At 52.3% G+C, this 143385-nt stretch overlaps 1 protein-coding gene across 1 annotated transcript; it reads right to left on the reverse strand.

Moving 5' to 3' along the window:
- Nucleotides 1-10748: 10748 nt before the first annotated feature.
- Nucleotides 10749-109542, reverse strand: NECTIN1 (nectin cell adhesion molecule 1). The gene is made up of 6 exons (XM_039496282.1): nucleotides 108658-109542; nucleotides 45177-45527; nucleotides 44257-44559; nucleotides 43663-43780; nucleotides 34867-35018; nucleotides 10749-19495 (listed from the first exon to the last, which is right to left on the reverse strand). The coding sequence occupies exons 1-6, from the start codon at nucleotides 108737-108739 to the stop codon at nucleotides 18954-18956; spliced, it is 1548 nt and encodes a 515-aa protein (XP_039352216.1). The 5' UTR covers nucleotides 108740-109542; the 3' UTR covers nucleotides 10749-18953.
- Between the last annotated feature and the right edge of the window lie 33843 nt (nucleotides 109543-143385).

Genomic DNA, 143385 nt, shown 5'->3' on the forward strand with positions numbered 1-143385 from the left:
TTAGTGAAGACTGAAGCAAAAAAGGCATTAGATACCTCAACATTCTTCCCCACTGGGTAGAGAACCCACACTCTCTTTTGTCTTTCTGTTGCTCCTAATGCATTTAAAGAACCACTTCTTATTGCCTTTTATAGCCCTGTTGAGATGTAACTCGTTTTGGGCCTTAGTCTGTCTGATTTTGTTCCTACCTGCTTGCACTGTTCTTTTGTACTCCTCCTTAGAACAGCCTTATCACATCATCCCAGCAATCTCTGGGAGTGGGACTGGGACTGGGACCACCAGCCATCCTGGAAAGGGGTTACATTTCTCCTCTCCCCTAGGAGTGTGGGTTGGCATCAGGCGCTGAACGTTGCAGGGAATCTCTAGTCAAGTTATTTCCAGGATCCTAGCCCTCTGGATGCTTCGGAGCGCCTTGGAATAAGAACAAAGCTGTTTGATATTCACAAACCTGGATTCTGGCATCACTGCCTTTCCTATTGCTTGTCATGTGCACAGCTCCTGATCAATGGCTCTGAGGTTAAGAGCCACTTCCCTTAAACTGTGGAAGCATCCAAGCTCATGCATAGCAATGGCAGCTGTAATGTTTTCCTAGGCTGCCCCTGCTATGACCCCGTCCAAAGGGGTGCTTTGGTTGGGCTCTAGACCTCCTTGCAAGAAAAAAGAACCATACCATGCACTTCCCAACCACCTTCCGTCTGAGGATCTTTGCAACGCTCTTGGGAAACAGTCATTGCTATTGCCACCAGTGAGTCAAATGAACCATGATGTAACTTCATATGCCAGAGGTAGACTTGGCCCTCTATCACTATTTCACCAAAGGGGAAACTGAGGCACAGAGAGGCAGAATGACTTGTGGAAGGTCAATAGCAGAACCAGGAATAGAACCCAGGAGTTCTGACTCCTAGGCCTCTGGCAATTACTCCTAGACAACGATCCCCTTCCAGAATGGGGAACAGAACGCAGGCATGTGCAAGATCACACCGCACAGAGGATGCCATTTTGTAGAGCATGTATTTCTGCATGTGGCCCACGGAGGTGCTCCGTAACTAGCTCCTGGCCCTCAGCACTGGAAAGGTTGGACTGTCTCAAGTGAGAGGTGACTTGAAGGTATAAGTGCCATAATGGGAAGAAAATACAGGGTCCTACAAGGCTCTTTTATATTGCAGAGAAAGGCAGAAGAAGAACCAGTGGCCAGAAGCTAAAGCTAGATGAATTCAAGTTAGAAACCAGGCACATATTTTTAACAGTGAGGGCGATGAACCAGAGGAACAAACTACCAAGTTTCTCCCTCTCACGATGTCTCCTGATCCAGACTGGGAGATGTACTTCAGCCAGACACAAGTTCTGCTTTAGTCAAACGTGTCACTGGGCTCAGTACAGGGGTAAATGGAATGGCCTGTGCTTACAGATCAGACTAGATGATCTAATTGTCCCTTCTGGCCTTACATTTCTATCACTTGAGTCCTCTGGGGTAATTACTAGACAATGGGCTTCTCCCAGAGCAGGGAACAGAACTCAGCAGTCCTGAGTTTTAGTCCCTGTGCTCTAACCACTAATCAACATTCCCCATCCTAGAGCCAAGGCCAGAAACCAGGGGTAGTTCCCCCAAAGCCCTGCTCTACCCATTGGACGACTCTCCCCCGACAGTCAATATAATTCCCTTCCCAACTGCATTGGAGGGAGCCTTGGCATTCTCTGCCTCTGGGAAAGCTGCCAAGCATGCAGCATCCCGGAGACGGGAGAGCCCCCAGAAGACTCCATGGAGAGCCCAGAAAGCATAGCACTGCTCGGTGCACGTTCCCTGCAGCTTTGTGAGCCTGGGGAGCGCGTCCTCCCCGGGAGCTGGGCTCCACTTGCTCGCCCAGCTCCATCTATTCTGTTGCTCAGGTAACACTTTAAAGGCAGGTCCTTGGCGCAGTTTTTAGGTCAGATATAATTGGGAAGCTGTCGCGAGGAGCTATAAAACCTCAGTTAATACGCTGGAACTATCTAGTTAAATGCCAATTATAAAACCCTATAAGCTTCTCAACTCAAATATATTAATAACATAATTAAACATTTATTGCTTATGCAAATTAAAAATTAAGTTAATCGGACAGCAAGGAAACCCCAGGAAGTGACCATTTAACAAACTAATTTCTATTTAATTATCATTCCGCCCCATTACAAAAGCCCCCGTGATGTTATTTTGGCCTGGTTTGTAATGCTGATTTGAGTGATTCAGACTCCGCTCCGCTCCAGCTGTTGGGATCAATCTGACTGACCTACCTCTCTGGTGCCACTTGCACAGCTGGCAGCATCTGGATGGGACCCACCTCCTTCCCACTTCCCCCCTCCGGCTGGTGAAACCGCAGTGCCCTTTGCTGGGTGTGGCGTTGGCAGAATTTACACCTCGGATCCCACCTGTCTCAGTCTAATTATTGTGTAACTAGGCTCTGTGGGCCTTCTTCTCTGCTGAGCACCCATGACTCCAGCGGAAGCCACTGGGACCTGTGGGTTCTCAGCTCCTTTGAACATCAGCCGTGGGTTTATATGAGGAGGGGGCAAAATACACTCACACTTTCAGGAGAGGCTGATGGGAACTTTGCAGCTCAGGCCCATCAGTAGCCAGAACAAGGGCTGCATACAGAGACAGGGAGCAGGTGGGCAGTGAGCCCCCCGCCCCCTCCCATGCCTTTCAGAGGGAGGTCCCTCCTGTCTGGCTGTCACCTCCATGAGGGGTTGGGGAATCTGCCTCTGCCAGTTCTAAATGGCCAAGTCCAATCACCCCTCTGCATTTCAAGGGAAGGAAAAGTCATTTGGAAAGGGGGGCGGGGGGAGGCAGGGAGTCCCAGGAAGCACCAGTGGCCAGCTGAGAAGCAATTTGTGCTGCATTCCATCCCCTGAGCCCTAATGGGAACCAGACACTTCAGGGAAAGAGATTTGTGACTGGAACGAAAGGCTGATTTTTACCTCTGGAAGGGCAAGTAGGGAGGGGCTCTAGCTCTCAAGCCAGAGATGGAGTCTCTTCACACTGAGGCCGCAGCCTGGCACATATCCCATGCCAATCTCCTGCCCCCTGCATGGCGGCTCTGGCTGCTGGATGGCCCCTGGAGCTGGGGTGCTCGCCTTTCCCTCTGGACATCCAGGCTGAAGGCACAGGGGGCATGGGAATATTGGGCTCAGTCTAGAACTGACTGGGGATTTGTCCATAGAATGCAAACCTCTCACACAGTTCAGAAGAGGTCTGAAGAAGAAGGGGTGCTACTTGCCAGGGCACGGAGGCATTGGCCGGGGCTCAGGACTGGAACAGCAGGGGGTGCTAGTGGCAGGATTGAGGGACATCAGTAGAGTTACGTGGCAGGCCTGGCCTCCAGGTAGATTGACAAACAGAGGGGAAGAAAGAAAGATCCTTAGGCAAGGAGGCCAGAGAAAGGGATTCAGAGCTCTCCCAAGTGATACTATCAGGAAGAGAGAAAGGTGGGTGGGGTACCAAGAGCATGCCAGGGGTGGAATGTCCATGACCCTCAAAGCGATTTAGGCACCTAATTCCCATTGGTCTGGGCCAACGCGCCTCCGCATCCCAAATTTCCCCTCTGCAAAGTGAGAGGACAGGCACTCTGCAAACGGCCGGGAGCATTCCTAGGCTTAGCTGCTGAATGCTTGTGTGGCAAGTTAAGCTCCTGGGGTGAAAGGTGGCATGTCAGAGCAGCAGGCTGTGATGATCGTTATTACAGAGAGGTAGCTGAAGGTACATGGTAGAAGCCAGCAGCTGGAGAGGGGGACAAAGCCTGACAGAGGGAAGTGAAGTGTTCTCAGTCCTCGGGGATGGAGCAATGCCTCAGGAGAGCAAAGTCTGTGGGGCCGGAACTCGGTGGAGAGACACCCCTCCCTCCCCGTGACAGGCGATCAGTTAAACCTGACAGGTGTGAAGTTGGCAATTTTCTTTTCAAAACTGCCAGATAAACAGGCTGGCAGGAGTCAGAGGAGAGGAACAGAAAGATAAGGCGAAAGGGAAACATAAAAGATGGGAAAGTCAAGCACATTGCTCAGAGAGGCCAGTCATGGTTCAGAGGCGGAGAGGAAAGGAGTGGGAGTATTAACACTACTGTGTGTGCAGCCCCATGCTGCCAGCCAAATGCGCAGCAACTGAGCTAGGAAGAGGTTTGACTCCCAGGCAGCTCCCCAGAGGGGTCCTCCTGGCCCTTGTCAATTGCACAGAGGAGGCAACTTTGGATGCCACGGCTCGACATTTCCTCAGGAGGTTTAACTGCCACTGAACAGTCCCTCCTGGGCTGGTGGGCACAGTTCAGAGCCAGGTTTCCATGGGGTGTGTGGGAGATGCCTATTTTGCACCCATGACATTTTTCATCCCCAAATTCTGCACTGAGTGGATGCAATAAAAGCCTGATCCAAAGCCCACCGATTTCAATGGGGTTTGGATCAGTCCCTGCGATTGCAAACTCTCTGGGGCAGAGAACATGTCTCACTCTGCATTTGCATGGCTTGTCAGTGGAATTCAAACCTAGCACATTCTGCACAGCAGCGTCAGCTAAATGGCTTGACCTAAAGATGCAACCACATTAGTTGGTAGCAGTAGTAGGTTATTACCCTTTAGTAGACCAGTCACTAGAAAGTGATGTGACATGCTGTGCATTGGTGTATTACACTTGCAAAGCATCATGGATATTTATGGTGCTGTGTATGTGATTTTTCGTATGTAATAAGTATTGATCATCTGATTTGTGCACATGGATACTCGTACAAATGCTTGGTTTGTGAGTGCAACACGTGTGTGCAAAGTTTGCCGGAGGCCTTTGGATGCCTGGCTTGTGAACATCTGGGGCCATGTGCTGTCTGTAATTTTGGTTTGTTTTTTTTTCATATTGGGTCATTAAATGCTTCATTGCAATGAGATCCGCTGCATGCTGGGACAGTGTGACAGCTCCCCATCCCCCAGATACACACACTTTCTCCTGCCTCATTGTAATCGTCACTAACGAAGGGAATTCCAGCCTGTGCAGGACTCCTCAAAGAGCCACACTACCTCACAATCTCAGTGCAGGGGGCCCTAGGCTGGATGGCATAAAGCAAATTTCCTATAACAAATACTTTCATACAAATCAAACTCTGCTTTGCAGATAATCTGAGAACAGAAAAAAAGGGAAATTCATCAAATACATTTTTCACTACAAATAATTCACCCATTTCTGTTTAGACTGATATTGGTCTCCCTTGACTCTGGATTAGCACTACAAGACTGATTGACCTGGTCTGACTGCATTTTCCCTGTTCTGATTTGACTGTGGACTAATTCTGGATTGTCTCTTCTCCTGACACTGGCCTACCTCTAGGGTGACACTCTCCCGGATTGATTAGATTACCACTGGGTTCACTTTAGTCTGGACTGATTATGGATGAGCTCTGGATCAGCCCTGTTCTGGACTCTCTCTGGACTAGCTCTTCCTGAAAACTTTAAACCTACATCGTGGTATTTTCACTGGAAAGAATCCCAAAGACTTTCACAAATGCACATGCAGACAGGATGCCCAAAGAATCACTTTTCTCCCCTCTGACAGGGGACTGCTGGGAAGGAACACAGCAGCTATTCAACAGCGCACAACAGGATGGGAAAACAAGGAATCCTGCATTGGGTCAAAACTCCCCTGGGAATGTAGGGAGGCAAAACTCAATCACCCACACAGGAATTTGTAGCTAAACATCGGACTCTTTCCAGCTTCTCCACAGGGCCGCCCAGAGGATTCAGGGGGCCGGGGGCAAAGCAGGGGAGCTGCGGCGCTTGTACTCAGACAGCGGCGGTCTGGGTCTTTGGCGGCATTTCGGTGGCGGGGGGCCCTTCAGTCGCTCCGCGTCTTCAGCAGCACTGAAGGGCTCCCCGCCGCTGAAATGCTGGCCGAAGACCTGGACCGCCGCCGGGCCAGGGCTCGCGGGGCCCCTGTGGGGTCCGGGGCCCCTGTGGGGTCCGGGGCCTGGGGTAAATTGCCCCACTTGCCTCCCCCTCTAGGCGGCCCTGCTTCTCCATGGGATCTTTAACCATAGCAAGGGTCAAGCTGAGATGACTGTGGAGTACCCCTGCATTGATCCTGCCTAAATCTGAGCTGATTGTGGTCTTTTTGGGGCATCCCTTACCGTAGGGTCTAAGTATCAGTCTAGCTCTGGGTTTACATTAATCTAGATGGACTCTGTGCCAGTGGAATCGACCTCCAGCCTTTACTCTGCCTGAGTGCACTCTCCTATAGACATGGCTAAAGTTCCAGTAACTCCTCCAACACTGGCTTTGCTGAGCCTGCAGCACAAATGGATCCTTGGGGATCTCCTTGATACCGAGTGTTGTCCAAGAGGTGAGAGTTAGGAACATCATGGAGGAGAACTCCCTCCCCAGAGCTCTGATGCACCAAACCGCAGGGCAGGCAGGTTCTCTGCTTGCACTGAGCAGAATTCCACACTCACTCGCCAGGCAGCCCAAATTCAACCCAGGGGAAAAGGCAGGCAATGCCATCAAAGCCAACAGGGCTGGACGTGCTTACACCGGCTGTGAGTCTGGCTCATTCCCTTCAATGGGGTCGTGCGCTGAAGCTGGCCAGGCAAAGCTAAACAGAGGTGACTTTGACAGGGCCAGATTCTCCCCTCCCTAACCCCATGCTGACAGGGGTGTAACACTACTGACTTCAGTGGGGTGACGCCTGATTTACCCTGACTGGAGGCTCATATCGCAGACAGGACCCACCCATAGGGCTGCCTGGTCGTGCAGGGGATACCATCTAGACCTTCAAGCCTATTGCTCCAGGCCTAAAATTAAAGCTCCCAGCCACAGCAGCTCCTGCACTCAGGCCAACCTCCCACAGCTGCTCCAGCACTCGCTCTGCTCTGTGGAGCAGTTCCAGGCCGCCTGCCTTCGCCCTGAGACAGAGACCTCTGAAGGAAGCACTGATGAAAGGAACCAGAACTTTGCTAGTGCTGGGCTTGGCAGCGCTGGTAGGAGGACAGGCTGTGCCTGGCAGTGAATAGGGAAGCTGAGCTGGGCAGGGAGCATTCTACGGGTGCAGTGAGCTCTGCAAGGCCTTTGCATGCGGCACGGAGTGCTTTTGATGGACTGATGCCAGGGAAGCTTCTTTAATGGGCAGGGACTGTAGCCCAGGGCACACAGTACAGGAACCAGAGGCTTGCTTAGCTTCCTCCCCGGCCATCTGCTGCACTGATGGATTCGCTCCCTCGACCTGGCGGCATTGCGCTCTCCAGATGGGGGAATTCACGCTGCATGGCCATCCAGCCCTAGGCTCCCCACCCGTGGGGCCATCCGTGCCACCCTGACCTTACCCTGCAGCGATCACCCTGTCCCAGATGGCAGGGAGAACTCAGCCCGCGTGGACGTTTGGCACCCTGCAGCTTGGCCTAGAGGAACCAGCCCAGGGGAGGGAGAAGCGATCGTTCATTCCCATTCATCTCTCAGCTCCACTGACGTAAATCTGGAGTCATTCTACTGGCTCCAGATTGACACCGAGATCAGAATCTGTCCCTTGGCTTCTGCAGCCAGATCTAGCCTCCTTCACATCAGCTGGTTCGCTGGTTCCTCACCAGCACTCTTACCCACCAGCCGGGCTCTGAATGTAGCCCTTGCCGCCAGCCTATAGCTTGCAAAGATGTAGCTTTAGGAATACATCCAAGCTGCCTCGCCTGCCCGCCATCTTTCCCCAAGCTGTGCGCGCGCACACGCACACACACACACACACAGGATTCCACTCACCACCGTGTTTTTAGTTTGTTCCAGAGAAACAAAACACTTCAGGGCACAAGACAGGAGCTCCGGCTTCTATTGAGCACAGCTCCCTGCAGCCCAAGCAGAGAAGCAGCCCCATGTTCTGGGCTTTATCCATCATCGCTCAACTGGAAGCCATGGCCTGGAAATGAGGACAGTACTTCCCTGGAGTGGTCGCTACCATGCACAAGAGCAGCAGGCCCCCACCCTCCATCCCTGCCTTCTTTCCAGCTCGCAGCCCAATCTGTGCTCCCTTATCTCCCGCTGAACTTGGCTGGCTCTGCTGAACCAGCTGTTGGGAATCCTGTGATATATGCCGATGCCCCATACGTCAGCGTATTAGTCTCTGTTGGTGCTGCTGACTTGAATGATTGCAACTGAAGTGATGCTGCTTTGCAGACATCTGCTGTTCCCAGGTGAGGGAAGGTCAGAGGAGAAGAGCCGGCAAACAATGGAATAAAGATATGGGCACCCGACTTGGGGGCTGGCACTGCCCCATGGCCTCCCTGCAGCCCTCGGGCCACTTGCTAACCTTTTCCTTCCCATGCACTTTTGCAAGACCACCTCCCGCCAAATCAGTACGGACAGACAGATTTCCCTAGCTGCCCCCCAACTTGCCTGGAGGTGATCTGAACCAACAGGACCCTGGCTGACGTTCAGAAGCACACGTCGCTGCTCCTGTTGCTGGGAGGGGAACCTGTCGGTGCATCAGCAGCGAGGCGAGGGCACGCACATTTGCAGCGGGGAGATGATAGTTATTCTTGAACCCTCTCTTGAGCTGGCCTCTGGTGCTGGCGTGCCCCCTTCTCCTGTGCCAGCCCCAGTAGGGTGCCTTTGATGAACACTGGCAGCACAGTGCATGCTGGCCCCTCCCAGCCCCGATCCGGAGGGGTCGCCCTCAGCCTTACAAGCGAGCCATCGATCAGAATTTAACTGCCACTGAAGCCCTGATTAGCCTCAAGCCACTAAGATTCCCTGCTCTTAGGTCTGTGGCATTCATACCCCAGCTGAGCCAGCGGCTCACCCCACTAGGGGCTCAGGGGCTGCCTTCTGGATATTAATGTCTGGTCCCCGAGCAGCCAGGGAAGGGGAGGGTGGGGCAGGACTGAATTTGCTGCACAAATACTGCTTGGGATTCCTTTGGCTCATCCCTCCCTTAAAACCTCCCAGATTAGCATCCCTCTCCAAATTCCTGCCAGGTCCTTAGAACGCCTAAAGGAGAGCATCTTTCCAACCGCCCATCCCCGAAAGATCCCCCCTGGGCTTTACTCTGAGCCCCGTGCAGGGTGGAAGGGCTCAGTCCCTGAGCTGTGCACAGACCATAAAGCTGCAGCTACCAATCATACATGTACCTTCAGACTGAGTCCCAGCCCTTGGGTTCAGGGGGCTCCTGGGAATGTGGGATGCCCCGGGCCCAGCAAGCTACGGAGCATGCTACTGACCAGCGACAGGCCAAGGTGAGTTCCCAGTCTGGGTGAGAGACTGATCCTGCAGGACAAAGTTAATCCCTGGGTTATGTTGACCATCTAGATGAAGTCAATGGGAATGGCCCAGGCCCCACATCTATACGCAATCACCCAGGACTTCTCCACCTTTTCCAAACTGCAACCCCTCTTCCATATAATCCCTGCTCACCCCCCTTCCCATACACAATACGAGAAGGGCAGGGTGGTCATAACCCTCTGACTCGTGTCTGTGACCTCCAGGCTGAGATCCCCTGGGTCAGACTAGATCTGAGGCTAAAGAGAGGCAGCTATCTTGGGGTATGAAGGATTAAATCCAGCACTGCCCATTGCTTTAAGGGGAGCCCCAGCTCTAGGTCAAGCCATCTAGGGAAGAAACGAGACAATCCCCCAGTCAGGCCAGTGCTTTGCAAACTGCATTCCTGGTTCTGATGTAACCTCCCCATAGGCCCTGTTGCACTGAGACCAGACGGGTGCCAGCTGCCAGCGTGCTTCACTGCAGATGGGGAACGAACCGTGTGAGCTGAGCTGTGCGATGCAGACTAACTCTCCACCCCACCCACCCACCCAGCTTGTCTGTAGAACAATTCCGTACTGCAGCACGAGTCAGCTGAGTTGAGATCTGGACCCGGCTGAGTTCAGATTTGGATCAGGATCCCACTCCCAGTCTCTCTGGGGTGCTGGGACCCCGGGTTTCGGTTCAAGTTCATCTCTCATTAAACAGCGATAGGCAGTCAGAAAAGAAAGCAAGTGCTGCCTTCCACCAATGGAGGAAGCTGTGCTGAGATTTGGCTGCTGAGAACCAGTAGCCAGAACAGTGTGTTCCTTGTCCCACTGTGGTCAGGGCTTCTGAGCAAAGCCGTTCAGTGCAATCTAGGGAGATCGCTATGAGCCAGGCACTACATGCACTAGAGTCAGTTGCAAGATTCCAGTTGGTTTCCCCACATGCTTACTGAGCTCTCTAATAGGGGTCCGCTCTATGGGTATCAATGGCAAAACTCCCATTGACTTCAGTGGATGTAAGAACAAATCTGCTCTATTTGATCATCATCTATTGTATGTCACTTTATAGCTAAATCTCTCTCTCTCTCTCCAAAGACAGGAGGCTCTGCGTGAGCCAAGGAACAAGGACTCCTTGGCAAGCTGTTTGTAGGCAGACAGACAGACAATGGAGGGCAAAGATCAGGTTTTTCCCTATGGAGAGATCAATCAATAGGCCCATAGTGATGTAGCCTCCGGGGTCTTGTCTAGCAAGGCACCCTTTACTGGCTGCAGTGTATTGATCTCTCCAAGCTTGTCCTGTGACAGTCATGGGTTCTGGGTTGGCTTCTTCCCCTTTGGATTGCAAGCCATCCCCTTTCAAAGCACCGTATATCACAGAAGAGATTAAGGCAACTGGAAAGGTGCAGCTTAGCTTCTCCGGATTTTGTTGCATCCAGCCGCGCGTCGCAGTCGAAAAGGAAAAGCGCTGCTTCTTTTAAAATTCTTTATTTATAAAAAAGTACATTTCTTTCCACAGCTGAGCCACTATTTTTTTTTATACAAGTAAAAGGGAGGGTGAAGCAACACCCCCCCAATCAGAACCATGAAAACGTTCCCCCCCAACCAAAAATTATTACAAAGGATGGAAAACAAAACAAAAAATCATAAAAGCAAATTCAGTCTGTTACATTATTATTATTTTTTTTACAAAAGCACTTACAACACAGATTACAAAAAAATGCAAGGTTTTTTTTTTTTAGGGTTGTTTTTTTATTCCACAATGATAATTACAGCAAGAAAAAAAAAAGTCACTGGAGTTAAGGGACCATGTTTGGAAAGAAAAGAAAGAGCGAGTCAGATCAGCTGCAGCAGCTCTCCATGGATGCCCATTTACACCAGCTGAGGATCTGGCCCCTTATATTCATTACATTTACATTCACCCTTAAGTAGATCACATATGGAATGCCGCGCTGTGCAAATGTATGGAACAAGCCCCTTCTGTAGGGCTTCATCTTGCAACCTTTGCTCATGGATGGAATTCACCCCGTGCAGAGGACCAGCCCAAGACATTTCAGCCCAGATCCTCAGCTCAATGGCAGTTTGGTGCCTAAATACCACTGAGGATCTGGGCCGTCTCCGCTTACATCCTACTTAAACCCTGTTTTAAGGGATGACATGGCACCTGGACTGGTGCTGGCTCTTCGGCACGGTGGTGAATCTCAGACTGTGCCATCGCCTTCAACGGGGCTCGTTCCGATGAGTAACGGCTGCAAGGTTGGCCCTTTGGGGCCAGTTCTAGGAATGACGGTCGGAGGCAGGATTTGGATGGGAGCAAGTTGACCCAGCCTCATCCTCTCCTCCCCCCACCCCCCCGCATTCCCTGCCTCTCTCGGTGGAAGGGGATGGTCTGCAGGGAAGCGCATTCGTACGCAAAGCGAGTCACTCTAATTCGCTACGGATCATGTCAAAATAGAAAAAGAAAGTCACAAACCAGGGGAGGGGTAAAGTGCTATCATAAGCCACCTGGAATACGGAGAGGCTTCAGTGCACACAGTGCTGGCAGCGTTCCCCACAGCGCCTCCTGCTGGGAGAGACAGGGACTGGGGTAGCCACGAGCGCCGCACATTCAATGTTCCTAGAGCATTCCCCACTGCCCCGCTACTGTCTACTCTTCCAGCAGCTGTTGGATTGGGCTCGGACTGCAGAAACTCTCCATTTCTCTACCGGCCAGTGTTTCCACAGCATTTCCTACTGCTTGGCCTGGAGTAGCTCGAAGCATCCCTCCAGCCAGCACTTCCACACCATGCCCTGCACTGCTTCCCGTTGGGAAAAAGAAACGGACTGGAGTAGATCCCAGCCCCCACTTCTTCACAGCAAACTCCGAGCAGCGCTTTGTTTGGGAAGCCTCGCTGGCATGCTACAGACCTGCCCACCTACAAAACTCATTGGAGACCGCACCCCCTTTCTCTCAGCCCTCCTTCTCCAGCAAGCTGAGACTGGGAGACTCATTGCATGGGTGTGTGAGAACGAAGGAGCCAGTGGCCCCTTCTTCTAATCATGCTCCCGTCGGTATCTGCTATACTGTCTCTCTCCCTCTCCCGCTCAGCGAACTGTGCTGAACAGGCGTCGAGTTTCTTTCAACGATGAGCCAGGAAAGGCTCCTCTGTCCCTGCTGTCTCTGCAATCAATTCAGCTCTAACATTTGGGTTTGTGTTTGTTTGTTTGTTTGTTTTTTTCCCAAAGAAAACTTCAGATGGAGTTTTGTGTTTTGTTTTTTCTGGCTTGAATAAAAATGATTTACAAAAACACAGGAACAAACCACCAAACAATCTTGTAATTAAATCAGGGAAAATAACATCACTGGGGTGAATTGTGATGGATAATCCCAGACATAAGCCCCAGCAGGAAAACAGCTGGGGCGTTTTCATACGAATAATACAGACTCAATTTAGTTTGCAGGAGGAGACACGTCTGCCTGTGTGCAGCTCACTGTGGGAGGGAAAGGGATGCTGGCATATAGCTCAGACCAAATTCACCTTCATTTCCCCAACAGGCCATCTCCTGACCCGCGAGCCATATAATGAGGCCTTGCTTTACCTGTCTTGCTGTCCTCACCTTCTCATTGTGATACTGGGTCCCAGATGCTTTGTCTCTCCCCACTTGTCTCTTTCTCTATGGCAACTGCCTGGAGAATAATTCCTGGGCTACCATGTCAGGGCTGGGCTGCTTGTCTGTAATCTCTGTGCCCATATCCTTGCCTGGCACTAACAATCCCTTCTCCCGTTGGACTTCCCAGGGACCACTGCTTACACGGGGCTGGCTAGGGCTGCCCAGATATCTTTAGCAAGCTCTGGGATTTCCCCGTGGGCAAAGACTTGAGCAATATGATGTGCAAGGATCGGGGTTCTATGCACATACCCCAAAGGTCCCTTCCAGTGTGCCTCTCCCCCATGCTCCCTAGGCGGGCTTTCTTTTCTGTGCCCTGCTCTTAGGGGCAGGGTGGCTCTGACACATAGAGTTACCTGTGCCATCAGCCAGTGCCATGGAGAAGTGGAAACCATGCATAATCAGTGCCACAGGCAAACTCCTGAGCAAGGCCTCCTGCCCCCCTTTGGCCAATGGGCTCCCTCTGAGTAGCAGAAATGCAGTTTCTGAGTCCCTCTGCACTAGTGCACAACAGTCTGCCCTGGGGGTAAGTTAAAGGGGCTGTGGATGGAAGGGGAAGGAGGAACACACATGAAAGGAAGGGGCAGAGCGGATCTGCTTGTCTCCTGCCTCCATGGAAATCTGTGCTCTTTTGCCTGGTTAACAGAGAGGAAGGTTCGAAAGGGGACTGTATTGGAGTGTTAAACCCTGGCTCTGCAAACGGTCCCCTAGGAACTCATTCCCCATGGCCATAAGGGCAGCTAGCCCTGGATCTCCCACTGGAAATAGACCCCCTCCCTCAGTAATACTCAGCAGTGGAGGCCACCCCAGTGTATCTTCCTGGCCTTCTCCAGGGGTAAGAAGCCTGGGTTCTCATCTGGGAAAATCCCTCCTGGGGGTCTGGGAAGCAGCTCCGATAGCCCTCACTAAATAAGGGAGGAGGCGCTGCCAGAGACGGACCCATTAGCAGCATGGCCTGCTCCTGCCCCAGGAGCAGAGCCCGTGCCTGGCCACAGAGGACCAGCAGGAGAGGGCCCTTTGGCAGCCATGGGGAGATCGCTGCTCTGAAGAGTCTCCTCAGATTCACAGCATGAGGGCGCCATGTCTCAGGAAGGAGAGAGGCCTTGGCTGGGATCAGCAAAGCTGTCTAGGGGATTTGGACGCTGAGCTCCCATTAAAAGGAATGGGAGTTGGGCGACGGAATCCCACTGGCATTTTGAAAAGCTCACAGACTGATAGACTTTAAGGACCATCGTGATCACCTGGTCTGACTTCCTGCACATAGCAGGTCACAGAACCTCCCCCAGCCACTCCTGTAACAGACCCCTAAGCTCTGGTGTGTCTCGTGGGCAGGCCCACCTCGCTGGGCTGTGGGGCTCGAGTCGCTGGGGTGGGGACGGAGTACCATTAGCTCCCATGCAGCTCCGGGACGCACAACAAACAGCGTCCTCAGTTTAGTCCCCTACGCATCTCCCCTTCACAACCTTCCTGCCGCGACAGCCACCTTCGACCTAATTAGGTGGGAGAGTGCCCCCTCGCCAACACAAGCAGAAGGGCTGGAGATTAATCCCAGAGAGGGAATGGATCTCGTTATTGTATCCCAGCAGCTCTCAGACAAATTGTCAATCCATAATATTTCATGAGGCAACTTATTCCTCGCTATAGATTAACGGCGAATCGTTTAGGCTCGCTAATTAAGGTCCCATGAGGGAATCTTGTCCAATTAACTGACCCCATAAACGGTCACCCTTTCAGTAACGAGAGCCAGACGCATCCTTCTTCTGAGAAGGAGGGGGATGGAGCTAGGTGCCCTGGGTTTTTCCATGGCCGTAGAGCCCAGGCCTGCCCCCGGTGATGCGCTATGGAGACAGGTTAAGTCAGGGGGGTGCCTGGGACCACCTCACGCTGTGGAATGACCAGCTTTGAGGTGTCGCTCCCAAACCGGATGTGCTGATGGCAAGGGGAGGTGGGCCCCGCTTGGTTCAGAGGGGAGGAGTGCTGCTAGCCGAGCAGGCAGAGCCCCGGTTTGGGGTGGCAATGCATATGTTTCCCCCCCTCCTCTTTTCTACTGGCTCTGGTGTAGTCACAGAGACAACAGGTCTAACATGACCCAATGGCTGGAAGTTGAAGCTAGACAAATTCAGACTGGGCATAAGGCGTAGATATTTAATAGTCAGAGTAATTAGCCATGGGAACCATTTACCCAGGGTGACGGTGGCCATGTTTTCCTAAAAGATCTGCTCTGGAATGTCTTTAGGGACAAGTCTCTGCCCTGTGATACACCGGAGGTCAGACTAGATGATCCCAGTGGTCCCTGCTGGTCTTGGAATCTATGAATCACACCCTGCAGGGGGTGTGTGGGTGAGTGAGCCATTAACCCCGGGGAGGTGGTGTGGCACTACAGTGGTGTTACCAATGACCATGGTGTCTGCCCTGAGCCCTTGCTCCCCCATGGCCACCCGCCTGTCTACGATCTATCACATTTACTTCCCTATCCTCTCCTTGAGCCAGCCTGCTCGGTCTGCCCAAGGTTGTAAACTTGCTCCTCATTACACTGGATCGCCATGTGTCTGTCTCCCTAGCCGTAAAACGCCCTTGATTTGCCTATGGATGCAAGAGTCTTGCACAAACACACACTCTGGATCATTAACGAGAGGGCAGGATTCCCGTCTAAGTGTGCAAATGGGAGCTCCCTGCATCACACCATACCTCACCTCCTGCCTGCAAGTGTGCAAACGAGACACCCTCCTGCGTCTGGTCAGTTCACATTTACACGCAAGTCTAAAAAAGGATGCATGCACTGTTGTGGTGACTTAATTTGCTTTCACACATGAGCGTGCAAATGGAAGTTTGGGCACATCTCCTCACTTCACATTTGCACGCCACGTGCAAAGGGAACATTCCATCCCATCCCCACGTCATTGGGAAACAGGGGACGTATCACTTTCAAATACGGGCAAACAAACCATTACAAAGAGGAATCAAACCCTGCTGCCCTGGCTCTGGCTCTGTGCACCCTACTGAACCTCCTGCCTTTCAGCACTGAGAATTTGTATCCATGTTCCCTCTGGCTATAAACAGAGATCTCCTCAGCAGGACAAGGGACGAACGCCAAGAGCCGGGAAAACCGATCAGGAAGGGAACAAGGGAAGGAAACAGGATGACTGGGGATTCACTGCATCAGAGATTCTGCAAACAGGGTGTATTGCTGATAAGCAACACATGAGAATGAGCTGGGATTACCCTGAGGCAACTCTGCAGCATTCTGCAGTGAGAGAATTTGCCAGACTGTGGATTGGGGGCTCCTGCTGCTTGGGGTTGTTAATCCAGGACACAAGGGCAGCTCAACTGGGCCTGGGCGTTTTGCATGAAGCTCTGGCTCGCCCGTGTGGGCAGGTACATTCCGAGGTGGGCCAAATTCACCGAATTCACAGCTGCAGCTGGAGTTTGGATGTCCCAGAGTTTGGGGTTCGCATGGGCCTGGGATTTTGGTTTGGCCCTTTTTGGAGTCAGATTTGGCTCCAAAAGCCCATATGTTTAGGAGTGGGAACTTGGCTAGGGCCCATCTCTAATGTCTGATGCACTGCAGAGTACAGAACCACCAGACCACCCGAGGTGACAGCAAGGTTGCAGGAGGGTAAGTGACTGACTGAGATCCAGCAGGAATATAATGTTACTTCCTCTGCTCTGTCTTTATCCCAGGACCCCAGGTGTCCACCACATGCTGGGAGTCCCATATCACGGTGGTGCGCCTTCATCCGATCTGTGCTGCTATCCCTAGGCAGGACCGGCTGAGGCCTTGACTCCCTTTGGGTTTGCGGGTTTACAAAGCCCCTTTAATCGGTACCGAATCAGAGGGATGCTGGGGATTTCATCTCCTTCGATGGGGCATGTGCTCAGTAGTACAAAAAGAGAAAACCAAGATCCCCAAATCCCTATGTTGAAGTGAGAGTAGAATTCGGTCTCCCTGGTATGGATTCACCTGACAGCGATGGATGGGCCCCCTAAAGTTTACTGGCTTCTCTGAACCCCTTGAGCTGGATCTCTGGAGAGAGTCTTTCTCGAGTTCTCCAGGACATCCTGCTTTCGACAGAGACAGCAGCACCCCAAGAACAGCCACCCTTAGGGTGTTTCCACCAGGAAACACAAAAACCACCAGGAAAAGCCAGAACAATTACAACTAGGGTGACCAGACTTCCCACTAAAATCGGGACCGTCCTGATATTTAGGTGTTTGTCCTGCGTCCCCACTGATCTTTGGTCGCTCCGCCGGCAGCACTCGGCTTTTTTATTTTTTTTGCTCCACCAGCGGAACCCCCCCTCCCATGTGTCCCGATATTTTTTTCCTCTCATCTGGTCACCCTAATTACAACCGAGTTATCTGATTTCCCATCCCCACAGCAGGAACGAAATCAATCAGCCGAGGGAATGGTCTGGGTCAAGTCCGACTGTTCCTGGCTCAAGCCAGAAACCGTGGGGCGGGCTTTGGAACAGAGTCTGGCTGAAGCTGGATGTGAGATTTTGGTTTGGATTATTATAAAGGGTCTGAGCCTCCATTCTGCTGCCCAGCTGTATGGCTAGGTCTATGGTATGAAACACGTGTATGGCACCGGGGGAGAATTAAACCCATTACAATACACCTCTGAAAACGGAGATCTCTTTTTCATTCATTTAGCCATTTGGTAAAGGAACAGAAAAACCAAACACCTAGTGAATCCTGCTCAGTGGAAGGTCAGTGTCAGACCGACAGCCTTGGAGACTGAAATCTTAGTTAGCCACAGAACAGCAGGGGTAGCAGCAATCCAAGCTTCCCTCCAAGCTCCCCATCACATCTCAAGGGGGGGAGAGGAGATCAGCACATGGCTCAATCAGTCCTTGGCCTATCAGCCTCCGAAGGGGCCATTCGATGCAGGCTATCAGTGGCCATAAGGGCCAGGGTCATTGGAGACGTGGCTGGCAACACTCTCACAAAGGGGAAGGATGTAAACTGATGACTGCGAAGACCTAGCAGTTTAAATACAAAGGGCCCGACCTGATGCCCATTGAAGTCAACGCAAAGGGCGTTGGAGCTCCCCTACAGAAACCACCCACTGGGCTGGGTGGCACCATGCCAACCGGCAGCATGTTTGCAGGCAGGGCACAGGGGTGTCTCATGGAACCCTCCCCGTCACTGTGGCACGTGCAGAGGACACGGCGCGTGTCGGAAACAGGGTGAAATTAACTCCTCCTTGGCTGACACGAAAAACCCCTCACATCTTTAAACAATATGGACACCCCAGCAGTGACCAGCGGCATCACCATGGCCAGGATTTCCCGCCCCCCCTTTTCCTTTTCTTTTTGTTGGTTTGTTTTTAAATACTGTAAAAGGATAATAAATGGTAGGAGGAAAACGGCAGCTCCATTTCCGTGCCAATAACAGCCCCATGGGCCTTGGATTTTGCTTAGTTTCCTTTGATTCTTATTTGTTCCTTACACGCTTAACACTGAGACTCGCTCGTCACAGGCACATTGTGGGGAACGGAAACACCCCAAAAAACCAAACAAAAGGAAAAAAAAATGCAGCCGATATGGCATCTAGGTCTTCATTGCTTTGTGCTTTTCCCCTCCTTGGTCCTCCTTTTTTTTTGCCCTCCCATGGACTCCCCTCACCCCCAAATAAGACAACATACAAACAAATTCCAGTGTTTCGGGGGGCATGGAGTGGGAGGGATCTTTGGGGAAGGATGATTCGAGACACTAAGACACAAACGAGGCATATTATACAGGGGTGGGCAGTAGTAGTTAAAGCAAATAGTCACACCGAAGCCACTGATCAATACAAACATCACAGAAGGGGACAAAGTCGGTGGGAGAAATTAAAAAAAACAAACAAACCAACCAAAACAACCTCCCCCCCCAAAAAACGATCCATAAGCAAAGCTACCAGCCCCTCCCTCCCCGCCCCCGTCGCCTCCGAGTGAGTGGCAGGTGTCTCAAGTCTCTGTCGAGCTCCCTTGGGCCGGGCAGCAGTGGACGTGCATGGATGCGAGCGCGTGTGTGCGAACGGCCCTCGGCAGGGGTCTGGAGGGCGGGGGGGGAGCGTGAGTGGGGGTCTGGAGAGGGAGCGAGCTACACGTACCACTCTTTTTTGGAAATAAAAGATCCGTCGTTCTGGGAGACCATGTTCTCAGCCAGGTCCAGCTGCTCGGGGTCGTACTGGAAGCCGAGTGTCCTTTCGCCGTAGGGCTCCGGATGGGCCCCGACCTCGTCCACCGTGAAGTAAGGCCGCTTGGAGTCGTCCTCGTACTTGTTGGCGAGGCCCAGCTTGCGCTCGCCTCCGGCGTCCTCCTCTTCGTCCTCGTAGCTGCTGCCCCCGAGCGGGCCCGGCTTCTTCTCGTCGTCCGAGTCGTCGGGGTACTGCAGGTTCTGGGCCATGGGGGGGTGGTGCTGCGGGACGCCGGCCTTGCTGTACCCATTGCCGTACACGTGTTTCTTGGTGCTGTAGTCGCCCTTGAAGGTGTGACGCCGGCGGCGGAGCAACACAAAGAGCACCACGGCCACCACCAGGACCAGCGAGACTCCGCCCACCACGCCCCCAATCACGGCCGTGGGGATGTTCGGCTGCGCCACTGATTTGCGGTCATCGTTTGGAGGCGGGGTGGAGGGGAATTCTGGGTAGGAAAAGACAGATGGAAGGGGGAACAGTGTCAATCCATGTGCAATTGCACCCTCGCTCCGGGCTTGCATTTCAATTGGTTATTGGTTGGAAGATGAGGGTAAGGAACAAGGAAGGGAAAAATCAGGGAAGGGGAGGAGCTTACGTACGGCGGCCGCGACACAGGGTTAGCGCTCGGGGTCTAGGTGTTAGTCACAGGCGGACCGCGCACCATTGCAAGCTTTCCAGATTAAGCCACCACCAGCAGCAGCATGCAGGAGCCCAGCAGGCGACAGACCTCAGCCCCCTTCACCGGCAGCGTCTACACCCAGCTTTCCAAAAGTTGGCCCCAGATTCAGGCCACCTCTGTGCTTCGGCTGCCCACCTGGAGATGCCTCGAGCATGATTTTTGGGATGGGCTCCTGGTGACAAACTCCAGGTGCTCAGTGCTCCTCAAGAATCAGGCCTGAGGCATGTCCGGTCGGGCGACTGAAAACAGAGGCAGACAAACCGGGGAGGCTGCTTTGCAAAAGTGTGGCCACAGAAATTTGCACTGCACTGGAGCAGACCAGCGGGCCATCTACTGGTATTGGATCAGACCAATGAGCCATCTAACCTGATATCCCTCCTCCCTGCTGTATCAAATGCAGCCCATCCAGCCCTCTGTCTCAGACACTGCTCAACACTGTCTGATGCTTCAGAGGAAGATGGACAACCCTATGGTGCATCTGTGTAATTCAATGCCATCCAATGGAGCCATCTCCTGCCTGACCCCAGCTGCTGATCGGTTTACACCCTGAAGCATGAGGATAGATAACCTATTTTTTTATTCTGGCGGGTACAGTGGCACTGCAGTTGCTAATCCTGTTCACACACAGGTCCTGGCCTAGTTCAAGAAAAAGAAAATCAAAACAAAGTTATTTTCCTTGTCACCGTGTTTATTTTATATATTTTATGTTACCACAGACAGCGGTTTGGGGCCAAGAGAGAGCAGGACGAGCTGCTAGGCCCCTAGGCTCAATAAAATCCCCTAGCAAAAAGCTAGCCCTCCCCTCAATGGAATGCCAGTCCCATGGGTGCCTGCAGGGTAGTGCCATAGTAAAGCTGTCTGTATCCTTCCTTCCCCAGCCTGTCACTGGGCCAACAGCCATCTGCCTGGAACGTGCCTGTGTCCTTGGCAAAGGCTCTGGAATGCCCTTGGCGTGGGTGGTGCACTGACGGGGTTAATGCTCACCTGGAAATCCTGGGCACTTTGCCAAGGGTAGCCCCTAAGGCCCAATCCTGCAAGGGGCTGATCACGCTCCACCTCTTGTGGAGCCCATGGGAGTTGGAGGTACTTAGCACGATGCAGGATTGGGCCCTCAATGCACATGGGAAGGGGAATGCCAGGCTGGGCCAGCTTTCCCCAGCGGTCCCGGCTGCGCCTTGGCAATGACGCTGCCTCAGGGCGGCCTCGTCTCCTGTGGAGTCGGTACTGTGTGCCTACTCTTTGCTCCAGGGTTCACAAGAGCGGGACGGAGGGAGGGTCATCTGATGCCCTTCTATAGATCCTCCAATCCAAGGAACTCGTTAATCAAACGAGCTAATTACTAACAAGATTTCCAAACCTGCTGCTTCGCTGCAGGTCAGTACCATTATCCCCAGTCTCATCTGAGAGATGGGGAAACTGAGGCATGCAGCGGCGGACTGGACTTGCCCAAGGTCAAACAGCAGGGCGGTAGCAAAGCAGCGAATAGAACCCAGGTGTCCTGACTCCCAGCTCCCTGCTTTAACCATCGTCTAGTAGTGCCTTCGACAGAGGAGAGAAAGAGAGAGAGAGTGCAGGGGAGCAGCCCCTCTTCTCTCCTGGCGCTGCCAGGCTCAGAACACATCCAGCAATGTCCCATCAGGAAAGGACACGCACACACCAGCCAGCCGTCTGGAAACATGTCAAGATACATTCCTTCCACGCGAACACTCACAACACGCTCTTGGGGAGCTGGGGAAAATCCAGAGCAACTTTACGGACTACAGTGGCATTGTTCTGGATTTACACCGGCCAAGCCGAGAGCCGAATCCAGCCTTGCTGACCTTCTGAGGCAAGAAGCAAGACATTATACCACTGTTCCCGCAGCAGAGCATTGCCTGTGCATGCTCCCAAGGCTGCTGCTCCCCCCCAGCACTGCCTCGCTCCCCTCCACACTCAGCTGCATCGCCCTTGCTCTCAGGCCTGCTGGCTTCCACGCTCTCTCCTCGCCAGCCAGTCTGACCCCTCCGGTGCTAAGCATCTCCCACTGTGAGGCGACCAGGCCACACACTGGAGCAGCCCCTCTCCCCTCAGGGGGGCCTTGCCTTGCCTCCCCAGCATGGAGATTTGGGGCTGCTCCTCACTGCTGAACAGCTCTGCAGCTGCCTTCCCATCTCCTGCTGCATGAAGCTGCCAATCAAACACCAAACTTCCCTCTCAAATAGAAGCCAGGACTATGGACAGAGAACCAGCCGAATGATGGACGATTTCCATCACTGAATGGTTGCAAAGCAAAAACAGATAGAAGGCAATGCCTCCCCCCCCCCGCCCCCGCCCCGCCCCACCCCAACACCAATCATGATGAGCTTGTGGAACTCATGGCCACAAGAGGCCAAGCACTTAGCAGGCTGGCAAAAGAGGATCAGGCATTTATGAGTGATTGTAGGAAACATCAAACAAACTAGAGATTGGGAAGAGACAGGAATCCTGATGCTTCAGGGCTTAACCCAACCTCAAGCTCAGAAGGAAACTTTCCTTGGGGGCAGGTTATCCCAGAAGTAGCAATTTTCCTCGAAGCAGCTGGTGAGAGGATACTGGGCTGGATGGAGCACCAGTGCAGTTATTCCCATGTACCCAGGGGGGCCTAGTCCCACATTTTAAACCCTCCCCAGCCCGAGATAGAGGTTTTGTTTGTGCTGTTGAACGAGACATTTAAAATCTCCATCCTTTCCTCAAAAATTGCTCCTGCTTTGCACTGTCCCAGACCGACACTGCCGACTCTTTCGCATTAGGAGTGTTGTTAGCGGAGGGCAATGAAACTGATCGTAGCAGAGGGTTTTGCAGTGAGAAATGCCAGCCGGAGTGGGACAGGTGCACGCAGCTGGGGGCGATTTGCTCCTTCCAGCGCAAGGCAGAGGAAAAACGGACATGCTACATTAAAAGGCGGCCAGTTTAGAAGCCTCTGCGTGTGTGTGTCCGTCCAGAAAAGCCAGCCAGACGAAACTAAAAACCTCTCGTCTCAACTGCTAAAAATGCGACATCTATCCCTAATGGAAACTGGATAATGCTAGCTGCTGATGGCTCAGCTTCTCTCTCTCACACGCACGCACGTTCTAGTCTCTGCCACGGCCCCATTCAGCTGGTGGGGCCAGTCCCTGGGAGTAACCCCAACGCTGGTGAATCTTTAGGGGGTACGAAGCTGGTGTGATGCTCTACACCACCCTCTTCTCCCCGGCTGGATGCGGCTGGAATGCTGCTGATCTCGGACTGTTCTCAGAGGCGGGAATGGCTAATTAGGGGGCTCTGGCAGCTGAGTATAAGACAGAGCAGCCCCCCAGCAGCTCTAGCTGATGCTAGTTGACCAGACTGGTTGCCAGCCAATGCCAGAACCTGGGGGCTGGATCTTTGCCCCCCCCCCCCAAGTCCTAAACTCAGCTTGGCTGCAGTTCAGAATTGGTGCCTCTCTTTCTTGCTCAGTGATGTCATAAGGTGTTTTCAGGCCCAAGCAGCTGGTGGAACATGGGAGCTCAATTCTCCCCCTGGAGCTGCCCACTGAAGTCAGCTAGAGACTGGTACCACGTGAGGAGGTGGAACAACCTCTGGGGTTCTACAGATTCCTCCCTCTTCTTGGCTCCAGGGGGTGGAGAGACTGTGGTTCTGTGTCGAGCAGTAAAGGGGAGTTTGGCGCCTGTCTCCTCGCCAAGGGTCTTGTTAGCCCCGTGATTCAAAGGCAGGAAATGGGATATTCTCCTTCACCCTCCCACCCTGCAAGATCTCCTGATGTTCGGTTCCTCTCCTCCAGTCCCCAGATGTCACGTTTCTGAGACGTTTCATCAACCTCCTCACCCCCCCCACAACACTTTGGACACAAAAACTAACTTGTCAGAGTGTCAGATTTCGCACCTTGCACATGGAGGAAATGATTTCACTGAAACATAAGCCCTGTTCCCTCCCCAAAGCCAGTTCTGATGTAAAACCAGGCGTGACTGCGAATCAGCAGGTAAAGCACTGAAATTTCCCCTGCCACTGGTCAGCCAGGGAGAGCGAGAGAGACGGGGAGGATACGGAGAAGGGAAGAGGAGAGACAGAGAGAGAGGAGAGAAGGGGGATTGCGGAATGGCATCGGGATCAAGAGAAGGAAACCCAGTGACATAGCCAGGGCTCACTGGGAAGCCAAGAATGAGGCTGTTCCCAGCACTGCCACTGGGTGGCGGGAGAGACCACTTCTGTCCTCCAGAGGATTGGAGGGGAGCAGGGCTAGTGACCTACTGCAGCGGCTATTTGCACCCCTTCCCCCATCCCCTCCCACCACTGCTCACGGCACAAGAGAGAAGTGAATCCACACAGGAGCGACCCAGCAGCCCCTCCTCTTGCCAAGCAGGGCGACTGGGGGTTCCCAGGGACAGCTGCCCCAAACACGGCCTCTTGCACCCCTTAGTGCCTTCGCTCAGCAGAGACCTGCAAACTCACTGCCGCCCCAGCATGGTACCCCACGCTCCCCATCACTGCCACTCTCTGGCTGCCCCCCACATGCCTGGCAGGGGGAGAGTAATGCTGGCAGGGCCCTGGCCCATCCCCAGCAGATGAAGGACAGACGTAGCGGGGTGAGATGAAAGCCCTGGTCTTTATTTCCACCTCAGAGCTGTGCCTTGCGGGCGGATCTACCGCACAGAGATCCCTTGGATCACCCATTCCCTGTCAGGGGCTTGGAGCACTTTCCAAAAGGCAGGGAAAGGGGATTATCCCCACTGAGAGACAGACTGGGAAACCGAGGCACAGAGCAGAGCCAGGAACAAAACTGTGGAGTGCCGACTCCTAGGCCCTGCTGTGACCCTAGACCTTGCTTCTCACTGCCTGCTTTCCTCCTACCAGCTCCTGCCTAGCCATACGGGCTCAGGACTGAAGGGAGGGGGCTGGGCGGGGCAGCTTGGCCCCAGGGCTTCTTTGGACCTGTTCCACTTGAACTCCCAGCACCGAGCCTCTTCCAACAGCAGTGGGGATAAGGCGTCAGCCAGCCCATCTCAGCTTCCATCCCTACCCAGAGCAGGGCTCTTTCCTGGTGAGCCGGCTTCTCTCCCTCTCCTCTACAAGAGCCACCCAGCCCAGCCACGCCCTGCTTTATCGCCAAGCGCTCAGTGCAAACAATCCCCTGCCCCCTCACCCCACCGGGGCCGCTGCACCTGGCGGCTGGCGGCGTGGCTTCTAATCGCCTGGGAGCTGGGCTCACACAGTGGCTGTTACCTGGGCGTTTCTAGGGCACGCCTGGCAGCAGCTGGGAGAGCGAGGCTGAGAGTTAAGCACCAGCCTCAGCGTCTCCTCTCCCTTCACTGCCCCAACTGTTCAACTCTGAAGCGAACTAATGACTTAGGATGGGCCGGATCCTCTGCTCGCGAAACTTGGCATGGATCCATTGCCATTGATGGATGTGTTGTGGGTAATGGAGCGACGCTGATTCACACCAGCTGAAGATCTGGCTCCGAGTACTGGCCGTTGAACAATCCTGAGTTCCACAGGCAGGATGAAACGGACCAAACGACAGCCCTGGGTGCTTGTGGAATCCTGCGGCCTGTCTCTTCCCCCCCACCCCGGTGCCTGTGAGGGTCCTGGAAACCGAGAATCCCACTGCCCGGAGCGGAGCATGCTGGGCCCCATGTGTAAAATCCATTAGGAAGAGTCTGGAGAGAATTAAAGCTACCGTGGAAAGGGGAGCAGCAGAGAAATGGGAGATGGGGGGAAGGATAAGTTGAGCTTTTACTACAGTGTAAGACATTCCTCCTCCCCCTCCAGCCCCAGTAAAACAGAGAGCGCTGTATGCATAGGAATTAAAGGAGCAACACTATCTCCCCACTCTCCCCCTCCTGTTCTCTGCCAGCTGTTGCATTCAGCCACAGCTTCCTGTCCCTGTGCCAAGAGCCAGGCCTCTTGGGGCAGCAGCTGGGAGCAGAGAGAGAGATGAGGGGTCGCTCTGGGTTTCGCCCTGGAATAAAGCCAAGCCCACAGTTTCCCTTTGATCCCTCCAAAGAAAAGGACTATCCGGCCCCATCTGCAGGGAGCTCTGGCCTCTGGGGCGCTTTCTTCCCCTCTTGGAAAGGCTTGGCTGGGTAGCCAGTCTGGAACATGTTTCCCCAGATCCAGGGTGGGGGCAGCCAGACATCTCATGGCGGGTTTCACCTGTTGCTGACTCACAGCTGGAAAGTGCATGGGAATGAATGGCACTGAGGGCTGTCACTCTGGGGGAGATCAGGAATAACCCCACCGAGGCCTTAACAGTCTCAGGCTTTCCCATATCAGGAGTGAGGCGCCTGCAAATCAGGATCTTTTTCAAGCCAATCATGAGATTAAAAACAAAACACAACTTTCCAGGCTCTGTTTTTTCCTCCTTCTGGTCTTTCAGTCTTTAGGATTCACCTTTCCAAGCTTTTCTTTGCAACCACACGGACTAGAAACTTGCTCCGTTTTTAAAACAAAAGCCAAGATTCTCAAGCAATCACCTGACTCCAGGTTCTGGGGCTTTAAGGAAAAAAAACCCACCAGCTAGCATGACAAAGGAGAAGCAGACCCCAAGGGAAGTCTCTGGCCAAGCTGATCCCCGAGGAAACTGATGGAGATAAATCTAAGCACCCCTGCTTCCCAGTGCGTGGCATGTTGCATTGCCATATAGATCTGTGCAAAACAGGAGTGAAATGAGTTGGTGGAGCACTTCACACCCACTGTGCATTAGCTTTGCACAAGAGGAGTAAATAATGACACAAGATGCCAGGCAAGGGGTTGGAGCTCAGCTAATGTTTTCCTAGCAACTGGCAGGTCTTCAATATCCTGGTTATTCTGTTTGGATGAAGTTCAGCTGCTGAGCCTAACAAACCACTGGGGTCTGCAAAACCAGGCTGGGAAACTGACAGGGTCAATGAAACTCATGAGATTCCTGCTACCCCCAGCTCCTGCTGAAGGTTGGGAATACTGCAAGAGCTGGCTGCCTTCTGGGGGTTGGCAGCTTCCAGCGGGACTCCGTGAGCACAGAGACAATCATGCTTTAAAAAGAAAAAAAAAAGTTAGACCCAGTGGAAAAAACTGACCTATTTTCATGAAAAAATTTAGTCCAAATTTCCAGAAGTGTTGGTTGGCTGTATTGAAAGCGTGTGTGTGTCAGGGGCGGGATGGTTTTTTTATAACAAAAATGTTCTGCTTAGAGTTTGGGTCACATTTCCTATGGTTGAGTTTGGTTCTTCTTTGCTCCAGGCACGTCCCAAGGAGATAGCCCATTTGGCCTGGGATCTGGATTGGGTTTCAGCTGAGGTTTGGGGATTTGAGCTCAGTCGGCTTCAGGGTTGGATAGAGCCCAGATCTGGTGAGCTGTTCCCATGAGATTTCTCTCCCTGAGTGGCAAAAAACCCAAACCAAACCAAACCCCACTCAGATGATATGTCATCTTGGGCCAGAATCCCCTGAGATTTCACTGTGTGCACTGGGAAATTCTGAGCTTAGACCTCAATTTGGATACCCCCATCGGGGTCGGGTGGACCGGTGCATTCTAGTCCAGACCCTCTGTAAAGGGCTTTGATTTTAGAAACTCTTATTCTCTCCAGAACACTTGGCCTGCCCCTGCCCATTCGCAGTGAAACATCCACCCACGTACCCTGTGGCGGCTGACAATAGGATCCCAGCAGAGCAGCACAGAGCTGGGATGGGAGATGAAGCCAGTCGTGGTAGCTGTCTAGAAAATACAAGGCAGATCCTCATCCGATGTAAGTCAGTGAGGACCCAAAGCCTTCAATGCCACTTTACCCCAGCGGAGGATCTGGCCGCCCCTTTCCATCGTTCCCTGCTCTTTGTGCTGGAGGGGGGTGCAGGGGTGGGAAGGAAACCACTGGAAGCTAATCCAGGAGTTCAGCAGCTGCTGCTGGCATTTCAGAATGTGACGGCTTTTAGGACAGAAGCCAAACGTCTCTTAGGTTCTAATCTCTCTGCCAGGTCACCTACTGCTTGTCAATCAAAGACTACCCTGCAGCAGGTCTCTGGCAGAGAATCCAGCGGCCAGGTTACAGCACCAAGTCCCCCAGTTGCACCTGTTCTGAGCCCCCTTTAGCCCACTGCCCTGGGTTCAGAGCCCAAGTGGTTTGCACAGACGTGAGCGATGCACCATGCAGCCCACAAGGCTCCGGGTGCACAGCCCCCAAGCTCCTCAGCTGCAGTTAAACGCTTGCTGGAAAGGCCTCTCTCCTGCGCTCTCGCCTGCACACAAGGCCGTGCTCAGTCTGTTTACAGTGACCTTGCTGGGATGAGATCACGGCGGGTGAGTAAATAACTCTCCAGGTAGCACAGCAAACCAGGGACCCCTCTCGTCTCCGCTTGCTCCCCTCCCGCCCGTGTTGCTGAGCCACGGCCCCTCTCACCGCGGAGGAGAGGCCAGAAGCCAATGGCAGAACGGCACATTTATCAAACGCCATCGGCCACTTACAAATTGATAGGGGCTCGGGGGACGTCTCAGGGATGCACAGGAGCGCCAATGCACTGGGGGCATGAATCCGCTGGGCACGAACTGCAGGACAGGGCAGGGCAGGGCAGGGCAGGGTGAAATTCAACCAGTGACAGGAGAGACGAGGAAAAGCCCCACTGTGCTGGGGTAGCCACCGGGAGATGGACTGAGCCCCCAGTAGGCAGGGGTGTGGAGTTAACACTGGGCACCCGAGCTCCACCCTTCTGGAGCACATCCCTTCCTCTGGCACTCACAGAGCCCCTCACCGAGGTTACCAGTTCCTCCCACTCCATGGAGAAGGACGAGGTCAACGTTCTCCAGAGGGGCCGTTGGTTTTGGAGGCCTCTGATTTGAGACACCCGTGGGTTGGGTTTTCAGAGATGCTGAGCACCTCAACCTCCTTTGCGATCAGCGGGATTGGCTGGTGCTCTGCACCCAGGGAAGCCAGGCCTGAGGCATCTCAGGCAGACACCCCCCAAAACAAATAAAAACAAGAGGCCCCAGTTTAGTGGCAGTTTTGGAAGATGTTCAATTTATCGATTTACTGAGGGTCACACAGGGAGGGGGTGGTGGAGCAGGGGACAGCTTCCTTTCTCCATCCACCAGCCCATTTTATCCTGCTGCCCCTCATTGTGGTATCTGAGCGCCTTCCCCAGAAAGTCAAGAGCAACAGAGATGTCCCCATGCTCTCCTGGCTCCTTCCCGCTGGGCAGCAGGCTTTGACCTCCAGGGAGGTGCCCTCACATACAGACCCCGAGGGAGATGCGTGACAGCTCAGCAGCTGCTAGGGGAGCCTGTCCCTCCTTCCCATGCCTCTTTCTTCCTGCAGAGAGCAGGGTTGCCCTGCCAGGTCCTCCTGCGGTGGAACAGCTGGACTGACCCAGCACAGTCAGGGACTGGGGACAAATTTTAAATCTGCCCTGGCCGTGGCTGATGACCTGTCTGGAGCTTGGCTCCTTCTCTTGCCTTTCCCCCTCTTTCCCTCCGGGTCCCCATCCTCTCTCATCCCTGTCCCGTCTCAGCATTGCCACCCCACTCCCCATCCTCTTTAGCCTTCGCGGGTCATTGCATGTGCTGAGTACACGGCCTGGCCTCTGGGATGAACCATGTTTCCTTAGGGCCAGGCACTGCTTCACGAGCTCCTCCTTCCGGAGTCACAGCAGTCAGGGCTGGGGCTGGGCGAAGGAGGGATTCTCCGGGGAGAGCGGCATGGGGAACGCCCCCGTGCTGGCCCTGCCGCGCGGGAGAAAGAGACATGGGGAGAGGGCTGCCAGGCTCTCCCAGCGCTCTGCTAATCTCCACTAGCTCTGATTAAGTGTGCCTGGAGCTCACAGGCCTGTGCAGGGTTTGTTTTAATGAGGTCTCTCACCCTGTGCCTGCGCTGAGCGAAGCCAATACACACGGTCTCCGGCCTCCCTGCTTCTCCCCCACAAAGACTCACTCCTCTCCTGCAGCTGCGTTGCTCCAGCCCCGTGGGGTGCAGAGAGAACTGCTATAGATACCCACACACTGCCAGACTATGTGCAGAGCAACACATCCTGCATGCAGAGGCGGAGCCCAGCTGAGACCTTCTGGACCAAACAACAAGCCGAGCCCGAATGACGACCGCTTCTCCTTGGAGCATCTGCGAAATGCAGCTGCCATTGAGCGGGGTTCAGAGAGGATTCTAAGCCTCCTTCTCCACCACATCTCCTCAGGTCCCTCCCTGCCATTTCCAATGGGAGTGTGTACGCCCTCTGCATGCGTGTGCAGGTGGGTGGGCGCAGGGAGTTGTGAATATACACGCCTGCCCTTGCACATTATAACGTGTGCATGCACTAGGCTGGGGATCCATGTGCACAGGCTGCGTGTCTGAAGATGGGCACGCAGGGACGACTGTGTCTACATGCGCATAGGCATGTTTGTGTGCTTCTGCATGCAGGGATGTCTGTGCGCGCAGGTTGGTGCATTTGTGTACACATGCCGGTGACGGTGTATGGGCGTGTCCGAGCGTGTGTGTATGCACAGGGGGGCCAAATGGGTGGACACGTGCATGACTGTACATGGATGCTCAATTGTGCCTGGCTGTGTCTGAAGGTACAATCGTACAGAGATGTGTGTGCACAACTGCTCATGAATGTGCAATTGTGCCCGAATCGGCATGTGCCTGACTGTACACAAATGTGCCTTTGAGCCTCGGTGCACGTGAGCGTGTGCATGCATGATGGAGCGTGCTCCCCTGCAGGGAAGCCTGCCTGCCCTAGAGCCCACTTAGACACGCAGGGACACATGTGCAGACACAGTGAGTCTATAATAAGAGTCCCTTATTATTTCCCACAACCAGCTGTAATAAATAGTTACATGCCTCACTACATGGATTTGCCTCAACTGACAAACGTCCTGCAAGGCAGGAGAAGCTATTACGTGAACAGATTGCAGGGATAAAATATTAAATTTCCACTTATCAATCTTTTTAATGTGCTATAACTCTAATAGCAGCTTTCAGCCTTTCCCCAGAACAAATCCCCGGTTCGCCCAGGAGGGAGACCAAACTAGCCAGGTGATTCCCCTCCTCGTTCAGGTCTGGAGTGGGCTAACAGCAGGCTGCCGTGATGGCAGGAGAGGGGGACAGGCGCGTGTGTGAGTGAGGGGGGAGCTGGGCTGGGTTGGCTCTGCACTGGGCTCCTCTCTATTTTACCCAAGGCTAGCGGCTCACTCGACTGAGCACCATTTATTGCGCACGGCTCTTGAAAGAGGCTTCGTGGTCTGCTGACAATCCCTAAATTGCCTGCAAGCCCCAAACAAATGTACCTGTAATAGCCGAGCGAGGCCGGCTGAGCCCTCTCCAGCGCCGACCTAATCAGCCCTTGGGGAGAGCTGGATAAACATATTCAGATCCCATGAATTATTAAAAGGGTATTACTTCGTGTATCCCTGGTCTAACGAGTCAGCTGCTAATCGGCTCGAACGCGGCCCCCTTCAGTGCATGCTCTTACCCCCCCATCCCTGCTGCAGCTGGTCACCTCACCATGGATACTGTTCTACACGCTGGCACCCCAGGGTCCAGATTCTGATCTCTGCCATGTGGGTGTAAATCTGGAGTCACTCCACTGAGAACAGGGTGTGGGGTGTGACTCCAGATTTATGCATCTGGCATCCAGGGCAGTACCAGGCCTCATTCCCCAGCACTATCACTGATGCCCTATCCCAACACCCTCGAAAGCCTGATTTTAACGATGGCTTTCCCCTGCCCTCGGTGCTAATCGTCCCCTGGGCCCCAGCTGCCTGGTAAACAGCAATTCCCAAAAGCTTTTCCTGCTATGCCCATTTCTGCTTCCCCCTGCTCGACACACACCCCTTCCCTCCCCTGCTCTGTTTTCCATTCCCTCCGGATGGCTCACTCCATGGGCTAAGGGACCATCCACCTAGGCACAAAGAGCACTTAGGCACCCAGCTCCCCCTGGAAGTCAATGAGAGTGGGCACCTAACTCCCATGGGTTCGTGGTTTCTTTCCACTAGAAGAACCACACTCACAACCCTGCCACCATCTGCCCAATGAGCCCCACACCCTAGTGTGCTGGAGACACCAGGAAATCCACTAGAGACTTCACTATTGCTAGGGAAGGTACCCGGGTACGGTGATGATGGGCGGCAGCATAAGCCCCTTAGATAGGCAGATGTGCGCGTGTCATTGTACATGGTTGTGCAATTGCGCATGGCCGGCTGAGAGACATGGGAGCAGAAACAGGGCCTCACTATTACAGGCCTTGCAGCACTGGACATCTTGGGGCATATTTCGACTGCGACACAGTAACGGTTGAGAGATCTGAGATTAGAATGAAACACGCTATGAAGAAACCCTGTCTCCCCCAAACTCTTCCCTTGTGTGTGTTGTGAATCTACTCTCCTGTGCTGGGAACAGGGAGCTTTCCACCTCCTGGTCTGGTCCAGATTACTGGTCGTTACCATTTGATGGCTTTGGGCCTACATGAAATAAGCTGCAGGGGGTCTCAGCCTCGTTGCTAGAGGGCAGTTGCCCACGTTGCCAAAGGAGCACAGTGGCTGGCATTGATCAGCCCTCTTGTTGGTACTCACAAATGTGGCTGAAGGGATCTCGGAGATGCTCATCTCTCTGGCCCCTAGACACGATCCCGGGTCAACGCTGAGTCAGGGCTACTCGCCCCCCCGGCTGCCCAGGCAGAGCTCCCCAGTTGCTCAGGCTGCCACGATGCCAGCTCCTTTCACCAGTAAAATATTCCACAAAGGGAAACAGAAACCAGTCCCGGCTCAACAGATAGAGGCAAAGTAAATGGTTTGCACCACAGGTTCACCCCAACAGCAAATTAGTGAATGACACGTAGCGTCAGTGTTTCACCCACAGACCTTCACACGCTTCACAAGGGAAAGTTAACATGACTGTCCCCACGTGCTAGCCGGGGGAAACTGAGGCACGGGGGGGGGGAGGCGCCCAGAGCAACATTATCACTGATTTCAATTTGAGGTACCCTGGGTCCAGTTCTCAGAGCTGCGGAGCACCCACAAGCTGCAATGCGCATCAATGGAGGCCAGGGGTGCTCAGCACCTCTTTGAATCAGGCCTGAGATGTCTCAAGTCGGGCACCTCCCCGAAGAATGAGGCATCCGGAAAGAGTGGCCCTCTTTTGAGAATGATTTGAGCCATCTCGCTAGGGGCTGGCAGGGCGGGAACCAGAACCCTGCACCCTTGGGGCTCCCAGCCCTGCCCTCGGACAGTGGCCCCTGCTGACAATCTGCCCGTAAGTGCCCACGGTCCCACAATGAGTCTGTGGCAGCTCTGGGAATGGGACCCCGGCGTCCCGACTCCACACAACCCCTTGTCTAGCCCAGCGAGTGCAGGAGGCCCCGTCCCTGCTCTCCACTTGTGCTCCGAACATCCTGTGCCCTGGAAGCTCCCGCAGCCTGCAGGGCGTCTCATTAGCCGTGTGCCTCAGAGGGAACAATATGGCAGCGCTTGGGACTTTGGTCAGAGGAAGGAGACTGCACGATGGTTCCCCAACCTGCCTGACAGCAGCCGCCGTGGCCCCAGGAGCTTGTCTCCCCACCCATCCCCACCAGGGAGTCATGCCTGCCTCAGGGACTGGAAAACAAGTCTCCAGTGTCCCCTGTCATAGGACAGCCTGAGAAGTAGCCCTCTGCCGATCAGTCCTCTGCCTCATTCTGCAGGGCCAATTGGCAGCAGTACCTCGGATAGAGTTTTACACTGCCTGGAAATTCCCCAGTGGAGATGGAAACCAGGCAAGCAGAGAGACCAAGCAGCTGGGCAGCTATGGCATGTGGTGACAGAACCAATGTCCTGCTAAGCCCAGGGCTTAGAGCGCTGGGCATCTTGGGTCATATTTTGGTTGTGGCATGGTTTAGTATACTCTCCCAGTTCTCTCTGTCCCAGCAGCGTTGCAGCCTGGCCACTGGGTGGGGAAAACCTCAGAGTGCCCCTGCATTGTGGAAAAGATTAAACCCAGGGCAAGAGGCATCCAGCCAGCTGAGAGAGATTAGGCTGGGCTCTGCCTATCTAGATGTTCATACCATTATTCTCATCCTGGTAGCTAAGCAGGTTTGTCTCCAGGGCACCGGGTGCCACATGGTCTCCTCGCAGATGCTGGGAACAACAATGGGTCATTTGTCTTTTTATAACCACCATGGACTGAGTTGATCCGAGATGGAGATCGGCCACCAGAGGAACACACGTCACAAGCACAACCACACACCATCAGCAGCGCAACATACCCCAGGCCCTCAGGGCTGCTTGTCAGCCAGCCACTCCTTGCTATCTCCACCAAGACCCGAGAGCAATCAGATGCTCTGCCTACCGCCCGAACCCTTAGCTCAGTGCTGTACGATGACATTTCCTTTCTCTGCCATTCGCCTATCACTGCCAGAGGTTACTTCTCCCTGATGTCAGACCAACAACTTCTGATGTCATTTCTCCTCCCTCGTTAATCTACTGCCACATGATGTCATTTCCTCCCTTTGACATCATCATGACGCCTCCTGATGTCATCTCGTCTCTTGATGTTAACCCAACATCTCCAGATGCCACTTCCTCTCTCAGTGGCTAGCCTGATTTCTCATATGACACTGTATGACATCACCACCTTAACTCCTGGCCCTCTGATGTCACTCCCTCCTGGAGCCTAGAGAAAGTGGCCCCTCTCCCTACAGCTTGTCTCCTCAGCCTCGTGTGCGATGGTAGGGTTAGCGGCTGTATGGAGCAGCACAACTGGAAAAAATTGCTGAGTTGCTTCAAACTGACTAGCACGGGAAACAAACAGTCGCCTGCAGATGTCGGACCACTGCCTTGTTGGGAGGCACTCCTCTTTCCCACCCCTCAGAAAGCCTCTCCTTCAACACTTCTCACCACACATCCCAGCTTCAACTCTTGCTTTGAATCAGAAGCGGAAAGGAAAACAAAGGGAGGTGAGATCAAACAAGCCACCGTGTATAAAAGGAAGCGAGACCAAGAAAACATGAAATGAAATCCAAGCCCAAATCACTCAGAAAACAAACCCCGTGAGCGCAGGGCAAAGCGGAGATCCTGTTTGCTTTATCGGTTATACCCCGAGAGAGAGAGTTGAGCTCTAGAAAAAACAACAGAAGAGCATGTGGCTGGTTGTTCGCCACCAGGTTAGGTCTCCCCAATCTGCCCCTTTGCGGATAGGCTGAGTTTTTCCTACCTGTTACATTGACTTCCACGAGCCCTGACCGTGTGCCGATGGTGTTGGTGGCCTCACAGATGTACGTCCCCGCCAGGCTGTAGGAGACGGGCCCTTTGAAGAACAGGGTGTTGTTCTGGACTTCTACGTTCTCGGGCAGCGAGCCGTTCAGCCTACGGGGGAAGAGCATTGGGGTTGGTTCCCAGGGTCTCGCGGTGCTCGGGCAAGGCTGCTGCCCTCACGAATGCCTAGATAACTCCACTGACTTCAACAGAGCCCCTGGTGTGAGTGGGAGGGGGAGCAGCGTTCACCAACTCCCTTCCACCACCTCTGCATGTCTATCCCTCTCCATCTGCAAACACAGCAAATGGGCGTGAGTTACCCTCCTCTGTCACTACCACCTGTCCCCCGACCTGCATGGAGCACGGATTCCCATCTCACTAGGGCTCCTCAAGCCGAAGGGAGTTATCTGGAAGACTTGCTTTGGATCAGACTGGCATAAATCAGGAGTCAATGGAGCTACGTCTGGGTAAAACCATTGTGATGTCAGAATCGAGCCCTTTGCATAAACTTACCCCCCGTTTATGTTATTGCTGGATCTGACCACCTGGTTGCTGAGCTGTCATAGACACACCTCTTGGGTCTGCAAATCTTTCTAGACCATCCTTATTTGGGGCACTCCCAGTTCCAGCCAGACACCAGAAGGGGGGGCGGGTGGAGAATCAGCAAAATATTTCAGAGCCTTAAAACAGATCAGTTTCCAGTGTGGTTCTGGAAATAGGTGCAGATTTGGTGGTGGGGGGAGTGGTTAGGTTTGAGGGTGGGTGCAGTTAGATTTTCATTTTATCTCATAGACTCATCTCTAGTAGGCCTTCGACCCACTTACATCCCCCTCGCCTTCCATTCAATGCAACTAACAGACACAAGGATACTGATTCACTACTGCATGATTCCTTTTTCATACCAGTGTAACCCCACTGGGCAGATCTTCAGCTGGTGACAATCAGCACAACAATGCTGACCTCCGTGGAGCTCTGCTGATATACACCAGCAAAGGATCTCACCCACTGATGTGAAACTGGAACAACAGCACTGAGTCAGGCACCAAGTTTCGGAAAAACTGTGAAACAAACAACCCCCAAAAATCCATACGCCGAGGAAAGAAATACACATCCCAGTCACTCTTAATTACCGCTACAAAGTAAAGCAATTACTTTTATTAAGCAATTACATTTACTAAGTAATCTCCCCCCCCTACAAAAAATGCATTAACTGTAAGTAATCCTTAGTAGAAAAGAGGAATGAAGTGGTGCCTTGGTTGCATTAGTATAGGAAATGGATATAAATAACAATATCTATAAGGCAAGGGATGACCATGAATACCATTAATAAAGAGAATGCATTAGTCAGGAAGGGTGAAATTCATCCCTTTGCAGAGAGCCAGCGAATGGGCTATGTGCCACTTAAGTCTCACTTATGCCCTGGCACTTAAGTGGCGGATACACAGGCCTGCTGCTGGTCCAGTGCCACTGGGTGCATCAGGGCCCCGCCCTGCCAGGCACTGAGCAGCAGAGGCATGGGGCCCTGTGGGTGGCCTGCACTGTTAGCATTGCAGCAGGGATGCGAAGGCAGTCATGCAGCCAACTCCCAATGGGCTGGCACCTTGGGGGGGGAATCCCGGTCTGCTTCCAACAGACCCCCTGGGCCAGCCCCCGCACTGGGGTAAACCCGCCACACTCTGTTGATTTCAGTGGAGCTGCTGCACTGGTTTATGCCTGCTGAGGACCCTCCATCTCCTCAACTTGCCATTTCCTGGCTCATCCTATGTAATCATGAGTCAGTCCCCGCAGGAAACCCACTTCCTCAAGCCTGGCAGCCATTCGGCCTCTCAGCCTTTATGTGGGCCCAGAAGAACCCAGCAACGACCTCCAAATGGGACCCTGGCCCTGGGAGCTGGAAATCTGCACCCCAAAGGTGGCATTTCCCCAAGCGCTCAGCACTGGCCTAATCCTGCGCCCACCGAAGCCAGCCTCCATATGGCACTTACGTGGCCCCTGTTACAGGAAGATCCAAATGCCTCCAACTTGAATACATTTATCCTCAGGGGTGACCAGCCCCGTTCAGAGGGCACCAGGTCCAGTGCACCTGTGACTGATTTCCTGCTGCCCAGCTGGGCCGCAGGGAGACGGGCGTAGATGCCAGGCTGGTAACAAGACTCTGGTGCACTGGATCCCCCTCCCTCTTAAAGGGGCCAGTCACCCTGGCACCCCTCAGAAGCCCAGGAGGCAGCAGGGAAGTGCTATTATCCCCATGGAACAGATAGAGAACTACTCCAGGGTGTCAGCTGATTCCTGCAGAGCTTGGCAGGACAGTCCTGTCCATCTCCTCCAGCCCCACAATGGGGAGCGCTGCACAACCGACCAGACCCATAATGCAGGGTTCCCACCTTCTACTTCAGCATCCCCCTGGGTCATTGCTGGAGGAAGGCTGCTGATTGGTGCAATGGTCAGCTCTGGTGTAACACAGAATCCCTCATGAATATGGGCAAAGAGATGGATGGGGCATTAGGAAGAATCTGTATAAAGGGCTGGGTATTGGTGTCAGGGGGCCACTCTCACTCATCCCCTCATGGCCTCAGGCCAGCCCTGAACCCCCTGCCTCAGTGAGCTCCTGTAAGGGGCTTCTTCAATCACTCACACCCTCATTAGCCCATTCACAGACCTTCTCAAATTCTGGTTTATTCAGTTAGCAGCATCCAAAATAAAGTTCTCAAATCTATTTAGCCTCTTATCAGCTCACTCCCAGGCCTTGCCTGCCTGTACCTTGCTCCCAAGTCCCAGCTTTCACTGCTGGGGCTTGTCACTCCCAGCAGACTCCGTACTCCTGCTAGGGCTCTCTGAGAATCCCCTTTCTGCAGCGTCCTGCTGCTCTTTATAGGGGAATCAGCTGATCCCTGCTCAGGTGTGCCTGCTTAGTCGCTTCCCCGCCCCCCATTCCCAGTCTTTCGAGCCTAGCATCCTGAAGTACTATCCGGGGGTTCTGCTATAGCAGCTCAAGGAGAGGCTTGTGCCCTGGCTCCCAAAGTCTCAGCCCTCATGCAGACTCTCTGGCAGGATGTTACTATTTCTATGCCTCAGTTTCCCACATCTGTTAAAACCAGGGCTGGGCTAATTCAATGTGGCCTAATTCCAAACCTAGCTGTGGGGCTGAGACCCAGTGAGACTGGGTTTGCAATGCAGGAGCAAAGATCCCAATGAAAAAATAAACCCTCCTGCCAGCAGAGCTGGTGGGTGTGAGGCTGGCAAACGAGGGGCCAGCGCATGCCAAGGTCCCCGTGTCTCAATGGAACACTGACAAACACATGACTGGGATTGGTCTGGCCCCTTTGTGTGTTAGTCTTGTTAACACGGGTATTAGAGTTATAAGAATATGTTTAGAGTTTAGACTGTATTGAATGCTTGTGAGCTGCTGCATGCATTAGTCTCCAACTTTCACCTTCTGTATCCCATACTGTAAGGTAATATTTGAGTGCTTGTATGGTGAGCCTCTGTGACTGTGTAACTCGCCAGAGGGGAGAGAGACATTAACTAGTGTGAAGTGCTGATCTCCAACAGAAAGCATGACATCCTGCCCGACAGGGAAAGTCCATCGACACCAGATGGACTAGTGGGCAACGTTAAAGAGGACACAAGGCATTGGTTGTTCTACCCTCCCCTCCCCATGAAGAGGAGCCATGCAAGTGGATTCTCCCATCAGCTGAGTTTGCAGCTCAGAGCATAAGGCAGGAGGTGAATAAAAAAAACCCTAACAAGAAGATACTGTATCTCTGTGCTGCTTAGACTCTGGGGGACAAGGGTTTCTAGGAATAAGCAAGAGATCCCCAGCTGCATAGCCTGGGTTACCCCTAAAGGTCATGAAGAGCTTGCTTATTATAAAAGCTTCTATTACCTTTTAAAATTTAAGATTGTAACTCATTTGTGTGTGTATGTTCACCTGCTTTAACCTTGTATATAACTCCCTTGTCCTATTTTATAAATCTGTAAATGTTTTATTATAGGATTGGCTACAAGTGTTGTCTTTGGTGTGGGATCCAAGGTGCAACTGACTTGGGGGTAAGTGATGGTCCTTTGGGACTGGGAGTAACCTGAATATTACTCCTGGTGTAAGGGACCAGCTATCACAAAGGTAGGCTCACCTGGATGGCGAGATAGATCAGAGCACCCCAGGGGACTGTCTGTGACTCCGTGTAAAGGCTGTTACAGTGTCTGAGGAATTGACACTTGATACTTGGTTGGTGAAATCTAAGTATTCCCAGCCAGTTTGGGGTTTGTATGCTGGTTTTGAACAGTCTGCTCTGAGCCTGGTACTCGTGCTCTCGAGTCGCTGCATGCAGCATTACAGGGAGGGAGGCTTTTCTATCCCTAATACAAGGAACGGGCTGCCCTAGAGCTGATGGTACTTCCACTCCAATTTAATCTAGTTGGATAGGAAGAAAAGGGTGGCAATTATAGGGGGATACAGATGGAGAACGTAATTCAGATTTGCAAAGTGTCCCAGAAATGGTCAGACAGATTCCCCGAGACCTGGCCTCCATGTGGCCAGCTCTCTCTGGTAGAACAGGGATAAAAATGTCTCAGAGGGCTCAGTGTTCATGCACTGCTTGGGAGGTGACATACGGTCGGTGTTGCTGTTAGGGTGATGGTCCCACCGGCGGTTCTGGGAAGGTAAGAGCCAGTAAGCAGTGCTAGCCCGATGGAGGACAGCCTTGCTCTGAAAGGAAAGGTTTGGCTTCTTGAACCTGGTGGGGCCGAGGCTAAGTACCTCCTGGTCTCCAGGCAAGGGGCCCGCTGAGTTGACAGGCTCCCCCCGCAGGGTCAAGTGCGGGAATGGGAAGCCTGTGCTGATTACTGTAACGAGCAAGTGAGGGAATCAGCAGCCGCTCTCCGCCACACAAAAGCGAGGGAAGGGGAGGGGCTGATTTGCCATTCCAGGCAGGGTTGCGGTGTCACCACCAGTAATTTGCTGCCTCTCCTTCAGGAACGGAAGCAAGCAAATGCGACTCACAGGTTAACGAAAGGCCTGGGAAGAGATTCCTCAGCCTGTCTGGCTGGGCTCTGACGTGGGAGCAGGGAATCAGTTCTATGTTAATCGGCAGCACGGGGGGGACACGGCAGAGTGAATTTCTTTCCAGCGCTGCTGCTCCGCTTGCAATGTGGCCCTGTCCCCATCACTCACCATCCCCATCCCTCCTGCCGTGCACACGCAGCTCCCAGGGCCTGGCTGCTGGGGAAGAGCAGAGATAGCTCGCGAGCTCCAAACCCAGCCTTTGGCCTGTGTCTCTCCCAGGGGAACAGGCTCGTAGGCAGCCCTGAGCTGACGGGGAAGCAGAGTCTGTGGCAAGGAGGAAGAGAAAGAGAAAGCAAACTGCTGCTTTTGCCCCTCTAGTCCCCTCCTACCTCCCTGTTCTCCTTTCTGTGCCCCCCCCTCTCTCTTTACTACTTCTCTGTTCTTTCCCTTCCCTTCCTCCCCCTGTAGCACTGCCTCTCCGTTTACCAAACCTATACGCAAACCTCACTCACGGACCAGTACGGCCTCTGGGAAGGGAGTGCTGAGGACAGGATCAAAGGGGTATTTGCCGCAGTAGCCTGCTCTCTCTGTCCCTCCCTTCTCCTCTCCCCGGCTCCTTCTGCAGCCAACGAGCCTGTGCCCCCAGTGGCTGAGTCTGGAGCCATGGTCCCCTCGTGACCGGGGGCCACAGATACACACACACACGGACGATAGGAGAATCCTTAGTCTTTCTAGATTTTAAAACTGAAACGAAACGCATGGCCACAGAGGGCTAACTCCAGGCCTGGCATCGGGGGATACAATTCTCCAGGGCGCTGCCTCCTTCTGGGAGTTGGGAGCGCTTATGCCAGTTGCCAACCAATACGCCGCCTGAATGGTCCTGCTGAGGAAAACGCAGCAGGCAGAGTGTGTGGAACCCTGCATCCCATAACTGCCCCTCCCACCTGGTCTGGGCTAGGAAATCTCACCGGACTGAGAAAAAATGGCCCCGTCTTACTCACACCATGGCTGTCTGCCTCTCTCTAGCGTTACAGCACCAGCTGGAGGCCCCACGCTGAGATCAGGGCCCCACTGCGCAAGGTGCTGTACGCATGCATAGTAAGGGATAGCCCGCCCTTGAAGAGCTTATAATTTAAACAGGCCAAGGGAGTATTATTGTCTCCATCTTACACAGGAGGAACTGAGGCATGGGGAGATCACATGACTTGCCCAATATGACAGAGGCAGGAATTGATCCCTGGTCTCCTGTGTTCTTGGCCAGTCCTTGTCCCACAGGGCCACCTTTGACACCAGAAAGCTGGCCTTACTGCCCAAAGGGGAGCCAACGCCACTCTTCAGGGGGTGCTGGAGCCTCCTGTATCATGCGTGAAACCCTCTCTCTGCGCTGCTCTGGGTGATGGTGCAGGAGGTGCCAAGAGGCACATGGAGTTTACAGGGGAAGAATTGGCAGCGGTGACAGAAGAATCCTCTTCAGGCTTGTAAGCCAAGCAGCCTGATGCGGGAAGCGACATGAGAGAGAATAACTCCGGCTCCCTGCAAAGACATTTTGTGAGCTGCTTTCCCGATGACAAGCGCCAGCCAAAGAGAAAAGAATCCATTTGATGGGTTTTTAAGCTCTGTGAACGCAAAAAGAAATAACCACTCCAGGTTCCGTCAATGTTCATCTAAGCCCCCAACGGCTCCGGCTCACTCCTCCTTCCCTTTAGGGCATTCAGCCCAAAGCTGACAACTCGGAGGAGGCTGAATTGCTTCCATGTAATGACGGAAATGTGGGGAAGGGTGCGCCAAAGGGAGGTTGGTTAGAATGGGGTTCATTGCAGGGAGAGATTTTCAAAGGTGCATAAAGTCAACAGAACTCTTTAATCCCTTTAGGCACACATGACAATCCCCTGCACCACTGCCAAACTCCTGGCTTCTTTTTCCGGCTCTGCTACTGACTCGCTGAGTGAGCTTGGGCAAGTCACTATGCCACTCCGTGCCTCAGTTTCCCCACTTGCAGCACAGGAAGAATATTACTCACCCTCCTTATAGGAGGGTTGGGAGGATTATTGGATGTCTGTCCAGCTTCCTGGAGATCCGAAGGTCTGTATAAGGGCCACTGCCGTATATGCACACTCAGAGGTTAGGGAGTAACAGCTGGGTTACTCTGTCAGGTCCAGTGATGGAGCTAGAGCCTCCAAGCTTGAGGGGAAGCCATGGAGTTATGTGTGTCCCACCACCTGCTCGACCTCCACGCAACAAAGGGCGTCTCTCCTCCTGGGGCCCTGGAGAGCATGTCTGTGTGCGTCTGGACACGTCACAGCTACGCTCCGTCTCCGAGGCAGGGCCGCACTGGAAAAGGGCTGGCAGATGGAGTCTTCATGCCCCAGTGGAACCTGCAGCTGGCACCATGCACCCGGGTTTGCTGGGGGAATGTGCTCACCTGCAGCCCTTCACTACCGGGTGCAGCTTGCACGGCTCATTGTGCTGGGGTCAATCTCCCAGCCACCATGAACACAGCACGGGGAGGGCAGCAGCATTTTCTGCTCTTCTGTGCATCAAGGGATCCTCCTGCTGCCTCAGCTCAACGGCTCTCGCAGCCCAGCTCTCCCCGCTCTCGGGTCCTTGTCAGATTGACCTGCAATGCTGCCTAATTAATGCAAACTGGGGCCGAGAGGGAGCTGCTAGCTCCTTGCCTGTTGCCTGATCCCCTCCATCGGAGATGGCAGGGCCCACTGGGTCTGAATTCTCTTCCCCGTGGCAAGTGCTGAGCCTGGAGGAGGCCGTGGGCAGGAGAATAACCCGAGAGAGCAGGGAAGGGACGTAATCCTGGGGGAAGGGGATCATGGTCCCCTAAGAAGGGGACCGTGACCTTTTCAGCTCCCCACCGTGCCCCATCCCCCACAGAGCCTGTTAGGAGAGCTGTGAGCAGACCTGGAGGCCTTTGCCCATGCCAGGCAGACGCGCTGGGGCTCAGACCAAACCCCAGCCCCATCCGTGTCATCTCAGCTGACAGGCCACGTGCGTCCATCTGCCCGGAAAGGCACTGCTGTCCCCAGCCGCCTGGAACGCTCCGGTGCCTCCCCCGCCAGCGCGGCCCCGCAGGCTGTCCTGTAGGCACGGCTGGCAGAGGAAGCAGGTTGCTCTGCGTCTGACAGGCCGGCTCCATGGGGGGTGGGGAGGAGCTGAAAAGGTCAGGGTCCTGGACAGAAGCAATGCCAGACCCCCTGAAATGTCAGCGAGACGCCCCACCCCAGAAAGCTGGTTTCAGACCCTTCTATATGTGCCCCAGAGTTCTACGTAGAGGCAATCCATAGAGAGGCAGGATTTATAGACGTGCTCCCCAGCTGGTGTAGGAGCTGCCCCATACAGGTGCAGGCCTGAGTCCCCTGTAGAAAGCTAGTTTCAATCCCAGCAGAGTCAGGATTTCTATACACAGCCCATTTAGCCCCCACAGAAGTAGAGATTTCTCTCTGCTGCCTGAACTCCCCGTGGGAAGATGGTTTCGGTCTCTAGTGACCCTCAGGCCCCATTTCTCCTCTCAAGAGCAGAGGTTTTACCCCAGTGCAACCCCACTGACGGCAATGGAGTTACTCCGGATTCACAGCAGCATCAGTGAGAGAAGAGCCAGGCCCTGTGTCTCTGCAACCAGGCCTTACGGAATCCAAGTACCAGTTGGTAGGAGTCTTCTAGCTCTCCAAAGAGGGCTCCCTGGCTCTCGTGGGAAGTGGTGTGTGCTGCTACAGGGCCGGATGCCTTGGGGGTACTTACAGCCTCCATTGGTAGGTGGTAGCGGGGGGGTTGGCATCGGATTTGCACGTCAGTTTCACATCCTTCCGGTTCAAAAACCAGTTGCCGTCAAAGCCCTCGATGGTGACTTCTGGCTCATCTGTCAGGGGAGAAAGGGAAGGCAAGAAACAGGGCCGGGGGTGGGGGGTGGCAGAAGAGAGAGAGAGATGGAGAAAGGAGGGGGGAAGGAAATGGGAGAGGAAGCGAAAAGGAGGAAAAAGGAGACAGATGGGGGTGAAAACAAAGAAAAGAAGGATGGAGGAACAGTGGGAATGGAGGAGGATGAGAGATGGGGACAGAGAACAGTAGAGAGGAGTAGAGAAGGCAGAGAGGAAGACAGGAAGAAGGGAGAGGTGGAAAGGGAGAGAAAGAACAGGCAAAAGGAAGGAGTGGGTGAGAGAGGGAGGGAGGGTGAGTGGTTATTCCAAGAGATCACTCTGTTCTCGTCTACCCCAAGGAGGGCGCGGCACTGGTCTCCACCCCGGCAGCAAGCTCGTGACCCTCCCTGCCCTGGGGATGTTCAATCAAGACCCCAGGCCTTGGCAGCTGGCCTGGCCCCACTGCTCTCTCACTTACACTGCACATTGAGGGTCATGCTGTCGGTGAAACGGTCCAGCTGGTAATTGACCACGCACATGAGCTGCTGCCGGTGGGCCTCCCGGCTCGGCACTAGGCGGTACCGGCTGATCACCGTGATGGTGCCGTTGCTGTTCTTGATCTCCTGGAACTCCGCCTCCCCTTTGAGCTTGGTGTCCCAGGTGACGGTGCTGGGTGGCTTCCCATTGGAGGACATGCAGGTGGCTACCAGGATCTTTTCCGTCTTGCCGGATCTGGCTACGAGGGGCCGGGTGGTGCCCTCCATCCGGTTGGTGGGCTTGGCTACAAAGAGACAGCAGAGCAGGGAGAGGTTATAAAATCACCACCAATCCCCATGGATCCCAACCCCCGGGACACCCAGCAGTACAGCCCCATAGTTGGGCTCTCCCTGGCCTGATCCAGAGCTCGAGCAAATTTCCTGCAGTCTCAGCAGAGCTACTCTGAACCTCAGCCACTAGGGATCCAGCCCTCCAGGCTGCAGGTCATGAAGAAGGGTGGTGATACATTGGATGGACAGTTGAATTCTCTCCTTCCCTGAAAAGCCCAGGCTAGAGAGAGCCTTGTGGGGAATCCTAAGCCAAGGTCTCTCTACCCACAAACCCAGGCTAAGAGAGCTCCAGGGAGGAACCCTACTAATGCTTTGTATCGCTCTAGTGTCTTTCATCTGGGACGCTCAAGCCACTTTGCAAACTAGTTCAGCCTCCCCATGCTCCTGGCAATGTCAGATTATGGAGAAAGAGCATTGTGGGTGCAATTTAAACCAAGGGATTCCCCCCACCAGAGCCTCAGAGAGTCCTAGGTGGCTGGTCCCAGGTTCCAGAGGGTGCTCGGTGGGTGACTCTGACCCAGGGCAGTGAAACGGGCTGAGCATCCGGCCCAAGGCAATGGCTATATCTTACCCAGCACGGTGAGGTTCAGCTGGCTTTCCCGGTTGCCGGTTGGGAAGGTGGCAAATTCGCAGATGTAGACGCCCTCATCCTCCAGCTCCAGCCGGGATAGCTGGATGGTGCCATCCTTAAAGGAGGGGTTACGGAAGGTCACGCGCTCCTTGTAGGGGGAAAGGATGGAGACCCCCATGGCGGGGTTGTAGATGGCCACATTCTGCTTGGAGCCATTGGTGGCCTTCTGCCACGTGACCTGCGTGATCTTCACACTGGGGAGCGGGTTGGTGAAGCTACAGTGAAGGACCACGTCCGTCCCGATGAACCCCGAGACTGTGTCATTGACCAGGACGGTCTGAGCCCGGAGCCCTGCAACGACAGAGCAGGGAAGACGTGGATGAGATTGAGAAAGTGAGAGAGAGGAACGAACGGATCCTGGTCTCTGGAACCCCTGCACCACAGCCGCATCTGGTGCATAGCAGGCAAGGTGCTGACATTCCGCGACCACCCCCTGAATTTCAGCTGCCCCAGGAATTTGTCAGGCAGTCGATACACCGTGCCAATTCCTACAGCATTTGATTGCAGAGCGCACCGCCCTATGGACGTTGGGGGCTTATGGTCCCTGCTGCCTGCCTTCCAGTTAGCCAAGAGCTCTTGGACTCCAGAGGTCCGTCCCCAGCGCAGGTCACAGCGTCACATAACAAAACTCTCCGGGCCAAATCCACCCCAATGTAACGCCATGGAGCCCGCTTCAGCCAGGGCTGGCTGGGACCCACGTCAGCCTCTGGGGGAGCCAGCTCCACTGCTGTTGTATAACAAACTGCAACCCCACCTACAACAGCCGTTTGATAAGGGCTGAGAAACCCCCCAGCCATGCCGGCCACTGAGGTCTGCTGCTCCCTTCCCCCCTGGAGCCACTGAGTAAGGTCTAGTGCCCAATGGCCAACGTGGTGCCCTGTGACCATCCCCTGACGGCCTAATGCTTTTACACTTGAGAAATATATCACATGCTACTGAAGTCATTACTGCAAATATACAGCACACATGTGGCTATATAAGCACACATATGCACACATCCACATCCACACACCCTGCGCCATCACACACATGCCCCGACACGTTGACTGTTCTAGGCACGCAGGGAACCACATCACCAGGCACCCGCTGTACACACATGAACTTACATGGGCGCACGCAGCTACACGCTTGGCCAAACTCCGCTCTCAGGACATTGCAGGTGGCTCACTGAAAGCAAGGGGGAGGATTTGTTGGCAGCATTTGATACATCTCAAGGGTGCAAAAGACACTAGCAAACTGACACATACGTGCACGTGTGTGTGCACAAAGACGCGCGCGCATGCACTGAGGCCTAGACTGTGATTTTCAGAGCAAATCTGAAGAACAGGGTTATGAGAACACACAGGCTGCTCCATCCAGATACTCTATTTTTCACTTCCTGACCTTTCCTTTCTTGTTGTGCATTGTTGCTGTCAGATGGCAAACAGCTGCCTCGTTCCACCCCAGAGGTGGCTGCATTTTAGAGGCAGATGAAGCCATTCCTAGACACAGGCTCTGTAACACAGAGATGAAAAGCGCTCAGCAGAAGCGTAGCATATTCTTAATAGTTATTCCTCTGTCCCAGGTGATTCCTCCCTCTACAGAGTGGGAAATAAAGTCTCTCACAAGATCAACATTTAAATTCATCTATGGCTGGTGCCACATCTGTGTGTTTAGAGATAACGCTCCAATAATTATACAGCTGGTATTTATATTACAAATGTATTGGAAGAGCAAGGTGCTGAGAACTGGAAAAGCTGGTTCTGCTCACTCCCTTACGGAGGAGGCTGAAACGCATGTGTGCAGAGTGTGAGAGAGGGAGCCCAGGGAAAGAGAGAAAGGGTAGGAGGAGGACAAGAAAGGGTGACGGAGAGGAAGGGAGGGTCAGGAGACAGAGAGGGAGGGATGTAGGGGAAATGGAGACAGAGTATCTTCATGGTCAGCGCACACAGCCATTCAAAGCCATTGCGGCTAAGTGCAAGGGCATCAATACTGTTGCTGTCAGAGCCAAGGCTAGAAACAGTCTGGCCTCTGTGCTCCCGCTCCTCTAATGGCCAGCTAGGCCCAAGTGAGTGCAAAACTGAATTAGCTCCTCACGGGCCCCCACCCCAAGTACACACATGTGTACATTCACCCAGTGTCCTCTCAAACATATTCTCACTCACGTCCTCAGACACACATCTATCCCTCCGCATACAATCCCGCATGGACATGTGTCCTCCGTCACACACATGTTCACTCGCGCATTTCCAATCTCACACATATCCGCCCTCACTCAGGCACACAACTTCTCCTCTCTCACACGCAGGCGCACACACACACACATCCTCAGACAGGGGTGCACACGCGTTCCCCCTCTCAAACACACATCCACACACACGTCCTCACTCGGGCACGTGCTCACTCCCAGCATTTTGTTTAAAGGCTGCTGCACTTGCTTCCCTCCTGCAGTCTGCAGCCCTCGCCGCGGCCCAGCTGAGCCCAGAAGGGATCCTAACAAAACCTGCCCAGCACTGACACTTCACCCGTAGACCACAGCAGGGCAACAACGAAGCCTCAATACCCTTCCTCTGGGCTCTCTCCTTCAGCCAGGCTTCGTGCCCGGCCAGTCACTCAGCACCGCCAGGGAATAGGTGCCTGCCTAATGCTCTGCTAATAGTCACTGAAAGGCACTGGGTGTGTGCAACTGGGGAGCACCAGGCACTAGTGACGTGAGGTGCCACCGCGCACCCCTTGGCCTTTAGATGCAGCTAATGACCCCGCAGAGCAGCACTGCAAATGTCGCTTTAGTTTGGGAGCAGCCCAGCAGCCCTTTGGTGTGGGAGGAGACGGAGCCAGCTGATGTCGAGCAGAGCACCCCCAGCAGCACTGCACCTCCCGAAGCCATGCTGGGGCAATGACAGATAGGACCAGCCTGAGTCAGGAAGGGAACGGCAGCAGGACTGAGATGGATGAAGAACGTCTGGGCAATGAAGCTCTCAGCACAGCACCCCCGAAGAGGGGGCAGAGATCTGGGACCTGTTACGAACAGCGGCTCCCTTAGCAGCACAAGGAGCACTGGGTGACAGAGCACGCTAAGAGGACAAAGAGCAACACCGTGCTTCCTAATACCAGGCCGGGATTCGAGAGAGGGGGGAAATGCGGCGCATCCAACTCGTCGAGCTGCATGCTAGGATCCTGTTGCCCTGCAGGTGAGAAAGCCTCTTGCAGAACTGGCTGCACCTGCAGAGGTGAGCCAGAGCCTTGCCAAGCACCCCAGTTCTGAAGTGTTTACAGCCCCGGAGAGCATGTGGCAGCTTGCCGGCTAGCAGAGACAGTCACGTAGCAAAGGTCCTGGGAACAGACGCCTGCACGGCTCACTGCTGCCTCCATGTAGGTGTGCTAAGCACTCCCTCTCTCTCCCAAGGCCTGGGGAAGATGGATTCATCAGCCCCAGCCCCACCTTCTTCTGAAGTGCTGCCAGCACAGGCAGGCAGGCTCAGCCACCAGTGAGAAACCTCCCTCAACAAGCTCTGGTTCTCAAAGTGAGCTGTTGGCTCCGGGGCTTGGGCGATGGTGCAGCTGGCTCCAGCTCCACATAAGCTCTGTGACCCTACAGGCTTCAGCTGTTCCCCAGGAGCCCAGCTATACAAAGGCCAATAGAAGAGGAAGAGGAAGAGGCCATGTTCACTTTCAGTTCAGCGAATGGACAGCAGAAAACCCCGCTCCTTGCCGAGGCTGGACTCCTTACCACGAGGGCCAGAAAAGCGAGTGATTGGCCAGATAATCATGGAAGTCACAGACAGAAGAACCCTCCGGGGTTCTCTGGGGCACCGCCCTGCCAATGCAGTTACAGGGAGAGGAGCGATGTCCCAATGGCAAGGGGATGGGTGGCCTAAAGAAACGGAGTTTCCATCACTGCCAAGGGATGCTTTTCCACAGGCCAGACGCTAAGGTGACAGGCACCTTAGAAATATCATTGGGATGATGATAATGATGAGGAATAGCATAGACAGACAGACAGGCTGATACCTTCAGGAAGTTTTTCTTTATATTCAGCTTCAATGTTCCCTATGTTAATTCCATTCCATTACCCCGAGCTCTGTTCCCGGCAATGTCCGAGGAAACTAATTAAGGATCCTTATAAAACTGGTCAGGTTCTTCGAAGAGCTGGAACTGCAGTACACTTCCCGCTTTTACCCCAGGCCGGGGCATTCAGCCTGGCTTGCTATTCTGCCACGGAAAATAGCCTTCTCTTCCCTGCCCGGATCTTTCCAAGCCTGGGGTCATGGAGAGGGAGCAGCAGGATCCCGGGCACATGGCAGTGGAACAGACGCAGGGACATGCAAACAGAGCAGAAGGAGCGCTGGGATAAAGGGAAACAGCACTGGGCAGAGTGCAAGGGCTGGGATACATGGAAATGGAGCTGGAGTGGCTGGGACTCAGGGTCATGGAGCATGAGGTCCTAGGATACAGGGATATGGTGTAGCAGGCCGCAGAGAACCAGGGGTTAGGGCAGAGGGACATGGAACATGATGGCTGCACACATGCCCAGCAAGGTGACGGAGACCTGGATAATGTTAAATTTGATCCTGATCTCCAACGTGTGTAAAACAAGAAGCAGCTGCCAGATCCCCCGTGACAGGGGGGCCCCTCACCTCCCAGACACGGAGGGCTGGATCCACGGCTGGCGGAAAGCAGTGTGGCCACGCCAAAGAAGCCACCCTGACTGAGGCCAGGTGAGGATCCGGCCAGGCACCGTGCCCGGCTGGAAGTCAGGCTTCTACATGCAGCTGCTTAAGAAACCCACATTCCTAACTGTTTGAGACTGCAGGGGGAAAAATATAACAAGAAAACAACGAGCACACGGAAATCATGTTTCCTCCCAAGGTTTCTGAACGCTGGTGGCTGCTTTGGGAGAGGGGATAAACCTCTGATGACCCCTCCTGGCTTGCAGCGCCCCAGATCCCGTGTGGGGAAACAACCCCACCCCCACCTCCAAGCGATGACACCAAATCCCAGCTCGCATCACTGAGAACGAGGTCAGACGGAGCCAAGGCTTTTTGCAAGTTACCAGCGAACATGAGCGACCTCCCTCAGCTCCCCAACCTCAACCTGCAGCCAGAGTGTAGATTGGCTGTCACGGAGCAGCCGGCTGCCCTCGAGGGCGTTTGCTTGCAAGGTGACTGAGACTTGATGGCTTCTCTCCCCTTGGCCCAGTGCACACTCAATAATTCATCAGGGCCAATGCACAAATTATTGATGGGAATCAGAGAGTGTGCGCACGCAGGAGAGAAGATAAAGCCCCCAATCAGCCTCTGGAGAGGCCTGGAAGAGCCCAGAGTGTGTGTGATGCGGGAGCCAGAGGAGTAGGCCCATGTCCAGCTCTGCTGCTCCCGTGCCAGATCGCCAAGAGCCCGTTGACCTGTCCCTGCCTCTGCCCGGGAGGCAGCCAGCTAGCTAGGCAGAGCGCTGAGCAGCATTAGCTGTGTACATCAGAGCGTGCCCAACTGCAACTTCCTGTCTAGTTCTAGGGCCAGAAAGCCCCAGCTGAGTGCTGGAGACATGCCGGTGCCCTGACTTCATTAGCGGAGACCTCAGCCCCACTTCTCCGCCCTGGCTTCCAAAGTGCTTCGTGTGGAGCCTTTTCTCCCGGCTCCTCATTCCAGACACGCACTGGGCCATGTGAGGCTCCAGCACTCTGGCAACTGTGCTCAGCACAGAGCCGGCTGCACCCTGCGGCATGGGCAGGGAGCTAGGAGGGGCGTGGCGGGAGGAGGATGTGGGCAGGTGTCCCCTGGCTCATACTTCCCCTGCGTCCCGGATTGGGACACGAAGCCCAGGCATTGGCTGGATCTGGCCTCATGAGGCCCCCGAGTGTTGGGCTAGGATAGAAGAACAGGCTCTAAGAGACCCACTGAACTACCCCCATCCCTCCTGCTGCACCAAGACCTCCACCCTCTAACCAAGGGACTCCTTCCTCCCCCAGCCCCTCCCACGAGACCTCTCTCTAAGCAGCCACCAGCACTGCTCTCTGGTGCCTGCCAAGCCCTGCACGGTCACCTGGAACCTGGGCTCGTCATTGCTAAGAACAAGAGCATCTCCCACTTGAACGAAAGGGATAGCACGGTGCTTTACGGACATGGCTGCCTAATGTCCTGCCCCTCGGGAGTCTTGCCTCCCACTCAGAGAGCTCTGTAGACCAGTGGTTCCCAAACTTGTTCTGCTGCTTGTGCTGGGAAAGCCCCTGGAGGGCCGGGCCGGTTTGTTTACCTGCCGCGTCCGCAGGTTCGGCCGATCGCTGCTCCCAGTGGCCGCGATTCGCTGCTCCAGCCCAATGGGGGCTGCGGGAAGTGGCGGCCAGTACGTCCCTGGGCCCGCGCCGCTTCCAGCAGCTCCCATTGGCCTGGAGCAGGGAACTGCGGCCACTGGGAGCCGCGATCAGCCGGACCTGCCGACGCGGCAGGTAAACAAACCGGCCCAGCCTGCCAGGGGCTTTACCTGCACGAGTGGCAGAACAAGTTTGGGAACCACGGCTGTAGACGATCCAGCAATCGCTGGAGACAGCAGATTGACATTCTGCTGCACCGTCGTGTACCCAATCGATCGCTCTTTGTTAGTAAGAACCATGTGAACTTCACGCTGCTTTGCACAACTTCACATTGGCCCAACCCGCCATGGATTTCTCCCGCCCGTTCCCAGATATCCTTCCTGCCCCGAAGGCATTGAAACAGCCCTTGGCATCAGCCTGCTGAGACTCCCCTATGGTGTGGCAATATCGCTGTGTACCTTGCTGACACAAATGCTGTAATAGGTCAGAGATGCAAAAGCCCTTGTGTCTCAGGCTATGTCTACACTACAGTCTATGTTTATTTATAATGCATTAATTTTTTACTTTTCTCTAGTATCCGCTCCTGAGAGGCTCTGTACACCCACAGTTCCCATTGACTTCAGTAGGTGTTGTCCTATATATACACAAAGATCAAGTCACTTGGCACTGAAATGCAGCCACCTCTGGAGCAGAACGCAAGAGGCATTTAACAGCCCACAGCAACACTGCACATGGTCTAGGGAAGATGGGAAGTAATAAAGAATCTTGAATCCAGCTGAAACCATGTGGGGAATTTTGAGAGGCAGGGTGTAATTACCTGAGCTGGGACATGGCCAAACGCTGGGATTAACACCCTTCCTCTTGCAAAAAAAGTACCCAAAAAAAACGCCCAAGAGATTTTAACTGATCACTAGGCATTAGAAACTTCATTCTACATCTCTTCTGAGAGGCACCGCTCTCACCACGCCATGCTTAGTCACTAGCTGGTTGCTGGCTGAGAAAGGAGAGTGCTCCCTAATGAATCACCAATGCACCACTTCCTGCAGCACACCAGCCCTTCGTTGGAGGTCTCTTATTCAAATACTGATCTACCTCAACCCTGCTTAGCATGCGAGCTCAGATACCAGAGGGATTAGACAGTAGTGCTTAGACAGCCATGCAAGAGGCGCATTAGTAATAAGACAGAGAGATAGCTAGTGAGATAGTGTGGCAAGATTGCCACTGAAGGTGACACAGTGGCATACAAATGCAAATGTCCAGACTGGGTTGAAATAACATTAAGATCATGGCAGGGACAAGTCGAGAAAATTGCAAGCTAAGGCATCCCCTCCCACAGCTATATGACATCAAGGAGCTGGGGATTCAGTGGCATGGCTTACAATGCCGCCTCTGGCTTCAGTTCAAATCCCTCTCAGAAAAGAAAGACCAATCTTGGCTTGGGATTGCTAATGGGATACACAGCCCCTTTCACTCGAGGTCACCAGTTCATAGCCAGAGTAGATCAGTAGTGACGACAGAGATGTCACCAGCTGATGGCTGGCCAGCGGCCTGTAGTGAAGTGAATTTTTTTGGTAGTTCTCTGTCTAGTTCCAAGGAGTGTCCCACGTCTGGCCCCTTTGTTGGCAGTCTAATGGTAGCGGATAATGGAAAGAGACCCAGGTTGAGGTACAATGGAGAGGAAGCTTGACCAGGCTGGCCCAGCCTGGTGGCTAAACTTCAATCTCCGCCCGGATGCCATCAGTCAACACTGAATCCAGAAAGGAAGATCTGCCCTGGACCATTTTTGATTTTCCCACTAATTCCCCTCAAGGCTTTATAATAACTTTCCTGGCACTATTACGATGACTGGTCTGATGGTAGCACCTACAGACCTGCCCGAGATCAGTGCTCCGTTGTGCTGGGCGCTGCACAGACACACAGTAAGAGACAGCCCCCGTCCCCAAGAGCTTACAGGCTAAATATACAGGATGGAAACAGACAAAGGGAGAGGGCATGTGATTTGCCCAAGACCACACAACAGGTCAGTGGCAGAGTTAGAAACACGCCCAAGGTCTCCTGAGAACCAGCCCTATCCACTAGGCCACACAGCCTCTCAGGGTTCATATTTCTGTGAATGGCAAAAGGCATCCCGCTAGAAAATGAACTGCAGACTAGACTCACTATAGTGATTCTCTGCCCACTCCCATGGCTTTTCCCCTGCTCTGGGTCCACTGACTTCAGAGCAGCCGCTTCGCCCAGTGTGAATGGGAGACGAATGCTCCCTCGGGCAGAAGCAGGAAGGCTGGCAGAGCAGGGCTCCAGGTGAAAGTGCTGACACAGCACTGGGACGGGCCTTCCTGCAATAAAGCTACGAAAGCCAAAGCTCAGCAGCAAAGCACAAAGGCTCCTCAGTCCGCGCTCCCGCTCCCAGCGCCGGCCCCGCCCCGCGAGCATGCCAGCTAATCCCTCAGCTAGTTCTGCCAGTTCCCACCCCACAGCGGGTAGCAGCTCTGCCCCTTGCCTGTGCCTGACCCGTGCTGAGCGTCACCGCTCGACCCAACCCCGCTGCCCGGGGCTTTCTGTGCCCGGCATCTCACCAGTTCCCACTCAGCCTCTTCGTCTCACTCCCCTGCTGCACCCCTTCATGCCACACGAGCTGCACCCCTCAGCGCTGATGTGCTGCCAGCCTGCCTCTTCCCTCCCCAGACTCCATTTCCCGCATGTTTACCCAACCCTTCTGTCTCTCCTCGCCCCCCACGGCAGCCCCAGGCTTCCTCTGAAAGGTGCCCCTCAGACTGACTCTGACACATTTCCCTTCCACTGACCTGTATCCCTCACCCCTCAAACCCTCAACCAGCCCTGTACCCCTCACCCCCCTCCCATTCTCCTTTGGCGTATTCCCGTCTCTAGCTCCACACCTTGTCCCGCAGTTTCCCCGACCCATCTCCAGGGGTCATTTCCTCTGAGGCATAATTATTACCAGGGAGAGTGGCTGGGTAGCGGGATCCCAGCGGTGCAGAGGAGCCAGAACTCTATTCGAGGAGTTGTCTTTGCTAAGGAAACCGGGTCACGTGTGGACAAGGGCCAGGGAAGAGGTAGCACCCAGGCTCAGGTGGGGTCATCCCCTGAGCCTACCGATGAGCTGCTCACGGGGATCGCTCTCTTGACAGCTCTCCACTGAACTGCACGCAGGAGGGGATGGTGGAGTCTGGGCAGGTGAGCTGAAGCGAGATGCCCTCCGTTATGATTCCATCGGTCATGATGACGCAGGGAAGGCAATGCAGATGAGCAAACACAGGGCCTGGCAAGAGCACCCCCTACTGGGTAGAACATCACCCTTGACACGCCCCTGCTATCACCTCTGTGGGAATATCCCTCCCGGAGGCTGAGAGCAGGGGCCAGATTCAGAGCAGATATTTGCGTGGGTGCAGGAGAGCACTGGGTGGAAGAGAACAGTACAGCTGAAAGGTGCTGGGAGCAATGGTAGCTTATTTTGCCACGCATCCCCCTGAATGTATGGGAGCCTCCCTCCTACCCACCTTCTCCAAGGTCACCTCTGGAGGTGGCTCGGGGAGTTCTGTGCAGGAGAGGGTCAGAGAGGCATTCGGGGGGGATCAATCCGTGAGACCGTCTCGTTTCCGAAACAGGAACCCGAGACCTAACAGCTTCAATGAAATCACAAATAAACCCGATGGAAAAAATATCCCCCGAGCTGTCGGATTAAAGTAGGAGCAGGAAGCAGAGAGTGTGGCGTGCCCGGCCTGGGGAGATGACTCACCCAGCAGCACAATGGGGACATGACAAAAGCCGAAACTCTGCTGACTCAGCCCCGAGCTCAGCGCCAGCAGGCCGGGTTAATGGCTGCCATCTCCATGCCCCCACCCCTCCTGATCCCAGCGGGGCAGTTAAACCTGGCCTCTTCTAGACACACTGTCACCAAAGGGGCAGCTGGCCAGGCATATGGAATCACAAGGGATTAGAGAGTCACCTGGTGTTATGTTCTGGATGGGAAACCAGATGAGTGTCAAAACAAACCAATCAATGCCAGCCCCAACGGACATCTCATCAACCAGAGCCGATATCTTTGTGCCATTAGATCACTCAGGGCCCCTGCTTTGCTGTGCCTTATAGTAATGTGGTCGGATTGCAAGATAGCAGATTCTAACCTCATGTCATTCTGATTACAGTCTTGCTTCCGTCCCGTCCTACACCAGCTGTGGTCCTGGAATGAATGTACCAACTAATCTCTCATGGATGCTCCGTGCCTTTTGAGAGCTGGGATTCTGAACCCTTCGATGATACAAGGCATTGCTTGCTAATCCTTCCCAAGATACCAACTGCTAAAATTCTGTCCGTCAAAGCAGGGAGAAGAGGGAGAATGCATGATTGCAAGCAGAATGAGGTCGCTTTCAGGTTTGATAGCTCACTACAGACCGAGGCTGGAAACTCTCTGAGGAACCTGTAAGCACCTGCAAACTCCCCTGGTCAGAAAGAAAGAGGGCACATGAATATGGATGGGGGAGTGGGGCAAGTGACTGAGAAAGAAAGATATTCTTCACTGGTGCCTCCCCCTCTCCAAATGTAACTCGCCTTCTTTAGCTGGAGGGATAGTCACTCCAGGAAAGGTGATATATATCTTTGTATCTCCACAACCCTGGAGCCACCAGGGCTGTTTATAAGATTCCTGCCCACGGAAAAACAGGTTGCAAAGGGCAGCATATGCCTTTGCATGAGTGTGTGCACCAGAAACAAGTCCGCTACCCCCCTGCCTGCTTCCCAGCCTCCTGCTCAGCCTTCATCTAATCTAGACTCAGAGCTTCACAAACTCCTCCTCTTCCTCTGGGCACAGACTGGCCGAGTCTAAGGCACCGAGTGACACTACCTATCCCTCCTACCTTGGCCCCACCTGTAAGAATAATACTTTGCGTTTAGACAGAGCTTTACATCTTCAAAGGGCTTGACACTAATTCCCCCTCCCAACAGCCTGTGAGAATTGTTGTCCCGGTTTCACAGATGGGGAACTCGGAGACACACAGAGGTGAAGTAACTTGCCCATGGCCACCCAGGGAGTCAGTGGGAGAACGACGTCTGTGTCCCCTCGCTCTAACCTGAGGCAGAGGTTTGACATGTTTTCTGATCCCAAGCTCAGGGCTCAGACACGATACTGGCACTTTGCGACCAAGGAAGCACTTACAGACATGGATGGACTAAGCCCAACAGTCCCCACTGCTGTGCAGTAAGTGTCATCCCCATGCTACCGATGGGGAGAACGAGGCACCGAGAGGGGACGCGACTTGTGCAAGGTCACATTGGGAAGAGAACCCCGGTCTCCCGACTCCCAGCTCTCAGCTCTAGACCCCTCTGTGACTAGGGACGGACACAAATAGGGTTCTGACAAATGGTTCCACCAATCCCTGGCCTGATCAGCTGACTCCAAATCAGCTGCTGCTTGGGAGGGCGGAGAACTGTGAACAGACCCTCTGGCTCCCTTAAGCCTCTCCACCTCACCAGTGTGAGCCGTTGTCTCGCTGCTGAGTGGCTCTGGGGAGCTCGGCTAGAAGAATCCCACCGAGATGGACACTCTGGGGGCTCCTGAGGGAAGCTGAGTCCAGAGGGGGGTCCCCAGAGAGCAATCTCGGAATAAAGGGGTCCCCCCCCCGGAAGTTAAAGACCAAGGTCCCAGTTCAGCTCTGGTCCAAGCAATTGAAACGCCACAGAACTTAACAGCTGAGATCAGAGCCGGATTTGTCCCAAGCTCTGAGCAGGGAGAGGATCCCCTCGTTCCATGCATGCTGCCTGACCCAGCACGGAGGTGCTGCTCTGCTCTTGTGTCTGATCAGCTCCCAGCCTCCACCAGGGCCAGGCCGTGGCTGGAATGAGCGCTGGGCTAGGAGGCAGCTGCACAGATGGGGGCTTAAGGGAGCCTGCCGTGCTCCTAAGACTCAGGACTGGAAACAAGCCAGGGGACCACCCACTACAGGCTCCTTGCAATGGCCCTAATCACACAGTGAGTCTGGGGGGAGGAGACGAGTGAGGGTCGCAGCCTGGCTGAGGGGCCTGCCTTGTCCTGTCTGGTACAGACGCGGCCCTGGGCTGGGTGGGAACGCGGCTTTGCCGTTGGGAGTCACTGATCCACTCAGAACAAGAGTCGCTATGATCCACTCAGCTCAACCCCCATGTCTACTGGACCTAAAGGGCAGGGGTCTATCTGCTTCATCCCTCCCAGCTGATTGCCTGAAAAGGACCGAAAAGGCAAAGATGTCCCAACCCAGGAACGCTCCTCCCAGACACAGGCTGCAAGGTGGGAGGGGTCGGGTGGGGTGGGGAGGTCTTTCTCTCCAGCAAAGGGAAAGATGATTTGCCCCTGGGGACCGGGGTACAATCCAGGGGTCAGATTGCTCAGCGCCCAGCCAGGCATGTATGTGAAGTGCCCAGCACCCAGCAGCTCCCATTCTTCTCAATGGGGTGTGGGGAGGTGGGACGGAGGGAGGGATTCTCCATTGGTCTTAATGGGAGCTCCTGGGTGTTGAACATTCTGGTTCTGCTTGGCCCTGGGGTGTCAAGAGGGACCAGAACCAACTCCCCAGATCCAAACAGTCCCTGATGTGGTTGGGAAGGTGCGGGGGGGGGGGGGGAGGGGAGGGGCAGTCTAGATCTGGATGTGGACCCAGAACATTGGAGCTGGGGCCCATGCCATGCTTTTGTACAAACAGAGCAGGGAGGCAGAGCAAACAAAAGAGGGGGAAGGAGAGAGAGAGAAAAGGAGAAAAAGGAGGGACGAGTCTCCTCCCCTCTAGACGCCAAGGAAAAGAAATCGAAACCCCTTTCTCCAGCCTGCTAGGTGCTCCCCGCAAGCCGCACCTCGGGGCCCCTGGCCTGATGGGACACTGAGGCACTCAGCTGGCTGCGTGGGAGGGAGAGAGCACAGCAGCTCTGCTGCAACAAGGTGCAATAACGAGGCTTCTGTTCCACGCAGGGATTTAATGCCCGGTCCTCCCAGGAGCCCAGGCCAGGCAGCGAATTGTGCCCACTTGCCCTTCGAGACGCCTGCAGTGGGCACAAGCCCTCATTTTGAGGTGAGGAAAATTGGCAAATGCAGATAATGTGGGGTTAGGCTAAGGGGATTTGCATGCCTAGCGTTTAAGAGGCTGGGAGCAGGCAGGGAGCAGGCCTAGAAAGCTATGAGGAGAGACGGGAACCTCCCTGTGACCCATGGTCCCTTCATCAGACAGGCGTCTTCACACTCCCAGGCAGTCTGGAGCCCAGAGGGAGACGGCAGGTGAGACACAGCAAACAAAACGCAAGGGGGATCTGATGCTAAACATCACCTAGACCAGCACTTAGGGCTGGAATTACAGGTTGCACAGTGTGACTCAACAGGCACATTATTGCCCAGGTAAGGCGCTAGCTCGGGTTTTGTGCAACAACACACAATGGGGGGATGCCTGCCAGACACACAGTGCACCATAGCATCGGTCCTCCACGAGAATAACCATCCACCATCTACACTGTCACGCAGCCACTGATTCCCAGGGTCTGGTGGGAGAGTCCAGTGGTGCCTCCCAAGGTTACGTACCAGCAGTGGAGAAATCCAGTACTGAATAGACACGGGGGCTCAGATCCTTGAACGTATTTTGGCACCTAACTCCCATTGAAAGCAATAGGAGTCAGGTGCCTAAATACCTTCAAGCATCTGGACCGAGGAGTCCAATTTTCAACCATGGGAGACTCACCATGGCCTCCAGATCCCATCTCAGGATGCTTGAGTGGGTAGGTAGGATCACAAATACCCACCTCGTAGCTGAAGCCTTGATCAGACCATGCAGCGACAGGCCTGGGATGTTCCAGGGAGGCAGACCCGAGGCACAAAGTTTGGATCTGGAATCTGACCATCCCCAAAGGCCAGTTGCGTTTGGATCCATGAAGCTCGGATCTGGATCAAGATCCAAAGGTCTCCAACACCAGGAGGCCATTGGCAGCTGGTGGCCCAGTCTGAGTCATGATACGTAGGCAAAGTAACAAAGGTCAGATCTGGAATTGGCTCCAAACCCCAGCTGCCCAGAAGCAGGCGAGGTCTGGAGGCAGGGTCCCTTAGAGAGGCCGGGAGGGTTTTAAAAAATTAACATTTTAGCCAAAAAAAGTTGTCATTCAAATATTTGTGACCTTCCCTTCTATTTTCCAACCATTTTGCATTACATAGATGGGCCATAGTCAGGACATTCAGATCTCAACTTCCTTAATGATCAGCCAACGGAATAGAGTCAAATCCACTGTCCCAGTTCAGGGCCCACATTGGAGAAATGGGCCCACGGATACAGGGTCAGATGCTCAGCTAGTGCAAATTGGTGTATCTCTTTGACTTCAATGGAACGATGCTGATTTACACCAACTCAGGATCTGGCTCCATATTTTCTTTTCGCACAGCAATGAGCGATGCTGGGAAGGTTTGGGGATGGGATGGGAAAAGTAAACTCCTCGGCCAGGCTCTGAAACTTTGGGCAAACTGCAAAGCTGGGCGAGGAATCCCAGAACAGGCTGTCTGGAGGTGATTCCTCCCAGCGTCAAAACATCATGACCTCAGCCTGGGATCTCTGCACGTTCAGTCCCCACGGAAACTGGGAAAGAGGCTGCCACAAAAATGGAAGGTGTGTTAAAAATATATATTAACCTTTTATATTTAATCTATACAACACACACAGAGAATACCTTCTGTGTACCTCTCCATCTATTGAATCCGACATACACCTTCTATCTATCTATCTATCCATCCATCCATCCATCCATCCATCCCTGTTAGAATTTTCCATCATTGTATTATGTAACTACAGAACTCCTGGGTTCCATTCTTATCTGACCTCCTTTCAGCCGAATCAGCTGGCCCATCCCCATGCCCTCCCCTTAGATCACACCTACCCATTCTGGATGGGTGCCGGGTCAGGTAGAGTAGTAGCCACAAGAGCTAGCCCATGGCATGCCTGTGCAGCCGCAAAGTGGATTAGATTCATAGACTCTAGGACTGGAAGGGACCTCGAGAGGTCATCGAGTCCAGTCCCCTGCCCTCATGGCAGGATCAAACACTGTCTAGACCATCCCTGATAGACATTTATCTAACCTACTCTTAAATATCTCCAGGGATGGAGATTCCACAGCCTCCCTAGGCAGTTTATTCCAGTGTTTAACCACCTTGACAGTTAGGAACTTTTTCCTAATGTCCAACCTCAACCGCGCTTGCTGCAGTTTAAGCCCATTGCTTCTTGTTCTATCCTTAGAGACTAAGGTGAACAAGTTTTCTCTCACCTCCTTATGACACCCTTTTAGATACCTGAAAACTGCTATCATGTCCCCTCTCAGTCTTCTCTTTTCCAAACTAAACAAACCCAATTCTTTCAGCCTTCTTCATAGGTCATGTTCTCTAGACCTTTAATCATTCTTGTTGCTCTTCTCTGGACCCTCTCCAATTTCGCCACATCTTTCTTGAAATGCAGTGCCCAGAACTGGACACAATACTCCAGCGCAGAGTAGAGCGGAAGAATGACTTCTCGTCTTGCTCACAACACACCTGTTAATGCATCCCAGAATCACGTTTGCTTTTTTTGCAACAGCATCACACCGTTGACTCATATTTAGCTTGTGGTCCATTATAACCCCTAGATCCCTTTCTGCCATACTCCTTCCTAGACAGTCTCTTCCCATTCTGTATGTGTGAAACTGATTGTTCCTTCCTAAGTGGAGCACTTTGCATTTGTCTTTATTAAACTTCATCCTGTTTATCTCAGACCATTTCTCCAATTTGTCCAGATCATTTTGAATTTTGACCCTATCCTCCAAAGCAGTTGCAATCCCTCCCAGTTTGGTATCATCTGCAAACTTAATAAGCGTACTTTCTATGCCAATATCTAAGGCCTGGTCTACACTAAGGAGGGGGGGTCGAACTAAGGTATGCGACTTCAGCTACGTGAATAGCGTAGCTGAAGTCGAAGTACCTTAGTTCGGGCTACTCACCCGTCCAGACGCCGCGGGATCGAAGTCCGTGGCTCCAAGGTCGACTCCGCCACCGCCGTTCGCGGTGGTGGAGTTCCGGAGTCGACCGGAGCGCGTGGGGAGTTCGAACTATCACGTCTTGATTAGACGCGATAGTTCGAACTCCGAGAAGTCAAACTCTCCGCGTCGACCCGCGCGGTAAGTATAGGCCTACCCTAAGTTGTTGATGAAGATATTAAACAGAGCCAGTCCCAAAACAGACCCCTGCGGAACCCCACTTGTTATACCTTTCCAGCAGGATTGGGGATCATTAATAACTACTCTCTGAGTACGGTTATCCAGCCATTAGATTCTGGCTCTGAAGTGTTCTCAACCTCCAGCTATCTGCCCTCCAGAAGGATCCCTGTCTTTCCCTCTTTCTGTACAGAAGGTTCTGCTCTTCCCACCCACCTGGTTAGCGAGCCCCCATTCCCCTCCATCTGTTGTTTGCTTCTTTCTTAGCGGTAACTGGTACACGGAGGCTGTTTAAAAGAACTCATGTTCTTTGCTGATTAAAAAAAGAACAAACCAAACTGTTACATTTTTTAGCAGAAACTGCAATATGGACTCGATTCCTGCAGCAATTCTGCATTTTTAATGATCAGCTTTACCCAAGGAAATTTCAGCCAGCTCCCACAGCGGTGGGGAAATGAGGAAGGCAAAGGGTTCTTCACGTTTCCAGGAGAACTTTTTTAAAAGCTGCGTGCGGCTGGATGAAATCTCTCAGCACCTGGCTGTGTAGTCTAGAGGCTGTGTGTTTGGCCACAACACACAGCATCTGCTCTCAGGCAGGCAGCTGTGAGCTTCCAGCTAGCCAATATTACGGCACTGCGAGCTTCCTCAGAGCAGTGCCCCCAGTGCCAGCCAGGATTCCAGCACTGTGAGCTGCCTCACAGCAGTGCCCTGTTACAAAAGCAAGCTGCATATACTGTCACATCCCTCCACTCCAATGCCAGAACAGCCGGCCCCACGCATCACAGCACAGCCGTGCAATAAGTTCTCAGCTCTCAAGAGGAAGCCGACAAAGAACCCTCAGCATGACCGAAAGGGAAGTCCGATCCCAAGAGCAGGGATGCTACTGTGACAGCTGCCATCTGGGCCGACCCACCGGGGATTGAAGTGGGATCTCCAGAGCTAAAAACACAAGCTACTCAAGTTTGAGCTGAAGAGACATACCTCCCTGGCGGGTGCTGTAACAGACTCATCTCCTCTGTGGATCAGGCACAGCAGGGGATCTATACCACACTCTCACCAGGGGTCTCTAAAAGTGCCTGGACAGAGAGTGAGGCAGCTGCTTTCCAAGGGAGGACAGTGGCGGGTAGAGCGGATAAGTATCTAATACAGAGGGTTTGTGATACAGCCTGATGCTGACACAGCACTGTGGATTCAGCCAGACTTGCACCTCACTTTTCTCCTGCTTAAGTGGAATCCACCCCATGTGTCTGATGCATTAGCAAAGTGTTTGTGCTTAATTAGTGACACTTACTTCCCTGTTAAAGTTACAAGTGGTGCAGGTCTCTGTCTTTCTCCTGGCAGGGCTGAGGGTGAGCATTGTCATACCTTGGCCTACGCACTGCCTATCACTCCCTGCCCCTGGAACACCAATACCACAGTGCCCATGGCATCTCTCCACTTTACTCTGAAAACCTCAGCACCTAGTGGTCTCTATCCCTGGCACCACTATGCCCAGGGCACCCTCATCCCCCAGCATTTCCTACCTATGTCACTCCAACCCCATGTCACCCCATGTGCAATGCGGTCCCCTTACTCCACATCACCCTCTTCCCACATGCTCCCAACCTGTGGCATCCTCCCTGCCTGCTGATGTCCCCATCCCTCTGAAGCCTCATCTTATGCCCAAGGACAATCTCTTGCCTGGGTGATTCCATCCCATGGCATCCCCCATGCACATGGCATGTCCCTTTCCCTATATCATGCCCAGTGCCTTCTAAGTATATTAATGGCCCCATCCCATGCCACCCAACAGCTAGTGAACGCCCCTTCCCTGGCACTCCCCTGCCAATGACAGGGCCAAAACCCACAGGGCTCCATGCCCAGTGCACCACCACTGTGCTTAATACATTACACTCAGGCAGTCACCACAGAACCCCCAGCAAGGCAGGCCCTCCCGCCACCTACCCTGGCAGCTGCCTGCTCCCAGCAGGTGTGATCCAGGTTGTTCTCTGCCCCGCACCTGGCAGGGGGCTGGGCATGGGGCTGGCTAATTAGTCTCTACATTCCACGCGGCAGTGCCTAATTATGACAAAAACATTTGATCAGGCAATAAATATTTATTTTTGAAAAAAAGCTATTTACACGTGTTGATTTAGCAACCAGGCTAATCAGCCCCGAGAGGGAAAAGCTTTGCCTGAATTAATTCCACTGCTCAGGATTCAGAGGAGCAAAAGCAGGTCACCCGGCCTCCCTTGCTTGGCATCGGGCGTGTTATCAAGGTCTCCGAAGTGAGCTGGAGTTTTGCCCCATGGCTATGCGGTGTGTCGCCAGTCATTTCCCTCTAAACTAGAAGCGATCAGAGATGCTAATAAAAACGACCCTTCCCCTAGCACCTTTACCCAAAGGGACACTGCAGCAGAAGCACTCCACAGACTATGTAGCCTATACACAGTCTTTACCTGCCACTGAAGTGCGGCCACCTCTGGGGTGGAATGCAGCCGCTGTACACGGTGATGCTGCTCAACAGTTTAGAAGCTTCCCTACTCATTGCTGAGATACCAAGGTGACAGGCTCCTGAGAAATACCATAGCTAGACGGCTGAGCACCTCAGAGATTAGATCTAGAGGTAGATGTATTTGAAAACCAGCCATACTGAAATATCTTTAGGACATTGACTAGAGTTCTCATCTGCAGGACCTGCAAACCCGGTGCAGGGGTGTTTGGTTCAGTGCTGACTTGGAAAGAAAAGCTCCACCTACAGACAAGGAAATCACTTAACCTCTGGGTGGCTAAATGCTGCATCTGTAAAATGGCGATAATGCTTCCCTGCCTGGTTGCAAGATGCTCAGACACTGGTGATGGGGGCCGGACGTGTACATACATCGACAGGATTCACTGCTATCATTGAGTGAATTGGAGAGGCGAAGGGTCACCCTTCACCGAGCAGTTCAGGGATCGCTGATCAGAACAGAGATCTGCCTGCTGCTGCTGGGAGGAGGCTCTGGTTTGCATGCTCTTAGGTGAATGCAAAGTGGAGAAGAGAAACAAGCTCTCCATGCATTAACAAGAAGAACAGAACAATCTGGGGGGTCAAACCTTGGGGGAAAATATTTCTTTGAAATGTCAAGTGAAATTTCTTGCTCTTTCTAGACAAGCACAGAGCAAGTCTCGTGGTTTTAGTTTTGTTTCAGCACAAAACTCGCAATAGCTGGGGCAGTAACAGGTCTCCCCTGAACAAACAGCACGACCCCATAAGCCCATGCAAGGGTCTAACAAAATTAACTGGCTTTGTTATGGGGTTTGCATTCATCTCACTGGATTAGCATCAGCCCAAACTTTAAACCAACATTCCAGGAATGCAAAGCCAGTGGGCACTGAATGTGACATCAGCCCAAAGCCTATATCTAGTGAAATATATCAGACATACCAAACACTCAGCCATGTGAGGAAAATCCTGCACTGATGAGAATGACACAGCCAGTGGGAAAGTGAAGGTGCCTCACGCAGGGAAAGATCCGACCAGCAAGACACAGCCACCCCTAGAGGGACAATATTTCCCTCTCCTCTGTTAGGTGAAACCCAGCCTCAAAGGCTAAGGAACTTCTCCCCCAGCCTGTTTCAAATCTGGGGGTGTCTTGCTCAGGGCAGTTTTGGCTCCGACCTTCAGAGCTCTTCAGGCAAAGGAAACAGATGGGAAACCAATAGGAAGCCCAAAAGGGAAGTGGAGTTTCCAGTCGCCACCAGAAGTGTGAAGGCAGCTCCTTCCTCTCATTGCTGCCATGAGTGCTAGGAGACGGGGATGGGTTATATACAGCCCCGGGGGGGGCTTTGGGAATTCTGCACCTTACACCTGAAAACTAACACCTGATTCCCTTACTCCAGTGTAAACCCAGAGTAACTCCACTGACTTCAGCAGGGTTACTCCAGATTTACCCCCACGTAGCTGAGATCTGGATCTTGATCTCTTCCCCCCCACCCCCCCGCCATTCTAAGATCTCAAAATCATACTCTCTCCTTCCCCTTTTCCAGGAGCTGGCTAGCCTCTTCGCTTTTCTAGCCTGTCCCCTTCTTTTCACCACTCTAAAAACTGGGTGTTTGAATCTCTCTCCCACACAAACACACCTTGTCTCTCACTATTTCCCACAAACCCTTGCATTCCCCAACTAACTGCCACCCATATCTCTTGACATTTCAAAGAAATACTGCCCCCCCCCCAGCTTTGACTCCCAGATTGTGGTGTTCTTGCTAACAATGGGAATCTCCAGACAGGACCATGAGCTAAAGGACCCCTGGGTACAGACACGTTATCTGGAGGCAGCTGTTTGGGTTATGTGGATATTAAGCCCTTTTAATCACCTGGAAGCAGAGAGCCCGTGGAATAATGGTCAGTGTTTAAAGCAACCCCAGCTGCCTCGGCAGGGCTGGGATATCTCACTAAAAGCTGCCTGCTGATTTTGTGTTTGATTAAATTCTTACATGAGAGCAAGGGAGTCTCTGACCTGCAGCAACACGCCAATGGGGAGAACTTATCCGAGACCCTTAGAGCCCATCGCTGGGCCCACGGCAGAGCCTGTTTACCAGCCAGGGTTCTGAGCTGCAACGTTCAGGTCTGGATTTCAAATCCCTCTGCAAAACCAGGGGCACTGAGAATGGGGCGGGGATTTTGGCTTCAGCAGTGACAGAACTAGATTCAGATCCGAACTCCCCGACCCCGCCAGAGTTTCAGGAGATGAGATCTGGGCTAACTCTACATTATACCCAGGTGAGCACAATGACTGCCAGGGGGCAGAACAGAGGCCGGGGTGAATCGGCTGAAGTAGCACGGTACCTCCATAATGGCTGATCCTCAGCATGTCGATGGAGCTTTCTGATTCTGAAACTCTGTACAGACACAAAATCATCAGCCAGAATCAGAGATACAGGTTGAATCCCCCCTTCCCCCCAAACTTTTTTTTCTTGAAGGTTAAAAGGATCCTGTTTACCTTTTCCCCTTTATTTCTCCTTGCTGCCTCCCCAGTCCCAGGTTTGGCCTGGCACCAGGAGCGGAGGCGCCACGATACCATCATAAAAATATAGCTGTTATCATACAGACGGGGTCCAAGCTAAACTCTCTTTAGTCCAACCACCCAGACACAGGTGTTGCTCAAGATTTGAATGCAAATCCAGAGGTGGGTTCTGCAAATGGCTCCTGTTTTCTCAAGCCAAACCCCCACATCCGAACACCCCCCGACTTGAGAGCCTTTGAAACCTGCACCTGGATGAGAATTCTCTAGCTTGAGCCTATCTCTAGATCACACAACCCCTTGCGATCCAGCCCTACGGAGCTTCGCACCGCACCACACCGAAACTGCCTGCGTTAAGCAACCCTTGCGGACAGATCCATCCCAGCGTGACGGTCTCATTCCCTCATCCCCAGTCGCTGCCGCGAGGGAATCCCGCATGTAAGGGGACTCGTGTCATGGCGAGAGTGTGTCTAGGATCCCCCCGGGGACACAGAAGCCAGACTTGCTGCTCATCCCTCCTGAGCCCCCAGCCGGCAGAGAGCACTCGCCGGAAAGGAGATGCACCCAAGGAGCTAGGCCGGGGCTTGCTACATCCCTGCAAGACACGGGCTCTGCCAAGGGCTTCTCCATCATCACTCCATGGAGCAGAACAGACTAATTAACAGGCTTCCAATTACCACGGACAATTGGACAAATGAGGGGACAGTTCCAGCTGAGACTGGCACCGCCACGGGGCACTGGGGCCACCAAAACAGCCCCACCAAACTTTCCCTGTGCCCACCACACCCTGCCCCGCCCTGAATCCCCACGGATCACCCAGCTCACAACACACTGTCATTCCCTCCCGCTTTCCCGGTGAGAGAGAACCATGGGGAGGCCACATCTCCCAAGAAGCCGAGATCTGAGCCAGTCCTAAGGTGAAACAGTAGGACTGGCAATTCCCTGCAGCGCTGGCAGTCAGGGTCCCCATATAAGGTTATGGCAGCTCCCCAAGTCTCACGGGCAGAGTCCTGGGGCCTGCAGGAGGCAGTCAAAGGGTCAGTGGGAGGCTGGACGTGCCCCCCGATTCTCCCATCTTGCTCCATGGCCGTGCGCTCGGATCTCAGTCATTCCCTAAGGGGACGTCTGGCTTCAAGCTGGGGTTTGACGACTAGCTCGAGGAGACAGACCTGTTGGCGCTCCTCGCCAGCTAGTGCCCTAAAACGAGAGCGGAGCTAGCAGCAGGAGGGGCTAACGACCCGGAGAACAATCCTGTCTGAGGTGCTAGGTACACACTCGGGGTGGCTGCCACGTAGCTCAGTGGGAACTAGCGTGGGGACGCCCCCTCCAGTTGGGAATGAGCCCCCCTCCCTCCAGCTCCAAGTGCAGACGTACCCTAAGTCCCAGCACACCGAGCTTCGTCGTTGCCAGTGATGACCCCGCGACTAACTCCTCCTGCCTACGGTCACCTTCCCCAGGCCGGCTAGAACAGGCCACGTCGGGTGGGCCCCATGTGGGGCTACCTTTCTGAGAGCAGCAGGCCCCCAGGGCTCGCTCTCCTCCTCCACCCCGGCTCCTCCTCCCTCCTTTCCCTCAGGCACCAGGAGAGTCACAGATTTGGTCCCACGGGACCTGGGGTCTCTAGCACGCTCCCGCGTCTCCCTCTCCCCACCCCCTCCACCCCTTCTGGTTCCCGCTGTGGGAAGCCGCACCCTGCCCCTTCCAGCTCCGACTTGCCCGCTTTCCCATCCTGGCTGGGTCAGGGCAGAACAAGCTGGGACCTGCCGCCTCTTCCTCGCCTTCCCTTTGAACAGAGACACAGAGCCGGTGAGGTGTGTCAAGCGCAGCTGCACACACAGGAGCCAGCCCTCGGACCACTAATCCTCCCCACTCCCCACAACCTGTGAGTCACCTTGTTTCTTGGGCCCGGAATAGCCACGTCCTCCTCTGCCCCACACCTCCTCGCTACAGCCAGGGTCCCAGGGCACAGGGTCTTCTGGGTTAGCCCCAAGGGACGGCTCCCCGTGGTTCCTCCCCCACTGACGTCTCTGGGAGAACTGGGCTCCGGGGTGCCATAACTGGGCTCCTGCGGGGCAGCCACTGGTCTTTGCCACGCTCTGGGGATGGGACTCTGGAGCAGAGGGCAAAAAGGTGAAAGTGGCCGCTAGCGACTGGGCCGGGGGGAGCAGCACCTGGATACTCTGGATACTGGCTCTGGATACTCCCGCAATGGTTGCGGCGCCGTCTGTGTGGCTGTCTTCCCAGAGGCCTGCATCGCTGGGGGAGGTGGTCGGACACCCATGCCTGCCGCCTTCCCCACATGCAGCACAGGGAAGGGAGGCAGGGTGCTGGGGAGCAGGGATAGCCTCACGAGCAGATGACTAGATCAGGGAGCAATAATGGCTCCTTGCACAGACACGATCCAAGCCCATGGGACCAGATGGAACCGGCTTTCATCAGACTTCCCCTTTGAGCCCCAGCTCATGAACGGAGAGTCACTGTCCTGTTCACCGTCTGGGGAAGGGCTCCCTTCTGATCCCCCCACTCCTCCCTCAGCCCTCTCTCCCCTCGGCCCTATATCCCCTCCCAGGTACTGCTCCTCCCCCATGTGCCCCCTCCCCAATGCTCATGTTCTCTTGTCTTCAGAGTCTCTCCCCCTTTCTCCAGGGATTACTTAGCTCCTCCGATTTCGGCCCCATACCTCTCCCTATTTTTCACGTGCATCAGCTGACCGAGGGCTCCTGCCTGAATGGAGAGAGTGCCCTGCCACTTCTGTGGGGAAGCCTGTAGCACCCTGCCCAGCTTCTAACCAGCGACAGGCAATAGCAGCTCCCTGCTCTTCTCCCATGCTCATGGGGGCTCATGCAGGTTTCGCAGCATGCACAAGTGATCGATCATCAGTGCAGCTGCTGGGGGGATCGGAGACATGCCCCCCTGCAACTATTCACTGTCTTGTCTTGATCCCCCTCAATAGTCTCCTGGAGCTGACAGCTAGGAAGGAAATGCACCCTTCAAAGCCAAAGATGTGAAACCAGCCAGCCAGAAATTACCTGCCTCCTCCCCACACTGGCCAGTGCATGGGTAACTCGCCTTCCCCCGCCACCTCTCCCAACTGGAGCAGAGGCTGTAATTAGGTTAATGAGCTAAATCTGGATTGTAATTGGGATTCCCTGATTTACCGGTCCGTCTCCAGCTTTTGTTTTACTGCCAGTGAAGGTTCCAAAACTCATCCCAGCTAATGGCTCTGATAGCAGAAAGGTCTCCCGGATCTTAAATTGTATTTAATGGCCAAGGTAATTAATGATCATCGAGCAAAATGGAGATGCTTGAAACAGGGCCCTGGGCATGCCCCACTGCGCCTGTCGTGTCTCTAGCCTGGGCAGAGGCATCCTGCAGACACAGATAAAGAGGGATGAAAGAGAGAGAGAGAAAAAACAGATGAAAGAGTAAATGGAAGAGAGAGTGGTGGAAAAAATGAAGGATGAGAGAGAAAGAGATGAAAGAAACAAAGTTGAAAAAGAGAATGGAAGAGAAAAGAGGAGTGTGAAAGAGGAATTGGAGAAGGAGAGGGAAAGAGCAAAGGAAGGAGGCAGAGAGACAGCCATCCCATCCCGCCCTGATCCTCGGATGCATAAACAGAGGAATCTCAAGTGGGAGTAGAGACGTTATTTTACCTCTGTATTTGGCACTAGTGCGACCGCTGCTGGAATCCTGTGTCCAGTTCTGGTGCTCACAGTTCAAGAAGGATGTTGATAAACTGAAGAAGGTTCCGAGAAGAGCCACAAGAGTGATTAAAGGATTAGAAAACCTGCCTTATCATGACAGATTGAAAGAGCTCAACCTATGTAGCTTAAGAGAGAGCAGGTTAAGGGGTGAATTGATTACAGTCTAAAAATATCTACATGGGGAACAGATATTTAATAATAGGCTCTCCAATCTAGCAGAGGAAGGTAGAACACGATCCGATGGCTGGAAGTTGAAGTGAGAGAAATTCAGACTAGAAATAAGGTGTAAATTTTAACAGTGAGGATAACTAACCACTGGAACAATTTGCCAAGGGTTGGGGTGGATTCTCCATCACTGGCCATTTTTAAATCCAGATGGGATGTTTTTCTAAAAGCTCTGCTCTGGGAATTATTTGGGGCCGGTCTCTGGCCCGTGCTATACCGGAGGTCAAACTTGCTGATGACAATGGTCCCTTCTGGCCTTGGAATCTGTGAATCTATTCTCAGTCCATCCCATCCTAGACTCATCTGCACAGGGCAGGAAAGGTTCAGTGGAATGGGAAGTTAAATGGCCTCTTAGCAGGGCATCTACTGGATGACCCCTAATCCCTCAGAGACCATCATGCCCCTGTAAATGCTCACTGGCAGCTCGGCCCACTGGGAATCGATCCAGATTTTGTTTTTTCATCCCATTCTCCAGTGATCAGCCCAGTCTCCCAGCAGAGCTTTCCAGGGGAAGGTGCTGCCTCCTTCCATCATCCCGCCTCTCCCCGCAAGCCCTCCGCCTGGCTCTCTCCCCAGCCCTGTTACAGGAAGGCCAGTGGGTGGCCTCAGCACCGCTGTTTGATGTGTACAGCTTTGGCTGAGAGAGCCTGGCAGGGTGTGCAGAGCTGTCAGCGGATAAAGTCGCAGATAACAAGGCCAGGGGTGTGGAGTCAATCCCCAGATCCGAGAGACAAGACATGAGAGCCCGCGATCCAATCCCTACTTGGTATAGCCGGGTGGCAGAGACACCAATAGCCCTAAGTTCGGTCGTGACTTGGTACAGACCCTGCTCAAGACACCAGAGGCAGCGGGCTCAGGCTGATCCAGTCGCCAGGGGCTAGGTTTTCAAAGGGGATCATATCCAACGCGCTGAGCTCTTTGGAAAACCTGAGCCCTTTTCGCGGTGCCTAAAATGGGAGCTGAGCTCTTCTGAAAACCTGGCCCAGGATTTGTGGCTTCCACGCCCAGCCCGTCCAGGCCCTGGAGAGTAAATGAGGAAGGGGCATTTACAGACATTGCTTGGACCTTGGTCAGCAGGCTAGTATTGCGCAGAGAAGCAGGGTAACAGCTCCCAAGTATTTCTCCTCCTACCACCTCCTTCTCAAGGGGAAACCTATGGCCAACAGACCATGCTCCGGGAGCATTTGCCTCTTCCTTCTCTGGCTGTTTCCAAAGTTCAAGCCCCAGGCATGGGGGAAGCAGGTTGCAACACATCCCCTCTCTCCCAGGCTACACAGATACAGCTCCCCTCCCAGCCAAGATCTGCAGCCAGCATCTCTCTGTCTCTCTCTCCCCAGAGCAGGAACAAAGCTAGTCCAACCAGTAATTGGCTTTCCTGCTCCGACTTGCCCCAGAAACACAGCTGCAATCAGAAATGTCAGCGTGAAAGCAGCGGCTGGGAAATGTGAATCAGGCCCGGTGCTTTGAGGCCTTCCAGATAAGGTCCTTGGTAAACAAGGGGGTTGCGTGTCAGGCGGGAGGAGGGTCTGTTCTGGCTTGCTGAGGAATGTGCTCCAGCGCCTAGACCAGATGACGAGGGTTGGTTTAACATTCACCAGTTGGTAGAGAACCACTGTGCCCTCTGCCTCTCCTCCCTGCCTCTCGCCAACACTGGACACGCTCAACACAATGGCAGCTTTGGTGCCAGCTGCCCCCGACTCAGCCCCCGACTCATGCGGAGGGAGCGCCATAGCATGACAACTCACCCAAGTTCAAGGCAAGCTAGAGAGGGGCCTGAGCCCCCACCAAAGGGGGTTGGATTAGGGGATCCCAGTCAGCCCACCGTAGAGGTAAAAGTCAGCTGTGAAATTGGGAGCTGAACATCACCCAGGTTCCAGGGGCTTGTTTGGGTTTCTCTATTGAGGGAACTTCCCCTCCAGTTTCCATACTGCTGGGTTCTCCTCCCCTCACCTCCCAAGCTTTGGCTGATGTTTTGCATTTGTGCAAACCCCCAAATGCTACTGAAACCACTGGATGGCACCCGATTTTATGCTAGCTCCATGAATCAGTCCCAGGTTCATTTCAAACTGAGCCCAGATGAGCTTGACGGGCTTGCAAACCGCAGAGAAACCTCTGCTGAGCTGGGTCTGAGTTTCGAGTTTGCAAGTAGAACTGGGCCCGCGCCAGGAAGTTCAGATCCAAACTTTCCCCAAGTCCTGGGTAGCCCGGAACCGGGTTTTTGCTTCCATCTACTACAGAGATAAGGGCGGGGTGTAAAGTTCACCATCTGATCCTGGATCGGCTTGGACCTGCCTTTCCCTCACATCCTCAGCATTTAGTCTGATCCATGATAGCGACAGCGGCTCATTGCCAAATTCAGTTCCGGCTCCTGACTTTCCCAGGGTCTGGGGATCATCCCCATCCCCCTTTGAGACAAGCTGTACAACCAGGCAAGTTTCACCTTGTTGCGCCCGTCATAACTCCTTTACCAACTTAGGTGCCCGCCCCAGGGCTTTGGGAAAAGACTCTTACAGTCAAGCAAATATTTGCCAGCTCTTTGCTCCATATGGGGCCTTTGGTATATGCTCTCACCCTATTTGCTTTGTTTGCACCAAGCTAAGTTATAGTTATGGAGCTGGAGCCAGATTTTTCAATGTACTTAGGTCCTTACAGATTCAGATAGCCGCCTAGTGAGTTGGGAGCCTAAGAGCTTATGAAAATCCCACTAGGTGCCTATCTGCATCTTTAGGCGCCTAAACACCTTTGCAAATCTGACCGTTAAATAATACTGAATGGCCAGCGGAGAGAGAAACGAAGAGGCATGAACCAGGGAGCAGAGAGATCCTCAGCTGGGATTTGAAAGGAGCTAGAGAGGCGGCTCCCTATGCTGGGGAGCTGCACAGGAAGAGGCTCCTGCACCAACAGGCTGAGACTAGGCGGCAGGGCATGGAGGAAGGCAGTGCTAGGTGAGCAGCGGGACGGTGCAAGGGAGTGGAGACCGAGGTAGGTCAGGGAAGCTGCCTCAAGCAAGTCCATAGACAGCAGTTTACAACTCGATCCTTAAGTGAATGGGAAGGCAGGAGAGGGGCATGGGTATGTATGTGAGGTACTAGGGGGTGAAGCTGACACTTGGGATCTGTCTACCATGATCTATTCAGCTGTAACAGATCACACATGAAGGACAGGGCCTAACCCTGCAACCACTACAGTCAATGTTGAAACTGCTCCTCCTAACTTCGACAGCATCAGGGTCTGGCGCTGCATCCCCTTCTCTGGGGGACTGATCCTGAGAACTACGGAGCTGATCCCAGCAGGAGCAACAGATGCTCAGAGCCCCGCAGGATTGGGCCCACCTCCTAGATCAGGGCTGTTTGTTTGCATCATTGTTCCCTCCTTGAAACCAATGAAAAAAAGTAAATGAAATAAATCCTTGCGACATTCCTCCCCATGCATGTGCCAGACAGGCAGAGGAGGGCCGGGTCGGTTTATTACAGCAATTACAGCAGGGTCTAAATCTTCCTGAGGGCCGTGTGCTGGTGATGGAACAGAGATTTGCTCTTTAACCACAGCACCAGAGGCCAGGCAGGTGCTGGGAGCCCGACAGGTATCACCTGCCCAAACCCTAAGGGACATTTCAAAACCAGCATCATTTGTTGCCTCTTGTCCTGAAGGATCTAAATCCCTTCGCAGACAGTTCACAGGCCAGACCACCTTATCCCACTGCTGAAACGCAGCCACCTCTGGGGAGGAGAGCAACAACAAGGGCTGAGGGAGGGGACATTTCTCTAGCGAGGAGACGGTTTTCCCCAAGAGGCACGCTGCCAGCACTGTAATTTATTGTTGGTATTGCAGTGGGGTCGAGGAGCCCCAATCATGGCCAGAACCCCACGGTGTTAGGCGCTATACAAACAAAAGACAGTGCTTGTCTCAAGGGGCATATGCACCACTGGAAACACACTCCCATCTCCCCTCACCCGCGACTGAATCTTTTCCTGCACCACTGGACACTGCAAAGCCAGCATTGCCCCTTCCCAGAGGGCACCCAGGAGGCAGCATGATCTGGAGGCAGCATGGTCATTGAGCATCGCAGGACTCTGGCTTTAAGCACAAACCCCTTGGGGGCCTGCACGGAGTGCAGCTCCGCAGCCAGCACTTGGGTCATGCTGGTCCCACCATCCAGCTCCAGAGCGAGATCTCTCTGCACGTACAACAGGGCACTGCACTCTACCTCCCTGCTTTGCAGCCCAAAGGAAGATGAAGGGACAAGCTTTGGGGAGGAATTATCCACCCTATGGCCGGTTACTGTTTCCAGTTACCCCCTCCCATTTCTCCCATGCCTGGCGGGGGACAGCTCGGCTCAAATGGGAGTAGAGTTTCAAACCCTCTGACTGCTGCTGACTGATCCCCAGAGAACAACATTCACCACCAGTAGGGGATCGCTCAGTTTAGATCTTCCATCCACAGCCACACTAGCTGGGATGAACATGTGTCAGGGATCTCAGCCCTCATGCTTCAGGGCATGAGCCAATCATGGGTCAGGAAGAAACTACCACTGCTGGGCATGTTGATGAATAAGTATCATCCTCTGGTGCAGCTATACCCACAGCTGGAGACACGATGCTGGGCTTCATGGAACAACAGTCCAACGATATGGTTATTCCTATGTTATCGTTTGTTTGTCCATCAGCAGCTAGACTGAGGGGCAGCCAACTGGATCCACGTCACATGAAAGCCGAGTCAAACTTGTACCTAAAGCTAGAGGTGGGCCCAAGCCTAATAACTGGATTTCAAACACCCTGGAAATCAAGGCTGCTCACTGGGACCTGCGCAGGGACTCCAGGGTGCTCACAGTACTGCCGCAGTCGGGGAAGGGCGGTGCAAAGCACCACACTGAGTGCATGTTCACAACTGCATGCATGCAATTGGCAACACCAATCTGGATTCTGTTACCCACTTGTTAAAGGGCTGGAGACACCTGTTTGTGCCTCTGTTCAGTTCTCCCCTATTCCTACTTCTCCTTCACCGTTTCCAGTCTCTCATTCTTTCCATCGCCCTCTTGTTTCCACTCTTGCTTTCGTTCTCCCCTTCCGCCAGCTCTGCAGCAGCACGCAGCCACCTGCGCTGATTGCTGCAGTTTTCCTGGCGCTGCTGAGAGACCCGATGCGCTCCAGCCTGCCAGCCTCGGAAAGCAGGAGCAGGGGTGGGGGGGAGATTACCTGACCCCACTCGCTGTAGGAACTTTTCCTGCCGACCCCACCTCGAAACATCCGTACTTAATCAAACAGACTTCAAGCCCAGTGATTTCCAACAGCTGAAGGCACCGTGTGAGCAATTTCCATCTGCAGCACAGCAAGGACACCACAGCTCTCGCTCCCCTTCTCTGCTACTGCTGCTTGGACTGGGCACCAAGGAAGGCTCTGATCCAGACTTCCCCATAGTTTGCTGGGGAGGAAGATTTTAGATCTGAGGTTCCAGTCGCAGCCCATGGTTTCTAATAAAGGGGCAGAAAGTGAGGATAGCCCTCTCCCTCTGCCCCCCCCCCCCAGTTACATAGAGTGCAGAAAGCCACTGCATATTCTCCTCTTTGAGGCTGGATGTGCTGAAAAGTCCCATAGTTAGCCTGTGGAACTCACCACAAGGTATGCTCAAGACCAAGTGCTCAGATGGGTGACAAACAGAAGAGCAGACATCTATATGGATAGCAAGACTATCCAGAGTTATAAAAATAAGGAGGAAAAGAAAACAGGAGCTTTAAAAGGGACTGAAACCTCCTGCTTCAGGATGTAATGCTATCTTTAACTGTTAGGGGTCAGGACATTTCCCCCGGTGGCGGGTTTTTTTACATAACCACGTACTACAGTTGTTGGTTTTTTTGCATCTTCTTCTGAAGCAGCTGGTGCTGGCTAATGTCAGTGACAGACTGGACTATATGAAACCCTGCTCTGATCCAGTCTGGCAGCTTCTATGTACCATGAGCCATTTCCTGCAAGCTTGGATTACCCATATTCCTTCCTGGGCTCCCCTACCCTCCACAGCATTGGCAGGGTAACCCATGGGCTCTGTGCCAAGCTTGACCTGACTTCTGTGGGAAGAGCCCTGCATTCCCCAGCCTTCCAGTGCAGCAGGTTGCTGATCCCATGGCAGATAAATCAAAACCGTGGAGATGGCTATTGTTTCACGTATACAGCTGAGTTAACCAATCACGACAGAGTGAACCCTCAGTTATTTAACTGGATGTTCAATACCATTCACTGAATGCTGCCCTTTCATTTTTAACTTTCCGAGAGCTGCAGAATTTTTCAGTGAAAATGCATGACTGTTGTCAGAGGCTGAAGCTGGCGGATTCAGCCACTGAGTAGGGGAAACTAGGACTTTTGGCATCTGGTAGGGTGAGAGAGGCAGGCTGGGATTGTGAGATAACTGCATTAGCTGGATGGGGCTTCTGGGCACTTCTACTATACAATTATTAAATAATCAATGTTATCAAAATCAGCAGTGAAAGTGATAACAGTGCTGACCTTTGTAATTCCGTCATTAAGTTTCAGAGTTAACGTGCAATTGCGGGGAAGGGGGCCGCTCACACCTCTTGGGGCTATTGGCTCAGGCTGTCTGCAGATTCAGGCATCCGTTTGTAGCCAATTCCCAAGTTTAACATTTTCTTTGCAAGCTTAGCTTCTTGATCATAATTCTGTAGCCAATGCCACCCTGGTGCCCGCATGCCTTCTGTGCAGCTGCTCTTTGGGCTCCCTTCGTGCAGTGCACTCGCGTCACTCTGAAATTCACCACAAAGGCCCAAAGCTGGCCTAGCTACCACTTAAATCCCACTTACAGGCCTCGTGCAGTTGATTTCATCTGGTGAGCAGAAGTTGCCAGGGGCAGAGGGTGATCATGGCTTGGCTCTTGTTCACTGTGTCCTTCTTCTATCTACTACCTTAAGGTTTTTTATGGTGTGCAACACCACAGCACCAGGGTTTACATTCACCTTGAGCCAGCTCCATCTCATTCCCAGCTCCGTCCCTTTCCCCAGAAAGCCATCCTCAGCCTCTCTGAGTCACAGAGTAACGGAGCCCTTGGGGGCGATGTCAGTGAGTCACGGGGGACCAAGGAAGGAGACAAATCTTGGCGAGACCTTAATTAGTTCTGACAAATTAATAACATTGGGGGAGGGGAAGCCCTCATTTATCCTCCAGATCTAATTTCTTTCCCTTGTGTTTTATTTCCCTGTCACACCGCACGCTGACAGGAATGTTGGAGGGGAAAAAAAGGGAGGGGGGGGAGTGGACTGTCAAACAAGCCGTCAACCCCTGCCCCGCACACCCTGTTAGCATTTCCAGGAAACGGAACTTCAGATGCAAAGCCATCAAAACCACTCCCAATGATCTCCCTCGGCGCCTCAGGGCAGAATGGGTGACAGGGACTAGACTGGCACCACCGCCACCCTTCACAGAGAGATCCTGATGGAAAAGTACAGAGCCAACATGAACTCCAGTCACTGGGTCAGAGAAATCGAGACACCTGCCTCCACCAGCCATGGAATCACGGGCAAAATTACGCCCAGATATGGGCCTTCTACCAGACAAAAGCCCTCATCAGTCATGGAACATGGGGCCACATTCTGCCATGGCACAGACATGGACGACTTTCTACAAGAGAAGACGCATTTAGCAACTTGGGCGTAAAGCATGCCAGGCCGTGGGGATAGAATGCCTTCTGCCAGGCAATCTGTCTTCAGAAGCCACAGAACCAGGGACTGAAGTCTATCCAGGCAAGGATGGCTGTGGCCGTCTGCCAGACAAGAAGCCTCAACCACTCACTGGACCAGTGAAAGGAGGAACACAGTGGTTCTGGGTGCTGCTGAACCTGAGACACCGCGAAGGGGAGCTGAGCACCTGCTTTCTGAAAAGCACCCCCCTGTAAGAGGCCTCAAATGGGGCGCCCAGAGTCACGGGTCACTTATGGAAAGTAGCACCAGGCGAACGGCAAAGCTCTCTTCTCCAGAGCCCTGTTGGAGGATATTTATTCCTAGCTAAGTCTTTACCTTGGATTCTCCCCACCTTCCCTCCCCCATCCCCCACCATGAAAGCTGATGCTGCCCAAGGATCCAGTTTCTGACTCATCCCTGAAAGACGAGGCGCTTCGGCCCGGCACTCAATCCAGGCCTTGTAAAGCGATGTGTGGCCCTGGTGAGCTCTGAGACCGAAGGACGTGTGCCACGGCATCTCAGCTGCAGCTGTATTTATGGGAGGAAGGGGATTAGTGCTGCTCGGATACCTGCATGAGCTCTTGAAGCACTGGGGATGGGTACCCTGCTAGCAGACAAAACCGCTCAAGCGGACCATCTATTTAATTGGGGGGCTTGGTCATTCCCCTTGGACTCACCACTCCAGCAGATCTTTTCCAATCTGACTGATATTACAATAGCCTCCCAGCTGAGATGCTAGACGGACCTAGAGTCAGAGACAGCCCCTGCCCCGAATTGCTTATAACTTAAATAGACAAGGTAGATGGGTAACAAAGGTGTGGGGGCGGTGCCATCGGCAGAACCAGGAAGAGAACCCAGGTCTGAATGTCCACTCCCGTGCCCTACCAGTACACCACTCTGCCTTGCCTTCCCTCACTACCGGCTATGGTCAAAGGGCGGGTTTGCAGCCCTAAGACTTCTCTTGCTGTTTGAACCATTGCCGTCCTGGTGAAGCTCAGGCTGCCATGAGAAAAAAAAACACCCAACGACCACATTCAGTGGAAAAGCCGAATAACCCAAACCCCGCCTCCCCGTTCCTCCCCCCTATGCATGCTGTCCATTGTATAATCCACACAGGTGGTCACCGCTAATGCCTCGTTGCCCTGGTCACCGGGAGTGCTGAACTGCAGGAGGATAAAGAGATCCTCCTCCCCAGCTCCACCCGCCCACTGCATACTCCAGCTCCCAGCTCAGCCCAAGGCGCACAATGAGCCCCAGGAAAAAGATGAATGGCCCAGGGAGCCATTCTCTACACAGCTGTTCACTGCCAGCCTGTGATTGGAGGGTAGGGGGAAGGTTTGATTACTGCTTGTCCCTCAGGGTAAAACAAAGCTATGGATCTCAGAGCTCTGGAGCGTAGCTAGAGACATTTCTAGCTAAATAAATACTAGATCCTGCCCCTGTGGCGCCCCCTGCAATCCCATAGCAAGTCAGAGCGGAAACTCTAGGCGGAGAAGGAGGCAACCTTTCCGCCCACAGAATGGGGCTGGATCCCAATGTTGATACTGAGCCCCGAGGTTTATTTTGAATCGACTTATGTTCCTGTGGGAGCCAGCTCCCACTGGCATCCCTTCCAATGGTGCAGCTGTCGCGTTTCAGAAGCAGCATCCAGAAAAGTGCAATCGTAATATTTCCCAATACTCCCAGTCCTTCCGACTCTGTTTCTGAACCATCAGAGAAGGAAGAATTCCTGGGGAGAGCCATGAAAATGCACTGAGCCAGATGATCCACCCATATTGTGCCGTCCTTCCTACCTGTGCCATGTGCGTACGCCATGCTACCATTCTGACCAGGTCACGCTTTCCACCCATGTTACCCAGATTTAAATGACAATACAAGGGGCCATGCACCGAGAATCAGCCCCACACGCACTTAATAGCCCACCAGAAATACGTTCTAGCCTTCTTTTGTTATCGCTGTAGATCCTGATTCTTATAATATTGGATAAGTCTTTGCACTGGTTTTCAGACGGGACAGAGGGCCGCTAACATTTACAAATGAAGATCCAAATCTATCCACAATGCTCGCATTTTGCCCAACCCAAAGGCTACGGTGGCAATTTGCCGGGGCATCGGAGCCATATCTGCCAGAAACGGAGAAGGCTGCAAACATCTTCCTTGCCTGCATGTGCTGCCTCTACAAACACATGTTCCCTATGTGCAGTGCTCTGTCTTGATCCCTCATTTAAATCAAGATGGAGCACTGTGGTCTCTCTGGGCTGAAACTCCCTATAGAAGGCCAGGGTGGCGACGGGCCAAGCTTTGGTCACCCTTGCTAGACGGCCTCTAGCATGCTTTTCCCCTGGCTACTCCCCTCCCCATCAAAGATGCCTGGGCTGATATTTTCAATGGGACCTAAGGGAGTTAAGCACTCACTGAAATTCAAACTGGACTAACACCCCTAGGCCTATTTTAAAAGCCCCTTCTCTAGCCTGAGGTCCCTCTTTGCACAGTCCTGGCCTCACAGCTCCTTTGCAGTTCCAGTCCGGCTCATTATAAACACTTTCTGCTTGCACAGCACTTTTCACCCACGGGTCTCAAAGCAATTTCCAAAGGGTTATTTGCACACATTGTCAGCCCCATTGTAGAGACGAAGAACTGGGGAAACTGCAAGGTGGAGGGACTGTTATGCAGTGAGTCTATGCCACATGGAACTAGAATCCAGGTCTCCTGACGCCTCGATCAGTCCTGCAGCAGGGCAGCATGTTAACTCCTGCCCCTTGTAAAACAAATCTGGCCAAGACGCCAGCCCCTGGGGTAGTGGACTCGACCCTCTAATACAGGAGCTGATTTCAAGCAGGCGTAAATTTCTAATCACTTGGAAATGGAATTGACATGCTGCTGCTTGATCCATCTTGACAATAAACCACCCCCTTTCTACACACGTACTCACAACTCCAGCTGGCCATTCCACTGCTTGTTCTCTTGGGATACCAGACCAGAGACCTTGCACTGCACAGACAACAGGGAGACCTGACAACTACTATGACCCCGATGTGCCGATACCAAGGCTTATCGACCAATATCATCTCATTGTTTCCTTGTACTCCCCCGTCTGTCTGTATACACCTGTTGTCTCCTGTGGGCCCATATTTTTGCTCTTTGTGCAGCGTCTAGCAGTCCATGACGGGGGCTCCTAGGTGCTATAGTATGACAAATCATTAGAAAATAATAATACTAATAAGATCCTTCATGCAGTTCAGACTTTAAAACTTCCAGCCTCATCACTGGGGAAACATGAAATAATTGTCCTGAGGCTCAGGGCTTGGCCACACTGGGGACAGGGCAGACAAAGCGAAGCTGCTCCAAGACACTATTTGCATTGGGGCAGCTTATCCCTGCTTGACGCTGGGCTAACCTGCACTGGGGAAAGCTGAAGCTTCGCCTTGGAGTTTGCATTGGGGTAACTACATCAGGGCAAATCCCCACTGTGGAGAAAGCCACGGGTGGGGCCATTCCCAGAAGTTTGGAAGCTTCTGCAGGATGGGATATCAGATTTGCCTCCTGCAATCCTTGGAGCTTGGTCGAACCCAAGCGCATGAACATTTGTGGAAGGAGAACCCAACCGGGGAGCAGAACGAGCTGGGGCCAGTCGCATCACACATTTCTAATGCACCTGGGTGGAAAATGTTCACATCACACACGGCATTTTCTAAAGAGCTCTGCACACTGGGCGCCCGCTGGGAGCGGAGCACTTTTGACAGCCTGGCCCCGATGCAGGTGCCTCAGTGGGAGCTAAGCTCTTTCGAAAACCTGGCCCCAACTGTGGGTGTTGAAACCTTGAAAATGTGACCCTGAGCTCTTTGGGAAATCTGGCCCCACTTGGCCAGCTCCTAAAATAGGAAGACAGATATTTACCAGCCAAAGTAAATCCATTGCAGGCCCCTGATTAACTATTAACTCCTTTGTACAGACCACAGGCAAGCTCTGCTACTATTTATTGCTCAAAGTGGAATTGCAGGCAGAAAAATAATCAGGGACACACAGTGCCAACTTATTCATCAAGTCTGTGTCTGAGTCAGATCTGTTCTGGGAGACACTTACAGAGTGCACTTCACAGGTCTCCCCGTTCTCAGAGCAGTGCTGTCTGTATACCGCCGCTGTCAATACATGTGCCTCTCTGCGGCACTTGCTCTGGCCTGTAGAACATGACAAGATCTGCTCACATAACTGGCCAAGGGTGTGCCCCACAGCTCACCAAGTCAATATAGTCCTGACTTCAATGGCTTTGAGGCCAGGTTCCAATATACCGGTGATGCTCGCAGAGCCAATATAGCTATGGGAGGGTGAACTGGTCCCTCATTTGCCTCATGCCTCTCCTGCTAAGCCCCAAATGCAGAACCCTTTCAGATCCTGTTTGGATCAACAGGGCTGCAGCATAAATCACTTGGTGATGTGTAAACAGGGTTGAATGGATCCCGAGAGAGCCCCACGACCTCACTAGTTATCTGAACATAAATGACACTTTCACATTCCGTCACCGATAAATTAAAGCTTGCTCGGGTCGCAGTGGCAGTGATGCTGTGACAGAGCAGGTTTCAGGGCAGGTTGTACAAGCCCACCCGGGACCCTGGGTAATGACTCAGGTGGCTTAGCTGTTGTTTTAAAGCCAGCTGTAACGGGGTATATTCCCCATCTTGCTTTAAAAGCTTTACTGTGGGCCTGAGAGGCCAATTAACCCATCTGGAAGGTGGGCCAGCCCCAATGAAAGTGAGTCCCACCTGGGAGAGGAGCTGGGTGGTTTCTGAAAAGGCAGGGGGTCTGGAGCAGAAAGGGGCTGCAGGGAGAGAAAGAGAGAAGAACTCTGCAATCACTCTCTGGGACTAGAGAGCGGAGAGACTGCCTGAGAGTCAGCCCTGGGATCCTCCTGCGTAGCAAAGTCTGGCAAGGAGAGACACGGAGCAGTCACTGGGGGTGCACCAAACTCTGGTGATGAGCCCTGATTGTAAGGCAGGATCTGGCTTTCCAGGGAGAGAGCCCTGGGAAGCGTTCAACTGAGGACCAGAGAGGGATGAACAGTCAAGACTGAGGATGGCAGGAGTTGGGTTACGTTTATACTTTTGGCTGGGGACTTAGTGGGGAATTCCAGGGAGAAGCTCTGTGGCCTCAAGAAGGGTGAACTTAGGCAAGCTGTGGGAGAGGCCTGCCGACAGGCATGGGTAGGAAGAAGTCCAGGGAGATGGCAGCACAGAGTCTGGTGGGATGAACCTTGACCACCTGTCCTAGATTCCCTGGGCTGGAACCTGTAGAGGACAGAGAAGGTGAAGGTAGCCCTTGAGAAGGGGATGTGGACTCCTGGGAGCCCGGAGAAAAAGGGACATTGAGTGTGGAAGGACCGGGTATGTGTCCATGTTGGACTTTCTGGTGCCCCAGAAGGAACAGGACTAGACGCGTCCTGGCCAGGTCATGAGAAGAGGCAGACCAACACCGGGGAGCAGCGACCATTGGCAGGGTCACTAGACAGGAGAGCCTGCTACGCCATTCCCAGCCACGAGGAAGTCAACTCTCCTGCAGGGATTAACATGTCCATGGCACCGGCACGGAGACAAATCATCCTTTGGTATGTAAACGGGCCTGAATGGATCTAGAGAGACCCCCTCGATGCCACCAGTTAGCTTAATACAACGGATGCTTTGATGTCCAGTCCCAGTGTAACAAATCTCTGGCCACCGAAGCGGATATCTACTCTGCAATAGGAGGCATGACTGCAGCATATGTAGACATACCTTGGCTAGCTTTAATTTAGCGGCAATGCTTTAATATGGCTTGTGTCATCACGACACCACCTTGGTGAGGGGCACGACTCCCAGCACTGATGCACTGTCAATACTGGCACATTACAGCACTGAAACTTGCTATACTCAGGGGTGTGTTTTTTCAAACCCCTGAGCGAGAAAGTTGCAGCACTGTAAAGTGCCAGTGTAGACAAGCCCTTAGAGATGGTCTCTGCCCCAAGAGCTTACCGTCTAATGAGACAAGGTAGACAAAGGAAATGTGGTTATTCCTGTTCAAGGTGGAACTGAGGCATAGAGAGACTAAGGGCCTGATTGTCCAAGATTATCGAAGATCAGCCTGTAACATTCTGAGCTCTTTTGAAAACTCTGGCCTGAGTGACGTGCTCAAGCTCACACAGGACTGAGGGAGGTTCTGTGGCAGTGTGGGAAACTGAACTCAGGACTTCTCGCCTCCTGCACAAAGGTCCACATGATCAGCCTCTTCAATATAAGGCTTAAATTCCATCCCGAAGATGCACCAGTTTCACTCCAGGTGCGGCATTACACTGAGTTGGTACAACTGGTGCAAATTTGTGCGTGGCGACGTTGTTTTAAACCTGGCTTCGGGGCAAGCTAAACTGTTAGCAGCCAGGTTTAAACTGATGTAAAAGTGTCCACACTCAAAGTTGCGTCGGTTTAGCTAAATTAGTTTAAGCTCATTGCTTTATTTAACCTGGTTCAACTCTGTGCTTTGGCCCCCATTCAGTAAAACACGCATGCAGGTGTTTTACCCTTAAGCACCCGTGTAGTCCCCTTGCCTTCAATCACATAGTTCACATTAAGCACCTGTTTATATGCTTTGCTGAACAGGGATGAGCTTATTCATATGCTTCAAGTTAAGCACATACTTAAGTGATTTGCCAAATTGTGGCCTAACTAAATTCATGCTTAGGCGTACTGGCCTGTAGCATTGGTGCCGGCTTGTCATGTTAACTGGATACAAAATGTTAACATCCTTGTACACTAGATGCCATCTCTGAAGGCTTTTCCTGAGGATTGTAGAGTCACAGAGACAAAAGATGCTTGTTCCTCATCTTATTTCTAATTATTATTGGGAATAAGAAAGTAGCTGTGCTCCTGTTTGGCCTGAGAGCCAGCGCCAGTCCCTCCCTCCCCAACTCTCAGGCACATCAGGTTTCCTGACATGCAGAGATCAAATAACCTATCACTGAAAGGAAAGATATTATCCCCTAGCACCATTCAATGCAAACACCAAAACAGCGCTTGGCTTCCCGAATGAAAAGCCAATTAAAGAACTTGGCTTTTCAAGGGGAACAAGGATCTGACATAAATGTTTGGGTCGCTTTTGTTGTTGTTATTGGTTTTGGCAAGGAGAAATTGCTCTATTTAAGTGCTATCGATGAGCTACATTAAAATCGAATCAATCTTTCTCAAAACATTTTGGCTTCCTGTCTGCTTTGGCAAAAAACACATCTGCCAAAAAAAAAATCTTTCTGGATGATTTTTTGTTTTGTTTTTTGGCTTACCTCATCAATGACGTTTTGGGTTCGGTTTGCCATTCTTGTGCTGGGCTCTGACATAGGCAGAGCTAAAACAGGCATTTAAAATCTACATCCGAACAGACGGGCCCTGCTCCCAAGAAACGTGAGCTGGAGCAAGCCTCAAAACGAAACAAACCAGTGATGGCAATTCAGCAGGGCTGGGATTTAGGGTCATTACGAAAATAACATTTTCTTTGCAAGCAGGAACCGAGATAAGGGCTCCAGCTCAAGACGCGTGCATCTCTGAACACAAGATGTCTGATTGCATTTACTCTCTTCCTGCACTTAATGGTGTGACAGAGGCAAAGGGACAGAGAGAGCTTTAAGCCATCTTGGTGCTCCCATGGGCCATTCAGATGGGCCTAACCCAGCCCCCAGTGTAAGTCAGAGCAGTCTCAGCGTTGCTCGAATTTACACGTTGCTTCCCACGGCCCAATTTGGGTCTTAAGAAGCAGAGAATAGCTTCAGGGCAGTGCACTCACCCACACCCTGGCACGCCTCGGATTCGCTCTGCACCAGGGGCACAGATACAGAGTTAGCAATTTCCGAGGCAGGAGCAGGGCATGAGATTGTAAACTCTTGCGACAGGGAGGGTGTCTAGCACAGTGGGGCTCCAAAAGGGATCGGGGCTTTTGGGGGCTAACGCAGTACACAGAAATAAACACAATACTAAATCAACAGGTATGTATGGTGCTAGGTAGATTCTCTGTGTGGCAATGACAGACTGATCGATTTTTTAAACAAGTCGTTTTCTGGCTGGTTTCAGTTTCTGATTCTCATGCACTAGCACAAAGCTGCGATGTGGAGGTTGCAAAGACTGCAGGCACACCGTTATTTGTTTCTCTCTCCTATGTTTGTTTGTTTGTTTTTTCAACGGCTTCCACTGGAAATAGAAAATACAAATAGCAGGGAACCATTTCTACTGGCCCGAGTATTCATTACAGGCTTGTTTTGAATAGAAATAGGACGTGGGCCTAGCTTTGCCTGACAAGTGACTCTTTAAATAAAAACAAACAGAGGGAAGAACAAACAAACTGGCCTGGATTCTGCTTTGGGTTATGCACCGGCAGGTCACTGAGATTGCTCCAGTTTCTCCTGTGCTGTCTGGACTCTCTGCTGAGGGCAGGGGGCTGGGGATTTCAGTCCATACTCTGTCTGTATGTACAGGAGCACAGGACGGGGGAGTGGGTACACGTGGGAACCTAGCTGGGGGGACACCCAGAATCCTGCTCCTCATGAGCCTTTCAGGCAAGATGTGGGGGAGCTTTAGCTTAGCCGGAGTTGGTGCAGAGCCCAGAGGGGTGCGGGTGGGTGGGGACGAGGGTGTTGCTAGCAGCACCTCCTTAAAGGAAGTATTGTAGCCATGCCTTCTAGCACCGCCCCCGCCCGCCTCAGTGCAGGATGCCTCTGAGCATGGTCCGTGGGGAGCAGGGGGCGAATCCCTGCTGCACCCCATTGCACTCGGAGTGCAGCTCAGGGTTTCCAAGCCGTGACCCAGCAGTGGGTAGGTGGGTGTGAGAGAGAGAATGAAACCAACAGGAGACAGAGCGAGCGAGGGGGAGAGACAGAAGGGAAAGCAGGAGGGGAAGGGAGAAGCAAGGCTGGGCAGGGAGGAATGAGACGGGGCAGGAAGGTCCCACCCCACACAGGATCCCTCCCTCTCCCATGCCTTTCCGCCGAGTTTTCCCAGCATTCCCCAGGCCACCACTCGCTAAACCTCTGTCTCAAGCCACTCCATCGCCATGACAACGGGGCGAAAAGGAACAGATGGTCTCAATGAGCCAAATTCCAGTTAAAGAGGGAGGAGGGGAGCGGGGAGGCGCTGGCTGGAGAGGGGGAATTGTGAAATGCTCGGTGACACAGACACCCCGTCCCGGCCATCGCCCCATTCCCAGCCGAGCATGTGGCGTCATCCCAGCAGGGACAGCAGCTCCCTGGCCCCCCTCAGCGAAGGAGGAGACTCAAGAGACGTAGAGTGATTCCTGGGCTCGAGGGAAGGCCCAAAGGGTCTCATGGCGAGGAGGGCACAAAAACGGGCCCGACACACCCTGCCACGGGGAGAGAGACAGATACACGAGCCAACTGGAAAAGCAGCAAAGAATCCTGTGGCACCTTATAGACTAACAGACATTTTGCAGCATGAGCTTTCGTGGGTGAATACCCACTTTGTCGGATGCAAACGAAGAAAGAGGCCCACACAGACACACAGCCATGGGCAGCGGCACAGCACAGACACCCAGAGAGACAAAGGCACTTATATACACACTGACATCACACCCACGGGTAAGACACGCACAGAGACATGGGCAGAGCCCGCCTTCCTCCTCCCACCACAGGTGGTTACACTCCCATTGACGCCCACGGCGCCCACCCCACAACTGTGGGGCCTTCAGTGCATCCCTGGGGACGCCAGACGGACCAGGGGAATGGAGGTTGTCAGCTAGGATTGCCAACTTTCTGATTGCAGAAAACCGAACACCCTTGCCCTACCCCCGGCCCTTCCCCTGAGGCCCCGCCCCTTTTCCAAGGCCCCGCCCCCACTCATTCCATTCCCCCCTTGCTCATTTGCTCTGCACCACCCTTGCTCATTTTCACCAGGATGGGGCAAGGGGGTGAGGGGTCCGGCTGGGGGTGCAAGCTCTGGGATGGGGCCGGGGATGAGGTCTGTGGGGTGCAGGAGGTGGCTCCGGGATGGGGCCGGGGATGAGGTCTGTGAGGTGCAGGAGGTGGCTCCGGGCTGGACTGAGGGGTTCAGAAACCTTCGTCTTAATTTCAAGCCTAAATTTCCTGACTGACAAATATCCGCGTGTGTCCTCGTGTCCACATTAGCAGCTGAAATAAATAATTCTCCTCCTCCTGGTATTTATCCTCTGATATATTTAAAGAGTGTGCATCATCTCCTCTCTCATCCTTTTTTTGGTTAAAACTTTGTGTGGAAGGGGGCTCTGGGCTGGGGCATAGGGCTGGGGTGCAGGAGGGAGTGAGGCCTCCAATTGGGGGTGCAGGCTCTGGGGTGGGGCCAGAGACGAGGGGTTCGGGCTGCAGAAGGGGGCTTCGGGCCGGGGATGAGAGGTTTGGGGTGCAGGAGGGAGCTCTGGCTGAGACAGAGAGCTGGGGTGTGGGCAGGGGTGCGGGGTGCAGGCTCTGGGAGGGAGTTTGGGTGTGGGAGGGGGCTCACGACAGGGTTGGGGTGTGGGAGTGGGTGCGGGGTGCAGGCTCCGGGCGGCACTTACTTCAGGCAGCTCCTGGAAGCAGTGGCATGTCCCTGAGGTCCCTAGGTGGAGGCGCAGACAGATGACTCAGGCCCCACCCTCGCAGCTCCCATTGGGCGTGGTTCCCAGCCAATGGGAGCTACAGAGCCGGCGCTCGGGGGTGGGGGGGCAGCATGCAAAGCCTCCCTGGCCACCCCTTCACCTAGGGGCTGCAGGGACATGCCGCTGCTTGCGGGAGCCGCGTGGAGCCAGAGCAAGCAGGGAGTCAAGCTTAGCCCCGCTGTGCCGCCAACTGGACTTTTAATGGCCTGGTCAGTGGTGCTGACTGGAGCCGCCAGCAGGGTCCCTTTTTGACCGAGCGTTCTGGTTGAAAACCAGACGCTTGGCAACCCTACTGTCAGCAGAAGGACTAGCCTCCTCCTCCCTGCCCCTGCCCCCGAAACAATTAATGGAAAACCTTCCCAATCTCTTTAACCCGGTGGGGACTCTGCCAGGAAGGATGCCAAGGGAGTATCTTGAATTTATCTGATCTCCATGATCTGGCAGGGAACTGCCCAGGCCTGGGTGAGGTGTGTTGGGCAGGCCAAGAATTCCTTCAACGTGTAGACAATTCTCATGTCTCCCTGAACCAAAGCTTGTCCCCTCCAGCTTCTGGGGTGACTGCATGCTAGTGCAGCTGGGTCTTCCTCATACTGGGGGTGGGGTGGGGCTGGGGACCAGACAGCCCAGCCTGTAGGCAATCCCCGAGACCCACGTCGGCAGTGCAGTGATCACCGCTTGTCAGCAGGGGAGACAGGCGCCTGCCTCAAATGGATTCATCAGAGCAGATGGGGGGCCGGAGGGGGGAGGAAAACCAGGTCACTAATCTCCTCATGGATTAGCTGCTAGCCCAGTCGGTGGGGAGCTTCAGGGTAGTGTTTTGGATCAGAGAAGAGACGGGGAAGAAGCAGCAAAACGTCTCTGAGACTCACACAAACCGCAGCAAGTATTCAGGGCTGGAACCGATATTGCAGGGCCTGCCACATTTCTTTCAGAGAGCGCAGTGTCAGTCAGACATGGGATTCTTCCGCACATCCGGGCCTAATCGGATTTGCAACAGTGGCTGTGCGGCTGTTAACAGCTGCTACGTTCCAGAAATGGCTGCATTTCAGGGGTGGACAAAAGTGGTGCTCATGTATATTTACAGCACATAATCAGTTTCCTAAAGTCTATAAAGCCTCCCAGGCTCCCGTGCATTGCAAAGCATCATATGTATAAATGTAAATGATCAACCCTGACTGTAAAGCCTCAAAGGGCCATTGTTTCAGGAAAGAACAAAAAGAAAAAAAAAATGCTGACTTTTCATTATCCGTCTTAATTTCAAACACTGGACAATGGGGATCCCTTGGATATGCGGATCCATTTTCTCCAAAACAAATTGGGGCAACAATCTCTTTCCAGAGCCAGCTCCAGGGGGACGTCTACACTGCAGTCAGGAGGCGTGGCTGCATCGTGTGCAGATGTTCAAGGTAGCTTTGATCTAGCTGCTGCTCCATTGCTAATGTCACTCAAGCTAGCCTTGATCTAGTCAGGCGATCTCAAACTGGGGGTTGGGACCCCTCAGGGGGTCGCGAGGTTATTACATAGGGGGGTCGTGAGCTGTCAGCCTCCACCCCAAACCCCGCTTTGCCTCCAGCATTTATAATGATGTTAAATACGTTTTAAAGTGTTTTTCATTCATAAGGGGGGTCACACTCAGAGGCTTGGGATGTGAAAGGGGTCACCAGTACAAAAGTTTGAGAACCTAGGAGTTAGCTCAAAGCTTGCTGCAGTATATCTGCACCCGTGACAATCACACCTCCTGATGGCAGTGTAGCCATACCCTGGAGTGGCTCATCATCATCCAGCAGCATCCAGCTCATCTCCAGAGTGCAGCCAAGTTCTGCAGCCAGTCTCCTCCTCTGCACCAAGCACACAGCTGCACTTGCAATGTCCTGGGGGCATTTAGCCCTAGTCGGGAGCAAGCACTGCACAGGGTGCTATAGGGCCCAAGGGCTGGAATGGGGAATGGGAGCTAATGGGACTTGACCCATCTCCATCTTCTCATCTTTCCCCTCCGCTGGAGCTGTTCCCTCATCTCTGGCCCAGTGAACACAAAGATGACGCCCTCAGGGCACCAGGCAGCCCAGCCATTTCACGCCCCACATGAACAGCAAAAGCTGGTCCCAGCCTCCCAGCTGTCTCTCTTCCCCTGCAAGCTCCTGTCGAGGGGGGTTTGAAAGCCAGCTTGGAGCCAACGACCTTCATGTTCAGGAGGAGGAAACCAGGAGCTGTACAATGACACGTGCCACAGGGGCTGGCTGCCCCATGGGAGTCCAGGAAGAGCCTTCCAAGAATTGCCACCTCTGACTTTTGATTATGGGTTATTATTAGCAGTTCCTCCTCCCCCGCCACCCTCATTTGTTCGCTAGGAGGAGGTTGCCTCATGTAATTTTCCACCATGCTCGGACTGCAGTCGAGCTCTCCAACAGTCCCGTTATCAGCACCTGGGCGCGTGGAGGCTGAGGAGTGAACGGTTCATTCATTTCAGCCCCTGTGTGAATGGGAGACTCTGACCTTGGAGCATCCTGGCGAGGATCCGTCCAGAACGGGCCCGCTGCCTCCTGTCAGATTCATGCTCAGACGTGTCCTTCCCCATTTGCTCCCATCCACCTCCCCACCCCAGGCTGCTGCAGGCAGCTCAGACAGGCTTCGCCAAACTCCCTCCGTGCTGCTGGAAGCCAGGAGAGCAACGAAGCAAGATGCTCTCAGGCTGCAGCAACTAACAACTTGCATCCTCCTGGACCAGAGCAGCTGCTTAACAGGGGAGCCATGGAAAACAGATCCAACTCGATTCAAACCCTTGGCAGATGGGGCTGCTCCTACTCTCCTCCCCTATTGCCTGCTGCCCGTGCCTGCACCTCCCTCACCTACGCAGGTTTAAACCTCTCCAGCCTCTCTCTAAACTCAGCTGTTTTAGGTAGTGTTTCTACATGGCCTGATCCTACTCAGATCAATACCAATAGGAAAACTCTCGTACAATGATGCAGGTTCACACTTGTCACACCTCACTGGCACACATGGTGAACCAACGCAAGGTTGTTAGCAGATTTCCAGAGTCCCAGTCCATAGCCTTCACCACCCCTCCACTGCTGGGGAAAGGCCCCTGCCCTTTTACACATGGGGAGCTGAGGGGCAGAGAGATTATGGGCCGAGTGCTCCGAATGTCTATTCAAACCAATCGACATTTGGAGCCTAGCTCCTCTGAAGCATTCAGCCCTGTTATACACGGGTTTGCAGCACAGCTCAGTTCCTGGGTCCCACTGCAGTGCCTTAACCACAAGACCATCCCGGTTAATGAATGTTGGCTGTACTTCTGGTTCCCTGTGAAGATAAAGTTACATCCTAGCGTCCCCTGGGGCTTGTCTAGATTAGGGAAATTTGCACTGCTGTAGGGCACGCTCCAAATGTAGACGGGCTGCGCTAGTGCACATCCAGGCTGGCACGAGTGTCTTTTCCCCCATAACTCACCAATGGAGTGACCCCAGTGCAAATTTCCCTTCTTGGGGAAAGGGACCGGCCCTGAAGGCTGACGCCCTCCAGCCACAGGAACGGCCTGGACAGCAGCACTGCAGGCTTCCCACACAGAAAATTAACCCAGTTTGACCCGCCCCCCCTCCTTCTTCATTGTCCCATTCATGTTCCTCTTTTCCTTTCATGTCTGTGCTAACTCTCCCCTCCATCGCTCCTCCTAGATCAAAGCTGCCTCTGCTCCCTGTATTACAAACATAATTCAGCTGGAAGATAAGAAACTCTCCAGCAGGTCTTTATTAATCCCACGGAAGGCTGAAATGAGAGGAGAATGCAAGGCCTGTACAGCTCAGCAAGGCCAGGACAGGGGCTAATATGCTTTGAAACCAGTTCACAAAGGAAACAACCATTCAAAAAAGTCCCTTTCTTAATGCACCTTAAATCTCTTCCCCTCCGTCTCCACACCAGGGTTTCACAATAACCAGCTCGGAGTCAGCTCCTGAACAATACCATCCCAGATTTCCCAGGAGACACCCAGCATGCTGAGGCAGGACATTTAAGCAGCGCAGGCAGTCCTATGGAAACCTCCACCCAGGGAGGGTGCATTCAATAAAGCTGCATCTTCTTTACTCCAATACTGAGCCTGGATGTATTAATTCCAGCTTCCTGGGGAGCTAGGACACAAATCTCTTTTCCGTGCATCCTGACAACAATTTGTGACTCCCTCTGGCAGAAAGCAAATGGCTCCAACCCCAGCTTTGCAAAGCACATGCTTTCCTAAGGGTTTGCCAGCTTCTACATACCCTGCCTTCCCCTGGAAGGCTGCAAAGACCTGGGCACAAACACAGCTCCACACTGGCAATGGGATGTCAAGTCCTTCCTCCACCACCAGGCTGTGAGCTCAATTCCAGCTTGCAGCAGCAGATACCATTTACCAGCTGAGCGCCTGCGTATGCATTGAGGGTAATGGTCTCAGACAGGCACCTACAGTGCTACTTGCTCCCCTTATGTAACGAGCTAGCCCCCATTACCAGCTGGGCACTGCATGAGATTTGATGCATTTACCCTCAGAACCCTCCTGGGAAGTCGGGCAGGGCTACTGTCCCCATTTTCCAGGTGGGAAACTGAGGCTGAGAAAGGCTAAGTGACTTGCCCAAGGTCTCACAGGAAGTCTGTGGCAGAGGAGGAAATTGAATCCAGTTCTCCAGCTAGCAACCTAACCACTAGGCCATCCTTCCTGCTTTGGCATTCTCAACAGAGAGACCCAGGATTGAGTGGGGCATGGGACATGAACTCCCCCTTCAACCCTCCAAGTGGTTTCTCCAGCTGAGGGTCAGTGGGCGGCTGGCAGAAGCTGGCCCTGTTGCTGCCTGTTCCTTGGTTAAACGGCTGGTACCTTTCGCCAGCCCTAAAAATTCCCATCAAATATTTACTTTAAACCACAAATGAGCTGGCTGCAAAGCAATTGAGTGTAAAATCAACAGACCCTTTTCAATGAAACACAGGAGAAATATAATGGACCAAGTTCATCCCTGGCATAACCCCCGCAAAGAGAGTAGAGTTAGACCAGAAAGAAATATTTGCTCTGTTTGAGAACATTTGCAAATTTACCTGCACTAAACAGCTTCCAACCCTGGGAATTCCCTCTGCAGTGAGCTGGCTGATCTTTGCAGGTCTCAAAAGAGAAACTATTTTAGCAGCTTATTTGTGGTACCGAAAAGAATCACCTGTCTCCGTGCTTTACAAATTTCCTCCCATTTGTATTATACTAGCACCAACTGAGATCAAGGTCCTTTTGTGCTAAGTGTGCAGGACTTCCTGCCCCAACAAGCTTCTAACAACAAGGGGGTGGGGGAGGATTCTTATCAGCAACCCATTCCCAGATGAGGGGCAGACAGAGTAAGTAATTTGTCCAATTTCACACAGGGAGTCGAGCAAAGCAGGGATTAAACCCAAATCTTCTGCGTCCGAAGGCATGGCTTTAACCACAAGGCTAGCTTTCCACTCTGAATACAAGTTGATTCAAGCATGATGCCAGCTGGTGTGGAGCAGAAGGCGTTGCAAATACATTGAGCGCTAGGATGCCAGGCAATCATTTTGCAGGGAGGGCAGCAGCTGGATGTCAGAAGCACGAAAAATATACTTCAAAATAAGGCAGTTAGTTTCATACTTCCGGAGTGCTGGGGAAAGGGCTCAGATCGATAGCACAGCAAACTACAAATTGGAGTCCTCTCCTTAGCCACTGAGCGGGTACGGCTGAGACAGCATCTGTGCAAACAACCTCCCAGTAGGGTCCCTTGCCTGCACGCCTCACTGAAGGGCTGCCATGAAGCATGAGGGGAAGCTCTCCCCCTCATGGTCCCTTCTGTATTTGGCCTCTGGGCCCTGAACACGGGAGGCAATTGCGTTTGGGCTCTGGACACAGACTGATTGGAAAGCAAACTGTGGCCTGAAACACTCAGTTCACATAAGCCACCGAAAAGGCTCTCTACGGTGACAGCTGGAGATGGGTCTGAGCCACAAACTCTCATCTGGATCCAAATGCCACCAAAGTTCAGGGGTGGTGTTTGGACAGAACTCAACCAGGATGCCCTGGTCGGGATTTGAACCAGGAGGGTGACTTCTACATACATGGGGGCAGCATCCCTTCCTGGGCGTTGCAGATATAAAGAAGCCCTTCCACCTCTCTCCAGCTCCTCAACTGTCCACGTTCTCAGCCCCATGCTCCAGGGGCCTCTGGAGATGGTGTTATTGGATCGCCCATATAAAAGTGGGATCAATGCAGTTGTCAGGCTATGGTTGCGCTGTTCCTGCTAATTGGTATTACAACAGGCAGACTGCAGCTCTCGCTCCAACTCTCTGTTGCTTGTCATAATGTAATCAAAATCTCTCTTGCTCTCTCTTTATCATGGAGCGTGACGGGAGCAGAGGCTACGGCAGCTGTGCGGCTTCCAGAGCGCATGGATCCTTCCTTATCACAGAATCGTAGAAATGTTGGGCTGGAAGGGACCTTCAGAGGTCATCAAGTCCAACCCCTGGCACTGAGGCAGGACCAAGTAAATATAGACCATCCCCAACAGGTGTGTGTCCAACCTGTTCTTAAAAACCTCCAACGACAGGGTTCCACAGCATCCCTTCAAAGCCCATTGCAGAGCAGAACATTTTCCTAATATCTAACCTAAATCTCCCTTGCTGCAGACTGAGCCCATTACTTCTTGTTCTACCTTCGACATGGGAGAACAATTGATTAACATTCTCTTTCTAACAGCCCTTCACGTATTTGAAGACTGTTCTCAGGTCCCCCGCCCATCTGCCTTCTTTCCAAAGATGCCCAGTTTTTTTAACCTTTCCTCGTAGGACAGGTTCTCTAAACCTTTTATCATTTTTGTTGCTCTCCTCTGCACTCTCTCCAAATTGTCCACATCTTTCCTCAAGTGCAGCACCTGGAATTGGGCACAGTACTCCAGGTGAGACCTCGCCAGTGCCAAGTAGAGTGGGACAATCACCTGTGTCTTGCAAACATCCAGCTCCTTTTCAGCAGTGCTCCCACCTACCCACTTATTCCTCGTTTTGTAGTTGTGCAATTGATTTTTCCTTCCTTTTTTTTTTCCTTATGGGGCCCGGGACTGTAGCTTTATGAGCCTTTCACCTCCAGAACTCCGGGCTCCATCTCACAAGTGAAACGAGTTTGTTGGTCTTAACTTTGTGCCAGTAGAACATTGTCCGTATCACAATATTGTGCTGCCCCCTGGCACAGCTGATGGTCTCTGCTCAGGAAAGATCCTGAAGATTGGCATAACGGGGGGGGATGCAAGTCAGGACTGAGGTGCATTGACAGAGCTTCGGGGTGTGTACGCCCAAGACTGGAATAGTAGTTGAGAATGTGACAAGCACTGGCAGAGCTGGGCATGGATAATCTAGGACTGGCATAGCAGGGGGGCCTGTGGGTCAGGTTTGAGGAGCACCAACAGAGTTGATCATGGAGGAATCTAGGACTGGCATAGCAGGTCAGGTTTGAGGAGCACTGGCAGAGCTGTGTGGGAGACCACAGGGCAATAGCAGGGCGAGCTGCAGGTAGAACTCAAGTACTGTACGCTGGCAGAACTGCCTGTTGTCCTCCCTGGGAACTGTAGGACATTCCACAGAGCGACACTAAGTTAGACCAACAGAGCTGGGTGGGATCCCAGGGCTGGCCCAGCAAATGATGCTGCAGAGCGGAGTTGGGCTGCAGGGACAGTATTGGGGAGGGGGAAGGCAAGGACTTGAAGAGCAGTGGCTGCGGCAGGTCAGGGTGGAGGTTAAGCTCTGAGCATGTCTGCATTGAAGCTGCTTGCCCCAGGCACGGTGCTATTATTATTAATATCACAATAGCACCTACAAGCCTCAAGTAGGTCAGGGCCCCATTGTGCTAGGCGCTGTACAAACAGAGTAAACGACCCCAGCGAGCTCCCCACTAAGCTGACGAATGAGCTCCTTTCCAGCACGCTCCTTCCTCCCTGCCCACAAGCAGCAGCCTGTTCCCTGTTCCAGGCCCCAGGAGGCTCAGCCGATTTACGTTGGTTGGGTGATACCTGGCAGGTGATAGACACAGAGCCCGGGATTTGCTGATTGTTACCAAATAGCAGTAACGCAGGGCTGAATTTCCAAGACAAATGAAGGCTCAGCAGCCCTGGACCACTCAGCTCTCCAGAGACTGGCCATAAACAAAGCTCAAATAATTGGACTGCTTAGGCCAAGATGCAGCTTCTAATTATTCCTAGGCTCCCACAAATAAAGGGAATAAATCCTTGGATGGTGCCAGGCTGGAGGGTGCAGAGGGAAGCTTATTTTCCACATCACTTGAAAGCAACTATTATAAATCGCACTGAAAGATGCACCTCCCTGGGCTAGCCATATTTTTAACTCCAGGAAGGAAAAGCACATTTTAGTATTTACACCACAGGCAAAAATTTGTGTTTAAAAATCATACATTCCTGCTGTGCTGAGAAAGAAAGAAAGAAAGAAACCAACCAGCTTCTACAGTTAGATGCCTGGAAATATTACACTCATGAAATCCACTCCTACCAGCCTCCCTCTGGAATGGAGTGAAAAAATGGGGACCTTGTCAGGCCAGGTAGAGTTAGGGAACTTTCACTGAGATCACTGATTCAACTCCAGTCTGTGTCAGTTGTTACCATCTGACTGCGGGTGGGTAGCCTACATATTACCCTTGTTCTTAGTAGTGCTATGCACTGAACGCCCAAATGAAACTGAGGCCCGTTGCAGTAGGTGCTGTACCTACTCGTAGTGCGTGACAGTCTCTGCCCTGAGGGGCTTACAATCAAAATAGGCAAGACAGACAAAAGGTGGGAGGCGAAACAGAGCAGAAGTGAGTTGCCTACAGTCAGCGGTAGAGCCAAGAATGGAAGCCAGGTCTCTGAGCTGCTAGGCGAGACCTCTATTCACTAGACCACACTGAGTGTAATGAAGGGGTGGGTCTCAGCCCAGCTCCCAGCACAAGGAGGTGCATGCATGTAGCACCAGGCTCAGCACCCTGGTTGGCTATCTCGCCAGACAGGCCAAGGACTTCTAGAGGCTCCTCCTCCTATAATGTGCAACCCATCGTGAGAGAGATAAGCCAGTCAAAACCAGAGCACTGTTCCCCCCGGAGAGCCCAAAGATTTTTCTCCTCCTGAGTGTGGTCCCATTTCTAATTTCCCCTCCAGCCTCGTGCACCAAGAACCCCTTCTCCCGTCCCCTTTGCAAGAGGGATGGTGTGTGCTGTGGTGTTATCCCTTTGCCTCCATCCCATGCTCACCACTGCGGTGTCCTGCCCACCGTGAATCGAAGGAACTCGTCAGACATCGCAGCACCACTCAACCCCCCAAACAATATGTCTCTAGCAGTCACAGTGTACTGTGATCCCTCCCTTTGAAAGGAGATGCTGATAAGTCTTCCCTGTGCCTTTAATTCACATCTCTGGAGTCAAGCGCAAGTCGCACATGTTGGGCAATCTCTGCTTAATTACTAGTGGACAGTAAAAGCATCGCTAGGAAATTCACACTCAGGGATCTTGCAGTCTCTCTCTCTCCCCCGTTCTCACTAAGCAGAACATGCTCCTTAGTCAGTGCTTGCTACAAAGACTGCATTGCCTCTGTCCGAAAGGCCATGGTTTTGTTACATCCCTGCCTGCAGCTGGAGCATGGCAGCTGGCGTGGGAGGGAAGAGGGCTGCTGCAGATGTCACAAGCTCTAATAGCACACAGCAAAAGCGTGATGACCATGGAGATGAGCAGAACCGTAGGCTTCGCATGTGCAGATAGACATGTGTGAACAGCAGTGGCTGCAGATGTGCAGCAGTGCACACACGCAAACACGGAGAAGCGTGCAATTACGGGGACCAGCACAGACGCACGCAAGGAGTCAGAGCCAAGCACATGGGAAACATGGGTGTACATGCCTGAACATAAGCAAACATGGAGACCGACACGCCTGCAGCAGGCCCAAACATGCCTGCACATGTGCAAACAGGGAGACAAAAGTGGTATTTAGAAACATGCATGCTGCTATGTCTGTGCGCTGTCTCTCTCATACACCCACACAGACTCCCTTTCCCCCAGCAATATCCCAAAGGGCAAAGCCTGAATCTTTTCTAATGGCTCCTGTAGGGAAGTATGTGCCTCTTCCCTACGCCACATGGAACCCTGCCCCTGGCTTGGGAGCCGTGTCACTAACCATCATAGATCTCTGGGGTTTGGATTTGTCAAAGGTTTTGCTCCTTCTTTAATGCCTTTTGCCCCAGGATCTCAAGCCCTTTACAGTCATGAATAAGTCAACTTTTACAGAGCCCGTGAGGCAGGGAGAAGATCACTCCAACCACAGCTCAAACTCATCCAGCTCTGGGGTGGAGCGCATCAGCTGATTAACAGCCCCCGGCCATGCTACCAAACAGTTTGGAAGAGGAAGTGACACGGGATCTTGTATCCCACGGACACTGCAGGGGAGATTGTGGTAGTTGATACGAGTTAGCATTTGACAAGTATGCCAAGGCTGCTATGCAAAGTGTCATGGGATGCTGTGGCGGCTGCAGAGAAGAGGGCTCTGGCCTGACAATGAACAGCTTGTTCGGTTGTTTCCACTGCAGTTAAACGTCCAGTGGACTAAATCCTCTTCCAGCCCAGCTGCACCATCCAGCATCTTCACCTGTCAAATGGCTGAGCTCCTGTTCCCCTGGATGAGGCTATACAGACTGGGGAAGTGAGATCCAGAGAACGCATCCTTAGCCATAAGCTCTGTGCAGACATCCTTTTCGGTTTGTGTAGCACCGACCTTGGCTAGGGCCTCTAAGCACCACTGTGATACATTCCTTACTCCTCCTCTGTGCCTGGCACCCCTTGTACATCAGTAAATCCACCCTGTGAGTCTCTCTGAGAGCCAGCTTGGGGCCATTCTTACTCTGGGGTGCCCGACTAACAATCTGATCTTTAGTGCCTAGCCCCAATGGAGGGTGAAGAGAAATTTCAGGGCAGGAGATGGCTCCACTGTTGCTGTTTGTACACAGCAGGTTTGGGTTTGGTGGTCAGTTATGACTCCACAATGTGCTGATAACTCACCCGTCCCAAGCCCTGGGAGCAGTCGGGTGGTTTGTTTTGGTTGCTCAAGGACAGAGCTAAGATCATTCCTCCCCTTGTTTCTTTCCTCGCTGACACTGTTTATCTCGCAGAGAGCTCAGTGTTGGTGAAAGGTGCTGGACTGACTGCCCTGGAGATGGGAATCCTCTGTTTGTCCACAGAACAGCTTGGGAGAGGGTTGCAGACGCCTGACCTCTTCCCTCTGCTATGTACCCGGGGCCCTCTAGCCGCACTCCCCATGCCCTTACTCTGTACCTAGGGATTGCTGGCCCCTTATATCCCTTATGCCCTTCTCTAGCCTTTCTTTACTCTCTAGCCTGTATCCCTTTGTTCTCCACGCCCTGTGGAGACTGGCCAGTGCTCCCTATCTTGTGGCTCATCCCCCAAGGTCTGTCCCCTGTCCCTCATCTATGTGTCTATTATAACCTGCGCCTTATCTCTGGGATCCTACATTCTATGCCTGATACCCTGGCCCGGTCAGCCTCTGCTTAGACCCTAAAGTCACACAGCCACTAACTAGTCTCTTCTACCCAATAGCCCTGGATTGAGCCCCCTTGACTGATGTCCTGGCTCCTGCATCTCATGCCCTGAGCCAAATCTACGTGTAATGGATGGCATGTGAATAGATGGCACATCATTAACGGCATCTAGGTCACAGAGCACCAGCCACACGGGGTCTCACCAGTGGATTTTGCAAAGAATATTAAGATTGAACCCAGAGATGCTGCCAAGCCAGACTCACAAAGTGCCCCATCCCTGTGGGAAAAGCTGAGGGGTTCAAAGCAAATACACAGAATGCCAAGACAGAAACCTATTGGAGACAGTAACCGGAGCCCCAGCCTGGATCTGCCCAACACAGCCACGGATTCTCTTTTGCCCCCTCAGTGGCTGAGATCTGCATTTTCAGCCTCGCTTAGAAAACAAGGCTGTTTATGCATTTGGGTGGCCACATGGCGCTTGGTTCCAGCCCCTTCGCCTCCCAAACAGACATCCCATTGTATCTTGTACCGCCGTCGCCTGTTACCAGAGAAGAAACGCTGGACGCTAGCCACTACCCGCAGGATCCCTGGACCTGTCTGTCACTCCAGGATGTGTCTCCAATCAGCCTGCTTGAAAAGAAAAGCACAACGGATCCCTCACTGGGGAACAATAAATTCCCTAGGTCCGGAGAGTCAAATATGCACCAGACATACTGAACTACAGAAAGCCACATCCACCTGAACTAACAACCAGGAGAGGGGACCCAAAGGTTCCTTCTCCATGGGGCCACCACCTGTGTTTAACAAATGGGTGAGAGGGTGGGTGGCTGACCTCCTGGAAAGAAAGAAAGAAAGAAAGAAAGAAAGAAAGAAAGAAAGAAAGAAAGAAAGAAAGAAAGAAAGAAAGATTAAATGGTTTGGCTGGCCAGGAAAGAGGACTGCAATAACATGCATAAACCCAGGTAAAGAGGGGCTGGGAAGAAAGGATGGAGAAAGAGGAAGAGATGCAGCCACTCCTCAATATACAGAGGCTTACTGGCACCTGCTGTTGCCTAGATAGGTGGCTTATATGGCACACGCTGCTGCTTCAAATCAATGATGTGATTCGAGATCCTTGTGCAACATCCCAGCACAGCAGAGTGGGGTCACCAGCCATTTCCTCTCCCAGGCTGCAGCAGCCTCCCCTGCAGCGTAAGCCCCTAACAGGAGGAGGAAGGCAAAGCAGGGCATGGCAAGAGCAGGAATTACTTCTTAAAATGACCCAGATCCTTTCTCTCAGCGGGCAAGGCTGCCAGGTGGATTGCTCCTTCCCTGGATCTCTCCCACCCACCCATATGGCTGACGAGAATTCAAAGAGCCACTGAAAACATCCCCGACCGGGACTGGCTCTAAGCCATGGTGTGTAGGGTAGGAGCAATGGGAAGGTCTGGAGCAGAGTGGGAGAGCGAGGCAGAGCCTAGTGCACAAGGTGCAGAAAGACCTTTGCCCCTGCCCCCGCACTGGAGCCGTGTCCTAGAGCATCAAGCATGTGGAAGGCGGGGAGGATGGAATCTCAATGGGCACCATAGGTCCGGGGTGGTAGACCTGTGTTGGAGGGCCCAGGAATGGAATGTCAAGCCGTGATGGAGTGTAGGATCGGGGTGCACTTGGAGTGGGATGAGGCTCATCTGCATTCTGCCTGGATCTAGCTGATAACAAGCGTGTTCCTCACCCAAATATTGTCTGGATGGAGGGGAATATATTCCTCACTGAGTGCCAGCATCAGAAGGGACGTCTTGTAAGGGGGAGGTGTCCCTGATACAGACAATTCCCCTCCCAGTGGGATCTGGAAGGGCAGGAAACTATGAGCCAGATCCTCATCTGGTGTCAAGCAACCCATTCACAGCAGAGGCTGAGCCCCTGTTCCAAAGTCCGCCGCCTCGCAGTACAGAGAGAGCAGGGAGCTTCAGCCACGCCAGGGCAGAGCGTCGGGAAAGAGGGAAGAAGAGAGAGATGGCTGACACCCCTGTCCTACCCACAGAGTCACTCACTGCTCACTGCTTAAAAGCCTTACAGTAGCAGCAGAGCAGAGCAGTTGCTGCAACCCCTCTGGGACTAGCCTGTGCCAACAGGCTGTCCCAGCCCCTGAGAGGAAGAGGAAGAGAAAAGCAATTGCAAAGAAAGTATAGGAGTTAAACTGCCACACTCCATCCCCCCTGATCACCTGCAATGCAGCCCCAGAGCCAGGCACATGCGCCCATAACGCAGATTGATGCACGTAAAACGGGCAGCGGCAGGGTACATACCCACTGGGCTCCGCATGTGCAAGCATTGCTCCCTGCTTCACCCGCAGTGTGTGTCTGGGACAAGCGCGCATTTAGTGGCTGTGAGGGTTGGAAGCCAGGCCCTTAAAACACAGGAAGAGTCACTCAGCCACTGGGGAGGCAGGGGAAGGATGGACGGAGGTTTGACTGGCCCCTGTGCGCTCTCACCTGCTGATTGAAGGAGCTCACTGCTCCCTCTATGGCAGCTAAGGCTGGAGTTTCTTTTCTGCTCCGGAGCTGAGAGGTTCCCTTCATCCCAGCAGCAATGTGAAAGTGAGCAGGCCCCATCCTAACCTGGTCTAAAACCTTTGCCAGGACAGGCCAATGGGCATCTTAGCTGGACATCAGGAGAGGGGTCTGGGCTTAAAAGCAGCTTAAGGAGAAGTGGGGGGGAATAGTTGTCAGAGGTTTCCTTCCTCAGTTAGATGGGTTTTCACTTGAAAAGGTGATATGGGCTACAGAGCTTTCACTGCAGCCGGAGAGACCCTGGGAGGGCAGGGACTGAATGTGTGGCTCTGTGACCAAGCAAAACCTGTTTCTCAGCTGACATTAAGAGGGGACGAGGGAGAGGATGCAAACTGCACGCTGGCTCCCGGCACCAAACCACCAATGAGCTGGGGAACTGGTTAGAGCTGAGCTGACACATTTGAATAAGAGAACAGTTCTCACGGCATTATTTGATTAGGAACCATCTGCCCCTCCCTGGATTACATCTGTGCCCTTCGTACCAACAGACCCAACTGGCCTGTGCAGAAAGACATACGGACGTGCCAGCGCACACCTCTTGTACACACATGCACACACCTCTGAACATGTCCAGACCCCTGGATACACACGCACACCCACAGGGCATGCACACATACCGCTGTACGCACACTTGCATAGACGTACATATGTGCATACACACAAGCATGAAAATACACATACACACATAGACACTTGTCTGTGTGCACACCCACTCTCCTGGGGTCACCGCTGCAGGGCTGGTAAAAAGCACTTTGGCATATGAGGCCGGGATAGCTATTGGGGGGTATTTGCAGGATTCACACTACCACCTCGCCTGCTTTCATTACCAGCTTTGCTCATCTGAGCAACACACTGGCCCAAATCTCCTCACCCCAGAGTGGGCACCCTTTAAGGAAACTCTCCCAAACATCCTCTCCTGATCAGGGCAAAAGAATTCCCAGTGGATGGTGGGGGCTCAGGACAAGCCCACCACAGGACAGCAGGAGAGACAGCCACGGCAGGGGCAGCTAAAGCCAGAAATCTTCACTGGGCCAATGAGATCAAAGGAGAGCTGCTCTGACCGAAGAGGAACAACTTTGTAAGATGGAAGCGTGCATAGCTGCCATTTGCTAGAGAAAGTCAAGGGGTCTTGTGTGTCCACCTGAGGACTTGCAAACTCATCCCTGCAAAGCTCCATGGACAGCCTCCTTCCTACTGCTCTGTGTCCCAGAGGGCCAGCTCTCTCTCTGCTCCGTTCTGGCCGCCTCACTATATAGCTGCCCCTTCCCCCAGGCCTGGCTGCTGCTGGCTGCACTCCTGCAGAAGCCATGCCTGTTAATGACACAGTGCATTTAGAGATGAGTGAATTTTCCTAGGCTACAGCAAGGCCATGTCACTGCGGAGGGGGCAGTCGCTTCTGCTCCTCCCCAGCAACCTCCTCCCTCTTTATCTCATCTCTCTCTCTAGATTTAGACACCACGCCCAGTGGTGATTATGCACTCACTCCAACAGGAGAGCGAAAGGGAGGCCGCTGAGGGGACCACCTGCTCATCTGGGGTGGGAAGCAGCTCACTGGAGCTGGCTCGCCCGGTTCCCGGTGTGACTCAACTCAGGAGCAAGAGGTGCCCGAAGGATGGTTCTCAGCTACCCAGTGCTTCCCTGGAAACTAGGCTGGTGCCAGCTGGAACAATCAAGCCTGAGGGAGAGCCAGCCATGAGGAAAAGCCTGCTGGACCCTGCCAATGCCCACTTACGCTATTAACCACTGGTTAGCGATTCCCCTTGCATTGTTCTGAGATGAGTATCCCATCGTGCCCTCTCTTCCTAATCCTGCATTGCAGCCCCCACAGCGTTTGCCAATGGTTTCCGATTAATTTTAACACCCTGGTGATTATTATAACCCCATTAACCAGATCAGGGCAACAGAGGCAAAAGGAGGTAAAGAGACTCACCCTACAGTCATGCAGACTCAGAGGCAGAGCTTGGAAATAAAACCCTGGAGTCCTGTTCCCTGGTCCCCCCTGCTCTAACCAGTAGTCAAAAGTGGTTCCCACCATGCAGTGACCGCAGAATAGCTGGGTTAGTTGAAGTTGGGTCAGCTGGGTCGGCTCCAATTCCAGTTGGAAACACCCAACCCTGGTGACACACACACACACCCATAAATTCACTCCAGGCCAAATCTCAGTCAGTAGGTTCCAGTGCAATAGCGATATTTACTGAAAACAGCCGCAAAACACACACGCTCACTTCCCAAAATAGTCTGATCCAGTTGTTGTCATGCTGCAGGAGTGCACAGAAGAAAAAAAATCTGACCAATGAATTTGATGTTTGCAAGTGTCAGCCTTTTAACAGATGCTTCATGATATTATTGCTGCTCTTCAGACCGTAATATGGACCAATCCCCTTTGGCTTCTAACACAGATATACAGCTTGGGCATTGTGAATGGTCTGATGACAGATTCTCCTGAAGGCTGTGCGATCTCCTTGGAAAGGAAATTTCCCCTGGACTTGCAGTGAAGTCTCACATCTGACCTAGGGCCTCCAGGACACACGATAACTTTGGTGTGACTTAGTCAGTGATCAGCAAAATACTTTGAAGTTGCAAATTGCCATCAAGCATGTCCATAGCACCTCCCATCTGAGGATCTCAAAGCACCTTAGAAACCAAGCTACACCAGTCCCACTATGAACCCAAGAAGTATTACTGTCCCAACTTAAGAGAAGGGAATTGCCCAGGGTCCCACAGGAAAGCCTGGGAATAGAAACCAGATCTTCTGGTGCCAAGTCACCCATATCAAGCACAAGACCGGCAATGCCTCCAACGCCACCAATTTCCAAGGCAGATAAACAGACAGCGCATTAGTACTTCTTAAACATAAATTGAACCACAACTGTTCCCAGCTTCTGAAAATCAGCTGCTTAGGATCTTTCTTCTCCAGCTACCTGTGGTTTTGAATAGGCCAATTCCCATTAACATCTTTGAAGCTCTACACCACAGCCTGACATGATACCTGGTAATGGCTCCAAACGGACAGGAAAGCAGATTTGCATGGTAGACTGCAGGAGCCCTGAATTGAATCCGTTATGGGCGATTGAGCAGATTGCATTAAAGACAATTTGTGAAACAGATTTTTATAAGGGACTTCTTATGGCTTTTTATGGCAAGGAACTTTTATCTCCTTATAAGACAAAGCTAACATTATAAGAAGAGGGGGAAGGGGAGGGAAATGCACACAAGAGAGGGGGAAAAAATTCTGCATTGAACAAATGAGCATTAAAGGTCTGACAGAAGCACAGGAATGCAGGGAGAAGATTAAAATTGACTCCTGATTTTGTTGCATCCTTACTGGGTCCCATACCATTCTCTTCAGCAAAGTGGGGGATTTTTTTATTTTTTTATTACCAGAGGAGTGAAAAAAAGCTTCATTCTGTGTTCTCCATCTCTCCCTGTCTTTTCCCTGACACCTCTGCCTCTCTGGCTCTCAGTGGCTATATATGGATAGCTTCATGCACGCGCTCTCCAGCTTTTAAATGTAACATCTCACTCCCTTGCAGAACTCACTGTGAACCGATGTTGATGAGATGAGCAGTTTAGTAAGATCCATAAGCTCCTTGGGCTCAGGGACCATCTTTTTGTTCTGTTTCTGTACAGCATCTAGCACACTTGAGCCCTGATCTCTGGCTGGGACTCCTACCTGCTACCAGAGCTGAAACTATCAACCACCCATGCTTCAGGGCACAAAGCAGTCACCAGCAGGGGTCAGGAAGGACTATATCGCTAAAGTGTTGCAGAATTGACTGTACGTTTCTCTCTGCAAATCAGAGCCAGGCTACCAGACTAGGTCAGCCACTGGTAGGCTCCAGGAGAGCTGGAGGAGGGATAGTACAGTAGACAGAGCACTGATCTATTGCAATATGGCAGGAGATGGGACTTCCCAGGGACCCTTAAGTATAGCAGGAAGCAGGATACTGATTAGATGGAGCACTAGTCTCTTCTAGCGTAGGGATGGCAGGACAGGAACAGAAGCAATGAATAGAAAGAGCAACTGTGTTTTGCTAAGGCAATTCCTATGCTTCAATGGTGATTTGAGGAATAAATTATTAATCACAGTGGCTGCAAAAGCAAACCACTCATCCCTCTGCTCCTGCAGACTCATTCCATCTCCAGTTCCTCTTGGCTGTGTGTGAGGAGCGTGACCTAGCCAATGCCCTGAATGGAAAATCTCCAAGGGCATCCACAGCAAATGATTTCCTGCAAAGTTTGAGCTTGTTTCCTGCAAGAAGCCACAGCTCAGAGCGGCTCTTAAAACAGCCGATCCACCTGGCTGGAGGAATAGCGGAGAACAGTGACTTGTATAAGAGCCCCAGGCTGTTTTCACCCATCACCTTATTCCTCTGCAATGCACAACCAGCTCCTTTTCCTCCCAGGCAGGGGGATAAGGAGGGACAGATCCAGCTCTGGCTTCCCTTTCCCCTGGACTCTCCGCCCTTGGCAGCTCCTCTCTGGACTCCTGACTTTCAGCACCAGGCCTTCAGCAGAGTCTCACCCTCTCCCACATCCCTTGAGCTGGCCAGTCTCTGGATTTGCCCATCCCTGATGCTCTCCAGTGGAGACAGGTCCCAGGTGCTTGTGGCCAGCTGCTGATCGGGCCCTCTGCCTTTCCCCCCTTTTAAAACACCCACCTCTGATCCAGCTCCTCTGCCTCCTCCCCCGCTGCAAGGTTCCCTCCCTCTGCAGCACGCCCCCCCTGGGGAAGGGCAGGCAGTGAGGGCGCTGGCACCTGCACTCCCAGGCCCGGGCCCAAGGAGTCAAGCCCTGAAAGAGGGAATCTGTTGGCGTTGCCTCCCAAACGCATTTTCCAGCACAATGCACCGGGACTGTCCCTGCCCCTCACGGCCCCATCTTTGCAGGACCCCGGATTTACATTAACCCGTTTGGTGCTGCAGCCCAGCCAGGGCCATCTGGAAAGTGGGTCAGCCTATGAACTGCCCTAAAGGCCAGGGGAGAACGGGGCAGAGCCAAGCCACGCCTGGCAAACCGCTGCCCACGGGTCGGTTCTCCTCCCACTTGCACCAGCGCTTGGCTCTGGCTCGACACCGCTGGCCCCGGGCTCCGAATCAGGCTCGGAACCGTGACCCGCGCAGCTGGGGGAAGTTCCCTCCGGCACCGGAACCACCAAAGCATCTCTTGGGTGCGGGATAACGCCGCTGGGGCTTCCGACCCCTTTCAGAAAAGTGGCGGGGGCGAGCGCGCCCCAAACATCTGCGCGCCTCGCCCAGCCCTTTTCTGGGAAGCCGGGCAGCGCCAGACGCCGCTAGAGCCAACAAGCAAACAAACCGCCCCAGCGCCCGGGACTCTGGAGCCCGGCTGCTGCCAAAACAAATCATCCTGTTGTTGATTTACAGGCAAAGATGAGACCGGCCCGTTCTGCCAGGCGCCCCCCGCCCCCTCCCATGCGGTACCCCAGCCCACGCGGCTGCCTTCACCTCGGCTCCAAAGCTAGGCAGAAAAAGAGGCAGGGTCCCCACCCAGCAGCCCCCGCACCCCAGTCCCCTCCAACTTCCCTTCGCCCCACAGCAGCCCCGACCCCCCTCGCTGCAGGGAGCCGGGCCCGTGGCAGGATGGGGCTGGGCACAGTCGCTCCCCGCCGCTCACCTGGGAAGAGGGAAGCCACCAGCAAGCACACTCCAGGAGTCCACGAGCAGCCGGGGCATCTCGACCGCCGCCGCGGAGCCATCAGAGTTCCTGAGTCAAACCGGCCGGGAGCGGCGCGGGGGTTCAGGCGAGCGGCTGGCTGGGGGTTTGCACCCCGCCCCCCCTGCCAAAGGAAAATACCAACCCAGCCTAGGCCGGGGCAGTAAATATCGGCTGCACCGCACAAAGCTGGAGGGGCCCCTTAAAAATCCCCCGATGGTCGCGGACAGCCTCCTTTCTGGGGCTGCAATCCTCCTTCCTCCGGCGACCACGTCCTCAGGGGCAGAGCTCTCTCCCGGGGCGCCTGGCGTCCCCTCCTTTAGCACCGCCGCTCCCTGGAACCAGGCGGGGGACAGGTCATGCTCCCCTTCGCCGCCTCCCCCTCCGGACCCTGGGGGCAGGTCGGAGCCCTTCACCGGGGAACAAATCCCAATGCAACCACGCAGGAGGCTGGGTCTCTTCCCCCGCCGCCCAGCCGGGCTTTGCAAAGAGGGGGAACGGGCTTGTTAATTTCCAGTCCACGTTGCCGCTGCGATCAGATGGTCCCAGCTTGGTGCAAGTTGCAAATCTCCATGTCTTTGCTCCCCTCCTCCAGGAGCAGAGGGGAGGCAGTCCCCGGGCACCGAGAGCGGGAGAAAGCGGGCGGGCGGCCGGGGGACTCTTTGGCACCGAGATTTTGCTGCGGCGGCGGCGGCTGCGGGGAAGAACTGGAGTCTCCTTGGAGCATCAGCACGGGAAAAGCGGGTCCCTCCCTTCTGGTCTCTGATCTGTAACAATGGAACGCGCAGACACACACTGGCGCGGCTCCGGATCCGTAACCCCGCTCCTCCGCCGTGATGTCAGCCCATGTAAAGCAGGAGGAGGGCTCAGCCTTAACCCTTTCCAGCCCCACCCCACGCCTCGGCAGCGGCCGTCCAGCCGTGGCCTGCAGCCGACCCCCACTCGCAGACCGGGCTCTGGCTCGGTTTTTTTAGGGCTCCCCGAGTTCAAGTGGCTGTTCCCGCCGGGAAAGGCAGATTTAACATGCTCCCAGCCCAGTACTCAGCCAGTCTGGGCCCGATTCTGCTAAGGCACCATTAGCCCACTAGTTTCAACTGGAGACCCCTCCCCCCCCACACACACTTACTTAGTTCTGGTTTGGCATATTTCATGCCTGAAGTCATCCCATGGGACTGGGATTCTGTGGGTTCCAGTGCTCTTGAGTAGTGGGACCAGGGGCCTGGGAATCAGGATTCCTGGGTTCACCCACACATGCCCGCCTTCACCTCAATCATTTCCCTTGTATATTGTTTCCCTCTTCCAGCAGCCATAGTCTGGCCTGTCCATTTAGACTGTAAGCTCTTCTGGGAGCACCTAGCAGACAGGAGTGATAGATAAATAACACAAACACAATGATCTGGTTTTCCTGGCCGAGAGTCCCTGGGCCCCATTTTATCTACCTGTACAAAGGGGATAACCATTATAAGGATTTGCTTCACAAAGGGGCTGGATGAAGGCTACACGCCGAGGTTCCCAGCTCCTGGAGTCACTGGATGAAATCAGAATACTATGGTTTTAGCCCTCGTGGATACAGAGGAAAGCCTGAACATTTGAACCAAGTATTATATGCCTGTCTGAGCTTGAAATAATAGCCCCTGTCACCTCAGTGGAGGGTAGGGCTGCACTGTGGGGGTGAGGGCCTGGGACATATCTAAATTTCCAGCTTTCTTTCATTTGGCCCAGTTGTGAGACTTCATTAACGTCTGCAAAGCACTTGGATGATAAAGGCAAACTCTTACTATTGGTAACAAATAGAAGTCTGCCCCCAGCCAGAGATAGCTCGTCAGAGGGATGCAGTTTAGGCTGCAACCGTTTCCATATCCAATGGTATAGAAGGAGCGGCACAGCTGGCATCATATCTGATTGCTTTTGACTTCCCTAACCCAATGGATCAGGTGCCTATTTTGCAGCTGGGTGAACTGGAGGTGAGATTTAGTGTGGGATTAAGCAAAACTCAAACCCACAACCTCTGAGACTGCAGTCAAGCCGCTGGCCACCACACCTCATAATTGGTTTATATATATACACACATACATACACATACTTTTATAAATGTCCCTTGTTTGTGTAGAACCTAGACAATGTGCAATGTAAACAAAGGCCATGCTTTGAACATATTTTGTGTGTATATCTATATGTAGTCATGCTGATTCAGAATTAGCATTTTTTGCATGTATGTACTTTTTTAAAATGACTCTTGTATATAGGACCTAGAAAAAAATAATGTTTTCTGCTTTTAAAGGTCCCTCCGCTAACTCAGTATTTAACCAACAAGCCCTAGACCTCAAGCTGCACTGGCATCTACAAGGGTGCTGAGTCTCAAACAAAGATGTGATGAACAACAACAACAACAACAACAACAAAGTCATGTTGATTTCAAGCTCCATTAGAAACAACACAGGAACAAATCAATGCTTGGCAAACAGAAAAGGACAGAATCAGTAGGGAAGGATATTGCATACAATGGTGAGTGGAAAGGCGGAAGCTAAAAAAAGATACCTCTGAGGACTCTTTCAACACCCCTTTCCTTTTTTTCTTCCCAGAGAAGCTAATTGCCATTCAAGGGAAGGTTGGACAGTGCTGTAACCAAGCGGATTAGCCAAATACAAGGTTTGTTTGAAAATAATGAAGGTTATTACATAGTAATGAGGTTTAGCTAATAGATTCATGGATTTCAAGGCCTGAAGGGACCATTAGGATCATCTCGTCTGACCTCCTCTGTAGCACCGGCTAGAAAACGTCATCCAGTAATTTTTGCACCAAGCCTAGGTCTTCTGCCAGATCTACAGCATACAGTTTAGAAAGATAACCAGTCTGATTTAAAGACAAGTGGTGGTGGATGGACAGGTGATAGTAAGTTGTTCCAGTGGTTAACTACTGTTAAAAATGTGTAGCTTGATTTTAGTTTGAATTTGTCTAGCCTCATCTTTTAGCCATTGGATCTCATTTTGCCTTTTTCTGTTAGATTAAAGAGCAATCTACTGTCAAGTTCATGGATAAGGCTATCATTGGCTATTAGCCAATATGATCAGGGTGCAACCCCATGCTCCGGGTGTCCTTAAACTGCTGACTGCCAGAAGCTGGGACTGAACAACAAGGGATAGATCACTTGAAAATGCCCTGTTCTGTTCATTCCCTCTGAAGCATCTGGCATTGGCCACTGTCAGAAGACAGGATACTGGGCTAGATGGACCATTGGTCTAAGCCAGTGTGGCTGTTCTTATGTTCTTAACTTGCTTCCCCATATAGGTACTTGTAGAGATTGTCACCTCACAGCATCATAATTTAGATCTTTTAATTTTATTTTGCTGCTGGGTGCTTATCATTTGTAAGTCAAATTAATTAGTAAGGCACTTAGAGCTTTCTGTATGGGCTTTTAAAGTTGTGAAAGAAAGAAAGAAAGAAAGAAAGAAAGAAAGAAAGATTTATTCCCAAGTAACACAAGTATGGGCCTGGTTCTCAAAAGCTACTGAGCACACACAATTCCAGTAGAAGTCAGTGTGTGCAACAGGTGCTCGGAACCCTTGAAAATCATGCCCTGTCTGTCTACGCTCTTTAATTCATCCAGGTATTTTTAGAGCATCCATCATGCTTTAAGGTTAAAGGAACAGAAATGAGGCACACTTCTCTGAGGTGTTACTGTTTATTGCAGTGAACTAGCGAGTGTGTCTATGTGCCACTGCCCCCTACGGGCATGGAATCAGAACTGCTTAACTGTGGGGCATAGTTACGATACTGCTAACAGGCCTGTAGACAGTCATGGCTCTTCTTTAGTTCAAGTGATTTTGGAGCTGGAGGGTGTGAATTCTATCACCGTGAAGGTCTGAACGGCCATAGCAAATGGTTTGTCTAAATTAGAAAAGGCAGTCAGAATTAGTTAACACATGCTAGCTAGCCCCAATCTCACTAGGGCCTTTTCCCTAATGTAGATGCAGTTTAAACTCCCCTCTCCCCTCTTACTTCAATGTAGCCGACTGAGGTGACCCGAGAGTTTAGGCTAGAGTATATCACAACTGTTTGTGTTGTGGAACAATCATTTGTGGAGCATCTAGACTAGTATTCATAATCATGTTAGTTAACTCAAGTTAGAACAGGAGCACAAGCCCCAGGCTAGAGAAACCCTCAAAGGCTCCATCCCTATTAATAAATAGCTCTAGGTACATTTCACTAAAGACAAAGAGAAAAATGAATTTGTGTTATCAGTGACCTGAAACCTAGCAAGGAAAACAGCTCTCCAATCCCACCTGGAAGTGATCTTTGCCACTGAATGTACAGGGACTCTAAAGAGATGGTAGAAAGGAGCCATTCATGTTAGGTGGGAGCCACTCACCAAATCAGAGCTTTTCCTGTGACACGAGTTCCGCTTTCCTTGTGGGCTCTGGCCTAAGCCCAGATACTAGCAATACCATAATCACTTGGCCCACTCTTATATAAGTTGTCATGCAACTAATGTTCTTGAAATTGCAGTTAAAGCATGCAACATTTGGCTGGGAATGGATGGGCTCCCTGCAGTGCAGTGACAAATCACTGGCCACACGTCAGCTGAGGGTGCATCAAACTAATCCAGGACTTTTTAATGGACACTGACTCTATAGGCAGCCATTTGCAACCAGATCCCATCTGGTGCACCCCCCAGAATCCGTAGCGACAGTTACCAGGGTGAGAGCAGATGCAGTGGCTTAGATGGTTCACTCTGAGGAGGACACATTTGGTAGTGGCTAAGGTCTGCTCTAGCAAGAGACCAGACACAGAGAAAGAGAGGGATTCAAAGTGCCTGAAGACTGATCATTTGGGGCCTTCCCTACATCCAGGGCTGGCTCCAGGCACCAGCACAGCAAGCAGGTGCTTGGGGCAGCCAACGGAAAGGGGTGGCACATCCAGCTCTTCGGCAGCAATTCGGTGGCGGGTCCCTCAGTCCCTCTCAGAGGGAAGGATCTGCTGCCGAATTGCTGCCGAAGAATGAAGTGGCAGCGGTAGAGCGGCTTTTTTTTCACTGCTTGGAGCGGCAAAAACGCTGGAGCCGGCCCTGCCTACATCATAGGCTGAAAACAGCTGGTGAGGGTGTTACAAATGCCCAGTGACAAAGTTTATCAAAACAATAGGGACAGACCTCAGCTGCATAAAATCCTACAGGTATGACAGATCAACAATCTCTTAGCCAATCAGCAACACAGAGGACTGCTGCACGGGCAGTGAGCCGGGTCTCAGTGAAGACAGCACTGGTCTGGGCCTCCATCACATGCAGGGGCACTTTCTGTGACTCAGCTTCACAGGAACACACGTTGGAATCATAGAATCAGCTGTTTGTCCCTCTGAAGCAGAGAAACGTGGATCCATGCACGGGAGAGGGAAGGGAAGAAATCATTCAGCTACGCCTTTGTACGCTCTAACCCCTTTTCTGCTCTGGGCAGACATTACAAAGCCTGCAGAACTATGGGCTTGAATTGACTATAGGCCAAAAAGGACCATTTAGGATCATCTACTCTGGCCTCCTGCCTAACACAGGCCAGAGAATTTCACCAGGTAATTCCCAGATCCTGGCACCTTTTGGCAACATTTCCTCTCCTGCATTGGATGATGCTTGGCCACTGTCCACTCTTGAGGTGACAGCTTTCCAGCAGTTCCCTATGCATGTAGTTTGCAGAGCACTGTGACATGAGCAGCACTATAGAAATGGATGATGTCATATTATGCTGATGATTATGGCCAGAGGGACTGAAAGGAGAAAAGAAATTGCTCTTTAAAGCATTTTGCACTGGGCTTTTGCAGCTTCTTTTGTTCTCTGAACGGCCCGCAGCAGAGCCCTGTCACTCTACGTAGGGAGCGCATTTGACAGTCTTGTCACCGCCCCGTACCTGGGGTGTATTTGCTGCAGCAGTTGATTACATTACCTTCCGTGTTTATAAACATTTTGAATCAGTGCAGAGTGCAGTGCTGCACAGAATGTTTAAGATGGCATTGGCTTTATTTTTGCTTTTTCATCTGTAAACACACATAATGTGTCTGCGATGCACTCAACAGTGAAGGATCAGAACTGCAAATACTTCTGCGCTTGGCTTCAGTCCTGAGCTAGCCTATTGCAACCTCTGTCTGTCTGTCTGTCTGACACACACACACACACACACACACACACACACACACACACACACACACACACACACACACACACACACACACACACACCCCTCCAGCAACAGAGCCAGATCTCCTGTACCACCTCTCCTGTAGGGAGTGGGCATTTCAATCTCCGTATTCCTTCCCAGCCTGTGATTCTCTAGATGACTCCATTTAACAGAACCAAAAGCAGCCCCGAATTAGAGGGGACATGGTCCTCCAGTTACCAGCGCTCACACATGTTCTACTCTCTCTGCAAACATGAGCTGGGTCTAGGTGTTTATGCAATGCTGTCAGAGCACCTTAGCCCCTGAAAAGCTCACAGCACCCCTGGTGAGGAAGGAATTTTAGTATAATCCCCCTTGTACATGGGAGAAAAGAGGCCCAGGGAGATTAAAGCCCTTAGGGGCAAACCTGGCCTTACTGAAGTCAATGGGAGCTTTGCCATTGGCTTCAAAGAGATCAGGATTTCACCCCATATTTTCAATGTCTGTTGACTTGGGGCCCCCAGTTTTTGGAGGCCCAGCAAGAGACACATGGCTGGGGCTGATTTTCAGAGGTGTTGGGCACCCACCACACCAATCAACATCTCAGCACCTCAGAAAATCAGGCTCCCACAGGTGTCTGGAGTACAGCATCCAAAACGATTTTGGCTGGATTTTGTCTCTGCTCCAGTCTCACAGCAGATTCAGGACTCCACAATCCCTGGCTATGCCGAGCTGCCTTCCAGTCCCAGGCTTTCTCCTGGGCTGGTTGTATAGAGGCACCCATCTCTGACCCGAATGGACTCTCCCTGCCCTTGCTGCAGGGAGGCAAAGAATTCCTGCCACATGGTCTTTCCGTCCTCCGGACTCCTCCCACGGCTCCGAGCCAGGCCCAGAAAGGGATGGAGGATCTGCCCTTGCCAGCACACAGCCAGCTCAGGAGGGAGGAGACAGACATTGTCCTGATCACAGCTCCTCTTCAGGGTACCTCTATCCCAGGCCAGGGCTGGCACCTCCCTCTCATAGTGCCCAGGGAGTGAATGGATGTGTGCCGCACCCTGCTTCTCCCAGGGCCAGAGCTTAATTTGTAAGAGGTGCCAGGGATACACACCATTTTTTTTTTACTTTCATAACTTACGTGGCAAGCCCAGAGGTGCCGGGGCTGTGAACTGCTAAGCCTAAGGCAAATTAAGTCCTGCCCAGGGCACACGTAGTTGGAGGCCGGTATCCCTAGTGGAGCCTAATTTGGATGGTACCCAGCTATAAGCTGGAAATTGGTGGGTAGATTCTGAAGGAAACATCTTCATCACAGGGGATGGGATGGTTTCTGATGGAGCAGTAGGGGCCCTCAGGAAGCCAGCAGTCGGCTAGGAAAAGGGTGGGCAGAACCGGGATGACAAAACAGCTGCAAGAAGCACAACTGTCTGACGCCATCTAGTGACTGAAGGGCAGCATTTATGCTGCTGGATTCACCCAGCCAGACAAGGATTTCAGGGCTAGGGAGTCATTTATCACAGCAGAGGACGAGCTGCTGTTCATAGGGACAGCCAGAGAGAAAGAGGATAGAGAGGCAGGTAATGGAAATGTCCAGAATATCATGGAGCCAGGCTGATTTCCACCAGCTGAGGATCTGGCCCGTCGTCCCTAGGAGTTTTCTCACTGCTTAGCCCCAAGCGACTTGCTTTTGGAAGTGCCGAGGTGTGTATGTTCCCTGTGAGGATATCAGCTCTCTCTGTCCAGGTGTGCATTCAAACACGACAAAAGAATAATTTTACTCAGGGAAAGTTGTTTAAAACGCCTGATGCAAAGAGCTATGGTTGCTGTTGACAGAGCTGGCACCCCAGGAAACACGCATGCGCATGCACACACACACACACACACACACACACAGAGAGAGAGAGAGAGAGACTCATGTTAGACAGAGAACACCATCGGCTTCCAAGGAGACACGGGGGACAGACAGAGAAAATATAGAGAGAGGAAATCAAATAAAAGCAGCTCTCCCCTCATTTCAAAGGGCATCTATTCCCAGGGTAGCTCACAAGGTGCTGCAAAGAAAAAACAGCCTTCTTCCCTGAAAGGATACAGCCCCAGACACGACGCTGTGAGTCCCACACGCTCTGCAAAGCCTGTGCTTCTCATCTGGAGAGTGCGCAAGACTTAGTGGTGGTTGTACTAGAAAGTATTATACATTATTTAAGAGCCACTGTTATCGCTGCCTTCCTGAGAGATGTGGCACACCCTGTGAGGCTTTAAGGACAGGACATAGAGTCCCTAAGTGGTACCCTAAATAGCCTGCAGGGTGGGAGTCTTGGAAACACATGGGTGCTCACTCCTGTGAGAAAAGTAACGGAGGGCTTGTCTACACTTGGAAATTTACTGGAATACCTATTGCAGAATCATGATTAGCCTTGTATTTGCCTCGGACATGAAAACAGTCTTGTTCCCTCATAGAGGCTCTGTGGGCTGTGGACAACTGTGGTCGAGCGGCTGGATCGTGGGACCAGATGGAGGGAGTTGTATTCCTGGCTCATCCGCTGATTCACTGAACTCAGTGGAATCACTGGTATGAATCTAGAGTATCCCCACGGCAGTCAGTGAGGTAAATGTGGAGTAACTCCACTGCAGTCATTGGTTTAAGTCTAGTGTAACTCCAATGGAGTCACTGATGTAAATCCAGAGTAATTCCAGTGAAGTTATTGGAGTGACTGGGATCATTCTGGAGTAACTCCTATGGATTCACTGCTCAGACTCTGGAATAACTCCAGTGCAGCCAGTGGAGTCACTGCTGTAAATCGGGAGTAGCTCCAATGGAATCATTGCTGAATCTGGAGTAACTCCGGGTGGGGTGGTGGTCAGTGGAGTCACTGCTGTGAATCTCAAGTAACACCAGTGGGGTCAGTGCCTTTCCTCCAGATCTGGGGTAAGCGAGAGGAGAATCCTCACCTGTGCTGTGCATTGAAATCACCACCCTTACTGTACAGGCAGCCTCGCTGTAATTTGGCTACCACTTATCACAGAGCCACCTCCAGCGAGCTCCCTCCTTTCACTTGCTGCTTCCCACACCCACCTCTTTCAAACAGATAATTAGTTTCTATTTGTCACAAACCAGCTGCCGCTCTGAAGCCAGCTCCGGAGACCCAGTTTCCTCTGAGAGCCAGGTGTCATCCTCCTCGTCACAAACTCCTTGATCGACCAGAGGAAGCACAGCCCTCCCCAGTGAGGCTGACTTATTGTCCTCTAGGCTGTTAGCATGAATACTTGATAAATACAGATATTAATAAGCCGGCCTGAGTTTTCCTCCCTGGAGTTAATGAACCTCCCCGTGCTGACACGTGTGGGCATTGCTGGGCTGCATTGACAGCAGAGAGTGTTCCGCTGAGTCTGTGGGAGGAAGGACCAAGGGGGCGAGCCTCAGGTGTGTGAGGGCTCTGACCCCACAGATCTCAAGGGCCTACAAAGGCTAAGCTGGCCGTAAATTAAAGGCCTCCCACCGACTGTCTCCCTTCCCATCTCTGAGGCCCTAGGGCGAGTGGGAATCTCCCTTCTCCATCTATGCTTCTCTTGCCCTCCCTGAGATGCAGGTAGGTGGGCCGACCTTCCTTCTCCACCTCTGACAAGTAGTGAATGAGCTCCTCTTCTTATCTCTAAGGCACTGGCAGGACTGGGGGCTGTCCTCCTCTGGGGCACAAGTGGGACAGTGGCTGTCTTCAGCCGTGGCTCTGTTCCTACCTGACCTACCTGGGGTTCCAAAGACAATTCAACCAGCCAATTATCCAGATTCTGCCCTCTTTGCATCCCATGCAACCTTCCCAAGTGACTTCCATGGGCTTGTGCAGGTATAGCCTGGAGCAGAATTTGGCCCGATCCCTGCAGAGAGAGGATGACATCCCAGGCCTGCCTCTGCAGGGGGCACACCCCTTGTGGCTTGGCTAGAATTAATGAAGATGTTTTACAGTCAGAGGGTTGGGAATGAGACACTCGGTTTTTCATCTAATCAACCTGCAATGCACCAAATTCGCCACAGCGGAGAGAGCGGCGCTTGCGAAAGGGCAGAGTTGTGATGACAGAATGGAGAAGGGTTTTGTGGGCAGCGAAGGCGAAATGGTGGCCGTTTGCAAGATGGTTAAACCCATTGGACTGGATCCTCTGCTGGAGGAAAGTCTCAGATTTGCAGACTTCCGACCTCCAGTAGGGGTGGTTAGTGACCGTACACGAGAAGGGAGGCTATCCCAATGGTTAGGGCATTAGCCTGGGATTGGAAAACTCCAGGTTTAGCTCCTTGCTCTGCCACAGACTTCCTGTGTGACCTTGGACAAGTCACTCAGATCCTCAAATGTATGTCAGCACCTAAGTCCCATGGAAATCAATAGCACCTAAATACCTTTGAGGATCTGGGCCTTAGTGTCTCTGTGTCTCAGTTCTCCATCTGTAGAACTAAGCTAATATAATTATTATTATTTATTTGTAGCACTGGGGAGCCGCACCATGGACCAGGACCCCACTGTGCTAGGTGCTGTACAGACACAGAACCAAAAGACGGTGCCTCCAAGGAGTTTATAATCTAGAATTGCCCTATCTCCCAGGGAGACTGGGAGAGTGATGGATAAATATCTTAAGGACTGTGATGTGTTGAGATACTTCAGTCATGGGGGCCAGACAGGAGCCTTAGATCGACTGACTTAATGAATCACCTCGTGACAAGCAGGGAGAAAAACAACATATTAAATTTTCCTTTGCAAATTTTTGAACGTGAAATTTGATTCCCGACTCAAATGAGCTCAGATCAAAAATCGTTTGAAAGCCTGAGATTTCAGCAGGAGTGTTTTTGGTGGAGGTTGGGTGACAGGTGACATTTCTGGGTTGCAAAACACCCTGATCTGGAGGGATGTTGTGGCTTTCACAGAGCTTGGAGCAAAGAAGAAGTTCTTCTGAGAAGTTCTGAGCATCTTCCACTCCCATAGGGAAGCAGGGGTGGCCAGTCCATTGGGCATTGGACTAGGATCCCGCAAACTTGGATACTATTCCTGGCTCTCGCACCGACCTGTGGTGTGACCTTGGGCACTTCCCTTTGCCCTTTGTCTGTGTTATCTGTTTAGACTGTAAGCTTCTTGGGACAAGGAGCCAAGTTACTGTTGGTTAGGCCAGCACCTGCCTCAACGGGGTCTTGGTCTCAGCTGGGGCTGCTAGGTTCTTGATATAAATAACCCTCACTGAAGTGGTGGGTGCATTCCACCTTTTAGGACTTCATTGACTTCAGCAAGGAGTTTTCCTGAGCAAGAAGCGACTAAAGCCTCAGGGCTTGGCCTAGGGAAGTTAGAGAGGGAAAAGGCCTAGTAGGGTGTTGTGGCAAGGCATAGAGCCCCCAGAGAACAAAGGGTTAACCGTAGCTCTCTTTTGCATAGGTGCTCTGGGGAAAGCTTTTAAGAGTGGCTGGTTGGCAGTGCTTGCTCTGGGGGAAGGCTCCATGCACAGGAGGCTGAGTCATGCCACATCCCGATGCCAGTGCACAAACCCTCCCTGCTGTATGGTTCCCAGTGATCTTCAGAGCACACAGAAAAGATTGCTCCAGGGCTCCTGCTCCCCACTCCGGCTGCCGAGGGCGAGCAGTGAAGGAGGAGTGGGATTTGCATGGAGCTTGCTTCTCAGTCACCCCAGGCCTGAGCCAGTGAAGTCAAGGGGACACTTTGCACTGCCTTCAGTGGACATGGGGTCAAGCCCTGGAACAGGAAGAATGACTGGCAGCTGGAGTTACCTACTCTAACCCCGGCAGGAGCCCAGCTGGAGGCGATGTCTTCCCCTGCTGACCATAAAACAAGCAGGGTCTTCAGAAACTCCCCTCCACTGACAAGTGCTGCCCCTTCTGCATGGAGCTGCATGTCCCCCTTAGCAGCCAAGAAATGCTGGCACTGGCTGAAAACAGGTCTGGGTGGGGTGGATAGCTGTGAGTGTGCACGGCCCTTCCTCTCCTCAAAACCAGACAGTGTGGGACAGAAGGATGGTTGGGCAGTTATTTTGTCCAGCTGGACTCCTGGGCTCTAATCGCGGCTCTGCTGCAGATTTCCTATGCGACCTTGAGCATGTTGTTCAAGGCCAGATAGCACCTGACCCCCTCTGGGCTCACAAGGGCACCCTTGCCTCTGCAGAAGGATGCTTGACCTTTGCCCAAGGCTCAGGGGGTCAGTAGGGTTTGGAATTCTAGAGGGGGTGATGGCACGGCTATCGTCCCCTGCACACCAGCCAGCTGGCTGAGGGTGGGGGAGCACGCAGGGATCATTTTCAGAGTCTCTCCCGGGGCACCTGAGAGCTCCCGCTAGGGAAGTGTTGTGCCCTGCTGACAACTATGACTCAAAACCACAATTTACCCCTTTCCGCCTCCGTTTCCTTCTCTGTAAAACAGGGATGAGAACACTACTTCCCTTCCCCCCCCCCAGGTTCAACTTATTGCTGGCTGGGTGGGGGGCAGTTGTTCCTGAGATTTAGCTGGAGGGTGCTAGGGAAGTGGGTGGAGCAGTGTGAGCCTTCAGAAAAGCTAGTGGATAGGGCATCAGAATGGGAAGCAGGAGACCTGAATTCTCTTCCTGGCTTTGCTGCATGACTTTGGGCAAGCCTTTTTCCCTCCCTCTGCCTCTGCTTCGCTTTCTGCCTTGTCTCTTTAGTCCGTGAGCTTTCAGAGGCAGGATGGACTCTCCCTCTGTTCCTGTGCAGCGCCAGGCCCAATGGGGCCCTGATCTCCACTGAGCTCTCTCTGCACCACCGTAATCGTAATCTGCACTCACAAGGCAAGAGTGGCTGACGCCATTCACGCTGAAGACATGGGAAGACACTGGGCTGGAGGCAAAGAGAAAATAAACCCGAGAAGAATGGAGCCTGAATGGCCCATATGCTCTGAAACCCTCGGCTCTGTGGGGAGCAGCTGATAAAATTCATCACTGCGCTTAAAGGCAGTAAAAATAAAGGAAGTAAACAGAGTAATTGAGAGGCATAAACAGAGGGCAAGTCAAAGGTATGGCTAAGCACAGGGCTGTGGCACATTATAACTTCCCCAGCAGTCTGCGGGCAGGGAATTGTTCAGTCTAACACAAAGGAGGGGGTTGCTGAGCTGTGTTATGGAGGGTTAGGCTGGGATATGTGTGTAGGAATGCACAGTTCTGATCAGCTCGCGGCCAGCCCCTCCTGCATTTCTCACCATCGACACACCAATGCCTCGCGCTTTCCTCCCAAACCCTCTCCACTCCCCACCTGCTCTGCCACCATCCTCCCTGTCACTCAGGCCCCTAGCCAAGGGGTCTCTTTTGATTCCTCCTTTTGTCCCCCCTTCCCTTCATATCCAAATCCTGCTGCTGCTTCCTGCACAGCATCACTAAAGTCTGCCCTTTATCCCCGCTTCTGGTAGCAAAAAGCTCTCCTCCACGCCCATCTGGATTGCTGCAACGTGCCCTTCTCCAGTCCTTGTCCAACGCTCCATCCCTCCGCAGCGTGCAAAAGGCTGCTAATACCGTGTCTTGCTCGCTTGCAGCTCCCTGCACATCACCTCCTTGAATGAAATCCTCCACTTGCTCTTTCACCATATCCTCTGCCAGGGTAATGTACAGGGGAGTGTGTGTAACAAATCCCACCTTGGTGCCTGATCTACGCAGAATATGGGTCTGTTAAAGGACCACGTGGGGCAGCCTGGTTCTTTAGCTCAAGCTCGTGCTTTTAGTGCTGAAGGTCCCCAGGTCAATCCCGTTTGTTAGCCAACATGGCAGTTCTCACATGAGCTTCTTGTCCTCACCTTCAATGCACTTCTCAGTTCTAATCACCCTGATATCGGCCTTGATTCCCTCTCTGCTTCCTCGGGGGCCATCTTCCCACTTGCTTCCATGCCATTCCGGCATATGGAACCAGCCCCTGAACTAATCCATTAGGCTCTAACCCTCTTCTCCCACAAATCCCTCCTCAGGACCCAGTTCACCAGCAAGGCCTGTGACTAATTAGAGCTCGCTAGAGGGGCAGTTGAGGCTAATTGTGATTTCTGATTTTTAACAGGAGGATTTTGGGGGCAGACCCTCAACTGGTGGAAACTGGTGCAAGTAGCCGTGGAAATTCTCAGTGAACTTGCAGAATTCAGAAAACTTGGCCAGCTGTAACTTGAAAGCAGCGTAGAGCCAAGCTTGGGGAGAAAACTGCGGCTGCAGTTGATGTTATGGCGGTGGAGAACCGCCTGGTGAAAGTCATCGCACCGCGCCCGGGGAAGGTCACCATGAACTGCGCCATCCCCGGTACCCACAGCCAGCTGCAACTTCACGTTATTGTCACCAACGAGGCCCAGAAAAAGGATCATCCTCGTCGACGTAATGATCTCCTTTGAGAACAGGACCCCGGCCTTTCATGAAGCCCAAGCTCGTAAGCTAGAAAAGTATCCTCCCCTGGCCAACACCCTGAGAGCGAAGGGCTATGAGGTGCAGATGGACACCCTGATCGTCGGAGCCCTGGGCACCTGGGACTCCTGCAACGACAGTGTGCTGTGGACCTGCGGGATCGGTCAATATTACACACAGCTCATGTGGCGTCTCATGGTCTCAAACACCATCTGACAGTCCAGGGACATCTACACGGAACACATCACTGGCCACCGACAGTACCAGGAGGCGTGAGCTGGAACGACATTGTGCATCGACTACGAGAAAGAGCCTGAGAGACTTTGTCCATTGGACCATATGAACTGGAACCGTAAGCTCATCGAACGTTAAATCTCACCAAATGAGGGTCAATCCATCCTCATCATTGTATCCACTCATTATACTCCACACCCAAACGCAGCCATTATATGAACAACATACCCTCATATCTCAATGTCTGTACTTTGACCCATTAAGCTTTTACCCCCAATTGGGGATATTGCAGATTATGTATTCCTTACGCCATCCAATCTTAAACCGAACTTCTCACCCCTTGATAATCTGTACATTATTCCCTGATAACCAGAAACTACTATGCTTAAATTCTGTGCTGTTCACTTTTTTTAAACATCATCTTAATAAATTTTTTTATTTAAGTTACCAAACCTTGGGAAGTGGGTAAGTTTGGAGTTTATTCGATGCCTGTAAAGTAGGAAAGTTGGTCTAGTGGGAACCAGCGTGGCCTAGCGGATTCAGGAATGGGACTAAGGAAACCTAGGTTCTATTCCTAGCTTTGGCACTGGCCTGCTGGATGACTGTGGGCAAGTCACATCATTTCTCCATGCCTCAGTTTCCCCACCTGATAGTAAAGTGCTTTGAGATCAACTGATGGAAAGAGCTGGGTAATGTTATAGTGGATGGAGCACAGGACTAGAGCTGGTTGAATTCCTGGCTCTCCCACAGAATCCCTGTGTGACAAGTCACCTGATTGCTCCGTGCCTCAGTTTACATCTGTAAAAGGAGGATAATACTTTCCTGCCTAAGAGGGGTGCTGCTAACATCCATTAGGTGCTCAGATACTCGGATGATGGGGGCCAGAGTAGTAGACAGAGGGTTTTGGCTCTGGAACACTGGGGGAACTCCATCCTCCTTTACAGGTGAGGCTCTATGAATCACATAATGGCAGGGGCAAACCTTAAGGGCTTTCCTGTTCTTCTGTGTGTCTCTGGCATATCTAAGAGCATACAGGAGAAGGCACGATGGATTCACTCAGCTGGCTTGTCATGTTGAAAAAAAACATTATTTAGATACTTTTACAGGGTCTGTTAATGAAACTTCAGTGACCCTGCCACTCCTAGGAGAATCCATCTGCATCTAAGTGATGGAAATGAACTCGTTAATGGCCGGGGCCTGTTCGGTCACTATTGGAAATCGATTCAGAGTGACGAAGGGCTGTGAGAGGAGGGCCACATGTCCCAGGCAATAGCTAAATGGATGTTGTGGTGATGAATAGGGGGGTGGAGGGGCTGTAATTACTTAAGGGAGGTTGTAGAGAAGCTGGAAACATCCCTAGGCTTTTTCTGTTGTCTCTCCCGCCTATCCCTCCCTTTAGCCTGCCTTCCTTCCCTGCAGCTCAGCACAGAAGCTACAGGATGCGCTAAAATGCAGGTTCCCACTCAGTGGTCTAGATGTCCCAGGGGATCTGTAGGGGAGACTGTAAACTCTATAAGACTAGATTGTGAGCTGAGTCTGGGGGAGGGACCGTCTTTGTGTTCTGTGTTTGCACAGCGCCTAGCGGAATGGGGCTTGATCCCTGACCAGGACTCCTAGATGATTTGATAATACAAATAGCAACAATGGAAAAGGCCAGGTGTGGATCCAGTGCTAAAGAAAATCTGGCTGGTACCCAATATAGCAGGCAGAGGGATAGCTGGGGGATGAATTTCCTGTCCCAAATTTTAGAACTCTTTGGAAAATTCCTCTGGCAACAAATGGAAATTATTGTCCGTTCATCAGGCCCAAATGCCTCTTTGGCTGGATTAACTAGCTCCTTTGTCATACCGCTCTGTCCTCCATAGTAATCTGCTTCCAGCCCCCTGGTTATATACACCCACCTCCCCACTCGCCTGCAGAGATTCGCTATGTGGATTGGTGCCTGCTGACGATCTGGTGTCAGGTCAGCCTGGAGGGTCCTGCTCTGGCTTGGCGTGGGGAAGGGGAACACCGGAGTCACGGGATGTTGGGTTATCCAATAAATGAAGTAAGGGGGGGCAATCCTTGGGCCGCTCCCTCTGTGTGCTGCACTGCGGCTCTGGCATTCCCACCGAGGCCTAAGAATCCTGGGGAAGTGACTAGTTACCTTACAAGCCCTTGTTCTGAGTCACTGCCTGCCTGCTGCTGCAGCGTTCATTACAGGAGGAAATTAGGGGTGAGCTACAAAGGAGCAGTAGGTAGGAGAGCTGGCCGCATCCTCCCCTGGTGTACAGCAGTGGCACCATGCCAGTTTACACCAGCTGAAGTCCTGCCCCCGCATGCCCACACTGCATGATTTGATGAAGCCTCTGCTCTTTCTCTCCATTTGCCCCTAGTCACCGAAATCTGCTTCATTAACGAGGCTTTGCCAATTGCTGCTTCGGAGCAGCTGAGCCTCTTGCCCCCTGAGGTACGGCACGAAGCTTCTTCCTGCAGATTGTTTCAGAGAGCACAGCCCGCTTGGTGAGGCTCTTTAATGACTTCTCCTCTCCTCAGACAGTTGTCAGGGGGATACGGAGCAGCGATTCTGCAGGGCTCGCTGAGCTGAGCGTCTCGCATCGTGGTCCAGACACTGTTGGCGAATGCAGCTGACAAACACAGAAAGCAGGAAAAAGGGGCTTGGGTGAAACGGTGTTTTGCAAAGAGCAGGAGTCAGGAGGCTGGGATGAGGGCTGGAGGCCTTGTGAAGGGGACGATGGAGGATTAGAGGATGTCCAAGCAACTTTGGCTTTGCACCAAAGAGCAGTGGCATCTCTCATCTATCCAGACCTCTGGATGTTTTTGCAACAGCTTCCTGGAAACGGTTTCCTGACCTGGAACCGGGCGCTGTTTGGGACACACGACATGGTGGAGTTCCACCATAGGGGATCCTGGCTTATGTCAGAGCAGGCTGTAAAGTCTCACCCTGAGGGATTTAGAAGCATCCGAGAGCAGAGTCCCGGTGCGATGATGCATCACCTCAGCTGGCAGCGTTCTGCCCTGGGGGCTGGAGTGTTTGGTGCAATCCATGGCGGAATTCTGCCTTGGCTTGTGTGAGGTGGGATTTTCGAAGGGGCTGGAAGGCCTAATGACTTCAATGGGAGAGCAGTTAGGACAGCGGGGAGGGCTCTTACAGGTCCCACCCATGGGCTAGATTCTGATCTGGGTTACAGGATCTCAAGTTTCAGGCACCACCACAGGGCTAAAAACAGCAGTGTAGACATTCCTGCTCTGAAACCCGGTGTGTGTGGGGGGGAGGCCTCAGAGCCCAGGCTCCAGCCCGAGCGGGAACGTCTGCACTGCTGTTTTTAGCCCCCTAGCGTGAGCCCGTTGACCTGTGCTTCGAGACACAATGCTGTGGGTTGGTTTGGCTTTTACAGTGTAGCTGTACCCAGTGATTCTGCTGAAGCCAGTGGAGTTAATATGTTGGCTGGGGCCCTGGATCAGCGTTCACTCCCCGAGCCCCTTCTGGGTCTGCCTTCCCACTTCTTCTGTGGCCAGTGTAATCCAGGGTGGGTCCTCTCCACTCCATTCGTATCGTTCCTTGCTGCTGCCAGGAATCTCAGTGGCAGGATGCAGCTAGGGGATGGTCCTCCTGCAGGCTACCCATCTCCTGGTATCTCTGCAGCTCAAACACCTGCTTGGTTGATTGCTATTCTTCATCGTCATTTCATTAGTGTCTGTATTACCGGGGTGCCTGAACTGAGAACAGACACATAGTACTAGCCAGTCCCTGCCTTAAAGAGCTAAATAGACATGACAGACAAATGATGAGAGGAAACTGAGTCACAGAGAGGAGATGGGGATAGAACCCCAAACTCCTGAGTCCCAGTCCTGTTCCTAGAGGAAGAACGATCAGCTGAGGGAGCAGACAGGGGATGGGAGAGAATATTTTTCTCCCTGAAGCCGCCTACCCTCATATTTCACTATCCAGGAATCCATTTAAGGAGCGACTGGACTTTCAATCACCATTAATCTGCAGCGCTTCCTTTCCACACGTCCTCTTCGAGCCTAGATGCAAATCTATGTGCCAAGATTAATCCCAGCACTTAACTTTGTCTTGGAGGAAGCAAAGTCAAAATGAAATGTACGAGGTAGATGAGGGAGGGAAGGAACTATACCAGGGGTGGGGAGAGACAGAATGAGAGAATCCCAAGCAGCTGAGAGAAGAGAGAGGGAGAGAAAACTAATGAAGGAAGAGGCTAGATTGGCAAGGGGTGAGGGGGGGGTAGGAGTAGGAGACCAAGAGATGCTGCTGGAGAGTTTGACAGCAGGAAAGCGCGGGCCGCAAGATTCTCTATCATTAATTATCATTGTGCTGAAGGCAGTTAGAGGAACAGGAATGAAATGTGTAGGTGAGAGGTTAGGGACAGAAATGTTAATTATGGGGAGCTGCCGCCTTAGCAGAGAGAACACAAACATGCTGCATATCAGCCGAGAATGATCCTCCTTGCAGTGCACACAGTGGCAAGCACCAGCCCCAGGAGGTCCTGGGCTTGCTCACCAGCTGTGAGAGGTGCTGCCAGGGCCATGTGTCACATCCTGGGCAGATCATCACCCCAGGGAATGCGGCTTCTCTCTAGACTGCACCCAGTCACTGACCTCCTCCCTGAGAGGGATGCATCCCCTGGGCCATAGTCACCCAGTGAAGCCATATGAATTAGGCCCTCTAGAGTCAGTTGGCTATCAGCTTCCTACCATGTGCCTCCACCAGTGACCCTCCAAAACCACCTGCTGTTAAGGATGTGCTTCTCACTTGTGGGGGAGGGGGGCGTGTTGACCTGGTGGAACTGGTTTTTGCTGGGCTGAGAGGGGAATTCAATCCCCTGGTTTAAAAATGGCAAATCCACCCCCACCCATCACTTGACTGCTGATACCCCAGGAAAGTGGGCTTGGTGCATAGGGATCCTATGGCCAGGGCACAGAACAGCATTGGGGCTGCTCCACTCTTGTGCCTGCAGCTTCAGGTATGTGGTAGCATCTGCAGAATATGCGCCATGCCCCCTTAATCCCCAGTTGCGCAGGAGCTAGCGGCTGCTGGCTCCACATGGCTGCGGATCACACGGGCACTGCCCTTGCCTTGGCTATGTTTCCTGACCCCACTCCTTCAGCTGTGCATGGAAGACGGGCGATGCAGGACTAGCCCCGCTGTGCCGCATGGAGACTGTAACTCAATCCATTCTATTCCAAGGCTGGCATTGTGCCATTTGTTCTAGATCTAGGACTCCTTCTGCTCCCATGCCCTGCAAGCAGCAGTTTGCGGGTAGCAGAGCTCTTCACCCAGGTGCAGAAGGCTCAGCAGAGCTCCGAGGAGCAGCCCAACCTGGGCATTTCCTGTGGGTGGCTTGTTTTCCGCCCACCCCTCCCGACGATGATGACTATTTTTTCCTACATGTGCAGAAATAGCTCATGTTTGTCGTATATCACCCTCACTCCAGATGGTGAGTCACCCGGTTGATCGAAGGCAAGGCTCTGTCCCAGGTCTGTGGGGAAGAGCTGATACCTCAGTAAATCATTAAGAATTGTTGGCAGAGAGAGAGAGAGCATTTCCTATGGATTTAAACAGAAAATCTCCCCTCCCCCCCATTCAGCCTGTCTGGTATAAATTGCAAAATCTAGTGATATTTGATGGGGAGGGCATGCCTGGTTTAGGGTTTTCTCAGAGGGTCTAGTTCTTGGACTGTCTGCACAGAAGTTTCCCAAACAGCAGCAATGGAAGAGGTGGAAGCCAAGTGGTTGTCTCAGTCCAACTCCATGGGATACAAGTGTGTGTCCTTTTTCAGTGATGGTGCTTTCTGGGACCAGGTGGTTGGGTAACATGGGGTTGTGAGTGTGTGACGGGTAAAGATGTGAGTGGATAGGGGGTGATGCTTGTGTGAGTTTGTAAAATGAGAATGTGAAGGAGTCGAGAGATAACATTGCTGCTTCCTTTGCGGTTTTATATTGTACCACTGGACGTGGATAATAGGAGGGTCATCAATTGTTCTCCAGGTCCACTGAAGGTAAGACAAGAAATAATGGGCTTAATCGACAGCAAGGGAGATTTAGGTTAGATATGAGGGTAGTTAAGCTCTGGAATAGGCGTCCAAGGGATGTTGTGGAATCCCCGTCATTGGAGGATTTTAAGAGGAGGTTGGATAAATACCTGTGAGGGTTGATCTAGGTTTACTTGGCCCTGCATCAGCAAAGAGGGTTGGACTTGATGACCTCTCAGGGTCCCTTTCAGCAAGACATTTCTATGGTTCTGTGTGTTCAATCAATTTTGCGCTTCCCTTTCAAACATACGGAACAGGCAGTGGATGGAGATGGGATCTGAAAGACCATCAGTTTATTCCGGCATAGTAAGGGTGATGAGGTTAGATGTTGGACCCGGGATCTGTTCTGGTGGGACAGGAAGACCTGAGATACAGGACTAGATGGGTGTGTGGAGATGTGGCATGAGTTGGGATACAGGACTAGGTGCGCCATTGGTTAGTTACAATGTGGCAGGAGTTTGGATGATTAAATGGACTGTTCATCGGCTCCAATGTGATTGGAGCTGGGCTCTGGATTGAACAGATCGTTGGTCCATTCTGATGTGGCATGAAGCAGAATATTACACGACCCCAATCACCAGAGAGAGGATGAGAGAAAGAACTAACCACACACGGCTAGTGTTAGTCACGTTGCCTAAGGCATAACTAACATCAGATATGATGGCGATGCGCAAAGGGTAAGAACCTTTATAAAATACAATGGAACTACTCAATTCCAGGATGTTAGCGCCTCTATCCTTGCACCCGCAAATGCCCCTACAAATCCCAACCTGGCCTCTCTGGGGAGCAGGCATCAATGGCTCTTGGGGCCCAGTTGAAAGCAGAACAGATGAAGGATTTACCATCTGAGAACAAGTGCTTGGATTGAATTAAGGAGCATTTAACATTTACAGATCATTAGAAACAGCTGCCCATTATAAAGCGAACAAGGGAGAGCAGGGGAGAAGAGCCTTTTGAAAGTAGATCTGAGCTCCTTGACATGCCAGCCAGGGGAACTTTTCAAAGGGGAGTTCTGAAGTCCCCAAAGACTTTATGTTCATTACATCCCAGGATCTCAGCCACCAGATACCTATGTGTGTCTCTTTCTTCTCCATTCCCCGCCCCCCCGCATTATTCTCACATTCTAGTCCCAGCAAAAGCTCAGTCATGGAGACTTTGGCTGGGTATCCTTTGTTCCGTAGCCAGGTATCCAGACGTGGTGCAAGGAGGAGGAGGGGAAGAAATGATCTTCTCAGCAGTCAGCTGCTTGCCGCCTCTTTAACGCTGATCCGATGCATGCATCGTTTATGACGCTCGAGTAGCCAGCCACATTAAGGGACAGGGTGTTTGCCATATCTACCCTGACTCGGTTCTCGGGCTAATTGAAGTCTGCTGGCTCACACCTCTTGGTATAAGATGTCTCTGTGCTCATGTCCGGGTCGCTGGATAGTAACACAATATCGTCTGAGCTCTGTGGCATTTTGAAATTTCTCTCTGTGCACGTTGAGCTTAACATGCCTTCTGGAGATTGTGTGTTCTGAATGTTAATTCAGGCCCAGATGCCCCTCTCGCTTCTCCACTCCCAGCAGTGGAGCCGGGAGGTGCTGCTATAAAGACACACCGGAAGGGAGAGAAGGGGAGCTGGTTCTGTGTCAGACCCAGTGCTAAATCTCCTCTTCTTTGCAGGGCTCTCCTGCAGATGGAGCACTGTAGTTTTATGGCACAAGGATGGAGCAGGATTAAGGGTGTTGCTGCAGGCCTCTGGGACCTTGCTCCATGAGATGACGCTCTCAAGGCTGATTCCTCCCACACCCACATCTTGTGCAGGTCTCTTACACTGGTGCAAAGTGGGTGTGAGCAACGTGGAGGATGTGTGTGTCGTCGCTAAGGAACACTCCTGCCATTCAGTGCAGCCTGCCCCATCCCCACGGTGCTCTCCAGAGTCAATTCTCATGTCACCCAAGCAACCTCATGACCGTCTTGGCCCCAATCCTCAGCTAGTGTAAATCAGACGATCAATGGAGCTATGCTGATTTACACCAGTTGAGGGTTGGCTCAGTCCTCCCTGCACCCTTCCCTGTGTTTGCCCCCTCCTTCTGCTGAGGTCCCCAGGGGCAGGGAATCCATCTTCACTTGTGTGCCTCTGTCACAGGGTGACTGCCCCTTAAAGGGGGAGACGATGGGGCCAGTTGCACCTGTGCCATAATTAATTAGCTGCTTCCCAGCCCGAGGGGGAAGGGCTAAGAAGATCATGTGATAGATTCATGGACACCTGGATCTTATAAAAGGACTAAGCGTGAGGTCATTCTGTGTTGGAAGTATTGGGAGCTACTTATGTAGAGGGCCCTGAGCCAGGGTCTGCCGGGGAACCAGCCTGGGGCCAGTACTCTAGTCCAAAACGGAGAAAGAGATTCTCAAAGGTAGCTCAGGAAAGATCTGGGGACAAGGCCCAGAGAACAGGCTGAAGAGAAGCCTCAGAAGGACCTCTTTGTTTGTTTGGACTTTGTTAGTTCGACTTTTGCTGTCCCAGATGGGGTTAGGTTTGTTTGTGAGTTGGCCAAATAGCTCAGCCACATCTCCAATTGCAGACTGGTGCGGGGAGAGTTGAGAGCCACCTCAGGGAAGGAAACTGAGGCAGGGAGTACCCCTGCTGTGCCATGCTTGACCAGCCATGGCTGCTATGGGGTGGGCACACCCACCTACAGCCTCTCTCTAGTGCATCCCACACATACGTGGTTCTAAATAATAAATGACAGTCGCCCATCCCTAGCAGGGAAGGGTTGATTCCTATAGAGAAACATCCTGGCTATGCTGACCCCAACTTGTATCTGTTTTTTTTTTATCCTGCTCCTTGGTCTCTCTCGGACTGAGTGAAGCAGATTCTCCCCTGGCTGGATATTCAGCTCATCCTCTTTAAGTGCCACTTAAAAGTGCACCTTGTGGCAGAGTGAGATGTTTTCCTCAAAGGACTGCCAAGCCCCACAAGCTGTGCTCCCAGTCCGCCAGGCAGCTGGTGGGTATGAGAGGGTAGATGTGTCGGGCTGGCCAGATGTGAACTATGTCCCTAGATAATTCTGGCACCAGCACATTGGGTCAAACCCATTTGACATTCAGGGATGATGTCCCACTGTGGACAGCTCTGGCTTCGTTAGAAGCTTTTGGCTGCAGTGCGGATGATTTGAATTCTTTTGTGAGTCAGAGGGAGAGGAGAAAAGACGGCGGGAGACAGAGAGTGGGAGGGCTTCTCATAGAGCCCCCCAGTCTGGAGAGCGTGTCTGATTCCGGATCACGAGGGTACCATCAGAGCTGTCAGTGGGATGGGGATCGTTATCCCGAGTTCCCCGTGCACTATGGTTACAGAAGTGAGAGCAGGGGCTCTCTGCTGTAGAGAGGAAGGACAGTCGTGCCGTTGAAACACTGTCCTGCGACTCAGGAGACCTAGGGTCAATTCTCAGCACTGCCATGGACTCTATGTGTGATCCTGGGCAAGTCCCTTAATCTCTCTGGGCTGCAGCTCCCCACCTTTAAAAGGAGGATAACAATCCTTTAGCTCGTCAGAGTAGGCTGCAAGCGCTCTGGAGTAGGGACTGTGTGTACACCACCTAGCCGAGTGCTGCTCCAGCCTCAGCTGAGGGTCTCTAGGACAGGTGCTGTCCTAAGAAATAGTAGGCATCTGCCCCTGCTGTAGCTGTCTGCACTTGCATAAAGTGCTGCACCTCTGTTTCTGCCAGCCATGCATTGGGGGTAATGATACTGACCTAGGGACCAGCTGACCCTGGGCGAGCTTCCTGGGGGTAGGAAGAGGAGGTGAGTCTGAATCAGTGAGTGTTCATGAGCTGTTCTGGATTGGGGGGCAAAGGGGATGAAAGGTGCTAGAGAAATACTTGACAAAGTGCTGAGAGATGGCGCGTGAGGCCGGGCTCTGATCATTATTAACACCAGTGAGATTCGCCCGAGAAGGCCTAATTGGTCCGGGGTGTGCCTGATTACTAGGCCAGACTGCGGCTAGGAAGTTATTGAGCTGATTGGCCCATTAAGGGCAAGTGGTTTAAATAGAACATAGGAAGGACGTGCTCCAGGAGGAAGTGGGGGAGTGAAGTGAGAGAAAAGATGGGGCGAGCCTGACACAGGGAGGATGGGCCAGAAATCGGGAAAACAGCACAAAGGTGTGGAAGCACTCACATGTATTGGTGGAGGGGCGAGACAGTGCAAATGGGATACACGTTGGTGTTCTCAAGTGAGAAGGCCTCAGAGCCAATCAGTTTCTGCTGAAATGATTTTTGACAGAAAATTGTATTTTCAAATCAATGTCGTTTCTGGTAGAAAGTGTCGGAACTTTCAATGGGGTTTGTGCTCCTCATTCCCTCGGATGTTTTTGACTCCTCCCTCCCCCTTTAACCCTGTCCCGTGTTAGATGACAGATGGTAGGAAATAAAGTCTGGGGGTCTCTCGCCCACACTCCTGTTTGTCACAACTTTATTGCAATCTTTGCCTACCTCTCAGGGTTGCTATGAGGCTAAATGCATTATTGTGATTTGCTGCATAAATTCATCCCGATTGCTAGTTTCCAATCGGGAGAGGCACAGAAGTGGAAAACTAGTAGTGTGTTGCTTACTGGGTGGGAGCCATTTATCTAGAATACCTTTCCTGCCCGCCTCCCCCTCAAACTTCAGGGGTTCGGATAAAGTGAGGCCTGGATCGGAGAGTTTTGATTCACTTCGAGTGCATTTGATACTATTCTGGTCCACAAGGGCTCTTCTCCTGTACTTTAACCCCGGAAGCGACAGAGTGGAAGGGAAATAAATCAGAGTATAGGTGTTTGCAGTGGTTTAAGTGTGATCTCCACTCACCATTCCAATGCAGCAAGGCTCCGCTATTTGTGGAAGGACCCTGGAAGCAAGAAGTATATGTAAAGAAAACTTGTTCAGTATTGGCCGCTTCCACTAAAGAGCTGATCCTGCACCATTCAAATCACTGGGAATCTTTCCGTTGACTTAAACAAGAGCAGGACCAAGCCCTAAATCTGGAGCAAATCAGCTTTTTACTCTAAGCACTAGAATGAATTACCACATTGTACTTTCCCCTTCACTTCCTGTCCTTAACTGTTCTGCAGCATTGCTGTGTGGCTGTATAACACCTGCCCTGTTCCACCCCACAGGGGGCTGCCTTTCATCGTTGGTAGAAGACTATTCTTTTTATAGTTTATACCTTCCTTTGAGTTGAGAAGTACTCTACAAATATCACACTGGTTGAAACTTTTAAAATCATAAACTTTTCTGATTAAAAATGGCTTTTTGAACAAAGTAAAATTTTTTACAGAAAAATTTCAGTTTGGTTCAACTTTCCCCAAAACAGTAGACACAGGAAAAAAAATCACTTTTTGGTTTTAAAATACTCAGGTTTGGGTTAAATTTTTCTTTTTGTTTGTTTGATATTTGGGTAAAAAATTGGGTTTTTTAGGAGAAACATTTTTGAGGAGATTGGGGGTGGTTTTTATTAAAAAAAAAAAGATGTTGGAAAATTTAAAAAACAACTTTTCCCCCTCAAAATTTCCCTGAAAAATAACTTGCATGTGGTGTTGGTCCCAGGATATTAGAGAGATAAGGTGGGTGAGGTAATACCTTTGTTTCTCTGTATCTCTCTCTCACCAACAGAAGTTGGTACAATAAAAGAGATTACCTCATTCACCTTGTCTCGTGAACAGTAACTGGCATTCTGACCAGCTCTCACAGTAATTGCATTACATCAGCGGGAAATATTTACCAAGAGGTGAAATCATAACGCTGGAGCTATTGTTTTGTGGGAAGAGCGGAGCCATGAGACTTGGGAGAGTGAACTTGACTCACCAACTTGACCTCTGCCCCCAGGCTCCAGGATGAGTCAGCAAAGAGGGATCAGCAAGGTTCTATCCCCACCCAACCCCCACAGCTCTGCGGCGAGGCACTGAACCCCTCTGCCCCACCGCAGCCAGAGCATCTGCTGCTCCTCTGCCAGGTTAGCCTCCCGCAAGCTGAAGGGAGAAGCCTATCAGGGAAAGGAGCATGTCTGCGGGAACACTGCTGCCCCCTCTTCCATAGGGGACTGTCACCCTACGGAGCTGCCATCCCCTCCAGGGAATTGAGGGCATTTGAGCAGCAGGGGTTAGGTTTATGATAAATGGCAAAGGAACCACTGAGGGCTCCTGTCACTGTGATTTATGCTGGAAAGCGTCGTGAACACCGTGAGGCCAGATTCATCTCTCCTGCTGAGACCAGGGGACGCAGCTCCCAGCAACAGCGAGGCCTCTGCAGGGTCAAGGAGAAAGGGAACCTGGTGGAGGGGAATGGAAAGCAGTCTCCAGCTGCTTGAAGAATTGCACAGGGAGATGGAGTTGAGAGGAAGCCATGAGAGAAGGGACTGCACAGTCCTGGGAACTGACTCTCACATTTGGCAGCTCCAGGAGGCCAGCTCAGTCCCAGAGCTCTGGGAGATGAATTCAGCTCTGACGGGTGGGTGATGAAAGTGTGAGGTAAACTGAGTTTGGTCTCCTCAGCTCCCATAGGTCCGAGCTGCAAAAAGCACTTCTGCCCCCTCCGAATCTGAATTTTGGTCCCTTGCTCTGTGGTGGGTAATCGGCGGGCTGGATGAAGGTTTCAAACTAAATTCCTTCCTCAGCGTGGGAGCCAGTAGCCTTCCAGACTAGAGCTGAGACTGGCCAGTGAAGGGGTGTGTGTGGTGTGGAAAAAGTTAACATATGGGGCTTGATTGGTCCTAACAGAGGTGTCTATCCTTGCTCACAGGGGTATTGAGAGAAGAAACACATTAAAGATCAGGAGATGCTCAAATACCACAGTAATGGGAGCTAAATAAAAATCATACATGGATCGATGCCAGTCAGCTTCCTCATAATTCACCAGCAGAAATAAACAGAGTTGAAGTTTTAAAAAATACTCTATTGGAAAATGTGGTTTAATTGAAAGTTTCCACAAGGAAAACATGAACTTGATGAAATTTTTAGATTTTTCCAGTGGGGAGAATGGAAATGAAAAATCTCATTTCCTTTGATATTTGAATCAGACAATGTTTTGGTTAGAAATGTGAAGGGAAAAATTTCATTTTAACATATCATCTTGATTGGAAATGCTGAAATTTTCCATTTTGATGTTTCCATGTCAAAGCTTCTTGACCTTTTTTCATTTCCAGAATTGTTTTCTTTGATACTTTGCTTTTTTGTGCCAATTCAGAATGGAAAATAATATTAAAACATCAACATTTCCCTTGAAAGGAACATTCCATTTTTCCCCCTTAGAGCTCTAGAAATAAATAACAGAGCTGATCTGATTTTTTTTTCTGATGAAAATTTTATCTTTTTATCAAAAAATGAGACATTTTGGCCAAAATATTTTGCTTTCTGGGTTTTTGGTATGCTGACAAACCATCCACATTTTTCCAGGAAAGCAGACAATTTCCATGGACACTTTTGATGAGTCAAAACCCCAACTGCCCGTTTAAAAAAAAAGTTTTGACAGAAAAATTTTGACCAGCCCCAATAAATAGCCCGAAATCAGATTGAACATCCTTCCTGTTTCTCTGGAAAGCACCTATCACATTGTGATACCATAAAATAATAATTAAAAATTAGAGGGAAATAGAAATCTCCTGGGCCATAAACCTCTAGTCTCCATTCCAGAATAGAATGCTAGAGGCTGAAAGAATTCCCCATCAGGTATCTTCCTCTGAGAAACAAATTTATGGGAAGATACTGTGACTACACATCAAACCACCACTCCACTGGGCATTAATTTGGCCCCTTGATGACAATCTCAGCACATAAGACCTGGAAGTGGACTATACAGATTGAATTCCCCTGTTGTGCTTGAGGGCTGCCATGCTATATGGAATCACACTCCTTAACCAAAAGGCATTTATTAAAGGTAACCACAATTACAAACACAGGTTTCCTCCCAACCCATGTTCCAGCTTTGTGTCTCTTGTTTACCAAGGGCCACACCCTGTCAAGCACTCTATATGGCACCTAGAGACACATGGTGACAGATTAATCTAACTACAAGCACATGTTGCAAAGATGGGTCTCTCCATATTAAGTGGTGAAGCAGGTTTAGTGAAGAGATGGGGTTGGGAGATGAGGTATGGTTCCTGTTCTGTGACTAAATAGAGAACTTTTGTCACCAGAGTGCATTGATCCTGGACCCTTCGTCGGTGCTGAAGTGACGTGCAGGAAGGAAGAAAGGAAACTTTCTGTGACCCAGCAATGTTGTTTCTTGGAGAACAAGACTGAATGGGAACGCCCACACCTCTTTGAGGCTAACCTATCTCTGTTCAGGGGGCACTACCAGCTGCCCCACTCCACCGGAGAAGGAGCTTACCAGCAGTGGTGGCACGTGCCCAGATCTCCGCGGGAAGCGTGAGTAAATGCCTTGGAGGGAGTGTCAGACACAGTTACGGTGACGCATGATATTTATAACAAAGTGTGGGGGAAGGTGTCACATCACATTACACTGATGCTCCAGCACAGGAGACTCAGAGGGACACTGCAGGGTGTGTGTCTGTGGGTGTTGGGGGTCGGGGGGGGGGGAAGCCTGCTCCAAAAATATTGATTCTTCTCTGGAGCCCTGGCAGCATGCCAGGAGAGACCCAGCTTCCCCTGGGCAAATGCCCTTTTTGAGCCCATCCGTGCTCCAGCACGGGATGTGGCCCGGCCATTGGCGTCAGCCAATGCAGGACAATTGGCTCACTCCACCTGGGACTGCTCCCCCACCACTGAGCTTCTGCTCTGTTTCACAGAGGCCTGCCCAAGAGGTGGCACAGTCTAGTGGTTAGAGGTGGTGTGGAGGGTCAGAGTTGGTGAAGCCAAATTCAGCTTTAGCATAAGCAACTCTCAACACTACATTCAGGGCTGATGTAACCAGTGAGTAAATTGGCTATCAGGGGAACTTAACTGAGATCTCCTGGGTCCTTAAGCATAGGACCATCCTTTCTCTCCACTAGAGATTGGGAGAGTTTGCTGGACTTTAAATCTCCCTCAGTCCTTCCAGGTAGATACAAAGAGGAAAAATCCACCCACGTCACAAAGTCCATATCTGTCTAGGATGCCAGTCCCATTGTCCTTCCCTTCTCTTTGAGGCAGTCAATGCCGCTGTGAGTTTTGATATCTGCCGTTGCAGCAGGCGCTCTGGAGCTCCCACCAATAGAGTCAGTGACCTGTCAGGAGAGATGAAGCGCCTCCAGCAACAAGGCAGCAGTGAAGGGAGTAGTCTGGATCATCTCCTGCCTGGTCTCTTGGAGGTGGGGAAATGACTGGCTGCCACAACTCATGGGCATTTCTTAATAGTGAATAATAAGTGGCGGTAGGAGTGGCTGTAACAGGGAGATCTCCAACCTCAGCTCTAATGCCCTGTGGACCTGCAATCATTCCCTCATTATCTAATTATTACACATGTAAACCTCACAGCCTACTGCACAGGCAATGGGCTTCTCTCCCAGCTTCCTTGTCCTTTCATCTGATCAGCTTCTGAAACAATAGAGTGCTTGTTCCCCATTGTTTGTCTTCAGGAACATGAAGGCAGAGATTCTCTCTCTCCAACTCAGCGAAACTTTGAATGGAATTGCCACTATTCGGTCATGTCAGCTGAAACATTCCCACAATCCAGCACCAAACTGTGGACTGAGAAATCGACACACATTAATCCCAGCCACACACTTGCCATATGCAGCCATGATGCTCCCAACCATGCCGCAAGAGTGTGAGTGCCAACCACAGGGCAGGCTGTTAAAAACCAGGGCACAAAACCCCAAAGTAGCTGTGAGTTCTAAACTTAGATTTCACCAACCAACTGCACCAAGTGCAAACTCCTCAGGCACTATAACTGCCTAAGCATGGAGTTTCAGACAGCCCCCTTGGGTATCCCAGACTGTCTTGCCACCCAAGCGAGCATATCTCTGTGATAGATCATTCCTTACACCAAGAATCATAATAATATTCAGGTTACTCCCACTCCCAACGGATCAGTCACTTTCACTTACCCCAGGTCAATTGCACTTTAGGTCTCACTCCAAAGACAATCCTATAGTAAACAATATGAAGATTTGTTAAATAGGGAAAGAAAATTGGGGAGTTATTTACAAGGTTAAAGAAAGAAAATAGAGACACATGAATGAGTTACAGTCGTAGGTTTCAAAAGGTAATATACGGTTCTGTAATCAGCAAGCTCGATTTGTCCTTTAGGGCTAACCCGGGCTAAGCAGCTGAGGAATCTCTTGCTTATGCCTAGGACTATCTTTGCTCTGCTTCCCCACTACCTCGCGAGAGGGAAAGCAACATAGAGATACCTGGTGGTTAGTTCCTTTGGTCTGGGCTTTTTTATCCCCCTCCTGCCATGTGCAAACTCAGCTGATGGGAGGAGTTTGCTTGCATGACTCATCTTCACAGGGCAGAGAGCAGAACAACAATAATTGTCTTTGGTCCTTGTGTTGATGGTTTCTCAATCCAGATGTGGGGAGTTTCCAGTTGTACAATCCAACCAGAGTCAATGGATCTCCTGTTTTGTGTACAACCGCTCAAATATTACATTTCAGTATGGAATACAGGTATTACAAATGAGATTAATGCAGGCAGCAACCCACAAGCCTTCGATCGAGTCGGAACACTAAATGGTTTCTTATAATTCTAATACCTATTTTATCACTATTAACCCACAAGTAAGCCAGGCAGATTCCAGCCATGTATCTGTCAGTGTCCAGTTCAGACATGGGGACTTTGGCATGAGCTGGCACCTGGCCTGCCAGCATCGCAGCAGCCAGGTAAGCTCACCTGGAGCAGACACACAGACATGCCTGACACAAACACACACATGGATGCCAGTCATGCATCGATAGGCAAGATGTAGTGTTCACACACACACAACACACTCACACTCATTCACTGGTAGACGTGGGAATGGTATATATCTATACAAACACATGTATGCATTGATAGACATTGGAGTAGTGTTTATACACACATGGATAGACATGGGAGTAGTGTACATACAGACACTACATACTGTGGTAGACGTGGGAGTAGTGTTGCAGAAAGCGTGAGAAATTTCTGTTGAATTTTTATGAAAAGTATGCCTGCCTCAGTTTCTCCACTCACTTTTGTATTGTTACCCACTGGGTTTGAAGGGGTTAACTTCTTTTCTGGGGCAGGGGATAACCAAGGGGGTGATGCAGTGCCATGTTGGGAATGGGGTGGGTTGGTTATGAATGGTCTATCAGGAGCTGCCCACGTGTGAACGGAGCTACCCTGAAATACAGTTGAGGCCAGTGACCAGCAACTAACCTTTAATGACTGTCGGCCCAGGGGAGCAGGACAAGTGACTGGAACTGGAGACAAAGAACAGAGGTGTGAGGAGGCTGCAATAAGTTCCTGCTCTACCAGGGCAGGAGGGTTAGTCCTGGGCATTTGGGGCAAGACGTGTGTGCTGCAAGCATACACGTAGGCTTTGCATTACCAGTCTAACCTAATGACCCTAAACACTGTATTACAGCTGGCTTATAAATGAAACCCAGTTTTGAAAAGTCTGTCCTACGTCGCTGCAAACATCTGCTGGTTGCATTGCTCCCAAGAGGGGCAGTCTGTAACGGGGGCTCTTTAGACCTGCTGCAGGAGCGCTGGTGAGAAACAGAGGTGCTGAAGCCAGGGACCCAGGCTAGGAGGGGCAGCCCAGAGCCTGGCCTGAAGAGGAGTGTGCTCCCAGGGAGACAGAAATGGAAGTAGCGTGTATATATGTATATATACACATACACAAGTAGCTATGGGAGTGGAGTATACACACACACATGGATAGACATAGGAGTTGTGTATACACACACCCACAGATAGAGATGGGAGTAGCACATACACGCACACACACACACAGTAACACTATAATCTCCTGCTCTTTCTCACTGCTTATGCATATCACTGTGGAATCTCAGCACAGTGCTATGTACTCATTAACCAGGCTCCTGCGGCTAATTGCTCAGGCATAACTTTTGACAGGAAACATTCAGCCGTTATTGCCAAAGTACAATCATCTGCTAGGAGGGGTGTGGACACGTGAGCTGATGCTGCGAGCTACAGGCACTGCTCACTGCCCTGCAGTGCTGTTCAGTGGTATTCCTCCTGCAGGTGGAATTGCAGACATGGACTATACATCTCCCCCCGCCATGCCAGATGCCCATAGTGGTGAATGGAGCCCACTGTGCTCTGGCTGTGTGTGCACATGCGTGCACAGGTTGTGTCCTTGCTTTGTGTATGCTGCTGTGGCCTGTGGTCCAGTGCATGTTAGTGCCCTTCTTTCTCTCATCCCAGGGATGTTTCGCCATCCCTCTGCCACCTCCTCTGTGATATGACAAATACAGAACGTGTCTCCGCCCATTTTGGTGCCCTGCAGCCCTTCCTAGGGCTGTGCCAGCACCTCTTGCTGTCCCTACTCCTCTTTCTCCTTGGCCTGTCACTTTGTCCCCCCTGCAGAGATTCCTGCTGCTCCCCTTGTCCCGCTTTCAGCTGCCCAGGGTCTGAAGAGACTGATGTCCTTTCTCAGAGCAATTCCAGGCGGGATCTAAAGTCACAGCTTCATCCAGCAGCAGTGAGTGACTGGCTGTTATTCTCAGCACTCGCTTTCTCAGTGCCAGCTTTTTATTCCCCCGGGATCTCCGTGCTGCTGCCTCTTGTTTGCATGCAGCCTTGGGTACGTGTGACCTTGAACCCATGGCTTGCCCCTTACAAGGCAGCTTCCAAAACGCCCTAAAATTAAAGCATCAAAGCACTGAGCAGCACTATCAGCAACTGCTGCAGATGGAACAGCAGGGTTTGGCTGCGGCTGTTTGGGGGAAGGAGTCCCTGAAATGGTGTAAAATCCTGTCCCTTTCCAGTGCTGCAACGTGAATTTGCATATGTCCATTGCTGAGTGAAGAGACCATTAATTTTCATATGGAAATAAATGCTGTTCATCTCAACTCTAGCCCCCTGCTGCCTCCCATGGGGCTCACTTGCCAGCCACCCTGCCCAGAGATAATCCACAAGCAATCTTGTACAATATCCTCCTTTTCAACCGTTTTTTCATTGGTGCCCCCCAAAAAAACATTTCAAATGGAGGTATGGACCCCTTTGGAAATCTTAGATATAGTCTGCAGATCCCCAAGGGTCCACAGACCACAGGTTGCAAACCACTGCTTTAGGATATTGCTAAGACCTGAGCTCACGAACTTATGGCATGAAGCTTGCAGTGCTTGGAAGGAACAGAGAGGGGCAGATGGCACAGATTGCTGAGCAGCCCCTCCATAGCTGGGCTCTACAGCATTCTGGAAAGGTGGAGTCCCTTGTTAGCACAGCTGTAATTTCTGCTGAATCTCATGGCTGCTTTCTGAAGCAAAATTGGGTATCAGGAAAGCTTGAAGCCTTGGCAGGGCAGGTCTCATTCATCCCAGCATAGGGGCCGGACAAGTATTTTGCTAAGCGAGAACCATTGAGTGGTGATATGTAACAGTGATTGTGCATTCACATGATATCTGTGCGCACCTGCCTGAGTTGAGGTGTCTCTAGATTGTATATGTGGTGTGTAGAAGGGCTCGGCCGAGGCCCGTCCCTCCGCGGAGCTGTGGGGGATCCCACCGCCTCGCTACAGATGTTTATGCACATATGTAATGTGTGTATGCCCGGGTGTGATTTGATTTCAATGCATTGGTGTTGCTATCTGTGTGTGCGCTATGTGTGCACACATCACTAATGGCAGTGAATGAGATGACTGCAGTATTCCTATGCATGTGTTTGTAATGTAGAAGCCTGCTTGAGTGGGTCTGTAACGTGTTTAGGCATGTGCATGACTGGGCATAGGTGTGATGATCATGTAGGTGGCTTGTGTATGGGAGCGACAAACGTGTGTTTGTGTGTGTGCACAT

Source organism: Mauremys reevesii, linkage group 12, assembly GCF_016161935.1.
Source record: "Mauremys reevesii isolate NIE-2019 linkage group 12, ASM1616193v1, whole genome shotgun sequence".
In the NCBI taxonomy this organism is placed as follows: Eukaryota; Metazoa; Chordata; order Testudines; family Geoemydidae; genus Mauremys; species Mauremys reevesii.

Excerpts from the sequence above, each read along its gene's own strand:
- NECTIN1 (XM_039496282.1), bottom strand. The coding sequence starts at position 108,739 with ATGGCTCCGCGGCGGCGGTCGAGATGCCCCGGCTGCTCGTGGACTCCT. Across the intron at positions 45,528-108,657 it reads GGTGGCTTCCCTCTTCCCAG|GGCTCCGGGCTCAGACCGTC; the intron begins GTGAGCGGCGGG and ends CTGTCGTTGCAG. Across the intron at positions 19,496-34,866 it reads CGTGGAAGTCAATGTAACAG|AATTCCCCTCCACCCCGCCT; the intron begins GTAGGAAAAACT and ends TTTCCTACCCAG.